At 34.2% G+C, this 123,409-nt stretch overlaps 15 protein-coding genes and 1 pseudogene across 19 annotated transcripts in view; 7 read left to right on the top strand and 9 right to left on the bottom strand.

The window, feature by feature from the left end:
• Positions 1-1,311, bottom strand: part of LOC18589019 (Leucine-rich receptor-like protein kinase family protein) — a 3,739-nt gene extending 2,428 nt beyond the window's left edge. Inside the window, exon 1 of the mRNA XM_018127788.2 lies at positions 1-1,311. This exon is cut by the window's left edge and continues 1,286 nt beyond it. Within this exon, the coding sequence (XP_017983277.2) occupies positions 1-1,289 (1,289 nt within the window). The 5' untranslated portion in view covers positions 1,290-1,311.
• Positions 1,312-16,003: 14,692 nt separating this feature from the next.
• Positions 16,004-30,054, top strand: SCA3 (DNA/RNA polymerases superfamily protein). Of its 2 annotated transcripts, none has more exons than XR_001929526.2 (19): positions 16,004-16,838; positions 17,961-18,161; positions 18,259-18,392; positions 18,724-18,793; positions 19,187-19,245; positions 19,561-19,678; positions 20,063-20,176; positions 20,866-20,997; positions 21,152-21,568; positions 22,742-22,792; positions 23,565-23,635; positions 26,183-26,267; positions 26,401-26,553; positions 27,039-27,113; positions 27,208-27,297; positions 27,532-27,631; positions 27,821-27,868; positions 27,963-28,077; positions 28,965-29,032. XR_001929526.2 is itself a non-coding variant. In XM_018127789.2 (19 exons), the coding sequence occupies exons 1-19, from the start codon at positions 16,050-16,052 to the stop codon at positions 29,447-29,449; spliced, it is 2,937 nt and encodes a 978-aa protein (XP_017983278.1). In that variant the 5' UTR covers positions 16,004-16,049; the 3' UTR covers positions 29,450-30,054. The 2 variants fall into 2 exon arrangements, 1 of the variants encoding a protein (XP_017983278.1); XM_018127789.2 differs by lacking the exon at positions 27,532-27,631 and adding an exon at positions 29,339-30,054 and having other exon boundaries at positions 28,965-29,068.
• A 404-nt stretch (positions 30,055-30,458) lies between these two features.
• Positions 30,459-34,579, bottom strand: LOC18589021 (Tetratricopeptide repeat (TPR)-like superfamily protein). Its single transcript, XM_018127792.2, has 2 exons — positions 31,568-34,579; positions 30,459-30,981 (listed from the first exon to the last, which is right to left on the bottom strand). The coding sequence occupies exon 1, from the start codon at positions 34,403-34,405 to the stop codon at positions 31,655-31,657; it is 2,751 nt and encodes a 916-aa protein (XP_017983281.2). The 5' UTR covers positions 34,406-34,579; the 3' UTR covers positions 30,459-30,981; positions 31,568-31,654.
• Positions 34,580-34,745: 166 nt separating this feature from the next.
• Positions 34,746-40,439, top strand: LOC18589022 (uncharacterized; annotated as a pseudogene). Its single transcript, XR_016028431.1, has 9 exons — positions 34,746-35,181; positions 35,300-35,400; positions 35,496-35,854; positions 36,426-37,081; positions 37,180-37,288; positions 37,762-37,817; positions 38,751-38,857; positions 38,949-39,036; positions 40,043-40,439. The product of XR_016028431.1 is annotated as an uncharacterized LOC18589022 (transcript).
• Positions 40,440-40,603: 164 nt separating this feature from the next.
• Positions 40,604-46,842, bottom strand: SCPL29 (serine carboxypeptidase-like 29). The gene is made up of 10 exons (XM_007013822.3): positions 46,301-46,842; positions 45,745-45,852; positions 44,863-44,958; positions 44,676-44,768; positions 43,633-43,718; positions 43,290-43,553; positions 42,666-42,799; positions 42,245-42,340; positions 41,178-41,283; positions 40,604-40,968 (listed from the first exon to the last, which is right to left on the bottom strand). The coding sequence occupies exons 1-10, from the start codon at positions 46,584-46,586 to the stop codon at positions 40,807-40,809; spliced, it is 1,431 nt and encodes a 476-aa protein (XP_007013884.1). The 5' UTR covers positions 46,587-46,842; the 3' UTR covers positions 40,604-40,806.
• Positions 46,843-48,406: 1,564 nt separating this feature from the next.
• On the bottom strand, positions 48,407-49,250 carry LOC148760690 (uncharacterized). Its single transcript, XM_088809423.1, has 2 exons — positions 49,122-49,250; positions 48,407-49,018 (listed from the first exon to the last, which is right to left on the bottom strand). Exons 1-2 carry the CDS (start codon positions 49,248-49,250, stop codon positions 48,407-48,409), a joined length of 741 nt encoding a protein of 246 aa, XP_088665549.1.
• Positions 49,251-62,490: 13,240 nt separating this feature from the next.
• Positions 62,491-70,662, top strand: LOC18589024 (autophagy-like protein). The gene is made up of 5 exons (XM_018127786.2): positions 62,491-64,190; positions 65,393-67,076; positions 68,733-68,953; positions 69,483-69,696; positions 69,979-70,662. The coding sequence occupies exons 1-5, from the start codon at positions 63,247-63,249 to the stop codon at positions 70,393-70,395; spliced, it is 3,480 nt and encodes a 1,159-aa protein (XP_017983275.2). The 5' UTR covers positions 62,491-63,246; the 3' UTR covers positions 70,396-70,662.
• Positions 70,663-71,704: 1,042 nt separating this feature from the next.
• Positions 71,705-72,432, top strand: LOC148760691 (uncharacterized). The gene has a single exon (XM_088810116.1). It carries the CDS (start codon positions 71,760-71,762, stop codon positions 72,141-72,143), a length of 384 nt encoding a protein of 127 aa, XP_088666242.1. The 5' UTR covers positions 71,705-71,759; the 3' UTR covers positions 72,144-72,432.
• A 1,058-nt stretch (positions 72,433-73,490) lies between these two features.
• LOC18589026 (MLO-like protein 13) lies at positions 73,491-78,697 on the bottom strand. Its single transcript, XM_018127817.2, has 14 exons — positions 78,546-78,697; positions 77,894-77,951; positions 77,125-77,333; positions 76,088-76,204; positions 75,745-75,793; positions 75,547-75,635; positions 75,094-75,168; positions 74,901-74,989; positions 74,763-74,812; positions 74,622-74,662; positions 74,310-74,525; positions 74,155-74,222; positions 74,009-74,069; positions 73,491-73,908 (listed from the first exon to the last, which is right to left on the bottom strand). Exons 1-14 carry the CDS (start codon positions 78,657-78,659, stop codon positions 73,852-73,854), a joined length of 1,293 nt encoding a protein of 430 aa, XP_017983306.1. The 5' UTR covers positions 78,660-78,697; the 3' UTR covers positions 73,491-73,851.
• A 2,193-nt stretch (positions 78,698-80,890) lies between these two features.
• Positions 80,891-83,453, top strand: LOC18589027 (uncharacterized). The gene is made up of 3 exons (XM_088810151.1): positions 80,891-81,445; positions 81,680-82,456; positions 83,049-83,453. Exons 1-3 carry the CDS (start codon positions 81,046-81,048, stop codon positions 83,270-83,272), a joined length of 1,401 nt encoding a protein of 466 aa, XP_088666277.1. The 5' UTR covers positions 80,891-81,045; the 3' UTR covers positions 83,273-83,453.
• Positions 83,454-84,576: 1,123 nt separating this feature from the next.
• On the bottom strand, positions 84,577-87,694 carry LOC18589028 (ATP-dependent DNA helicase). 2 transcript variants are annotated; one of them, XM_007013828.3, is made up of 6 exons: positions 87,357-87,694; positions 86,905-87,174; positions 86,636-86,809; positions 86,433-86,539; positions 85,971-86,305; positions 84,577-85,439 (listed from the first exon to the last, which is right to left on the bottom strand). In XM_007013828.3, the coding sequence occupies exons 1-6, from the start codon at positions 87,519-87,521 to the stop codon at positions 84,856-84,858; spliced, it is 1,635 nt and encodes a 544-aa protein (XP_007013890.3). In that variant the 5' UTR covers positions 87,522-87,694; the 3' UTR covers positions 84,577-84,855. The 2 variants fall into 2 exon arrangements, with proteins under 2 accessions (XP_007013890.3, XP_007013889.3); XM_007013827.3 differs by having other exon boundaries at positions 84,577-85,463; positions 87,357-87,692.
• Positions 87,695-92,135: 4,441 nt separating this feature from the next.
• PRPL35 (Ribosomal protein L35) lies at positions 92,136-94,929 on the bottom strand. The gene is made up of 3 exons (XM_018127847.2): positions 94,568-94,929; positions 94,106-94,222; positions 92,136-92,341 (listed from the first exon to the last, which is right to left on the bottom strand). Exons 1-3 carry the CDS (start codon positions 94,835-94,837, stop codon positions 92,264-92,266), a joined length of 465 nt encoding a protein of 154 aa, XP_017983336.1. The 5' UTR covers positions 94,838-94,929; the 3' UTR covers positions 92,136-92,263.
• Positions 94,930-95,406: 477 nt separating this feature from the next.
• On the bottom strand, positions 95,407-99,840 carry LOC18589030 (Transducin/WD40 repeat-like superfamily protein). The gene is made up of 5 exons (XM_018127834.2): positions 99,013-99,840; positions 97,603-97,672; positions 96,249-96,486; positions 96,005-96,078; positions 95,407-95,918 (listed from the first exon to the last, which is right to left on the bottom strand). The coding sequence occupies exons 1-5, from the start codon at positions 99,660-99,662 to the stop codon at positions 95,865-95,867; spliced, it is 1,086 nt and encodes a 361-aa protein (XP_017983323.2). The 5' UTR covers positions 99,663-99,840; the 3' UTR covers positions 95,407-95,864.
• A 367-nt stretch (positions 99,841-100,207) lies between these two features.
• Positions 100,208-100,817, top strand: LOC18589031 (DNA-directed RNA polymerase subunit beta). The gene is made up of 2 exons (XM_007013834.3): positions 100,208-100,469; positions 100,594-100,817. The coding sequence occupies exons 1-2, from the start codon at positions 100,252-100,254 to the stop codon at positions 100,727-100,729; spliced, it is 354 nt and encodes a 117-aa protein (XP_007013896.3). The 5' UTR covers positions 100,208-100,251; the 3' UTR covers positions 100,730-100,817.
• A 4,417-nt stretch (positions 100,818-105,234) lies between these two features.
• Positions 105,235-118,111, top strand: LOC18589032 (Tetratricopeptide repeat (TPR)-like superfamily protein). The gene is made up of 24 exons (XM_018127783.2): positions 105,235-105,393; positions 105,694-105,922; positions 106,195-106,256; positions 106,477-106,569; positions 107,611-107,683; positions 107,764-108,063; positions 108,154-108,218; positions 108,322-108,453; positions 108,649-108,690; positions 108,781-109,305; positions 109,395-109,552; positions 109,794-110,310; positions 110,539-110,601; positions 110,689-110,790; positions 111,726-112,046; positions 112,132-112,224; positions 112,322-112,423; positions 112,518-112,622; positions 113,076-113,209; positions 114,196-114,379; positions 114,645-114,776; positions 114,864-114,976; positions 115,341-115,419; positions 115,514-118,111. Exons 2-24 carry the CDS (start codon positions 105,853-105,855, stop codon positions 117,638-117,640), a joined length of 5,592 nt encoding a protein of 1,863 aa, XP_017983272.2. The 5' UTR covers positions 105,235-105,393; positions 105,694-105,852; the 3' UTR covers positions 117,641-118,111.
• A 118-nt stretch (positions 118,112-118,229) lies between these two features.
• Positions 118,230-121,425, bottom strand: HHP2 (heptahelical transmembrane protein2). Of its 2 annotated transcripts, none has more exons than XM_018127833.2 (4): positions 120,954-121,425; positions 120,776-120,868; positions 119,318-119,332; positions 118,230-119,123 (listed from the first exon to the last, which is right to left on the bottom strand). In XM_018127833.2, exons 1-4 carry the CDS (start codon positions 121,205-121,207, stop codon positions 118,409-118,411), a joined length of 1,077 nt encoding a protein of 358 aa, XP_017983322.2. In that variant the 5' UTR covers positions 121,208-121,425; the 3' UTR covers positions 118,230-118,408. The 2 variants fall into 2 exon arrangements, with proteins under 2 accessions (XP_017983322.2, XP_007013901.3); XM_007013839.3 differs by lacking the exon at positions 119,318-119,332 and adding an exon at positions 120,593-120,677 and having other exon boundaries at positions 118,230-119,086; positions 120,954-121,424.
• Positions 121,426-123,409: the final 1,984 nt, after the last annotated feature.

Below are 123,409 nucleotides of genomic sequence, written 5' to 3' on the forward strand. Positions count from 1 at the left end.
TTTCCTAGACTTGGAGGAATTGTCCCTGAAAGCTGATTTCCAAAAAGCAGGAGTCTTCTTAGCTGGGAGAGGTTGGCAAAACTATCAGGAATTGAACCTGAAAGCTTGTTCTTTGATAAATCTAACAGACCTAAATGCGTAATATTTCCTAGAGCTGCTGGAATCTCACCGGAGAGCGAATTATTTGACAGATAAACTCTCTCTAGTTTTTCCATTCTGCATAGTTCATGTGGGATGGTTCCATTCAAAAGGTTGCTGGACAAGTTCAAGAGGGTAAGATTCATAAGGTTTGAAATGCGAGGAGGAATCGAACCGTATATGAGATTATCATCTAGATGAATTTGTACAAGATTGGTTGAAAGATAACCAATAATAGGAGGTGTCTCTCCACCAAGATTATTTCCGGCTAATTCTAGTTCTTGTAAGTTAGAGGAATTGAGTAAAGAAGCAAAAAAAGGTTCGAGGTTAGTGTTACCATCATGGCTAACAAACTCATTATAGGACAAATAGAGGAACTGCAACTGCGGCATTTGACGTACCATGTCGGATGGCAACTCCCCATTTAACATATTTGACTCCAAATCAAGCCATTGAAGCCTTGAGGAGTTTGAAAGGGCTTGAGGCACCGGACCAACTAGTCTATTCGACCAGAGTAACAAAAACCTCAACTCGTGAAGTGCACATTCATTCTTCAAAGGGATTCGACCACTGAGAGAATTGTTAGAAAGATCGATATATTGCAAAGAATACGATCCATTGCAGAAAAGAGGAGCTGGAATATCCCCCACAAGCCCGTTATTCGCCAAATCAAGATATACTAATTGGTGAAGAAAACCCAACTCTGAAGGAATGTTTCCTTCAAGAAGATTCCATGATAAACTAAGTTGTTTGAGCTGAACAAGAGAACCTAGCTCTCCTGGAATATGACCTTCAAAGAAGTTCTTTGACAAATCAAGAACCGCCAAAGAAGAAAGATTAGCAAGAGCGGGAGAAATAGTGCCTTTAAGTGACCTTCCACTAAGGTCAAGCTGCACAACTTGATCTCTAGCTTGGTTGCACTGGACTCCTGTCCAGTTACACACATGCACACTTGAATTCCAATCTTCCAGAGCAGGTTCGGGGTCTAAAACAATGCCTGACATGAATAAAAGCAACGAAACTCGATCCTTCCCAATTCTAGCATTCTCTTCCGCGGTAGCTACAAAGAGAATGCTGATCAGGAACAGAACACTAAACTTGGAAAATTTGCAAAACCCCATTCGCTCCTTGTAGTGAAACAAAGAGACCATTTGACATACAAAAAGTGCTTGTTTGCACCACCAAGTTTTTAGTAAGATGGAAGCTGTAGCGTTGAGACATGTGCAATATATACCAAAACGGAAAAAGGGTAGCTAGAAAATTTGTTGGCTGTGCCTAACTGCCGTTGAAGGAGGGAACGTACGTTTGGCGCCTCTGAAATTTGACTATGAACTTGACCAATCTGAGGTTAACAAGTGTGGACAGGTGCTGTGACACGTCAGCAGTGTCACGAGCCGTGTAACAATGGTGGTATACATGTCAGCAATAGGCCTAACACTTTTGGCTAATGTTGTTTGCTTGTGAGTTTGGGACAAATTAGTGGATGATGCGTTGTTAAGGAAAACAAAAAGGCTTTAAAAAACAACCTTATAGATAAAGATCATTTTAAAAATAACTCTATTTATAATTTTAATTATTTTAAATTGAATTAGACAAAATTACCTTTAATGATATTGCACGTTATTATACAATATTACACACCATATACAAAAACATGTTACACGTCATGTTAAAAAAATATTATTATTACACGTCATGTACAAAAACATATTACACGTCATGGTTAAAAAGATTCTTACACTTCATGTTGAAAAAAAAATATTATTGTTACATGTCATATACAAAAACATGTTACACCTCATAGTTAAAAAAGATTTTTACACACCATATTAAAAAAAAATAATGTTGTTATACGTCATGTACAAAAATATGTTATACGTCATAGTTAAAAAAAAAGTTGTTACACGTCATATTGAAAAAAAATATTATTGTCACACGTTATATACAAAAATATATTACACGTCATGTTGAAAAAATATTATTATTACACGTCATGTTTAAAAAATATTATTATTATTACACGTCATAATCAAAAAAATTTTGTTACGATTTATTGCCTAAAATATTGTTGTTACTTACAAATCAAAACTTCAAATCCTCTCAACTCTCCTCATTTTTTTTTGTTTTTTTATTGATAATTTGGAACCAATTAAAGTGTTTCTAATATGTTTTCATAAATCAAAACACAAATTTTCTTATCTAAAATACCTATTTCGACTAAAATAAAAAAAGTTTCCTTTGAAACCCTAGGTTTATAAATTTTAAATTCTTGAGTTTATTAATGTCAAGATACCAAATTGATTCAATTAAAAACTATATCAAACATCTGTGATCATTTCTTTTATTTTAGTTTCATCCAAAATACCTAAAAATCAAAATTTTCAAATAACTACTCATCTCAAACACATCAAAACTATCTCTTGGCGTCTTGAAAGTGCGAAAGAGAAAAATTAAGAGTATAGCAGATGTATGTCGAAGAGATAAATTGATAAAATTAGAGAAAGCTGGATGGTGAGAAAGAGAAATCGAAAGCATAAATAGGGAGAAATTGTTAAGAATAGTTTAATTTATTTAAAATAATGTCAAAAGTATTTTTATCAAGTCATAATTAAATTTATTTTAATAGTTAATTTTAAATACCCAATTATTTCTCATAATTGCTTCTTATTTATTATAGAGGCATGCTTTTGAAAGGTAATGCTGGCAACTCGGTTTGTTGTTGTTCTTCATATATTTCTTTGGTATATTTGTCGGCTGAGAGTGAGGTGTGGACAGCCTAAGGGGAAATCTCGGCGTAAAGTATATGGGTAGATACAGAGATTCATTGATTGATTTTAATTTATTGGGTAAAACTGCACTGAAAGGGTTTCAAGGATAGCTAGCCAGCTAGCACACCATGCAAACGCAACCAACCTCCTATGGAAAAACCTGTTACTACGTGTTACCTTATCTGTGAATATAGATGACTCTTACGTGTTGCATGTAAACAATCTGCAATTAGGTGAGGGCGAGTGCGTCAAAATATTGTTCAGCAAGATGACAATTAGTTTTTTGCTTTGTATACCTTTCTACGCCGCTTCATTTGTATGAATATACCATTGAATTCAACAAATATATACTACAAATATATTAACAGATAGGAGGAGCAAAGCATGGATCTTGAATTCACTTTTGTTCAAAGTAATTAACCACTAAAAGTTCTAAAGTTTAACTAGCAAAGATGAATTACTTAGCCTGATTTTCAAACCTAATTCATGAAGGCACGAAGAGCATATATTTTGAAGGACTTTTTGATACTTTCAATAAAGTTCTCAATTTTTTTTTATTTTTTTAAGAATCCCAATGGGGCAGCTGCCTCCATTATTCTTCCCATCTTGGATCCACTTGCTGCATACACCAACATTTTAGTCATGCCAATATCTCCATCTCTTCTCTATACATATTAAAATGAAGTCAATTGCTGAAAAGTACATGAGCTTTGAAGAAAAGATCAGGAAGGGGTCGTGGTTCTTGAGTTTTTTTTACTTTAGAGCGAGCTAGCTAGCTGGTTCCATTGACCCAAGAAAATATAATGAAAGAAAAACTCGAAAACGCATGAGGCAGAAATTCGTGTGAAATGCGTCTTGGCTTTTGACTCCAAAACAACTAAAAAAATGCAAAAGGCAACGCCTGAAGCTTAATATGACAGGAGCAAATCCAAATTTTGGCAAAGTTCAACTATTCTGTCTAATTTTTCAGTAAAAAAAAAGCTCAACTAGGATTCAAGAGTCACGACTCTTGACATATGAGTCATTATTTCAACATAATTAAGGCCAAATTGCCTGTAAATTTTATGACAAAAGCGGCTCACAAGATGCAAGTAGGAAAGCTTTGGTCTTCGATGTTGTCTACCATCATGCTCATAATAAAGTATACATACAAATTATAAGGTGCTGCAAAGGGTTCACATATAAGAGTGGCTGAGTGGGCATACATTACCTCGAGGGGTCCGGCAGGCAGCTGAATTTTGGGTGGTTTAATTAGTTTAGCTTGCTACTTTCCGTGGAAGCCAACTCTCTCGCATTGTCAATTGTGCATAAAGAAAGAAAAGATATCATTATTGATTGTCTTGTCTGAGCTATTTGTCTCATTTGATATGACAAAAACTTATTATACTTACGTATTTGTAATATATTTATGAATAATTAATCTATCATAAATTGATAAATCCCATCCTTAAATACTTATATAATAAATTTTTGTCACATTAAATGGTGATGGGATAAAAAAGGTTGAACGAAAATGTTAAAGGCAAGTAGTCGTGCATAATTTGCTAACAAATTATGATGATTTAAATTAAAGATTAATTCAAACAATCAAACAAGTTATTGAAGAATTTAACAGAGTTTAAAGAATTTAGGTAAAATAAAGATGAGACAGATGTGAAGAGTCATAGAAGAAGAAACGAGAATTCACTCCTTATATTTGAATGCCCTAATTTTCCCTTAGTTTTTTTACATCAGTATTATAAATATAATTGATGAGGTTCGGACTATGCAACCGTATTTTGATATTATATTGAAAAATTAATGAAAAACTTATATTGAAAAATTATTGATATTAATTATATCTTTTGCATGGTTAATATAATCTTATTTTGGGAAAAAAATTTAAACATTTGCTTTGACAATAAAATAAAAGGAACACAAAACATGTTAATATTAAAATAAATTGATTAGTGACTAAGTGACATAAGTTTTTACATAGTAAAATAGAATATATTCCACTACCAAATTGAACTATATTTGAAGAAGCATGAATAAGATATATATTGTATATGATGGAATGAGAGTTTAATTTTAATTACCTTTTAGTATTCAATTAATAAATGTCTAATATTATGGTTGTTTTCTTCAATGACTCTTTGATTTTTGAAGTTCAAAGGCTTAATTATAGAAAGAAAGGCCAACATTCACTGTTTCACTCTTCCAAACACAAGGTGGCTTTGATCGATCAAATTATTTGCAAGTAAATCATTTTGTAAGTTACTCCTTAAGCAAAAATTGCATTAAAATAATAAATAATATTTTTCTATTAACATTTTAAAATATTTTATAAAAAGGGCAGTACATTGCAACAACATAAATAATCAATACACATTGTACAATTCGATTCGGTTCATAACAAAATCAATACATGTTTATGCGAAAAATTGATTTTATCAAGAATTGGTGGTACATCTATCAATTTACAACCGAATCGATAAATAGTGTACAATATGTATATAAGTATGATACACTTCACTACGCCATTGATGTATTAAAAACTAGAACTACTGATCAATTACTTATAGATTCAATTTTAATTAGTTTTTGAAAAAATCTTATAAATATATATATAAAGCTTTTAGACTTAAATAATATAAAAATATTAATTTTGTTCTCTCATTTAATTGTTTAGGAGTTCAAAAATTTTAATTTATATATTTTTTTTTAAAATATTAAATTATTTTCATATTTTATACATATAATATATAATATATTGTGCATACATGAAGTTGGACAAATAAATATTTTTTAAATAGAACCACTTCATTATTGTTCATAAAAATATTAATTTTTTATTTTAAAATGCCATCATAGTTGTTTTACTTCATATCAATAAATGTAAAAAAATTAAGTTGAAAATTTTACATCGTCCTTTACCATTGATTCCATTTTAGATATTCAATTCAGAAAATTAATAATTCGAAGAATTTCAATTTGATAATTATGAGGAGAAGTATTATATAAATAAATAAAATAGTGATTTCTGATTGGGCTTAGCTAAACCTAAGCCGATTTCAAAGTGGGCTAGGCTGGTGAAACCTTCCATTCCACCTTTTGGACTCTAATTTTTTTATCTCTGCCCTAGTGAAGCCCAATATACAAAATATTAGGCCTGCCTCTCATGTTTTACACTTCTCTATGTAATAACACTACTTTTTTAAAAAGAATTTTTAAATTTATGGTTGATGTATGAATGATATAATTATTGTTTTATTAACCGTTTGGATTGATTTTTTTTTTTGAAATAAAATCTTTCAACTTTATCCCTTTTTTTAAGAGAAAAATTTTTTTACGAATATAAAATATTTTAGGAATTAACAAAAAAAGTTTAAAATATCAACATTGTTATGAATATTTTTGTGAATATCCATTTATTCTATCTATATCTAGATTTGATGTAAATTATATTGGATTAGGATTTAATCCATCTAATCTCTAAGTGTTATCTTCATCTTGTAAGTTCTATCAAGATAAGGGGATTATTTACCTATAGATAGGTCCCCTCAATTCATTTGTGAATACACACTTCAATAAAATCTTTTTTCTCCCCTTAAATACTTTATTTCTTCTCTTTAATTATTCTTTCAGTTATCTTTATTTATTCTTTTAAGTTATTTTTCATAACACGTTATCAGCACGATCCTCTCTGATCTCTCAAGTTTTGGAATTATTTTGTTTCATCATCTTTAAGCTTCAAAAGGATTTCAATTATTCAATTTTGATTTATAATTTTAGCAAATCAGGTAAGTGTTGGTATTACTTTGTTTTCATCATCTCAAAGCTTTAAAAGGATTTCAATGGTTGGTCTTTAATTTTTGGTTGTAACAAAATCAGGTAAGTCACTTGATATCTCTTTAGTATTTATATTCTCTTAAAATCAACCTGAATATGAATTTTACTATCATATAGTATATATTATATTCTGTCTATTAATTGGAAAGTGAATTTGCTATTATATAGCTATTAATGAAAAATTATAATATTCATTCCCTGAAGTGAATGTGACAAACGAGTTATTAATAAAAAAATTATAAATTTATTTATTCCCTGAAGTGAATGCGATATCATTTAATAATTACGATCATGGTTATAAATCTATCTATTCCCTGAAGTGAATGCTACATTATTTAATAATTATGATCATGGATATGGAAGAGGTCGTTATAATAATTTACACTATCACTATTTTAATTCTAATTATAATTTTATCACCATAAGTGAATAATAATTTTACTATTAAAATTTAAAGATAATTTTGACATCAGAAGTGGATGAATAATTTACCACCAAAAGTGGATGAATGTCGTAACCTACTAAAAAATGTATAATCCACCAGAAGTGGATAACCCATCATATGTGGATCACCCACCAAAAGTGGATATATACTTGTAACCTACCACAAATAGATGAATACTTTCAACGCACAAAAAGTAGATGGATACCTTAAACCACTAACCCACTAGAAGTGGATAACCAATAAAAAAGTGGATGAATACTTGTAACCCACCAGAAGTGGATAAATAATGAAAAGAATAAAAGGAATATAGAAAATGTATTGTTATTGATATGGCATGAAAGATCATTGATCATGTACCTGTTGTACGTCTTAAATTTTATCAAGCATCACTGATAATTAAAACATCTTGTGATAAGTTTAATCATGGCCAAGTTGGTATAGCACATCAAGATATGTCCACTTTGAAAAAAGAATTGATTACATGATTGGTAATAGAAATATCTGAGAATGAACTTAATAGTAATTGGTATATTTAGTATAACTATATTATGAAGATACTTTAATATGTTTTCATTATATTTAAATAATATGTTCTTATTATGTGTTTTAATTTTATATTTAATAATTTTTTATGTTAACTTGCAAGTTTCTTATTGTATATATTTTATTTTATTGAAAAAAATATAGATATTGATCTTGTTGGGTTTAAGATCAATAATGTAAATATATGTCTAGCAGATATTGCTATAACACACACTATATTTAAAGACAAGAAATATTTTCCCTACTTGGCAACAAAAAAAAAAAGTCAATGTCAACTTAATATCTAGTAGTCTAAAATTAATTGAAAGCTCCAGAAGAGTTAATATTTTACTACCTAGAGGAATAAAGTAATAGAGTATGTATTATTTTCTATTAAGTCTCAAAGAAGTTTATTAAGTTTTAAAGATATTTGTTTGAATAGATATCATATTGAGACAACGAATGAAAAAGACACTTAAGACCTCTATATTGCAATTATCTCAAATAGAAAGTGTGTGTTGAAAAAAAATTACTTGCTTTGTTCTCAGAATTAAACTATACAAATATTAGAATAATTGAAACTCATAATAAACCAGAAGTTTACTAATGATTTTTATGTTTGACATGACCGGTTGGACCATCCCAATCAATAATGATGCAAAAAAAAAATGATTGAAAATTTATATGATCATTCATTGAAAACCAGAAGATTTTTCAATCTAATGAATTTTATGTGCTGCTTGCTCTGAAGGTAAATAAATTATAAGGCTACCACCAACTAAAGTTGGGACTGAATTCCCTACGTTTTTGAATAATATTCAAGGTTATATGTGGATTCATACATCCATCTTGTGAGCCATTTAGATATTTTATAGTTTTAATCGATGCATCGACTAGATGGTCATATGTGTGCTTATTATAACTTGCAATTTGGTATTTGCAGCCATTCATTTGCAAGTACATTTTCCTAGTTATGTAATCAAGATTATTTGTCTTGATAATGCTAGTGGATTTACATCTCAAGCCCTTAATAATGCATATTACTTGAAATAACTATTGAACAGCCTGTTGCTTATGTTTATACACAAATGGTTTATCAGAATTATTTATTAAATGCTTCCAACTGATTGCAAGCTTATGAAATTCAAACTCCCAATGTTAACTTGGGGGCATGCCATTTTGGATGCAACAACATTTGTATGCATCAGGCCAAATGAGTTATTATAAATTCTCCTTATACAATTGGTTTATGGTCAGGAACCAAATATTTTCCATTTAAGAATTTTTTTGATGTGCGGTATATGTTTCAATTGCTCCACCACAACGCACAAAGATGGGTCCTCAAAGAAAGTTAGAAATATATGTTGGATACAAATCTCCATTTGTAATTAAATATTTAGAATTATCGATAGGAGATTTATTCATGACAAAGTTTGTCAATTGTTATTTTGATGAAACAATTTTTCCAACATTAGGGGGAGAAAATAAGCAGCTGAAAGAGAAAATTTTTTACAGTAAATTATCATTATCTAGTTTTGATCATCACATAAAGTAATATGAACTTGAAGTTCAAAAGATAAGTATTTTACAAAATATAGTAAATTAGTTGTCAAACGTATTTACTGACCTAAAGGGAATAACTAAATTTTATATACTAGCTGCAAATGCTCCATTAGCATTGATGTCCCTGTAGGATAAGGCATGCCAGAAGCGTGGAAACCAATCGGTTCTAAAGGTAAATTCTTAAAAAAGAAACGGAGCAAATATTTAAGATGGTTAGAAAAAGGAAGTATAAACTCTAGAAAAGACTCTTGACATAATTGAGAAAATTTTCAAAAGAAATTCAAGTACCTGAAATCATTGAAAATTAAGAGATCTCAATCAATTATGTTATGATGGGAAAAGATGGAACCAGTAAATAAATATCGATGATATTTTGTATATAATATAGAGCTCACTATTATGAAAGAAAAACGAGGATCTTGAACTTATATAAATTATTGGCCAATGTGGAAAGATGCAATCAAAGTGGAATTGAATTTAATTGCAAAACGCGAAGTTTTTGGACTTGTAGTCCATACATCAAATGATGTAAAACTAATGAGATATAAATGGGTATTTGTGCGAAAACGAAATGAGAAAAATGAGATTATGAGATATAAAGCACGACTTATAGCACAATGTTTTACCCAAAGATCTGGTATTAAATATGAAAAGAGATATTCTCTGTGGTGGACACAATTACAATTCTATATTAACTAGTCTGGCAATAAGTGAAAAAATGAAAATGCATCTAATGAGTGTAGGTACAACCTATTCATATGACTCGTTTGATATCGATATCTATATGAAAAGCTCTGAAGGATTTAAGTTCCCTGAAGCATAAAATTTGAATTCTTGAGAAATTTATTCAATTAAATTGAATAAATCTTTATATGGATTAAAGCAATCCAGACATATGTGGTATAATCCCCTTAGTGCAAATTTGTTGAAAGAAGATTATAGTAATAATCCTACATGCCCATGTATTTTATAAAAAGGTTTTAGATATAAATTTATTATAATTGTTGTTTATGTTGATAACTTGAACATTATTGGAACTCCTGAAAAGTTATTAAAACCTATAGATTACTTAAAGAAAGAATTTGAGATGAAAGACCTTGGAAAACAAAGTTTTGTTTGGGTCTTTAGATTGAACACTTGACAAATGGCATTTTTGTCTATCAATCAAATTATATCACAAAATGCTAAAACGATTTTATATAGAGAAAATATATCCATTGAGTTTACCATAATCGTAAGGTCATTAGATGTGAAAAAAAGACATTTTTCGATCTCGTGAGGATAATAAAGAGCTTCATGGTCCTGAAGTACTATATCTTATTGAAATTTGAGCATTAATGTATCTTGCTAGCAATACATGACTTGATATAGCAATTGCTGTGAATTTATTAACAAGATATAGTTCTTTTCAACTCGAAGACATTGGAATGGAATTAAACATATACTTTGATATCTCTGAGGAATAATGGATATAGCTTATATAATTGAAATGCATCAAAATAAAATTTAATTAGTTATGCAGATGTAGAATATTCATTTGATCCACACAAAGCTAGATCCCAGACAGGTTATTTGTTCACATATGGAGGTATGGCTATTTTATGGCAATTTATAAAGCAAACTATAATTGCTACTTTTTCTAGCCATGCAGAAATTTTAACAACTCATGAGCAAGTTATGAATGTGTCTGGTTAAGATCTGTAACTTAACATATTTGAGAAACGTGTGGCATGTCAACCAAGAAAAAAATTCCAACAATGTTATATGAGGATAATACTGCTTGCATAGCACAACTAAAGGAAAGATATGTTAAAGGCGATCGAACAAAACACATAGTTCACCAAAAATTCTTCTTCACTCATAATCTCTAAGAAAATGGTGAAATTAGTGTTCAACAAATTCAGTCAAGTGACAATCTAGCAGATTTGTTCACTAAAGCCCTTCTTACTGCAACATTTGAAAAGTTGGAATGTATCATTTTAAATATCTCTATAATGCAGTCATCAGGGGGAGTAAAATATGCATTGTACTCTTTTCCTTCATCAAGATTTTTCCCATTGGGTTTTTCTTGATAAGGTTTTTAATGAGACAGTATTTCATAAGCTTATTATTGAAAAGAATTATGTACTCTTTTTCTTTTACTCGAATTTTTTCCCATGAGGCTTTTTTCTTGTAAGGTTTTAACGAGACATATTCTTAATACAATGGATATTCAAAGGGGAGTATTATGCATATTTTTGTGAATATCCATTTATTCTATCTGTATCTAGATTTGATGTAAATTAGATTGGATTAGGATTTAATCCATCTAATATCTAAGTGTTATCTTCATCATGTAAGTTTTATCAAGATAAGGAGGTTATTTACCTATAAATAGGTCCCATCAGTTCATATATAAATACACACTTCAATAAAATCTCTTTTTTCCCCTTAAATACTTTATTTCTTCTCTTTAATTGTTCTTTCAGTTATTTTTATTTATTTTTTTAAGTTATTTTTCATAACAAACATAAAATATTTTACACTTGAAAATGACATAAAATATTTTTCATTTACCTTATTTCTTTCTCTTGAATCTATTTCATAAGCTTTGAGACCGATCTCATTTGAAAAATATTACCTTATCATTTTTGTGCGCTCCATCCCACAAAACAATAAAACAATAAAAGTATCATTATATTTCTTTTTTTTCTCTTTATTTATTATTATTTTTTAATAAAATATTATTGATTATTTTTATTCAACTATTTCATAGGGATCAAATCATTATAATTATCTTCATTGTGGTACTGCAATCTTTAATATTATGCAAGATACTTAAGATTAGTTAAAGAAAAAAATAAAAAATAGAAATTAAGTTTTTTCACATATAAAAATCTCTTTTAGTTTAATTTTCAATTTACGATTTATTCACTTAACATATTAATCAATATAACAATATTATTAATATTATTTATATATAATATTTTTAATATTGAAAAGAAATATTTTGAATGTCTTGCTTAATTGATATAAATATTAATATTTTTATAGTGTTAAGATTGGAAATTATTGAACATGAAAGTTTTTGAATAATCAATTATAACAAAAATATTTTTTATAAGAGGATCCAAATAACAAAAAAATATTTTTAAAATTTATCAAAATAATAAAAAATATTAATTTTTTTATAAAATATTCTACACAAATATTATTATTCGAATATCTAAATGTATTCTTATAATTTACTTGGTTGTCATAGGTTAACAATTTTTCTGAACAAAAAAAGCCAAAAAGAAAAATGATTTTGACTATTAAGTAGGGGCGGAAGGTAAGCCACGTCCCCCCCCAAAATTTTTAAAAATATTTATTTTTTTTATATATTTTATCAATGGCCCTCCCAAAAATTTTTAAAATTTTTATTTATTATATATAATTAATAGCCCACTCAAAATAAATTTTTTATTTAATAATTAATATAAATAAAAAAATCAAACAACCTCACAAACTTACTTAACTTTACCCTAATTTAAGTTTCTCTACACCTTTTTCTCTTCTCTTTTGTGTCTTTTTATTTTTATTTCTCTTTTCTTGTACTTACCATTAAAACACATCTTATTCTTCAAAAGATATTTATGAGCTTGTGAGTTTAGACAAGGAAAAACAGAGATCACCCACCACCATTGTGTAAAATTAAGAAGAAGTAAAGTTTTCTTTTACCTTTTTCTTTCTATTTATATTATTTAACTATTATATGAAATCCTGTATTTCGTATTTAATTATTTATATTTTATTCATTATAGTTTTATGTTTTATTTTTTAAGTTTAAATATAAATAAATAAAAATATTGAATGTTGACTATTTTTTTTTCAAGTTTGATTAAAATATGAGTAAATTGAAAACAATTGATAAATTTTTTAAAAGAAAAGAGGTAGATCACTCAAATGATTTTCCTACACTTGAGCCACCAAACCTTAATACTTCAACTCATGAACAAGTGCAGTGCGAATCAAAACGTCCAAGGCTTAATCATGAAAAAATTGATGCTTTTCATATAAAACCTGACCCTGGATTATGACCAATGATATAGGAATTTCCTATCAATCAAAAGGATAAAAATCGTCGTGCTTATCTCAAATGTGGGCCATGTCAACCCATTCTTAAGACGTATCCTTTATCAGATGATGATCATCCTCGTCGTTTTCAAGCTTATTGGTTTGAATTATATCCTTCTTAGTTAGAGTATTCTTGTGACAAAGATGTTATATTTTGTTTGCCATGCTACCTTTTTGGTAAGAACATCTCGAATCGTCTAGGTTTAAATGCATTCATTGAAAAGAGTTTCAGAAGTTGGAAGAAAATAAATAGTGGAGAAAATTGTCCACTTTTAAATCATGTTGGGAAAAATCCAAATTTCCCACATAATGTTGCTATAAAATCTTGTGAGGATTTATTGAAAAAATCTCAACATATTGATAGGCTTATCAAAAGACAAGCATCAAAAGAGATCTTGAATAATCGGCTTAGGCTCAAAGCTTTTATAGATTATGTTAGATGGTTAACTTTTCAAGCTTGTGCATTTAGAGGTCATTATGAGAGTCCATCCTAAAAAAATAGAGGAAATTTCATTGAAATGCTGAAATTCTTAAGATCTTACAATGACAAAGTTCATAAGCTTGTCTTGGAAAATGCTTCACGTGTTGCTATGTACACATCCAATGATGTTTAAAAGGAGATTTTGCATATTTTGGCTAATATGGTGAGAAATTCAATTAGAGAAGAAGTGGGAAATGCTAAGTTTTGTATTATTATTGATGAAGCTCAAGATGAGTCTAAAAAATAGCAGATGGCTATTATTTTGAGATTTGTTGATCGCGATGGTTTTGTTCAAAGACGTTTCTTTGATCTTGTACACGTTAGTGATACCAATGCAATGACTTTAAAGAAAGAGTTAATGTCTGTTCTTTCTCGTTATAACCTTCAAGTTGAAAGTATTCGAGGTCAAGGATATGATGGTGCTAGTAACATGCGTGGTGAATGAAATGGTTTACAAGCTTTGGTACTTAACGATTGTCCATAGGCATATTATGTGCATTGTTATGCTCATAGATTACAATTAGCTAGGGTTACAACATCTAAAGAAGTAGTTCATATTCATGAATTTTTTACACAGTTGACTTCTATTGTAAATTTATTAGTGCTTATTCCAAAAGACATGACCAATTATAAGCCGCTCAACCAATTGACATTGCAAACATGGTTGCTAGTGATGAACTAGAAACAGGTAAAGGAGCAAATCAAGTGGGAACTCTACAAAAAGCTGGAGATACTCAATGGAGCTCATACTTTCATTCTATTTGTAGTTTGATGAGAATGTTTGATGCAACTTGTACTGTTGTGGAAAGTATTATTGACGAAAGGGCCAGTTATTCACAAATAGGTGATGCTTCTGCTGCTAGTAAAATATTAGCATCATTTGAATTTATTTTCATATTACACTTAATGTATGAGATCATGGGAATCACTAATGTTCTTTGCCAAGCATTACAATTACGCTCTCAAGATATTTTAAATGCAATTTATCTTGTTTTTACTACAAAATCACTCATTCAGAAGTTGAGAGATGATTGGTGGTCTAATTTACTTGAGAATGTGAAAAAATTTTGTCAAAAACATGAGATAGAAATTCCTGACATGAGTGCATGATATATCTTGGGCAGAGGTCGATCTCGTCAACTAGATGTAACTGTGGAGCATCATTATCGAGTTAATATATTATTAGTGACGATAGATACTCAATTACAAGAATTGAGTTTGAAATTCAATGAGCAAGTTGTGGAACTTTTAACTTTAAGCACTGCTTTGGATTCTAATAACAAATACAAATCATTCAATATTGATAATATCTGCAAGTTAGCAGAGAGTTTTTATTCTCAGGATTTCACAGAACAAGAAAGGCTTATTTTGAGGTTACAATTGAGGTATTATGAGCTCAATATACCTCATCATCAAAGTTTTGAAGATATTAAGACACTTTTTGAATTGTGCTAGAGATTAACATAAACAGAAAAGTTAAAGAATTATCACTTGATTGATAGATTGATTCGTCTTATTTTGACTATTTTGGTTTCTACATCAACTACAGAGAGAGCCTTTTCAGTAATGAAAATTATGAAAATAAAACTTCGGAACAAAATAGATGATGAGTTTCTTACAGATAATTTAGTTGTTTATATTGAGAAATATATTGCTAGTCTTTTCAGTACAGAGTCAATAATTGATGAATTTGAATTTAAAAAACATCGTCGAGCACAACTTTCTTAAATAACTATTATAAATTTTTTTTATTTTTTTATTTACATGTTATATAAAATTATTATTTATTATGAATCTTTTGATCATTTGTTAAATTTAAAATATTAATTTTAAAAGTTTTTAGTTTTTATTTTTTTTCATCTTTAACCTCCCAACAAAAATTGACTAGCTCTGCCCTGCTATTAAGTGCCTTCTCAAACCAATAACATATAATTTTCTCAAAAAAAAAAAAAAGAAGAGAGAAAATCACAAAATGATAGTAGTATGTACTTAATTTTAATAGAGCTGCTGCGAAGTGGCCAAGTCCCAATCTTTTTATCCTTGCTCCTTCACCCAAACGACAGTGAAAAGTAAAAGTAATTTTTCATTTATCTTTTGTCTTTGATATTGACAATAGAAAAATATCATTCGAAATACGAGCATGAGAGGGGTTTAAGGGGGGTTTCCTTTCTTCATTCTTCAGCCCCTTATCTCCCCCGCCCCAAAAATGGCTTCCACAGCCTCACTCTCTCTAACTCAAACACCTCAAATCCAATACCCAACACGGCGGAAAACTCCCTTACCCCAAAAACCCCACAAAAAACCACTTCTTTTCCTTCCCAAACCCACCCTTCATCCTTCTCTTGTCTCTTTCCCTTTCCCTCTCAATCTCAATTCCCCTCCAAACCCAGCTCGTTTCTGCCCTTTGCACGACTCCCTCCACGACAACTTCGTCGAAAACATCGAAAACCCATCAAATTTCCTCTTACCTAAAGCCCAAAGCCACCAAATTCTTTCTCCAGAATCGACCCCAAGGCTCTTTATTCAAGACCCACCTTGGATATCAGCTTTATTCTTAAAGGGTCTTTACAAAATGACCAACCAGACAGTCAAAATAGAGCACAAAGAGATTGAGAAAAGGAAGTATAATCTGCTAAGAAGGAGACAAGTGAAGGAAGAGACTGAAGCTTGGGAGAAGATGGTGGAAGAATACAGGGAACTGCAGAGGGAAATGTGTGAGAAGAAACTGGCTCCTAATTTGCCTTATGTGAAAGGGTTGTTTTTGGGATGGTTTGAGCCGATGAGGGAGGCAATTGCAAGGGAACAGAAGGTTCAGAAGGGAAAAAGTAAGAAGCTGAGAGCGGCTTATGCGCCGCATATTGAGTTGTTGCCGGCGGATAAAATGGCGGTTATTGTTATGCATAAGATGATGGGGTTGGTTATGGGAGCTCAGGAAGATGGGTTTGTGCAGGTTGTGCAGGCTGCTGTGCACATTGGGGTGGCTATTGAACAGGAGGTTGGCTTATCAAGATTAGCTATTTTTTTCTTTTTTTTTTTAATTATGTTTTTTCTAATATTATGATTTTATTTTTGATGCATTTAAGAACGTTGAGAAGGGTTTCGAACTCTAGATTTCAACGTCTGAAGAAAGGGTAACAATTGCTAGGCCGAGCTTGGTTTGTTTGAATCTTATGTTAAAATTCGCGCAGGTGTGTTATTTCAAAAAGATAAAACTTAAGTAACCTCCCATATGTCATTTCCCTTGGTTTTCTAATGAAAACAAGCTATGTGTTTAAATTTATTGAGTTGACATGGACCCCATGCTAACTTTGTTTTGTCAAGTCAATAATTTTAAACACATGGCTTATTTTGTTGGGTCGTTAGGAAAAAAATGTGAAACCTTACCTAAGTCCTTTCAATTTTAAAATTGGTCTGTTGTTTGAGTTACTTGAAGAGAATTTTGTGAGCATATGGTTTACTAGGTAATGCACAAAAGATTCAAAAGCATATGGGGTTGTATAACTCTTCATGGACTAGAACCTCTTAGATGGAAATATTTGTATGGGGATGTATAGTTCTTCATGGACTAGAACCTCTTAGATGGAAATATTTGTATGGGGATGTATAGTTCTTCATGGACTAGAACCTCTTAGATGGAAATATTTGTACGGTTGATTGAATAATTGAGTAAATTTGTTTTATAAAATATTGAAGTATGCCCATTTTTCAGAACTGAGATACTCACATGATCATGTCTGTCTAACTAGGGGGAAATTTAGCACGTCCGTATCATACTATATACTCATTTGCATCTTGGGGGGGGGGGGGGGGGGGGGGGGAATATTGGTAAAATTTCTTTCTACCTAACGTAAAAATACGCACCAGTCGATTACAGAGTCACAAGTTAGAGGTTTGTGGCTCACATTAACCATGTAATACAACTGAAGGAAAGTTGAGGTATCTTTTGGCAAGAGCTAGCTAGCAGTAAAGTTAGAGGATACTAGTGCGCAAAAACATATTGTTTCAATTTTTACCTTATTAGTATATGCACTTCATTTTGTTCTTATCATACAATTTCATTTATTAGTACCTGCACTAATAATGAGGATGAAACGTTGTTAATGCTTCTTTGTCTCAGGTTAGAATTCATAACTTCTTGGAGAAAACTAAGAACTATCAGAGGAAGAAGACTACAGATGAGGTTCAAGGTTTGAGCAAGGAGAAGGAGATACTTAAAAAACGTGTTAATAGTTTGATTAGGAGGAGAAGACTCGTTGAGGTGCAGAAGCTGGTAAAAAATGAAGAAATTAAACCTTGGGGTAGAGATGCCCAAGCTAAGGTTTGCAGTCTTTTGTTAATGATTGGTTGATTTTGAAAGGTTTTGTCCCCTCTTTCTGGATCTTGAAAACCTTTCTTGGCTAAATGTGATCCTGCAGCTTGGAAGTCGTCTTCTAGAACTATTAACTGAAACAGCTTATGTACAACCTCCAATTGACCAGTCAGGGGATAGTCCTCCCGATGTTCAACCTGCTTTTAGGCATAAATTTAAAACTATCTCGAAGGACCCTGGGTGAGACTTCATTTTTCTCTTAGTCAGTAATTTATCTTTGCAGAATGGGCCCCATGCCACTGACTAATAGTCTGCTAGACCATCTTCCTTGCCCCTAGGCTATTTCTTGGGTATGAAATTGCCTGCATATGTCAGATATGATTTCCAAGTCCCTCTAGTAGACCTCTTGCTTTGCATTCATATAGTGGGGCATTCAAACTTGTTCAGATTTTGGACTTTACATACAGAGTGTGTAACTATGTATGGTATATTTGTGGGGGTTGATGTTTATGTTATTCTCTTTTGTTTTCCACTTAAAATTATTATTCTGAATCATTTTTGGTTGTTGCAGGAAAAAAATGATGAAGAGATATGGGGTTATTGAATGTGATCCCCTAATACTTTCAGGGCTTGATAGATCTGTAAGTTAAGACATATCTTTTCATTATTCCTTTCTATTCTGGAAACCTAAAAGTTAATTTTCATGTCAGGTTATAGTTTTAAATATGAACCGTCCAGTCCTTCCAATGTTTGATGTTTTAAGTCTACCTGTATGCAGAAGACATGCTTCATACTACTCAATGCAAAGATCTATTTAAATAAGAGACAATTAAAGGCTTCACACTTTTTTAATATATTTTTATTTTATTTGGTCCTCATTGTTTGCTTGTACTCTAATGATATTTGCTGATAAATAACATTAAGCTCGTTGGGCATTCTGGTCAGCAATATGTGTATTGGCTAATTATATGTCTGTTTGACTCTCTTGGATTCCTGTAACTCAATTATGCCTTATTTCTGTTGTTTCCATGCAGGCTAAGCATATGTTGATTCCTTATGTGCCAATGTTGGTGCCTCCAAAAAAATGGAAAGGGTATGTTATAGAGAATATTGGTGAAAGATTGATAGTTGCATTTGCTTTTGAGGAATTTTGTTACTCGTAGCTGCAAGAGTCAAAATGTTTTTCTGCAAAAGAAAAAAGTCAATATATTTTCTGTAAAATGAAGAAGAGTTAATGTTTTTAAAATTTCTGCATCACTTTTCTCGCTTTCCCTCTCTGAAGCCAACTAAACAAACAAAAGATAAATCAGTAATTAGACATTAAGCTGAAGGTAGAATACAGTCTGCACTTAGCCACTCAGAGTAGTAACTGTAAGTTAGACTTTGGTATTGACAAATCTCCTTCCAGGTACGACAAGGGTGGCTACTTGTTCTTGCCTTCTTATGTCATGCGAACTCATGGATCGAGGAAACAACAAGATGCACTTAAGGGTGTGCATGTGAAAAAGATGCAGAAAGTATTCGAGGTAAAAACCTTGGTGCCTTTTGTTGTCTTCTTTTCTTGCTTTTTCTTTCTTGTGCCCATAGGTTAATGCCAAGATGCTTGTTGTGTTCCCTAATATTCCCTTTAATTATTTAAGATTATCCTAAAATACCTTTGTTACACAAAGGGCAAATTTTAATATATATATATCTTTTGCATTAATTGCTTAACAGATTTGAGTTGTGGATCTATATCTAATCAATTTCAATAATTATATGCTTAAAAGCAACAAATTGGAAGTGTGAGAATTTATCTACAAGTTATCTGTTTTGAGCAATTGAAAGCTTGCCATGAACTAGCAGTTGTTGTCAGTACTCTTGGTCTAATTGCTCATGCTACTTGACTGACTGAAATGGTTTATCTGCAGGCCCTGGATACACTTGGAAGCACCAAATGGAGGGTGAATAAAAAGGTACTCGCTGTGGTAGAGAGTATTTGGGCTAGTGGTGGCAACATTGCAGGCTTGGTTGATCGTAATGATGTGAGCACATCATGAACTTTTACTTTTAAAAAATTTCATTATTATTTTGGTTATTTTTGTTATTCTGTTATTTAACCATTACTTGAAGGATTCTCTACCTAGGGTGTTGATACTTGCTGTTAACAGCATCTACATTGTAGTGGTTCTGACTTTGCTGAAGTCCTATGAAAACTAGTGCTAATAATTAACATATTTTATGATGATTAAGAAGCCTCCTTTGAATGAAAAGGTCACTTGGAATATGTTTCTGCATGTTTCTTTATATTAAAATCATGCCAAGATTAATTCCACCAAACCAATCTGACGGCTGGTCAAGTCCCACAAGTCGTTTTTTTGGTGAAATTTAACTTAGATTTCAGTTCAAAATTAGTCTAGCATGCATGAGCATCTTCAAACTTCCTCCCCCTTAAAATAAATGTCCTTTACCTTTCAGGCTTTCCAAAAATTGTCCTCTTCCCGTTTTCAGGAAACTAATCATCTTAATTTTTCTATATTTCATATTGAATTTTCATGATTATTTTTATTTTTTTGGCATAAAACATATTCAAAATTTTATATAAAAATTCTTACAGTCAAAGCTTTTTTCTTAAACTTCATGTCAAATCATATGTAGCTACTTAATTTGAGATGGGGTAACTAGTATATACTCATTTCATTTGTCTGAATTCTCCCTCCAATGTGTTTTTTAGATTCCTATACCAGAGAAACCTTCTTCAGAGGATTCAACAGAAAGCCAAGAGTGGAAATGGAGTGTGAGAAAGGCAAACAAGATTAACCGAGAGAGACATTCTCAACGATGTGACACTGAACTTAAGCTTTCTGTAAGATCACTATTTTTATCCCATGTGACATATTGCTTGATGGTTTTCATTTTTGGTGCATTTGCCTGTCTGTACATGAGTGCTTATATGTTTCCCCTCTGGTTTATGTTGCATTTTGTGAGTATGCATGCTAAGGAAGCTTGTCTTGGGACAGGTGGCTCGGAAAATGGAGAATGAGGAAGGCTTTTATTATCCTCACAATCTTGATTTTCGAGGCCGTGCATACCCCATGCATCCACATTTGAATCATCTAAGTTCTGATCTCTGTCGAGGAGTTCTTGAATTTGCTGAAGGACGACCACTAGGGAGATCTGGCTTACATTGGCTGAAAATACATTTAGCAAACCTGTTTGCTGGAGGTGTTGAAAAGCTTTCACATGATGGGCGTCTAGCATTTGTGGATAATCATTTAGATGATATATTTGATTCAGCAGAAAACCCTATTAATGGTAACCGGTGGTGGTTAACAGCTGAGGATCCTTTTCAGTGTTTAGCTGCTTGTATTAATTTGTCAGAATCCTTAAAGAGCTCATCCCCACATAGTGTGCTCTCCTACCTGCCAATTCATCAGGTAAAATTAGTAGGAGCTGAAGCAGACAAAGAACTGTTTAAGTTTAGGCAGGGTGAAACTTGCCATGTGTAAATTTCTCTACGTTGCTTGTTGAGTTTCGTTTTTGCACTTAATTAAATTTTGTACTTGGAAATGCAATTGAATTAATTATTTACTTCTCTCTGTTGCCATGATCATCCAATATGAATAGTATTCAGACATAGCAATGGACATTCCTATATCTTGTTCTTTAAACTTCCTTTTTCCTCGTAGAACAGGCATCATCCTTCTGGTCTTTAGTAGTTATTGGATGTGCAAGGTCCTCATTGTTGGTAGGCTCAGCCTTAACTGAGTGACACCTGCTGCTGGAACTACTGTTGCTAGGTTTCTAGCCTTTCTGGTTTTAACATATACCACTGTCATTAAGCTGGGATGAGTCCATAAAGATTTCAGTGTCATACTTCTTATCTTTAGAACATAAATGTTGATGAGTAGAGGGGAAACTAGCAATTGCAATGTACTCTTGTTTGATATCTTTAGGATTAACTTGTGGCAGTGGAAAATTCTTTTGCAAAGTCATATTCTGGTTGTAACAGTTTCTCCACTACTAGCATCTTATGGATTGAGGAAACATCAGTTCTACTGGAAAGGTCCCTATAATCATAGTGTACATGATCAAAAGATCCTTTGCCTTTGTAATCTTGTTATATGTAAGAAATTTGGGATCACCATCTTAAAACAATAAGATATTTTGGACTACTCATCTGAATATATTTTTACCTTTGTGAATATTCTAGGAGAGCAAATAAAGCACCGTTGTACGGTGAGGTTATCTGCTGCACATCTGTCTCATCTCTAAAGTGAATGTGATTATATGTTCATTGCTTGTAGTGACCTTTTAGTGCTGCCACATCTTGGGATAATTGCTTTTTTGATAGAGTGGTTGCAAAGCACCTGCCATGTTTTGGTTCTTTTCTTGCTCTCTACATGGCATTTTTTGTCAGTTCTGCTAACGCACATCTGAGGTTTACGCCTTTTCAATCAGTCTTTATACAAAGAGATCTGACATTTGTCTCCTCTTAATTGTCTAATTAGTTTTATTGTTTCTTGTTTCTAATTTTGTCTTTTTCAACCTAACTGACTCCCTCTGCCTCTCCTTCCTTTTCCCTTTTGTCCTTTAAAATTTGAATACAGGATGGTTCCTGCAATGGCTTACAGCACTATGCAGCCTTGGGAAGAGATAGTGTATGTTTGCTGTTTGTAGATAAGCAATTTTTGCCCCTTCTGAATGATTTACAATTCATATTCTCATGCTAGAGTTTCAGTTTTGTATTTTTTTTTCCTTAATATGGTTCAAGAAATCTAAACTCCTGTTCCTGACATAAATAAAACTTACCTTGCATCTAGGCCTTATATTCTCTAAATGGTTCCCCTTTTTCCGCTTAAAGTTCTCCTTTGGCATTACAGAGAAGTGAGTTAGGGGAATGGTGTTATTAAAATCACCCCAAGTATTGAGAAACTTTACTTGCTAGCCTCATTAGCTCATTTTTTGTAACTTCTGCTACAATATTATAAGGCTTGCACTGTCTGAGTAGCTGCTGTTTTTATATGCATGTAGTCAGATTTTCTTTTATTTAAGATAGTTTGGTTGGATGCTTTTAGATTTTGTTAACTGGTTCCCCACCCCCCAACCAAACAAGAAACCGGGGGATTGGTTTTCATTTGGAATGAGGATTATGTTGAAATAAACAAACTGAAAGTTAATATCTTGAATGAACTGAATCTTATTTTTTGGTCTAAAAACTCCCTTCTCTTTCTCTTGAATGATTTGTAATGTGAATGTGAGGTTGAATCGTACATCTTTGCTTGTATTATAAATTTAAAATGTTGGGTTGGTCTAACTTCTCTCAATCACAAATTATTACCCACTAATTATCAGCTTATCATTAACGACTTTTTATGCGTTGGCAGTTTAAAAGTGCATCTGTCGTCTCACATCTTTTATCTGTTTTTGTAGTTGGAAGCTGCAGCAGTTAACTTGGTTGCTGGAGAGAAACCAGCTGATGTTTATTCAGAAATTGCTGTAAGGTATATTGAATTTCATTTCTCAAACCTGCAAGTAAGGCATTGGAACTGAAGAATTCGTTTAGTTATTAACTAGTAAACTTGTAATGGGCATAGAAAGCTTGCTGTATCACACATCTTTTCTTGATTCAGTCAGAATTTTTTCCTGGTCATATTGTTTGAACCATTTAGTTGTTACTTAAGGATGAGGAAAGGAGTAAATAGGAACCAAAACATAAACATTCCACTTGCATATTGAAGTAAAAGTCAAACTTTTAATGTTTAATTCTTTAAAAAAAAATTTTGGCTTATGGATTCAAAGTGGACTTTTTGCCTTTTACTTTGGTAGCAAAATTAAGGAAAAAAAGCAACAATTAACGGAGCCTCAGTCATTGGGGAAAAGACTGCTGGATGTTGGTAGTGCTGCTTTAACTGAAACATTACACTTGGTAGAAGCATATACATAGAAGAAATCTTTTTCCATATAAATAGACATTTAAAAACTAAAGCAACATGAATTAGACAATTCAGGAATTTGATTATGGATTAGATATATTTGGTTTGGTAGATCAAAATCAAAGGAGCTGTTGATATAATTTCATAATTGCAGCATGAGGTGTAGATAAAAGGAACTTTTAGAAGGAGTATGGTGATAAATCTTAGAATAAACTCAAAAAATAGCCTGTCAAACTTGCAGGCTTTGTGGATACTTCCGTGATATAGAGCTTATAGAGCCGGTTACAGAAGTTGCCTTTGATCACTTGCTCTGTGCACTAGCCTATGAAGTTTGTAACATATGGTGTGTGATACATAACTGGTCCTATATGAAAATGCTTGACTTAAAAAGTTGAAGAATAGATAAGATACTAGTTGCAAGAGTTTCTGAACTGCAGCAATGTGGAAGAGTTTAAGGATGGTTTCAAATGTTTAAAGGATACAGAAGGAGAAACTTGGTGGTGGGTTGCCTAAGGTTGGAAAGATCAAGTACTTGAGGACTTCTCTGAGGGTATGATATGAAAACTGTTGATTTTGGCAGCTTGTAGCAGATGATTGAGCATTTGATAGTGGAAAGAGATGAGATCCCAAAGGTGTAAGATGAAAGGGTTAAGTGAGTTGCAAGTGCTACGTAGTATTATTGCGAGAGAATCAATTGAATTCTTTTAATGTCAGAAAATTAAGGATAAGAAAGAGAAAAATAAACAATCAGAAGATCTAAAGAAAACTCAGATGCTTACAAAATGAACTCATTCTATTCTACTCTAATCAGGTTCAATGATAATTGACGGCTGGTTCAATGTCTGCCAACTCTCTGTCAACTCTTACAATCTGCTCAGCCTGCTAGGAGAATTTTGCATTAGGCGGCTACAAAACTTGACTACTAAATTAACATGATAATTCATGGTTCAATAAATGAAGCTTTTTATTTTAGTAAATTAATCAAGCAATGTGACTGAAAATTTGTTGTAAAATTGGATCATCTTCTTAAATTTGAAAACAATAAGAAGAGACTGATCATCACTACTAAGCACAAAATATTACGAAGAGGACTTGGTTTTCTAGGTCTATTCTCAACAGGACCAGCATGTGGTATAACCTTGAGTTATCATATCATCCTTGCTTGAAAGTGGCCTATGTGTCTTGAGGGCACCTATGAAGCTCGGATACACGATAACCCTGTGTTTGTTTTATACATGTATAAACCCTTGATAAGGGGGATGTATTGGACTTGGTGGGATACAACCAAAAAGTAAAAAAGAAAAAAAGGGGGAAAAGTCAGATATGGTAGTACATTGAGAGGACACCAGATGGAAAAGGACAAGGCTGTGCTTTCATCATTTGGCTCCACCTTGAGTGACTCGTTGCAGATTTCCAATGGGTAAAATGGATGGTGGATGGCCGGTCTTGTTAGTTCTGTCAAGATAAAAAGAAAGGAAAGAAAAAGATTAAGAGAGGGAAAGTGTTTGACTGAAGGAAAGAAAGTTTGTTGCTAAAGAGATGGCTGTAGCAAAGAGTAGTTATTTACTGGAAGTGTGCAGCGGCATCAAATGAAGAGGACAAGAAGACCATAGTATCTGATTTTCAGGTTTCTAATTGGGCTGGGTCTGGGCATTTTTTTGGTCAAAGAATATATTTAAGCTGGATGCATTGGATAATTTTCATAATTGACTTTACTCTTATAAAGTTTTACTACTATTTTGATTTCAATATATATAACCCAATCACGAAAACAATTTATCCTGCATATGAATTCGGCATATGGGATCAAATTCCATCTGGGAGGGATGGAAACAGATACTGTACTCCTACTGTTTTAAGACTCTCTATGTCATTGTGCTCATACAAGTGTTTTCCACATAGCTTGTGTCCATATCTGTGCTTCATAGGTGAACACCTTTCAACATCATTTTCTTGTTGCCTAATCTTTGGGTGTTATGTCAGTCTCTTATCTCTTTTGCTACTTTAATTTCTGGCAATTTTCTTCTATTTCTTAAATATAATACTGCAAAATGAGGACTAAAGATTTTCTTGATTCCTTATCACTATTTAATTAATATTTTTGGGGGCTGGCAGGGTTCACAATATAATGAAGAGGGACAGTGACAAGGATCCTGCAACAAATCCCAATGCTTCATTGGCAAAGCTCTTAATTGATCAGGTTGGACTTGGTTCTTTTGAAACCAAAATTTCTAGATTTCCTTGAAGAGTTAGCCTTGAAATTTTTTATAATTGATTTTGAATTAGGATTTTCTGTTCTTACACTAACAGCTTAAAATGTTGGAAACTTTTAGGTGGATCGGAAATTAGTAAAACAAACAGTAATGACCTCAGTATATGGTGTCACTTTTGTTGGGGCACGTGAGCAAATAAAACGACGATTAGAGGAGAAGGGTCATATAACTGATGATAGAGTGCTGTTTGCCGCAGCTTGCTATACTGCAAAAGTAAGCAATGCATTTAGCATTATGTATTTATGCATGTGTGAACAATGCATGTGCACACTGTGATGATCTCTATAAACACATGCTACTGACTTGTGTGCACATGCATACGTACAGATCTCTCTCTTTCTCTCTCTCGTTCTCTTCAATTGATCTCAAATACTCTTTCTTCTCTGAATTTCTTGACATTGGTATCATATTCTTTGAAAATTGTTGTTGTTAGACTGATGTGAAATGAGAGTGTTCTGGATTTGTTCTTTTATTAGGTGGGTGGGGTTCCTAGAACTGTTTCATCAGTATTTGGAGGATGAAAGAAATGTTCTATTTATGTATGCATGTGGTGTGTGTGTCTCGGTGTTTTTGTTTGCCTGTGTCCTTGAAAAAGGGTAAATAAAAACAATTTTTTCTAATATTAATATTTTCTGTTGAAACTAAACAACTATGCTCAACATCTGAATTTGATACCAAAGTTATAAATTTTTTGACAGGTGACATTGGCAGCCCTTGGAGAACTATTTCAAGCAGCACGAAACATAATGGGCTGGCTTGGTGACTGTGCGAAGGTATACAAGAATCAATGCATAGAAACTGCCTTATGGTAATTATGGAGCATTGAGTTCTGGTACAATCATTTACTGGACTGTGAAATCCTTGTAGGTTATCGCTTCGGAGAATCAACCGGTGCAGTGGACAACACCTCTTGGACTCCCTGTTGTGCAACCCTACTATAAAAGTGAACGACATCTTGTAAGTGTTAAGAGTTGCAGTGTATTGGATTTCAAATGAGCAACATGATATCCTTATTAGCACTTTTATTAAATACTCGTAGGATATCAGGATGGCAGTTAAGATTTATGGTTACTCAACACTTTCTTAATTACTAAATAACTACTGATCATTAATCATTTTTGGTGGCATTGATCATTAGGGGCAGAAATGGTTAGAGTATAAGATTTTAATGAGAAATCAATTGATATGCAGCCTTTATATTCAAGACAGTTTCTAGGTTTATCAGACTTGGGAGCAGACATTAACAGAAGGATTGAGACGCAAGGTCAACAATCAAACTGTTATGTGCAAGGTTGAAAGAATGTTTTATAACATAATTTTAGAACATTATTAATTGTGTAAACTTAAAAAAATTTAAAAATTAAAGATTTTTACAGTTGAACAAGGATGCCCTATATAGCATACCAGAGCTGTACTTTTAAGTGTTTCTGTTTAAATAATTAATTGACATTAGAGTAACAAACTCACTGCTGCTTTTCAGATAAGAACATCTCTCCAGGTATTAGCCTTGCAGCGGGAGGGCGACTCAGTAAGTTCATTATTTTAGCCCTTCTTTTGAGTTCCCATTTCTGCTTTGGTTTGTTTTAAAACAAGTAGAAACACTCATATTTTGTCAATTCCAGGTAGAAGTTAGAAAACAGAGAACTGCATTCCCTCCGAACTTTGTGCACTCACTTGATGGTTCTCACATGATGATGACTGCTGTTGCATGCAGGGATGCTGGTCTACATTTTGCAGGTCTGTCTTGCTAACCTTTAGTAGGCAGAGCTTAGACCAATATAAGATTATTTTTGCATGAGAACAAGCAAAATTAACTTTCTATAGAGCCTTTGCACATTATTAGAATAGGTGGAAATACTTTAAGTGAATGCATATTCAAAAAAATGTATTAAACTGTTATACATCTTATAATCTTTTGCATATGTTGGGCATATTCATTACTTTATGGTGTCTACGTTTTCTCTTAATAGAATTTTCTTTTTATTGTCAAATATGTGGAACAAAGGAAACATAAATACCTAAAAACTTATTAAAGCTTTGCCACATTTAGCATTGACATACAGCTTAGATTGCTTCAACTGCATATTACAATTGGCTGCATGTTTTTTCATGCGTCTATTAAGAATTTTGGAGGCATGTTGATTACTAAGCTTAGAAGTGAAAAATCTTTGGAGGATAACCATGATTTTGGTAGATTCTTTGGTTGTTCTCCTGGTCTCATTCTCTCAAGATGAAGGTGACATTCTGCTGTGTCACCACTAGTATGTCATAGTTCAAGTATGTGTTCTCCTTTATTTTATCAGAATTTCTCACAGTAAAAGCTATTATAACCATCTAAACGCCCTTGATTTAAGATCAACTTCCGCCATATTATTTACATAGGCTTTGATACTTTCTTGTGATGTTGTAATGTCTGTAATCAAACTCTTCAACAGAAAAGCATTTGTTGCAAAAATGAGCTTGAAAATAATTTGCAGGGTATCTAGTTTGTTATTAACATATATGTAAGAGTGAACTTGCTATATTTAGTATTTACACTTTTTCAAGATATTGGGAAGACCATAAAAAAAAATGTTTTTCTGACACGTAAATGTTCATGTCCTTATAAAATAAATCTTTTGCAGGGGTCCATGACTCCTTCTGGACACATGCATGCGATGTGGAGAAGATGAACCAGATACTCAGAGAAAAATTTGTTGAGCTTTATAGCATGCCAGTTCTTGAAAATGTAAGTGTTGTGATCCCTGTCTTTCTATTCTTAGAGGGAGCCGGTAGACAGTATTTTATTGGTTTGTAAATGTTTCTTTAGTTCACCTTCCCGTATATGAAAGTCAAAAACCTTTTTCGTTCTAATATTAACCAGTCAATTGTGGTGTTGCTTTTATTTTGTTTTAATTTGAAAATTGACTATTACATTTACCAACTTTTCAATGTATTCTTAAATTTATGTTTCATTCATTTTCTTTGACCATATTAATTTTACTTTGATTCTCCCCAGTTGTTTGAAAGCTTCCAGACATCATATCCATCATTGGTTTTTCCTCCCCTTCCAGAGAGAGGCAACTTTGACTTGCGAGAGGTTCTCAAGTCTCCTTACTTTTTCAACTGATTCTTGAAGTGGAACAACATTTGTATATTATGTGCAGAAACAGTGCTAGCTTGTGCTACAAACATTGCTAGCTTGTTGTACATTCTTTTGCCCTAGAGCATCAAGAAGTTTCGGAGAGGAGTAAATCCCTGTGGGACTCAACTGAAATTTGGGATATGAAGATCTGACTGCTTTTGCTTCCGGGTAAGCTATCTAGACTGTGTAGGATTAGAATTGTCCTTAACAGTGGCTGAGATTTATAGAGAAACCTTGTCTCTGGCTTTGAGGTACTGTTACTCAGAGGAAATGGTTACTCCTTATATGGAAGTGTTAATGATTTCTAGAGCATGGGTTGAAACTTCCTGGAAGCCAAGAGACATTGTAGATGCCAAATACTTGCAGCGATTTTTTATATGCTGCGGGAGCTGATCATCCAAGATTACAACAGATGTCTTTTTTGAGTGATGTAAACAAGTAGCTGTTTCTATTCTTTCATGTCTATTTGTTGTATCAAAGGAACAAAAGATAATGTAGCAGGCACACGGGTAGTCACATGCACCTGCTGAATATCAACCTATGTACCTTAAAGCCAACATAATGAAATAGAAGAAAATTCTTTTAGCTCACTTGCACTCCCTTCAAAATCGGATATGTAAGTTTCTTCAAGTACTTTAATCCAAGTTTCATTTTGCACTCCCTTCAACATCGGATATGTAAGTTTCTTCAAGTTCTTTAATCCAAGTTTCTTTTAGCTTCATGACCCAACTCGACACTGAGTTTCTCACGAACTTAAGTTTCTCCATGTTCAGCCTTTAGTGCCAACTAGAAGTTCAATTGTTTTCCTGGTTTTGACAATATTTAGTCCTAGCCCTCTACTTATTGGATGGATATTTTGGTTGGTGATGAGAAATTGTGAGTGAATTCAGGAAAATAAGATAATTCAAATATTATATATTTTACTTAAATTTTGAGGGTATATATTTTATGAACCAAGCAAATACGCAAAACAATTGAAACTTAGGAAACGAGATTGATACGTGAAATCAGATATTATCTGAGAGACTTTTATTCAGCTGATACAAACAAATATTACATGTAATAAAGAGAAAAAGAGGTATGATGCGGTATGCTTTCCTGTATCTAATAGTACAAATATTTTGTAAACCAGAAGTATGGCTGCAAAAATGATCGAGAAACCAACATTCTGAACCAACAAATCCAACCATAATTGGATGATGATACCCCAGTTTGTTTCACGGAGTAGCATGCCTTGTCAATGAACACTAACTACTGTGCCCGAAGCTAATATTCTTGGTGAAGTAGAATTGAGGACAAACCCACCTGTATCTTCTTCTTGTTGGCTTGACTTTGCTTGCTCCCTCATTTGAGTTTATTTGATATTTTCACTTCCACAAACTGGCTTCAAATACACAGCTTTTCACTTCTTCGCACTCCATTCCATGGTAGTGGCATCTGCAAGAATCCTCCAAGCATCCAATGGCGTCTGCTTACCAGTTTCAGAATAGCTGGTTTCGCTTCAAGCTTCCACAGAGCTGAAAGAACAGCACAAAAATATTTCAGCTGAGCAAATGGAGAAGGCAGAAAAAGCAGAGATAGCAAGATCAACGTTATACACTCCAGATTTCAGCCAGAATTTTAACCAAAAAACGAAAATCGTTGAATGTGAGTCTTCAACATGGACGCTCAAATGAGGCTGAAAAATAACTCCTTGAATGTCAATTTTAGACAGGGATGTGCACCCAAGGCCAAAGAAGAAGCCAAAAGATAATCATGCTCTTAAAGAGAAATAAGAAGATCCAAAGTAAGTAATGGCTGTAACCGGTTTAAAAGCCGTTACACTTTGGGGAAAAGAAATGAGAAACCATGAAGTTGTGTAGAGAATAAGTATCAACTATTCATAAAATCCACCCTTCTGAATTTTCTGTCAAAAGCATTTAACTTCAAAAAATTTTAAGAAGTTGCTTGAGCAACAAAGACAAACTTGATTTCTTATATTCAAAGATATAGGAAATCATCAGAAGCCCATAGATGAAAGAAGTCACTGACAGAATCTTCATGTATGCATACGCAGAGGAAATAAATGCAGGGTAGAAAATTGATCGCCTTAGAGGCAAATACCTGGGAAATGTTTAAGTAGAATTCCAAGACGAGTTTGGATGTGAAATGACAGAAGCAAAAAGATTATGTAGGTCCACCTTCTGCAGTTCACATTCCCATCTGCTTCATCCACAATGACCACTTAACAGCCTCTAAGAACTTATCATTCTTTCGTAATGCAGTGATTAAATTGTTGTAAGTTATGTTATCAGGCTCTACCCCATTTTCTCGCATTTCCTTAATCAAACCCACAGCATCTTCAACCATTCCAGCAATTCCATATGCCTTTATCAATGTGTTATAACTGCAGAGATCAGGTCCTAGTCCACATTCTTTCAGTTCGGTCAACACAGCAGCAACTTCATCAATCCATCTCTGTTCTCCATAAATATTGATCATAATGTTGTATGTATAGCGGTCCAAAGCACAATTTGATTCCTTCATCCTCTGCAAGACACTTCTAAATTTCTCCATTTGGCCATCTTTTCCATACGTGTCCAACATACAATTGTAGGCTTCAAGGGAAACTGAAAAACCATTGAATTGCATTTCTCGAACAGTTGATGACATATTCTTTAAGTCCTTATTTTGACCATAGGCAGCTATAACAGTATTGTAAGAGATTACATCCACCAATCCTCGAGTTTTTGCCATCCAGAATAGTTTCTTGACCTTCTTGAAAAGTTTGGCTTTACCATAAACATCAAGCATGACATTGAAGGTGATAGTATGAGGGGCAAAACCATGCAGAAGCATCCGATCAAAAATCTTAGAAAGCTCATCAACTGGCAGGGCACGTGCACAACAGTTAATGACACAGTTATACATTTCTTGATCCCAAGTGACTCCGCTCTTCAAAATTTTATAGTAAAGTTCTGCTAATTTATCCTTCATGTTGCACTTTTGATAGATTCTGAGCATGTCACGGAACAGATAAATGTCTGGGACAATTTCTTTCTGCTTCTCCATGATTTGTAGAACACTGCAAGCATCTTTTAAAGATCCAGCTTTAACATACATTCTTCCAACTATGCTAAAGCCAATCATGTCCAAGGCAACTCCTGAGGATTTCAACTTCAAATAGAGTGTTTCTGCTTCAGTGAAGTGACCCATGACACTATAAATGTCAATCATTGTACACATTATATGCAAGTTTGGCTTGATTTCAGCATTAGGCATTTGAGAAAATATCTTAACAGCATTATCAAGATCACCCAGCTCCTTGCAAGAGCAAATTAATAAATGATACAGGTTATCCTCAAAAACTGGATCCTTCCATTTTTTGCTCCCCAATACTTTAATTGCATAATCCACTAATCCATTTTTCACATAAGCCATGACCAGAATGGAACAAGAAGTCTGATCCTTTAAGACATGTTCATAGAAAGACCCAATTAAGATGAGAGGTACTTTATCAATCCTCCCAACCCTCTCATATGCTTGCAAAACAGTACCAAGGATTGAAGAATGTTGACACCTCATCTTGAGCATATCATCAAGTGTTTTAGTGGCACCCTCTTCATCCCCGTGCTTTGCTTGCAAAGTTATTAGCGTGTACAAGTTGGAAGAGTTAGGCTTGAATCCCAGCTGTTTGAGCTCCTTGTAATACCATTTAACTTCCTTATAGTTGTCAGCTCGTCCCCAGCCCTCAATCATTGAACGGTAAGTTGTTTCATCAGGTTCTAATCCAACTTGCTGGATGCTCAGGAATACAAGTTGAGCAGCATCCATATTAGATGATTTCCCATACCCTGTGATCAGTGTATTATATGCAACAATATTTGGAGAAAAGCCTGCTTCTTGCATTGAGACCAATACCTGCTCAGCCTCCTCTAACTTGCCCCGTTGACTATAGGCATTAAGCATCACCAACCAATTTTCGAGATTCAATATCACTTTATCTTTTCTCATAAAGCCAATAATATCTTCTGCCTTGTCATACAAACTCAAGCGTGTATATATCGTGATCATCGCAGAGTATGCAGATTGACAAACAATGCCAGAATTCCTCATCTGTGAGAATGTAAACTCTGCCTCGCTAGCATTCCAACCCTTCTGGTAAAGTCCCATAAGCATGCCAAAAGTGGCAACATTTGGCCGAAACCCATGTTCCAGCATCATCCTAAACCACTTTGCCCCCAATTCCACAAGCCCCTTTTTAGAACACGCATATATAATCGTATTGAAAACCTGAAAATTAAGTTTACAACCTGAATCACCATTTGCTTGCCTTAACATCATTTCCGCTGCATCCCAATCTTCTCTCCTACCCAACACTCGAAGAACCAACCTATAGGCAGTCACATTTCCCTTTAATTTCCCATTGCTCCTCATCCACTCAAAAAATCTCAAAGCATTACTATCATTAGACCTCTCAAGTCTTTTCAATATAAAATTACAATGCGGCAAGTTCAAGTTAGGCTTAATAGCAGAGTAATCAACATCCAAGCCACTATTATTATGTACAAAAAGATCCTCTCTTTCTATTTCATTTCTATTCCTTCTGAAACGAAACTTGAAACCCACATTTTTTCTAATCCGTTTCTTGGGGTTTTGACCTTTTTGGCCCTCAACAAATTTTGGGTTTTCATTCACTAAATGAATTTTAGAAGAAAAATGGATATCTTTGTCGACTGGGCTTGGCTCAGGAATGTTGGGGAATTCAGTTTCAAAGCGTGAGACTTTGAAATGCTTAAGCCTAGTCAGAGAAGTGAGATTAGAAGCAGCTTTTGTAACATGTATACAACTAGTGAATGAAAAAATGGAGCAATGATCAGGTACATGAGATGGGTTTACATAGAAATTGAGTTTCTTTGAATCAACAGTGTCCAAAGAAATGGGCAATTTCAAAGAAGCCATAGCTGCTCTTGTTACTGTTATCAAATTTTGACTCAGAAGAAGAAAGTTTTATGCATCATTTTGTGAATGAAAGAATTAAGAAGATTCAGTACAAAGAGTAGTTGCACTTGTTTGAAAGAGAAGGAAAAAGTGAGAAAGCTTTTGTGCATACCTTGATGATGGGTCGTTGGGATAAAGGAAGTTGAAGCAGTGGAGGAAAATAACTGTCTCTGGATTTTCATGTTTAGTTTTTATGTTTCTCTCTCTACATTTCCTTTTCAGCTATTTTTAATATTCTTTAAATTCTAGTGTTAATCTAATTCAGATTTTTGCTCCCTTTCTCGTAATTTGCCTGCTGTTTTGTTTCTTTTTACATTTTACCTTACATACTTTTATACGTATAGACTACCGGTACGCAAAATTCTTTTTCTTTTGGAAGGGGCTAACTTTGGGAAAACGCCAAAATGTAAAGGTGGCAGGTGGAGGAGAGAGAGGGTTCGTAACGAAACGAACAGGGGCCAGCTTTCCCTCGCCCTCCCTCCAACGTCACTCGACTCGACTGTCGACACTGTCCTATGTAGTCCTGCTCTCTCTCTCTCTCTCTTTTCCTCTTCCCTCCGTTTCTCCAGAGACTCTGAAAGAAGAGAGTAATGAGCGAAGAAAACCCTAAGCAATTAAAGAAGCGAACAGCATTAGTAATGGCGTGGGACTCGAATGTTAAAGCTTCAGTTTCAGAAAAGCTTCTTCATTTGCTTGGAGACTTCAATTACAACCCTGATAGCTTGCGCGTCCTCACTGTAACGATAGTTTTACTCCCTTTCGTTTCTTTTGTTTTCTTTCATGATTCTTTGGGTTCGGGTAAATGAAAAAACACCAATCCTTCCTTATTTTTGTTTTGGTACCTTTGTTGTTCAGGAGTATGTTGTCGTGCTTGTTTCTAATGGCAAGTGCCAGTCTGAAGTAAAATCTGCGTTGGAGGCGTTTCTTGGTGATAGTGTCACTGAGTTTGTATCCTGGTAACCAACCCTATCATGTTTCTTCATCAACGGACTACTTTTTTGTTTTCATCTTCATTCTTTTTTTACAACTGCAAATGTTTTCTTTTGTATAGGCTATGGGACATTCTATCAGAAACTTCCAATGATTTAAATGCGAATATGAGCTCGTCAGATTTGGAGAACATCACTGGTGCAAGTTCCACTGAGGCTGATGCTTCTGGCAAGAACCAGTCACAAAAATGTGGGTCAGAAGCCCCTAAGAGTCATTGCCAGTTTTCGGTCTTTTCTAACACGTTGGCTGAGGAAACTAATAAGGATGCTTCAACGCATTCTTGTAAATTTAACAAAAACTTCAGAGAATTTGAGAATAATCAAGATGGGTCCTTAGCTGGCTGTTCATTTAAAACGAAGCCCTCTGCTGAAATCCTGGTTGCTGATGAACAACATATGCAATACGAGAAGGTTCATGAGAGTAAGCCTTTCCCGATCATTTGTAGTTATTTGGTACCTATTATTGGTGTCTAATAACTGAAACTCAAATGCTTTTGAAACACGTATCTGACTGAAAATATAATGGTTTGTCGTCTTAGCCTTCTCAAGGACCAAAGAGCAAACTGCTATCCAGGAATACTAACCCTTAAACTTCTGCTAATTGTAACGTCAAAGGATGTCTGCTTAGGCTTCACTACTGTCTCTTTGGCGTGTGTTGGCGTGTGTGTGTGGCTGTGTGTGCATGTGTATTTAAAATGCGGTGAGATTTAATCATTCATGCATGCAGTGCATTTATTTGGTGTCAAGAATGTGTTTTGCCCCTGTTATTGTTCTGCATTAATTTTTTGTACTAATACTTCTCTGATACCCATTAATGATCTGGAATGGCTCTCCCTAATTTTTACTCTTCTATCAGATAACTGAATATTTTACAGAATTTGTTGTAGAAAATTATACATGTGTGCACAATTAAATGTTGGAGTTCATCTGAATAAAAGTAACCTGAAAGCTGGCATGTGAATCAATTAAATGTTTATGGGAATTTTATGCAGGAAGCCCTCCTTCCAAGCATTGTCAGGAGACAAATGTTGGTAGAAGGAGGCTCTTTTCCAAGGCAGCTGGTGTCATATTTGTTCAGAAGGGAATTAATGGAACCACACGTGGTAATGTTTGGGATAGATTGGGAAAGCTGACTGAAAATGACACTTCTGTGAAGGTTAAGAAGGTTAAAGCAAATGAAGGTGATAATATCAAGAGGCAAATGTTAGAACAGAATTCGCCAAGGCTTGGTCAAAATACATTGATACCTACTGTTCATGACAGCAAAGTCAATGAAAATGTGTCAGGAAACTGTAATGTGAAAACTTATCGAAGCAATCATGATCGAAAGAGGCAATTAAATGATTTTATTCCTATTTCTGCTAGCACTTCAAATTCTCTGTATCATGAAGAAGAAAAATCTAGAAAATATAGAAGACAGGCTGAAAATTACACTTATATGCTCAAAGAGAGTGGTGCTTCATGTAAATCAGAAAAGTCAAAAAGTTACAATAAGTGCTGCACATCTGTTTTTGATGCATCAGTAAGCTCCAGACCAGAAAAAATATCTCAAGAGAAGTTGAGGATGGAGGCTCCGGAGTCTACTCAGACACTGATTTCACATAGTGCTTGTCCAGCCACCACTGGAGGAACTGGGCCTGTCCAAGCTGTAAGGAAATAAGTGCTTGCAAAACCGTCAGATGCTTTCTTGAAGTTCAAATAGAGTTTGTTTACTTAACATGCTTAAGCTTTTGATTTCTTACACAGCAATTGGTAGATATGAAGTTAAGATTACATCAACTTGAAACAGAAATTTCCAAGCTAAAATCAAATCCAGTGAACAAGGATGGAAATCATGCCTTATCCTCTAGCTTTGGTAAGATCATTTTATATGAGGTGCTTTCTTAATGAATGAGTCTAATGATCTTTGCATAAATAACTTCTTCAAATTGTCTATATTTCTTTGCTGCCCTGTCTTTTAATTTGAAATCAAGTCGTTTGAGGACTGTGGCTGGGCTATGTTGTTTTCTGATGTGTGGCAGTGGAAATAATTGACATCAAGATACTTCATAAATTTTTGAAAACATTTGTTTGTTTCTTGTTTTTGAGTTTGACAGCACAACTTCAAATTTGTCGTTTCATTGAATGCTGAATAATATATATTTATTTAAGAGGCTGTAATCAAAGAACATTTGGCTCTAGTGTACTGTGGAGATGTCTAGATTCCGTCTAGCAGATGTACAGGAAGGAATTTAATCAACTATGAAAAAGTTTTTGTGTTTTTTATGTGATTTTTGTATGCAGAAGATTTTTTTTTAGTCGGAATAATGTTTTCTTTGGCTACTTCAGGTTCAATTGATCTGCTCAAGGAAGGAGTTGAGTCAAGGACTGTATCTGTGACAAATGTGAGTTTGATGGATCATTTTTGAGTCATATCTCTTTGACCTTGGAATATTATTTTGTTTGGTTGCTGCTGCAAATTCTTTTTGTTTTTTCCTTCACTTGTGTGATATTTGTGCATAGCAAAGCACCATAGTGTATTGTTGCTTCTTTTGTCATGAATGTGGGCATTGTTCTCAAAGATTTCTTATTGTTCACAGATTTGATCATTTAAAAATTTCCCTGTTTTGCCGTGAAAAAGAAACAATTATAGAGGTATACCTTCCGTGTTCTTTGTGTTGTTTATCAATTTTTGGAATGATTTGGCTGGTAGATAATAGTTTTTGCAACTTTAATCATACATTTGTTTTGCATTGTTCTTTAATCATGAATGAAGAAATTGGAAAGGTTGGGCTATTGATTCTTCCATTATGATCATACCACCTTAGAGGGCTTCACACTGTCAAATTCTATATTAGAATGTCAATTACTTTCTTTATTTTATTGTTTTTGTTAAAAACTTTTCAGTGCTATCAATTCCTAGGAGTGATTAGCGCTGAGCTGCAGTATAACTTAAAACAACTCACCACTTGATCTAAGAGAGATTGTATATATTAGGTTATTTTATCATATCTTCATGTTAGTGCTATGATCTTTATCATCATCTGTTATCCTTGAAATGGGAGTATTAGAAGAAATCTATTGGTAAACTTGTGTCAAAAAAATGCATTCCTATCATTTTTATTTCTTTTATATCTGCCAGTTACTTCTGAAGATATAAGTAGTCAATCACGAAGGTTGTCCTGTTAACCAGAGTCCAATTGACACTGTAGATTCACCTGCAACAGCACTGACTTTTTGTCTCTCAAGTCCTACGTCTGAACTAATTGTAAACTTGGTACTGTCAAATTTGGGGATCATTTATGGCAATAACTCCTTGTAGTTAAAACACACTTTAGGTTCATGTTGCAGCAACTCAAGATGCTGTGAGATCTTACTTTGCCAGATGTGGAGCCATTATCAGAGTTATTAAGTTGACTGACACATTAACTGTCAAACAGAAATGGTATGACTCTCACCTCAGTTACTGTGTTGTACTTAATCTACCCTTTATTATGTTTTTTGCAGCATGATTAACAATGACTTTGGCTTATCAGGTCTGCATACATTACCTTTGCCAACAAGGAGTCAGTGGACAAGGCATTGGCATTGAATGGGACAAATTTCTTTTCCAGGATCATATGGGTTAGTAAGAAATTTTAGCTGTACTTCTTTGATGCTTGGGATTGGGGAGATTAATGTAGTACTCATAGCCATTCTAAATTTGACTAGTTTTGGTACCTTTTTGCAGCACTAGAAACATGAAAAGCTTGTTATTGTATTATGAATAACAATGCACTGAATTTGGAACAAGATTAGGACTTGTTCTTGTCCTCCATAGACATATACTGCCATGCATTGGTTTGTGTTATTGTGAGGTATAATTCTCACATGACAACTCTGCCTGAAGATGATTGGGGGATCTCACATATAAGAAAAGAGAAATCATTGAAGAAAAATGGATCTAGTTTGGAAAATGTCCACATAGATGAGATTACCCTTGTGTTGTGTGTGTCTCTGTGTGTCTGCACTTTATTTTTTTTTATCAGTTTATAGTTTTGGGTGAGGAGGGAATGGAATCCAGCTTAGAGAGTTAGAGGATATATCGCACTTACCATTTAGCAAATACTTAGGTATCTCTATCTATGTGGTTGGGAGTGAGGGAGGGCTCACAGATATATCTACCAGATCATAGTTCACGAGTTATTTCCCTTTTTTTCTTTTTTCATATATATTCGATTGTCGTAAGAACCATTCTCGTTGCCTGGAGTAGTCCAGAATTGCTTTGCGTAAATAGTAAAAAAAAAAAAATAATGCAAGTAGTATTAAGTTGTCAAGTCTTCCATGTCCTTAGATAAGATAGTAGTAGTTAATCCCAAAACCCATGCAATAATTGTTGTGTAAAACTTTTATCTGTGAGCTACAGAAGAGTCTACTAAGGAAATTGATGAACTCAGAGCTATTTTTCTGTAACAAATAAACATGCTATGAATTTTACATTTCCTTGAACAAATAGTTTCATTATGCATATTTCATTAAACTCATGCACCAGGTGTCCAGTCAATGTTTACATATTGCACAGAAACTTAGGTGTCAAAGATGCAGTCTCGTTAGTCTCTAGTATTACTACTGTTGCTGCTCTTTCATTTAGGTAAGAAAAGCAGGAAAGCAGCAAGCCAACCTGCTCGCAACATGCCAGTGACAGGGAAGCTATCTTCCAACAAAAGCACTATCACAACCCTCATCTACCTTGGCAAAGGAACTATGTAGATGATGCTCACTGACAGCATAGAGACATTATGTTGATGCAGAATTTTCAACTTAGCGAGCTGTATGATTTCCGCCAATTAAAAGACAAGATGTTTTGGGGGATTGAGACAAGGATCCAATGGCATCTCTAACCTTGTGTAAGCTTGAACCTGTTGAAAAAAGTTTGTACATGGATCTGCATGCGCACCTCTCTCTCTCTCTCTCTTTTACAACATTTATAAGTCTGTTCACTTAATGAAAAGCCACAAAGAAAGCAAGAGAAAAAGTTTCCAGGTTTTGAGCGTTTTTCTGGTCAAAAAGTTATCAGCATTTCACTGTCTTCCTCATCGATTCCAATTGCGACCATAACCTACTTATTATATGTAATGTCTAGGATATTCAAGTAAATCACACCGGACGAGATTAGAAGTATAATACAACCATGCCTGACATATATGAGATGTTAAATTCAAATGGGACAAGACTGAATTAAACCATTTCTAATAATTTCAACATGGTTCACATCTCAATCGAAACATTGTGCTGAATGTTGATTGGATATTTTTGGGAAAGGAAGAATGGTTTGTGGCCACCCACATAAACATTGCAGTCACATAGAGAAATGTTCTCTTCCTTATTTCGAGAAACCTGTCACCCAACCCAAATTCAGGAGTCACTGACTTGTTCCAAGCCCGGCATCGAGGTTCCTGATAAGAATGCTTTGACGAGTGTGAGAGCTAGTTTGGGTCTATGCAAAGGGACTTCATGCCCAGCTCCCCTCACTGAAACAAAGTTAAGTCCAGCATACTCCTGAGTCCATCCTCCCACCTGTTTGGCAGATTATTACTCACCATGATTACTGTCAAAAGCTGGATAACAGTGCCCAAGACACTGCTATACATATATAGCTACCAATAATGCTAGTTACTATGACAAAGAATCAAATCCGAAATTTTTTTAAGGAATGACTAGTTAAAATTACCTATAGAAATGAAAGATTATGGAATATATAAGATACAGTTCCTAAAGCGATTTACCTGTCCATCATCATACCAGGCACGCCAAGGCTTCACAGTTGGAAGCTTGAGAGCATCTATACTGTAGCGGGTGGATGTAACAGGGATTACAGCATCTGCGTCACCACTGTGGAATTGGTGGGATGTGGGGAATAAAGAAAATGAAAAAGATCAGAAAACATTGTCTGAAGTCACTTCTACAAAAAAAAAGGTAAAACTGCATTGAGAATCTAAATTATATAAAAAGACATGAGTTGTGCATGTCTAAATTCCAAAAAATGTTCAGTGAGTGTTTGATACGTCAAACTGTAATGTAATAGAACCTAAACATAAATCTAGCATTCGAAACAAAACAGATAAATTATCTTCACAAATAATGGTTTGCATTCTAACGATAATAATCTTTTACCATTTCAGTCTTTTAGACAGAAAGGTATGCAAGTTCCAAACATTATAAATGATAAATTATGAACACAAAAACGCTAAATTAATCCACACAGCATATATTGCCAAGTATACCAGCATGAACACTTCTATCAGTCTTTCACCAGTGATAATATTTAGATATATCCTATTATTACACTATCAAATCTTAATCACTCCTTTTATAATTTGTCTCATGCATCCCAAATTGACATTATTACTGTATTCTGGAAAAGTTTGTCCATCAAGCTTATTCATAGTATATTTATTTTTCAAACTATCTTCCTATAACTTCTAGCTGTGAGATTTACATAACAATTTTACAGGATCAATGGAAACGTTCTATTCACTCAAAGTGTATCATCATGCATGAGTCACCAACTTATACAACTTACACTCCTTTCACTCCATGCAAAAGTAAAAATCAAAGGTTACAGTGCAGTGAACAGTATATACAAATGAAAAGGTGAAAAGAGGATAATATGTTGAAGGATAATGCTAGGATGAGATTTAACAAGATAGAGATTACTAATATCATATACAGAATAGTTTTTGTATTGATCCATTTCTTCAAACACTAAAGCATTTACGATTGACCTCTTGCAACCTATGTTAGACACATGCTAGCTATATAGTAAAGCAACATCACAGATTTAGAGATAAACCTGAATATCCATATGCGAAGTCCTACATGTATAAGCTCACGGTAAACATCCAGCATAGTTCTTGGAGAATCCTTCCAGTTGGTACTTACAATATCACTGCAAAAAAGAAAGAAAAGCAAAACCTTTTAATTAAGACATATGTCTCCATGTGACTTCTAGAAAGTAAATGGGTAAACAGAAATGGTATCAAATAAAAGATGGTTTGAATTTACACATGGCGTGTAAAATAATTTAATGCTCAAACTTTGCTCTAAAAGAAGCAAACTAATAACGGTTTTCCTTATCAGCATACTGGATATGTCCTCTGAACACATTAAAATAAGGTTCATATGGACACAGTTAGAGCTATAACATTTTGTTGGGTGGTCTAGTTACTTTCGGTGAATGAAGGAATTCGTATCTATGAAAATACACCACATACCTGCACGTCTCCCACTTAGATGGTGCAACTTCTGGTAAAACATGGAGTGCCTTTTGAACCTCAGGTAGATTGAAGTATACTTCTGAGTGCTTCTCAGTGCAAGGATCATACTTATCACTGACCTGACCAACCCTCTGTTGCATAATACCGAATTTCCATAATGATTACACATAAAATATCAAATTCTCTAGAATTCAGTGTCAATTATTTAAAATAAAGTCTAAAATTTTCATTTCTGGTTAATTCCGGGGACTGTTATGGCCAATGAATTCTGCAGTTGATGAACTTTACGATAGCTTAAGTGAGCCTCAGTTCTTAAGAGTATAAATACAGATGAAAATTATCAGGTTCCTGCAGCAACTGTTACCACAAATATGAATATAATGATTTTGAAGATGATATGTGATCACCATCATTGAAATTCCTAAGAATAAGGACAGAAGAGTTAGATACATATAGACAGCATAAAAACCACCGAAAAAAATTAATGCTAAGAATTTTAAATTATAGACAATGCATATGTTCAACTGAATGCTGTCAAAACTTAAGCCTGAAGTTGAATTAATTAGAAAATCTTTTGACCGATATTAAAGATGGGAGAAAAGATGCAGAAGAATTACTCACAAGCCTTCTTTTCAGAAGCCACTTTGACTGGCTAACATTAGCAGAGCAGGGAGGAGTGAAGATGCTATATGGGTCAATATTTCCAAGTTCTTCACTTGCAACCTCCATAATCTTATCACAAGAACTTGAGGAGTGGACAAATGACTCAAAATCACATAGTACATTCAATAGCTTGTATGTTTCATCAGAAATCAAACCTGCTGACCACATAAATTGGAAGACCCCCAAATGATCGAAGTAATCATCAGTTAAAGCATTTCCAACCTGCATTACATATAGCCTCTATATGTCAGTTTTCTCAAATGATGCAAAGCTGATTCTGTTTCAAGAATAGAGTCTCTACCATATAACCCTTTAGATTAATTGCTTTTGCCTTGGTTGCCCAGTTGTATCTTAAAATAGCTTGACTTAGCTGTGGAACATAATGCCCTGCAATACAGTCTTTAATGTAAAAAACTACAACAACAAAAAAATCATAATGAATTTATTGTTAAACAGCAATTAAATATACAAAATATAAATATTGCAAAGTTCCAAAGTCATCAAGGGTATTGATGAATGTTACTTTTCTTATTTTCACAAATTTCTTTTGACTCCAAGCATACATCAGGCAGCACCAAAGTCATTTAACATACGTCCCAAAATGAAATGAAACATTCTTTAGCAACCTGTTATTTCGTACATTTACAGTGGCCACCTAGCTAAGTGGAGGTCAGAACTTGTTTGCATTTCTTTGAGCCATGAATATGAATATAACTCTTATACCCCTTTGCAAGCAGCTTATTTTAATAGAAAGAAAACTGCAAAACCAAAACATTTATGATTTCAGCCCGTAGCTGTTTTCAATGGTTCAGCTACGTGAATCTGTTTTCTCCAATCCACTCAGTTATACTTTTTGAAGATAAAAGGCAGCAAAATAGTTTTCTATGATTTCAACACAAGTAGTTTTTAGTCTACCTTTACCTCTTTTTATTCTTCCTACAGTGACCAAATCACTCTTGAGCACACAAGAGCATCCCGAGTTGGCAGCAATCCTGCAATTGAAGACAGTTTTCTTCTTTTTGCCCCTTCCACCCATCTTGCACTCCTTTACAGGTGTGATCTACTTGTAATTTCCAGCATGTCCAATATATTTTAGATATTCAGAATTATCTTTCTTGCCTAGAAACCTGGCTTTTATTACCAATTTGTGTTTATCAATATTTTAACTTCAGAAATGTCCCAATCAGTAGCTTAACAAAACAGAAACAGATGTTTGTTATTAATCTTAACTTAATGGCAAATGGTCCTTGAAAGAAGCATGTTATTTCGCTAGAATAACAGAGCTAGTAAACCACATTATGCGTTTCTGTAATCCAAAGGAAAATGACAAAAATTACTATTTACCTCCGTAGCTCTCTCCAGCAATGTAGAAATCCCTTTCTTTATACTGAGGAAAGCGCTCAAGCCACTTTAGCAAAAATGCCAGTGAGTCCTTAGCTGTACATCAAAGGGTGAGAAGGTACACAATTGCATAAGCTAGCCAAAATAAAAATTCAACTCTAGGTATGAAGTAGAAATGTTTCAGCCTTACCGGTTCTTTTATCACCATTGTTAAGCAAATCAAACGAAGTATTTGAATATGAAAAACCAACTCCAATGGGAGACTCAAGAAATAGAAGGTTGGCAACTGCAAAGCAGTAAAAGAATCTTGTAATGATGTAACTAATAAGGTTATTTCTAACATTCACATCCCCAAGTTGAAAAAAAATACTCTTGACATAGATTCAAACAGCACAGCTCTTTTAGATACAATGGGGTAAAAATCTTCTGAAAAATCATTCAAGCATAACATGCAGCTGACAATGTAATAAAAGGAAATTGTCAAGATTCCATAGAGCTCAAAAGAAAATGAAAATCATATGCTCACCAATACACATTTGTTGGTCACTTGGGTTTATGTTTTGGGTGTCTACACATGCGTGCACGTGTTGTTTTATGAGAGGGGGAGGAGGAGGAGGAAGATGCAGGTGCAAGAGTGCAGCAACAGCTTTAGATTTGAGTGCTAAATAAGATTGTGTAATAATTTGGATAGTAAAAGCCCACAATAGCCTAAGGAAAGTGATTGAAGTTAACCAGATGAAATGATATAACTTTTTTTTTTAAAAAAAAAAAAAAAACAGATGAAATGATACACCCAAAAAGTAATGGTTGCACCTAAGAATAAATATCTCTACGTCATAATGAAATTGAACTAATTGGCACTGCCCACCTATCGCGCACCATAAACAAATCATTCTCTTCTAGGTAATAAATAAAGTATACCATCATTCTAGAGGCTCAAGTACATGAAGTAAAACAATTCCATTTCCAATTTTTTACACCAACTATAAGAAGCACTAAAGAGAAAGTTTTGTCTTGCAAAACTGCTTTAATTTGCTCGACTCTCCGGTGAAATTTTAAAAGAATTGATTACCTTTATTCCAAGAGTAAGGGTTCAAGTAAAGGGTCTTTCCATCTGGCCTAATGTGAAATGGGCCTATTTCCTCTGCTTCACCATAAGCAACGGATGAACACCCAGGCCCTGAAAACATAAAACTGGAAATGAGTACTGCCTTTTTCCCCTGATGAGAAGTATTGGTATTGATTAGAAGCCAAACATAAAACTATTTCTAAAACCAAAACAAGATAATAAGAACTACAGGAGCCAACACACAAACTAGAAAAGAAATAAATCAAAAACACAATATTCCTATAAAAAGTTTTCTGCATGTTTAGACTCAAACAAAGAGAAACAAAGCTAATCAAATGAGAAAGGAAAAAGAATATACCCAGAAAAGGATCACAGTGAAATCATAAAACAAAAGATTGGATATTCAATAACATAGTCAATAATCAGTAAAAAGAACTAATGACCATATAATCATAATGTAAATAGCGAAACAGTATATACCCACATAATTAAATTAATCAAATAGTGCTAAAAAAAAGTCAAAACAAGACAAGAATCTTAAAACGTTTTAAACTCTGACCTCCATTGAGCCAAAGAAGAAGAGGCTTGGAATCAGGATCCTCAGCAGCTTCAAAGAACCAGTAAAAGAGAGCTCTCCCTGAGCCTTCATTGACAGTAACATAACCAGCATAGTGTGCAAAGCTCACATTGAAATTCTGCCCAGGAAGCTTAGGAACCTTATCAAGTTTTTGTTGGGCAACTGAGTCTTCCAAAGAAGTTGCAATTACACAACTACTCAGAGAGAGATAGAGGCTTGTTAAGATCAACCAGGTCTTAAGACCAAAAACCCATCCTGGATTTGCCATGTACTTGTTTTGTTGTGTTTAGTCAAGTTTAAGATTGTTGTATGAGTTTTTGTTGGGTTTTTATAGAGAGAAAGAGTCGGAACAGGGAAGCAAGCTGGGGTCAATGAAAATGTCCCATTTGCTTGCTTTGTCGGCTTCTGCCATGAAATTTATGTGAAGGAATGGCTGCTGCAGAAAAATATTACAACTTGAACTGAAAACTGGTTTTCTTTTCTATCTTACCATTTTGGGATGCGAAAAGGTCAGCATCTTGCTTGGAATTTGAATGTTTTTTATCCGAGATATGTTTAATTTTTTTGGAAGGGAAATTTAATTTAGTTGATGAAGAAGAATAGAAGATGGTCGGTATAATATTTTTTAAAAAAATTAGAAATTTTATCTTTTTAATATATTTAATTAATTTTTTATTTTAAATTAAATGAATTTATAAAATATAATAATAATAAAAAAATAATTTTAAAAGTACAATTTGATGTAATTTAATCTACATTTCCTTTCCATGTTTATTTCCATTTATATTTCCTTTCTGCCCATTCTTCATCTTTTTCTTCTCCTTCTGCTAAATATAATATCCACATGAGAAATAATTTATTCGAGTAGATATTGTTCAAGGTTTAGTAGATTTCAGTATCTACTAAAAGATATCATTATATAAATTACAAAACTTCGAAAGAGATGGTGTAACTTGCTTAGCACCATAAGAGACTAACTGACAACCTATCACTGACCGGGCAACGAAGAGCCACAAAAATGAAGGCTAAGGTAATAAGAGCAACACTATTTGAGATGTGACCTTATCTTTGCTTGTGTATAATAGTCCCAAGTCCCAACCCAATGACAAAAAGGTGAAAGGCAAGTGCACCCAATGAACATAAACGAGGAAGCTATCTTTTCAACTATGGGCAAAAAGTAAGGGAAGCCAACTTTTTAGCCATTCAAAAAGGGGAGAAAGGGGTAAATTTTGCTTTGTCATGGTCTAACTGTTTTCATCTATTGGGGTTTGGGGTTTGACGAATAATTTATATTTATGTAACGTTTGGTGATTTATAATATAATATGATTATAAATAATGTAATTACAAGTAATATGATTGTAGAAAAGATAACATTACAGTGTTTGGTATATAAGTAATGTAATTATTAAAATACAGAGAAGATAATATTACAGCGTTTGTTTTGTAAGTACTTTACAGGATATGTAATGTTAATTTTCAAAACTACTCTTATATATTAAAATATAAGCTTAACATGTATTTTTTTATTGTTAATTTTTATATAATGTCATTTTTAAATATGGTTTTAATTAAATATATTTTTTTCATTTCTTATTACAAGTATATATTTTTATTTTTATTTTTAATATAATTTCTTATATTGTATATTTTATTTTAAATTTTTTCTTTAGAAGATAATATTTTATTTTTATTTCTTAATACGTTTTATATGTATACATTAATGTGATAGCTTCCTCTCTTGTAACCAATAGCAAATTAGCAATAAAATACCCATAATTCTCAATCTCCAATTAATTTCTTTTGAAAATATCATAAATTCAAAATAACTTACTATCAAGCTAAAATAAAATATCAAGCATAACATCACCAAAACCAAATAATTGAAAATCATAAATGAAGTTCCTTGATTGATGCTCTAAACCAAAAGTCATAAAGTTCTAATAAACCAAAGTTGAAGTCACCTAAAGGATAGATACACCATTGTTAAAATACAAAAGAGTTCAAAGTTAATAACACTGTTAAAGTTCACCCTAAATTGATAACTAGTTCTTTACAATAACAATACCCATCATTTAGATAGAGCCCACTAAGCAAAACCTTCACATATATGCAACTCCTCTGACAATGAAAATAGATAATTTATCTTCCACATATCATTAGAGATGATATGTCTAGCCTTAACAATTTCTTCGGGAGTCAAACCTTCAACTCCTTGAACTGTCTCAACTACACGCTTTTTCAACCTCACATCTTCAGCCATGAATTGAAAACAACTTGCTAATTTATCAATTCCTTCCCTTGCACCTTGACAAATTTCTCCAATTTTATCCACACTAGATTGGAATGCATGAACAATGTTGTCACCATTACTTTTTGTCTTAGTTTTTTTGCGACTCACCTCTCTGTCACCTTGCTTTATAGTCTTTCTTCTAGCAGCAGTAGATCCCTCACTATTGGTAGCTTGAGCAGGAGAAACATCATCATCACCATTGTCATCTTCATCAACATTCAATGCACTTAAAGCTTCTGAAGCTACCCTTGTTGCTACAAATGCAACTTCCTCAGTTTCTATGTTCTCCACTGCATCAGCTGGTGACTCTACTCCTTCCCCAATTGCTCTATCCTTCCCAAATATAATGGCTAATTGATCAAAGTGAGGGAAAGGCTTGTTTCTAAGTCCTGCAGCAGCTGGGTGACTCTATATATAAAACCAAATACAAGGCATCAAAAAACCATGCAAAACCAAATATATGCCTAACTTTAGAATATAACAATGCTGTAAAATAAATTAGAATCATTACCTTGACCCAAGCAATCCAAACATCATCATCACAAGTAACACATTTCTTGACATCATCCCAACCGAATCCAGAAGTGGAATGCGATATCATCTCAGCAATTTCCCTATATTGTGTCTTCAACAACCTCATTCTAGAGTTAATATGGGGGATAGCCCTTATGTTGCAATTTGGGATCCTTTCTTTCATCCATTGCTCAAGTTGTTGCAAGTAACCAGGCTTGAATGTTCCATTATCTCTACCCCAACTTCCTTCATTGACAAGATCAATGCAGCAGTCAATTAAGACTCCATCTTAAGTAGGTGTTCACTGATGGGTGGATCTTTTGCTTGTCCTTCCTAATCCTTGAGATGATGCAACTTCCATCTACAGGTATAAAACATAATATAGAAACGGCATAATAACAAATATATAGTATACAATAGTTAATTAAAAATTAAAGAAGAAACATAACTTATCTAATTAAGAACAAATACAAATATGTCTCAATCAACACAATTTTGAGTTATTACAAATAAAACATACAACATTTGTTGAACCAAATAAAAAATTAAGTTTCATTTCTCGAAGCTATCCAATCATTCCACATTTCTTGTGCCAAGTTATTTCTCCAAGTAGTCCATGCATTTGATGTCTCAATGTATTGGATCGTATCTGCATTTTTCATCGCTTCTGATTCCACATACTCTTCATCCATTTCATCCTCAAGTGGATCATGTGTCATTTCTCTCCTAATGTGATTGTGTAACAATGCACAAGCAGAGATAATTCTACATTTTGTTTTCACTAGGTACCCAAACTTCTCTCTAAGTATTGCCCATCTCATCTTAAGGAATCCAAAACATCTCTCAATAACATTCCTAACACTAGAGTGTTTGTAATTAAACAGTTCTTTTTTTGAACGAGGAGTGCGATTTTGTCTCCATTCATTCAAATGATAACGCTAACCTCTATATGGAGTTAAAAACCCTTCTCCATTTGTAAACCCAGCATCACATAAGTAGAAAAAACCTATGATAAAAAATTTATTTTTAGTCCATCACTCTAAAATAGTTAATAATTGAATGTATATTTTCCTCATACCTTTTGGGACTTTCAATCCATTTCTTCTAGATATTGCATGTCGAAGAACCCTAAAGTCTGAAGCAAAACCCTCCCATCCAGGTAAAATATATATGAATTGCATATCCTGTGAACATACCCCTAACACATTTGTAGCAATTTCATTCTTCCTTGTTCTATATCTAGGCTTATCAATTTTCAGGACATTGACTTTAATGTAAGGTCCATCTAAAGCACCTAAACAATTCTATTGTTTTCAATAGAATAATGACAAAATTATCCTTTAGTTGCATTTTTAATAGATTTTTTTATACTCAAGCTATAAATGTTTAAGAAATTTTAATTTACCTTAAACCATTTCCATCTGAAGTCAGTTGAATTCTCAGGTACAAGCTCTAGCTTCTTTAGCAATATTGATTACAATCTTAAAACAGAATTCAAAACTAAACCAAAATGTCTAGTCACTATCTCACCACTTCTAACAAATTCTCTCTTTATGATCCTATTTTTTGCATGATGAGAAATAATGTACAAAAAGATAGCTACCATTTCCTCAACATTCATGTTTTTTGTTGGTGTAAACCTACCAATGCATTGAAGCATATTACATAGTTTATAAAATGCAGCTCTATCCATTCTAATATTTTCAATGCATGTTAAATCAAAATCAAACACCATTCTCCTAAAATTTAATTGTCTAATAATATGTCTCCTATAAGTATTAGTTTTGGATTTTTTACGCTTTCTAGTATATATTAAAATATGATAACATCCTTGAACCAAAGTATTAGCTAAACGTATCATGTTGAACAACTCAATGGCTAATACAATAGCAGACACGATCGTTGCAGTTTGCTCTTGAGAAAACCCTTCCATTGTGTGAACTAACAATATAAAAAAATAATTAAAATAATGAAATATAAACATTATATAAAAACAACATATACTAAGCACAAAGTTAACTTTTCATGTCCACCTTACAAATATTCAATTTATATAAAAACATTATATAAATACATTTTCATTATTTTTAAGTTAACTTTTTGCACTCTTTTCTTGCACCCTAAAATCTAAAAAAAAATTGCAATGGTTTTCTACTATCAAGACCAATTTTACCTTAAACAAAATAAAAAAAAATGGGAGGTCAAATCTTAAAAAAAGGCAAAAAAAGAGTAAAAATTCAAAACATGGTTAAAATGAGGTTTTTTGGGGTCAAAACAGCAGCAGACCGCCTTCGGCTGTTTGTCAACGCGTAGATCTCGAAAAGTTACATGGATTCAAAAAAACACCCCCATCGGACAACCGAGCGTAAAGTTATGACCTTTTGAAGTTGAGTAGAGGAAGAGATTCCTATATAAACCAACCGGGCATTTTTAAAGATAAGATGTTTTCACTATGTACAAAAACATGTGACACGTCATGTACAGAAATATGTGACACGCCATGTACAAAAATATGTAACACGCCATGTAAAGGAACATGTGACATGTCATGTACAGAAACATGTAACATGTCATGTATAAAAATATGTGACACGTCATGTACAAAAACATGTGACTCGCCATGTACAAAAACATGTGACTCGCCATGTACAAAAACATGTGACTCGCCATGTACAAAAACATGTGACACGCCATATACAGAAATATGTGACATGCCATGTAAAGGAATATGTGACACGCCATATATAGAAACATATAACACGCTATATATAAAAACATGTGACAAGTCATGGTTAGCTTGTTACACGTCATGTTGAAAAAAAATACCGTTGTTACACGTCATGTATAAAAACATGTTACATGTCATAGTTCAAAAAGGTTGTTACACGCAATGTTGAAAAAAAAAATATTGTTATTACACGTCATGTTGAAAAAATATTATTGTTACACGACATATTCAAAAACATTTTGTTACATGTTAATACTAGGTATGAGTTCTGCTCAAAGCTAGGATCTATGGATTTGGCAATGTTAGGTACGAGTTCTGCTGCTTTCAGCATTTCTAATTGGATAGAAGTTCTAATTGGATTAAACTTCAAAACTATTTGATTACCCATATTTTGTTGAGGGAACAAAAACCAAAAATTGCAACACCAAAAATTGCAACCAAACACGCAGCATTTTATTTCATCACAATTACCTATGCCTTTTGTTGAAAATTAGCCCAGAAATCCAACCTCTCTTACCGATCAAGGGCCAAATTGTTTCAGCGATAAACCCTAAAATATAAATAAGAAAAAAACCTAAATTAACACAAAAAAAGTCAGATTAAAGAATACAAGAAGAAGATAAAAAAAAAAAGAGAAAAAAAAAGGAAGAATGGGAGATTTTAACCCACAATTTCAGATGATGAAGAAGCAGAACTAGAAGAAGGATGAGCAACTTTAGCAAAATGGAGAAGAAGCAGCAGAAATCCCAAAAACGATGATTTTGCTTCAGATTTTTTAGTTATTTTTTTAAAAGATGATGGGTAAAAATGTCCTTAAAGACATTGCAGAGTGCAATGTAATGTGATTGCATTGGTTTTGGACTGCAATCACATTATATCCATTGGCTGCAATGTGATTGCATTGCAATCTTACATTGCAGTGGTCTGTTACAAAACAAACACTGCAATGTAATTTAATTGGACACAAGACAAAAAATATGACTTTACATCCCTTATACCAAACACAACCTTAAGTTTTAGCAGTCCCCTTTTCACCTACTTACAATATACATATCTATATCTATCTCTATATGCATAATATGTAAGATTTGTGTGTTGAGACATGATAAAATTAGACAAGTAATGATAGTAGTTTCCAAGTTACTGCAATTTAGAAATTGAGATGTGATTTGTACTATTCTAAATGCTCTTTTTTGTTTTCTTCAACTAGGAGGATAAGGAAGAGTGAGTTGGCGGAGGCCATTTTATTATTGCTTGGCTAGTAGTGTAGATAAGGTTATATTATGTTGGTGTATTTTTAAAATAAAAAAATTATGTCACATAATGAAAAGTTATTTTAATTTAAAAGTTATGTCACATAAATAGTGTGACTATTAGATTATAAGTAAATTTTTCATGTGAATAGTTATTTCTCCTGATAATATAACATATTGAAAAAACACCTCTAAATCCAAAAGTAATGAGATAATTGAAAAAATACCATAGCTAAAAAGTTTAGATATAAAAAATTATCTTTTCATATTATAGCTCAAAAATTATATTTTATGGAATGAATGGACAACCATTCATAAGGATGATTATTGAAATAATACATCTATCTAAGGATTGTATCTTATAAAATGCAAATGTATTTTTAAGACAAAGAAGTGTCTTAATGAAAAAGTTGTGTCTCTAAAAACAGACACTTGTAAGCTTATATAAATGACTTGCTACTAACCATTTTTATACACAAAAAACAAATAAAATATTAGTAGAAAAATCAAAATAAATACAAATCTTATGTTCTAAAATTAAACATAAATGCTCAAATTCCCATCATCTATCAAAGGAATCAAAATTCTTTATAATCCACTCACCGTAAAAAAGTAAGCTCCTCTAAAGCGAAACAACATTGCAAACTACCTAGTGTATCTAGCAGTCTACTTTTGTAGAGTGCAAAGACGAAGTTAAACGTTAACTTCATTGTATCTTATTCGTATAATTTTTTCTTTTTACATACCAAGTGATAAGAGCGAAATAAATTTTAAAAATAATATCTATTGAAAGGCTTGTAGAGTCAAATTTACCGATTATTTGAATTCTATCTAAACCCTATTTACACCAACCTATTATGTTCTACAATTTATCTTTGCAGGGTGAATTTGTGTTCAACTTGAACTGAAAACTGCTTTTCTTTTCTATCTTACCATTTTGGGATGCGAAAAGGTCAGCATCTTGTTTGGAATTTGAATGTTTTTTATTCGAGAGATGTTTAATTTTTTTGAAAGGGAAATTTAATTTAGTTGATGAAGAAGAATAGAAGATGGTCGGTATAATATTTTTTAAAAAAATTAAAAATTTTATCTTTTTAATATATTCAATTTATTTTTTATTTTTTATTTTTTATTTTAAATCAAATGAACTCATAAAATATAATAATAATAATAAAATAATTTTAAAAGTACAATTTGATGTAATTTAGTCTCCATTTCCTTCCCCTGTTTATTTCCATTTATATTTCCTTTCTGCCCATTCCTCATCTTTTTCTTCTCCTTCTGCTAAATATAATATTCACAGGAGAAATAATTTATTCGAGTAGATATTATTCAAGGTTTAGTAGATTTCAGTATGTACTAAAAGATATCATTATATAAATTACAAAACCTCGAAAGAGATGGTGTAACTTGCTTAGCACCATAGGAGACTAACTGACAACCTATCACTGACCGGGCAACGAAGAGCCACAAAAATGAAGGCTAAGGTAACAAGAGCAACACTATTTGAGATGTGACCTTATCTTTGCTTGTGTATAATAGTCCCAAGTCCCAACCCAATGACAAAAAGGTGAAAGGCAAGTGCACCCAATGAACATAAACAAGGAAGCCATCTTTTCAATTATGGGCAAAAAGCAAGGGAAGCCAACTTTTTAGCCATTCAAAAAGGGGAGAAAGGGGCAAATTTTGCTTTGTCATGGTCTAACTTTTTCCATCTGTTGGGGTTTGATGAATAATTTACATTTAAGTTTTAGCAGTCCCCTCTTTGCCTCTTACAGTATACATATCTATATCTATCCCTATATGTATAATATGTAAGATTTGTGTGTTGAGACATGATAAAATCAGACAAGTAATGATAGTAGTTTCCAAGTTACTGCAATTTAGAAATTGAGATGTGATTTGTACTATTCTAAATGCTCTTTTTTGTTTTCTTCAACTAGGAGGATAAGGAAGAGTGAGTTGGCGGAGGCCATTTAATTATTGCTTGGCTAGTAGTGTAGATAAGGTTATATTATGTTGGTGTATTTTTAAAATAAAAAAATTATGTCACATAATGAAAAGTTATTTTAATTTAAAAGTTATGTCATATAAATAGTGTGACTATTAGATTATAAGTAAATTTTTTATGTGAATAATTATGTCTCCTGATAATATGACATATTAGAAAAACACATCTACATCCAAAAATAATGAGATAATTGAAAAAATACCATAGCTAAAAAGTTTAGATATAAAAAATTATCTTGTCATGTTGTAACTCAAAAATTATATTTTATGGAATGAATGGACAACCATTCATAAGGATGATTATTGAAATAATACATCTATCTAAGGATTGTATCTTATAAAATGCAAATGTATTTTTAAGACAAAGAAGTGTCTTAATGAAAAAGTTGTGTCTCTAAAAAAAAGACACTTGTAAGCTTATATAAATGACTTGCTACCAACCATTTTTATACACCAAAAACAAATAAAATATTAGTAGAAAAATCAAAAGCAATACAAGTGTTATGTTCGAAAATTAAACATAAATACTCAAGTTCCCATCATCTATCAAAGAAATCAAAATTCTTTTATAATCTACTCACTGTAAAAAAGAAAGCTCCTCTAAAGCCGAATAACATTGCAAACTCCCTAGTGTATCTAGCAATCTACTTTTATAGAGTGCAAAGATGAAGTTAAACGTTAACTTCATTGTATCTTTAAGGTTATTCGTATAATTTTTCCTTTTTATATACAAAGTAGTAAGAGCGAAATAAATTTTAAAAATAATATCTATTGAAAGGCTCGTAGAGTCAAATTTACCGATTATTTGAATTCTATCTAAATCCTATTTACACCAACCTGTTGTGTTCTATAATTTATCTTTACAGGGTGGATTTTTGTTCAACATTCTAAATTGGGCCCATTTGAGCCCAACCTACGATCCTTTTGTCTGTTTTGCACCTTCAAAACTGGTAGGTAGCAGCAGTCTGAAACAATTCTGTTGCTTTAAATCTAAGTTTCAACAGATAATTAATGTTTTCATTCCTTGGAAGAAGTTACCGGCCATTCATTTCTTCACTCATCCCCACTTCGTATCCACACTTGGGATATATATATGCAACGACCCTATGCTCTCTTCTCCAAGCCATTAAAGAAGAAAATAAAAGAAGAAAACCCTCATGACGACTGTGTTTACGTAAGTCATTTGGTTGCCTTGTACAGTTGAGACTTATTTTGCCCCATCCAGTTGGGAGTTGGTATTGAAATCATGTTGCTTTTCTTTTAAAACTTCTTCCCACGCAAACAACTATTCTTACTTTTTGTATTTCTTTTGTCAAAGAAAACAATACTCCTTACGTTCTCAACGGAAAATAAAAAAAGAAGATTATTTTAAGGTTAAAGCACTAAATAAGCTTCTAAATTAACTTAAAATATTTTTAAAAAATCATTAGCTTTTATCTTTTTATTATACACAAATAAGTTCCTATTCTGTAATTTTATTTAGATAAGTTTTTATATTAATGAAAAGACTGCATGTGATCTTAATGATCATTCAACTCATGATCGGCTGAAATGACCATCTCTTAAGAAGAAAATTTTTCTACATAATCCATTTTCGTAATGTAAAAAAAGTCCTGTTATTATCTACTTGTACGAAAGATATTAATTGATCGCGAACCTAACAGTTGTTAAGGGTCACGTGATAGAAGATGGAATATCTTGATAGCACAAGGGTTTATTTGGATATAAATCAAAAAATAAAAATTTATTTAAATATAATAAAAAAGATAAATCAAAATATTACCTCCTTAAAAAATTACTAATCATTTCGTTCCTTACTTGCTTTTTATTTAGAAAAGAGTGCAACCCAAAGAATCAATTATCTAGCTTCTAATTTTAAAAAATATGTTAGAAAAATTAATAATGCAACGCTGGCGCTAAAAAATATAGTTATTAGTTGAATTTAAGATTGAAATTTGATATAGTCGTTGGATTGCCTAACTACAGAAAAAAAATCATACTTGACATTTGGTTAAGCCCTGATGGTTGCAAGGGAAGCCCACCCTCCCTCTTTCCTCAACTGTTTACCCAAATAGTGTACCTTTGGACAAATGCTCATTTTGTTGGATTAAATCTTTTTAAATTTTAATTGAAATTTGACGTAAATCTTTAATTTTTGAAATAAATAATAAAATTTAAAAATGCAAATAACATTAATAAAAAATATAAAAAAATAATTTTTTTTTCAAATAATGTGATCATAATCGACCAATACGTTCTCATTCGCAAGCTAACCATCCCATGGCATGTGCTTCCCAAGAGAGGTGCCCCGTCCATTGGGTGCATCAAATTGGTTCTCCGGGAGCACCAAATTGGGTCTCGCCTCCCCTGGCTTGAATTTTTTAAAAATAAAAAATAAAAAAATATAATTTATATAATATTAATTTTTAATATTAATAAAAAATAAAACTATTATTTTAATATTATCATATCGTTAAATTAATAAAAACATTAATAATTGACTAACGACTAAATCTATATATCTAGCGAAATATTTTTTTAAAAATAAAATGTTTATTTAAAAAATTAATAAATCAATGTGAAATTTCAATTAAAACTTAAAAGATTTATGTATTTTAGCCTCTTTTGTTTGATCCAAATCAATGAAAACCAAGTCTTAGTCTTGTTATATTATATTGACCGTCCAACTAATCAACTTGGAGTACTCCATTTTGTTTATATTAGATTTGAGAGTTGCACCCAACACAGATGTCAATCATTGATAACGCCAAACATTAACAATCCAACAAGATGGGAGATCACATTGGTCTGATAATTCTCTTTTTCTCTCTCTTTTTTTTTTTATTTTTTAAATACAGTCATTCGTCTACCTTATCACTTTCCCAGCCCCTCACTCACCACTATGATAATATTTTTATCCATACTAAATTTTTTGTTCTTAACTCATTCCATGGCTCCGGCGAGTAAAAAGAGGAAGTAGAAAGTTTTTTAAGTCATGAAAGCATCAGCTAGATTTCGTTTCATCTTTGGAATGATAATCTACAGCACTGTTACGGAAAGCTAATTTGTTATTTCATCATTAGAATAATAATGTTATTGGATAAATTTAATTTTAAAAATAAATAAGTTACTTCAATCTTTATAATAAAACATCAAATGTAAATGTCCAGAATTATCTTCAAAATAAAAAATAAAATTTCTTTATTTTTTGAGAAAAATATAGTTTTAAAAGAAGAGGGATCCAAAATTCAACTTTTTGAAAAATGAGATCTACTATATAATGAGATTATAGATTCCATTACAAAATGGTATCTAAAATTAAGAATTAAAATTACTTTGTAATTACCAAATTACAATATTTGAATTTTTATTACGTTTAATTAAGTCAATGTGTTTTTATTTTTAGTCAAATAAGTTTTTATATTTTTATTATGAGTCAAATAAGTTTTTATGACTAATAATTGACTTAATTAAAATATCATATATCATTGTATCTCATATGACGCTAACGTGATAGAATAACATATTATAATTAATAATAAAATAGCATGCTAACATATCATAACTAATGATGACGTGATATACTAATTTAATATCATAACATGATTGTGGCATTTTTCATCCTTTACGTTAATACTAATTTAGTGTCACGTGAATATAACATGAAAAATGATATTTTGTCATATGGATATAAAATGACAAGTAATATTATGAGTAATGATAATTAATCAATTATTAATTATAAAAACTAATTTGATTCAAAATGAAAATACAAAAACTTAACTGAACACAATAAAATCACAAAAAATTATTTAAAACTTTTTTGAATAGCTTAAGAACTTATTTAAGTATTATTCCCATTTCTAACTACCTCTTTATATTGATCAAAACTTTTTATTTTTATTATAATTCTTATTATTTTATAATTTCATATAATAAACATAACAAGGAAAAACACTATTTTACAGTCAAAGTAGATCAAAAAAAACGTGTTACTATATTTTACATGTTTAATACACGTCACTCTAATATCAATCAACAAGTTTATAAAAAATAAAGAAATTATGTATTTAAATATTTAATTTACTAATAAATACATATAAAAAGTCAAATCCTTATTTGCTAATTTTTTTTAAACTAAATTATGTCTTTCTTTACTTCCCCCTTCTTGCACGTTTCACATTTAAAAATTCTAGCACCTCAGCTTTCATGTTTTAATTTAATTCATCCTCTTTCACATTGACACGTAAATCCCAAGTAGCCATAATCATTTTTCTCCTAGGCAAGAGCTCGACAAGATCAATATTATTAGTCAAGTCCTTGTTTTATTATTATTAATTTTTTGTTAATGATTTTACCAAGCAAAAGTTGATAGGATCAAATTCCCCTCTCAAACTCAATGATTTCATCGAGACATCATTAGCTTTTTCCACCTCGCGCTCCTAAAACCTTTTCCACGTTGAAAAAACAGATTGATTTACCTCACGACTTTTAGACTCGATGGCTAAGACTACGTGGGTAAATATTGTAATTAAAACATTTATTTAAATAATATACTAAAACTTAATAGTCAATTGAAATTTTTTTTGTACATAATCAACACTAAAATTTCAATTTTAAATTTAAGTTTATTTTTTTTCTTTCAATAATTAAAAATAGAACGATATTCTGCCCACATAATTAATCTCTCTAATAGAAACAGCATGAACGTGTCTCACACCTCTCATGACCCATTGCCTCGTGTGGAAATTAATGTTTATTCCAATTGCCCGTCCACTTCTACAGTATTGTAATTGACTTCACATGTTTTCCTTGGACCCCATAAGAAAATCCCACATGCATATTTTTGTGACCAATTCTTGTAGACATGATTCTGTTCAATCATATTCAATCCCAAACCGAATCAATGGAAGGCCACGTGTATCCATGGCTTGGCTAACTAACATTGGACCTCAAAAATGTTAGCTTTTATATATTTTATATTAGATATTAGATATAAGTTTAAATTTTAAATTTAAAGTTGTTCACTATTGGCTTCAACTTCTTGCTAGCTCATACGTTTTTATTTGTTACCATTTAATACATTTATTAATATTGTCCACATCCCCAAAGTTGATAATTAATTATTAGATTCCGTGCAAATGATGATGATAAATACGTCAAAAAGTAATAAATAAAAATTAATAAAAAAACATCTTAATCCAGTTAAATTAAAAATTAAGTTATAACATATCAATTTTACGTATCAAATTGACATTATATAAGTTTAAACATGTATTCTCGATCAACATTATACATTTGAATCCAAACCTTTACAAGTTCCATCCTAAGAGTGATTGGCATATGCTAAGTTTGCATTAATTATGAATGGGACATTAATCATAGAGGAGTACGCTCGCATCTCTTTTAACATGTTTTATAATAAATATTATATATTTTTATTAAATTTTAATATTAAAATATATTTTAAAAAATTAAAATTAAAATATATTATTATTTAAATAATAAAATAATAATAATACAAACCCTAAACGCCTAGAATGACTCAAGATTGAGAGCCTAAATCAAAGTCACTTTCAAGTTTTAACATATTCATGCACATGCAAAGCATTTTTGCAGCCTGGCTAGTTGCCAGGTGCTATCTAAGGAAGTTGCCAAGAAACAGCTAAATTCAGCACAGCAGTGCCATTGAATCAATTGTGTCCCTGTTTCCCCTTTAATGTAAAAAAAAAAAAAAGTGGCGAATTACTTATCTAGTCACCGTGTCTCCGTTTTCAGCCACGAAGGTGGACTGAGCACAGTGTACGAGCATGCGTGAGTCGGTGGGTCTTCTTTGTTCACAAGATGTTACCCTGTAATTTCCTTTGGCATCTTCAATGGCTGGCTAGCCCCAGAAGGAGGCAAAGACAACTTGAAGATTTGGGTCATCTAATTCTGTGACCTTTTGTCCTATTAATTACATTAACAATGTGATTTTTGTACAATTTCTTAATTATTCCCAAGCAAGCGTGGCATTTGAGGATTGCAATTGGGCATCTGAAAACAAAATGGTACCGTAAAGAAGGCAATAATTAAAGGTGTAGAAACAAAGAAGATGTGTAGCATGCTCCTTTGTGGGCTAATAATGAAACACTACATGACCACTTGAAGTGTTTATATTTTTAGGTAAAGGAAGCTGTGGTTCTGCCAAGAATAGTAGTAGTAAGTGCAAATAATGAGCTCAGAAGAAATGATTGTGCAGATACAGTAATAGAGAGGTTGGGGTAGGAGAATGTACGGATGCAAAATCAGTGACGGTGATGCAGGATAACTAAATTGGTACTTCGCTAGCAAACGCCATTATTAATTCTAATTTCAAGTTTCTATTTTTTAGGGATTTTGATTTTAAATTTTAAAATAGATACGATAATCTTTATAGAATAAAAGAATTATCTCTTGTTGTTTAACTTAAAATCTCTTCGTAATTAAATAATTAATCTCATTATAATTAGTAATAAAATATAAGCATAAACCACCTTCTCGATTTTGGATTTATTTTCTTAACGGAGATGAATTTCTTATGTTCATATTTAAGTAAGTTGAGCAGTGGGAATTACTTGAAAATAAAAGTAAAATTTTTTATTTGGATTAAATTTTTATTTATGTGTAGCATATAAGTATTTTGTTTAAAAAAATGAGAATCACGTTCTATTATGATTTCTTAATTTTATATAAATCTTTGCTATTTGAGGTTATGGCTGGTTACCATCGGTTCAAAACTCCTTTTACCTCTAATACCACTTTTCAACCCCAATCCAATTCTATTTGTTAGAGGAAAATTCTTTACTGATAAATTAAAAATTTATCTTATTTTTTACTAACGTGGATAAACTATATCTCTTTAAATTATAAATAATAAACTTATCAAAAAATATATAAATATTAAAAAAATAAAATCTCAATCCTTTTTAAAAGTATTAATCATTGAATTAAATTCAAATTGTTCAAAAAATTAGATATTTAATACAATTTAATTTAGTAAAAATAATATTATCCCTTCGAAAGATTAGTTTTTTTTTGAATTAGTATTATTTTTCCAAATCCAACAGTGAGAAGAAAAAATTTATTCACTTTTTAACTTGTTATTAAAGATTCAAGATTGGATTTTACATGAATTAGTTGAGGTGAAAGAGTACTTCCTTGAGATAAGTCCTTGTTATATAAAAACAAATTAAATTTTCTTTCGAAGATGGAATTTCCGTAAATTAAAGAATAGAAAACTGGGATTTTCAGAAATGACAAAATTAAAATAAAGCTGCATTAATCTAATAATTAAAACAATTAGTCAAATAATAAGGCTATAAATAAAAATAAAAATAAAAATAAAAGCTGATTAACTTTTACTTGTTCTTCCAACAGAGATAAAGGAAAGAAAGAGAGAGAGAGATAAACTGAGAGGGCTCTTCTGCTCACACCGTCGTGGTTACTTCCTGCAGAAGGTTCTCTGTGATTCTCCCATTATTACTATAAAAAAAAAAAACCAAAGAAGAAGACGTAGATATTTAAAAAAATAAAAAAAATTTTATATCGAAGGGGTTTCGTGGAGAGAACCTTGTTTCCAACCCTATAAAAAAAAAATTCCCTCCGTTCAGATTCCTTCTCTTCACGTAATTGCTTTTGATTTTTGTCTCCTCTCAGCTTCCGATTACTCTTCCTTTTCCTCTTCGAAACGCCCTTTTCATTTTCCCTGGAGGAAACGTGGGGATTATCTGAGAATTGAGGTGGGGTTTTCTCTGGGTCTGTGGTAATTAATTGAATTTGTTGGTGGGTTGATCATGATAGGATTTTGGTGGCTTTATAATTGTTGGGTCTGGTCGGAATTCGGCTTTTTGGGATAAATTTCATGGTGGGTCTATTTCGATTTAGGGGTTTTGAGAAGGATTCAAGCTTAAATTTGGGAATTTTATTGGTCTGCTATATCTTTTGTGGGAGCCTTTGCAGAGGTGGATTTGGTCAAAATTTTGAGTTTTATCATTAAAGGAAGAGTTTTTGGGATTTTTTTGTCATTTGACTGCGGGTTAATTTGCAAAAATATTGAATTTTGAGTGGTCTATTTGAGATTTTTATTGTGGTTTCTGGGAGCTGAAGAAAAGATGAGTTCAAGTATCACGGAGAATTTGGTTCCTGAAGGGAAGCTTTTGGTTCATATAGCTGAAAATGGACATTCGTTTGAGCTTGATTGTGATGAAACTACATTGGTTGAAGCAGTTATGCAATCGATCCAACCAGTTTCCGGGATTCACTTTAATGATCAGCTTGTTCTATGTTCAGACATGAAACTTGAGCCACAAAGGCCACTTTCTGCATATAAGCTTCCTTCTAGTGACCGCGAAGTCTTCATATTTAACAAGTCAAGGTTGCAAACTAATTCCCCCCCACCAATACCAGAGCAAGTTGATATAGATGAAGTTTCAGAACCCCGGCCGCCAGCTTCTTCTAGTGATCCTCATCCTTTGGATGATGCTCCCGACCCTGCTTTGAAGGCTTTACCTTCTTATGAGAGGCAATTTAGGTATCATTATCACCGTGGACATGTTATATATAATCGAACACTAGCAAAGTTGAATAATTGTGAAAGGCTGTTGAGGGAGCAGAAGGTTCAGGAGAGAGCATTGGAAGTTGCAAGGAGTAATTTAGATCAATATTATAGGATGATTCACCAAAATTGTTCGGAATTCATGAAGCGCTATAAACAGCAATATCGATTTCATTCTGATTTGTTGGCAAACTTTGATAAGGATATGCAGAAGTTGAGATCCACCAAGCTTCATCCTACATTGCAGACTGCTACTAGGAAATGCTTATTGGATTTTCTGAAGGAAGATAACTTAAGGAAGTCCGCAGATGATTGTAACAGCTCCCACAAGCAGTTTGAGAACAAAGTTGTAGATTTCAATCAGACGTTTGGTGAAGTGAAGCGCAAGGTAGAGGAGTTGTTCACTTGGAGGGCTACCTTACCTATTAAAAATTTAGAACTAACCATTAAGGAGCACCATCGGTACCTGAATGAACAGAAGAGCATTATGCAGTCTTTAAGGTTTGCTCTCTTGGTTTATGCATTTTTTTCCTTCCTAGTAATTTGAAGGGAGTTTTGATCTTTACATACCATCCACCTTGCATTATGGTTTAAAGTTCTGATTCAGAGAGTTGATCATTTATGCAAGTTTTCCTGTTTCAATCTTGAACTCTTCATGTTTTCTTTTTATATGGATGCTTGACCTCACAGTAGGTGAAATTGAGACTTTGGTATGGACAAATCATTGCTTTTGTTCTTCTTTTGACCTTTGTTCTGCATGATTTGTCAGAAATGTTGCAATGAATATTTAGATACACAACCTAGGACAAATGTCTGATCCTCATGGCTGCTGGAATGGAAGCAGGGATTAGCATTACAGATTAGAAAAGAACTGAGTTGGTGTGTTTCTTGTCTGAATTGATGTTTAGGCATTAAGGCCCTTTGGTTGGAAATTCAAAGTGGAGATTTGAGGAGCTAGACATTGATGACTTCATGTTTATTGTGGAAATAATCGATATCCAGGGCAGTGATGAATTGAAGTCAATCACCTGAGTGATTGATGAGGATTGTCAGAACTTGCAGATGAGGATTATCCTTTTTACAAATATTATATGGCCTTATCAATTTGGAGGAGGTTTATTGTTGGGTTTCCTCATGTCCATGTCGGGGACTGCTTTTTTTTTTTTTTTGGGTACAAGAGGGAGCATTGCGGCTTGAACCTAAGATCTCTGATCTGTCAGAGACTGCCTTTGTTGTAGAGCTTAGCGTATAATAACTTATGTACATCAATCTAAAGTAGTGTCAACTTCAGAACTTTTCAAAAGCAAGATTGGGAGTTTTAATGTCATAGTTGTCTAAAAAAGTCATAAAAGGGTCAAGGACCTTTAATAACACTTGAAAACGTATTTGAAGCATGCATAAGTGAAAATATTTCTTTTAATGCTAGCTATTAATACTTCACCTCTTATAGAATATTTTGAGTTAATCTATATTTTAGACAATTTTACAATGCTTATTTCCTCTATACTCTACTTTCTGAGATCCAAATGGATCTTACATGTTCCAGTCATAAGGTTGAGTTTTGTTTAATAATTTTTTTGCAACTGCTTTATAGTTTACACTATTTTCTATGTTCGTCATCTGGGGTGTTATTCTGTAATAGTTGTCTTTGTAGAATTTCATTGATGTCTGAAATTGAAGAATTTGGGTGTCTATTCTTGCAGCAAAGATGTCAATACAGTGAAGAAGCTTGTAGATGATTGTCTGTCCTGCCAATTGTCTTCTTCCCTTCGTCCTCATGATGCAGTTTCAGCCCTGGGTCCTATGTACGATGTCCACGACAAGAGTCATCTGCCCAGGATGCTGGCTTGTGAGCGTGCAATATCAAAGCTGCTTGACTTTTTTAAGGATAAGAAGAATGAGATGAACATCTTTGTTCACAACTACATGCAAAAAACAACCTATGTTACGTACTATATTAAGGATGTCAAGTTGCAGTTTCCTGTTTTCAGAGAGGCGATGATCCGTCAGGATGATCTATTTACGGACCTTAAGTCTGTCCGTGGAATTGGTCCCGCATATAGAGCCTGTCTTGCTGAAATAGTAAGAAGAAAGGCATCTATGAAGCTTTACATGGGCATGGCTGGTCAGCTGGCTGAAAGGCTTGCAACAAAGAGAGAAGTTGAGGTCAGGAGACGAGAGGAGTTTCTAAAAGCACATGGTCGTTTCGTACCCAAGGATGTATTGGCTTCCATGGGGTTATGTGATACCCCTAGCCAGTGCGATGTCAATATAGCTCCTTTTGACACTACATTGCTTGATATTGATATTCCTGATCTGGACCATTATGCTCCTGAGTATTTAGCTGGACTGCCTACCAAGGCTGAGAAGCCTGGTAGCTTAAGAGCTTCTATTTCCATGTCGAATGAGAGTTCTAATTTGGCTGATACTGAAGAGGTTGGTGTAGATACTCTTGAAAAAGATGATTCTGATGACTTCCTTGGATGTGAACTGGTAGAGATTGCTGGAACTAGCAAGATGGAAGTTGAGAATGCAAAACTGAAAGCTGAACTTGCTTCTGCAATAGCCCTGATTTGTTCTATGGGTCCTGAATTTGAATATGAATCACTTGATGATAGTAAAGTCAATAATTTGTTGAAAGATGCTGCAGAAAAGACTGCTGAAGCCTTGCATCTAAAAGATGAGTATGGGAAACACCTCCAGTCTATGCTCAAGGCAAAGCAAATGCAGTGTGTTTCATATGAGAAGCGCATTCAGGAACTGGAGCAGAGATTGTCTGATAAGTATTCACAGGGGCAAAAGCTTTCCACAACTAATGATGGCACTGACTTTGGCCTCCTGGCTTCAAAGGCTGTTGATTGCAAGCCAGAAATCTCAGGTTGTGAGGTCAATATGCCTCGCATATCTACATCTGAGCCCATGGATGAGGTTTCATGCATTTCTAATTCTTTGGATGCAAAGCTGGGACTTTTTACACGGCAATCAAGCAAAGGTCGAGAAGGGGTTGATGAGAATATGATGGATTCCTCTGGAATACTCAACCCTCAGTTGGATTCATCAATGCAAGAGCCGCATCGAGAAGAACTGCAAGTTGGTGAGAAAGATGGTAAAGATAAGATAGTGGGACATTCGGGCATGTCACTCACTAACAGTTCTACCGCAGAGAGCATGCCTGAGCCTTTGAATGCTTTACCTTGTGGGACAGCAGCTGAGCTGATTTTCGATTCTAAAGTTAGGGAGGATCTTGTGTTGGAATTGCAAAGTGCGCTTGCAGAGAAGTCAAACCAATTAAGTGTAACTGAAACCAAGCTCAGAGATGCTTTGGATGAGGTTGCCATGCTTAGGAGGGAGATGGAAACAAGTAGTAAACTTCTTGATGAATCTCAGGTAGAGCAGATGAAAATTTTTCCCTCCCTATTTGCATTTTGGTTTTCCTGAAAATTGTGATAATATAGCTGATTCTATTTGCATTTCTTACTGTTCTTAATTTAGCATGTCCTTTTTTATGCATTCATGTTAGGTAATGCATGGATATTACTGGGATTCCCTGCTTCACATGTTATGAACTACATTATTTGAAGTCATATACTTTATTTTAGTACTTTAAGTTACCTGGAATATTATGTGGAAGTGGCGATGAAACTTGGTGCGATTTGTTAGGCTAACTATCTGCATATTGCATAACAAGGTTATTCTTGTATGTTGAATGCATTAAGCTGCCTATTCTTCACTTCAGCACCTTTTGTAGTAGCCCACCCACAGTATGGGTGGAGAGAGAGACAGAATTGGAGAAGACTAAGACTAAAGAACATTCGAGGTGTAACTAACTTTTCAAAGTGAGAGAAAATGTGATAAAGTAAGAGGTTGAACTAGGTGCCCAAATTGGATGGCAGACCAACTTTCTTATAAATTTAGGAGGAGGTTAATGGTGAACTCAAGGGCTCCTTTATATATTGTAGAGAGGTTATGAACTTGTTAATGTTATTACTTTTCTAATAGTTTTTCTGGTATGCTAGAGTCGATTTGAAACTTGGTAGCAATTGCTAAGCTGTTCTATCTGCAAATTATGGCTGAGAGTTTTAGCCTTTTCAGTATTACTAAAAAGCAGCATGGGTATAATGGGCTGTATGCTGTCTCCTTTTTAATGCAGTTCCTTTGAGTTGATTTAAAGATTCTAGGAACAAGGAATTTTATTCTTCTGTGGTAGAATCCACTTAAAGTTGGGATGTCTAGAGGATCAAGTCTATGACAGCACCCAGATTACATCTAATTGCATTGTGAGGATTGTATGCCCTGTTACAGTGATATCATGTAATTTTAAATTTCCTGAAAATATCTTTAGCGAATGAGATAATCAAACCTTGATTATTTTCAAGCCATTGATTGACTGCCTTTTCTTTTTGCTTTCTCCTGTTTCATTTTCATTATTTCTGACTTTTTCCCTAATGCCCCTTGTCATCAATATTCCAATGTTGCTTTAGTTTAAAGTTATGAGGTTGTTGTTATGGTTGATTTACAGCTTTGTTCCTAAGACAAATGTAATGCATGTAATCAACATTGCGTTTTCTCTCAAGTCTGCATCCCCCCTTTCTATTATGGTGGATAAGGCCACCTAGGTGAGATCTTGTCTAATATTGTTGGCAGTTAGGTGTAAATATAAATATATAGAAAAGTGGATACTAAAAGCTTTGATTTGTCTGATGACATTTTTGCCTGTGTAGTAGCTGGTGTGCTTGTGAAAAGAATTTCATTTATTTTTATTTTTGCCTCCTGCTTGTCAGGTATAGTTTGCAAACCTTAGGGATTCTGGGGAAATTGGAGAAACGGCAAAAAATTGTCGTTTCTTATGAAGTATTTAGTAACTAATGGCTTCTAGATAGCATTAAAGGGACTAAAAATAATTGTTGCAGCCAATTGTGCTGCCAATCAAATTTGATATGAGGGAATGTTGGAGGAAAGTATTTTATTTGCTTTAATAGTGTAAATTAGCTATTTGATCACCATTACATGCTAAACTCTAATTTTTCCCTCTCTGAGTTGCAGATGAACTGTGCTCACTTAGAGAATTGTTTGCATGAAGCAAGGGAGGAAGCCCAAAGCCATCGTTGTGCTGCTGATCGGAGGGCCTCAGAGTATAGTGCACTGCGTGCATCTGCTGTGAAGATGCGTGGTATTTTTGAAAGACTTCGAAATTGTGTCTACGCTCCTGGTGGGATGGCTGGTTTTGCTGATTCTTTGCGTGCTTTGGCTCAGTCTTTGGCCAAGTAAGTTACTTGCTACAATGCTTGTGAGGCTTCCACAGTAGTAATTTTATGTTCAGTCTCACCAACTCCCACTATTTCCCTTTCCAGTGTTAGGCCATTTTTAGGTGCAAAAGATTGGTGGGCTTAGGGCTGGAATAAAACTAGAAACTTATTTTATTCTCTACTTTATAAATTAAAGCAGAGAGAAAGCTTAATCAAATTTTAAAGTTGAAGTCCATGCACAAAAATTATTTGTTCATAATAAAACTTTTAGGTCCTATTTAGCATTCCAGAAAGTGCATTTGTTTATAAGAATGTAGTTGTAAATGCATTTTTCCCCCCTTTCAACACATTGCTTTTTTCAATTTTTGGGGAAAAAGTTGAAACTTCTGTAATCTAATATACTTAGAAGTTTAAAGGGCTATACACAGACATGACTGTTATCTTTTCTGATGTTCTGAAGTGTATTTTTTTTTTCCTGTTGAATATCACTTATGTGATTGACAATTTAATGACAATGTTCCAAACATCTGTGCTATGAAATTTTCAGTTCCATTAGTGATAGTGAAGATGATGGAACTGCTGAGTTCCGCAAATGTATCCGGGTCCTTGCCGAAAAAGTTGGTTTCTTGTCCAGGCATCGCGAAGAGCTGCATGAGAAGTACACTAATATTGAAGCAGTAAAGGAACAGCTTAGGAAGGAACTGGAAGAGAAAAATGAGCTGGTTAAAACCCTCTACACTAAGCATCAACTTGAGAAGCAGGTAACCTGTTCTCAATGATAGGGCTGAGTGGATAAGACTTGTTTATGCCATGCAGATATATGCTTGAACCACGAAAAAAAGTTTCTTACCAGCTTTTGTTCTTGCCGAGCCATTAACCATGTATAGCAAGCTGTTGTAGAATAAATAATTTGCTTGTCACTTATTCTTCCTGATTATTCTAAATCTAATTGTTCATGACCTCTTTCTTTTTATGTGCATGCACAGAGAGGATATATAGGATCTTTTTAGTCTTAACTAAGTTGTTTGATGTTCTTGGTTCAGGCAAACAAGGAAAAGATATCTTTCAGCCGCTTGCAGGTCCATGAGATTGCTGCATTTGTACTTAACTCAGCTGGGCATTATGAGGCCATCACCCGAAACTGCTCCAACTACTACTTGTCTACTGAATCTGTGGCCTTGTTTACTGATCATCTCCCAATCCAACCAAGCTTTATTGTCGGCCAGATTGTGCATATTGAGCGCCAAACTGTAAAGTCACTACCGCCTTCATCAACTAGACCTGAGCATGGTAGGGCGGATCCTGTGGATCAAATGACTTTTGACTCTGGGACAGAGCGGTTAACCTTGAATTCTGGATCAAGTTTAAACCCCTATGGTCTCCCTATTGGATGTGAATACTTCATTGTGACAGTAGCCATGTTACCTGATACCACCATTCATTCAGCGCCTCCTTCCTGATCCCTGCCCTGAAAGCAGATATGACATGATGGAAGAAACCAAAGTGTACATACGTTATAAAAGCCATCATGGTGGCAGTTGATCTAGATTTTCCTTTTGTACAGCTGATATTCCAAGTTTAATTTCCTTTGTACATAAAGCTACTCTTTTTAGATATGTAAAAAGAAAAAAAAAACTGTAAATATTCTCCAGGCATTTGCCCTTTAACAAAGCCTTGCTCATTTATTCAAAGTTCATTTCAAAAATGTGCTTCTGCATGCTTGAACATCATCTACCCCATCATCTTTACCTGTAAAATATCACTTGAAGGCAATCATCACCTGCATTATTTCCTGATGTTGCTAGCAGAAATGAGTTTTATTTCCTGATATTGTCTCAGACCAGCTGCCCTTTTGAATTGTTGTTATTAAGAAAGCTGGATGTCTGCAAATGTTTGTGGTAATATTCGTTGCATTCACTAGCGATTAGGACTTGTTTTACCGTGGTGTGATTGCAACCCTTTCCTTTGTTGTTAGACATACCCGTAAAGCCTTACTATGAACTTTTTTTAAACATATTTTCAGAATCTAATGCTTCGGAAGTTTGAACCCATTTTGTGATAATTAAATTTTGCAAATGATATCTGGTGGAGGATGTACGGAGGACTGGATTTTTGTCACCAATGAATATTAGCACTTGGGACCTTGTCATAGACATCAATACATGGGCAAAGTTTATAATGACAGGAAAATCAGGAAACCATAGACATTTTTACATAAAGTTTTCATTTTCCTTATGGATGCATCTTACATAAATAGCTACTATTTAGGAGATGAGGATGACTGGATGAGAGTTTCATGGTTCATGGGTTTGTTCTACATTGACTTTTGATAAAACCCAAAGTCCCATCCCCAAGGGAATAAAAGAGAAAGAAGAAATGGCTTTGCTTGCTGGCAGCCCAATGCAAACGGCAGATTCTACTTGGAGGTGTACATTAAGGCCGACAACCCTGAACTCCAGTTAGATAACCCACCAATTAGAAGAAAACTTCGGTAGGCTGAACCTTTTGGATGCTATTCGACATGTTGATGACTTGATACAAGTGGCTGACTTCAGTACCTCAGGTAGGTTTCGGCCAACCACAACTACACTTGACAATTTTTAAGTCCAACATTAACGAGAAGATGAACTAACAAATCATTCAAAATGACTGCTTCTTTTTCCTTCCATATGTGATCAATAATCAACAACCTGAGGGGCCACGTCCCCTGCTTCCAAGCTATATATAAGCCTTAGAGCATGCCTTGTTTTCCTCACTCAAACCATAAGAGAGAACTTTCCTTCTTTAAGAAAACAGTACTCTGCTTAGTTTCAAATCTCTAGAAATGGCCTCTTTCAATTGTTTTGTTTTAGCATTCTTCATGGCTTTTTCATTTTCAAGCATCAATGTTGGCCTAGCAGCTCGTTATCTTCTCCAGATGCCACCTTTACCACCAATGCCAACTTTGCCTAGAGCAACGCTGCCACCATTGCCATCTATTCCAAATCTCCCACAGCCAACAACACCAACATTGCCAACCACCCAACCATCTCTACCCAAGCCTGGAACTCTACCCCCTCTTCCTAGCATGCCAACCTTGCCCACCATCCCTAATACCCCCAAAATAACCCTGCCACCTCTGCCTAACATGCCCTCAATCCCCACCATACCGACTACTATTCCATCCATCCCATTTTTCTCACCACCTCCTGCAAAAACTAGCCCTTGATGAAAATGTTCAGTTTGTGCTCCCTGATACAAAGAGTTTGGATTATGTGTCTTTGCTTTGGTGTGGTTTAATACTTTTAAACATTAATCTTGTATCACCAAGGGATTACATAGAGGCTTTTAGCCGATTGATTCATTCCAGTTTACTTGTGGCAGAGGTTTTTTTTTTTATTCATATTTGTTTGTACAAATATTGGGAGTTTGCTGTATTATTGGTGTCTTGTTCTTGTATGATCAGAAATCACTTTGTGATTATATATATTGAATGAATACCGCAATAATATTGTAAATTGTGGAATGATTGAATGCAAAGAATCAGTTGGGAGAATTTCTGAAATATTTTTCATCATCTACAAATTCAGTTACAAGCTGCTGATGAACAGTTAACTGAATAACAGAATGAGGAGTAAAATTGTCCAAGCCACAAATGAACAGTAACAGTCTGTTAAAAACATTAAACAAACTTGGTAAAATACTACTAGACCTATAGCATCTCAAACTGAAGCCACTAAGATTTTTGTTGACAACAAATCAACCTTGCCATTAATAAGAATTTTGTTTATTATGGTAGGACCAAACATATCCATGTGAAGTTCCATGCATCAGAGAAGCTAAGAAGAATGGTGAAATTCATGTAAACTACTACCGCTTTGAAATTCAGTTGGCAGACATTATGGCCAAAGGTTTGCCTAGGTAGAGATTTGAGTATCTGAGATCAAAGTTGGGAGTCTTAAAAGCAATTCTCAAGGAGGACTGTTGAAGTTGAGACCTTCGTCGAAGACACAACTACAGGAAGCATAAACACTTCACTGATGCAGCAGCAGCCTACTGGATGAAGCTGTAAATATTTTTGGTCTTCATTCCTTTTGTAACTTAGGGTCTTGTAGCATATGTTTGCATGATTATAAGGTTGTGTAGGCGGTGTATATTTCCACTGTATGTGATGTAATGTTGACTTCTTCTAAAGAACACATTTTGTGATTTTATATTAGCATCTGTGGGAGTAGGTGGCAGTATTGTATTTTGAACTCTGCCCAGATTACTTGCAAAGTTTAGTTAGTGTGCTTTACAAGCTTATGTCATGATCATTGGAGTAAACTTGCTTGCATATAAACCCTATTGTGAATGAAAGAAATGAGAGGGAAAATTTCAGTTCAAAACCAAGAGCTTAAACAATTCCTGCACTGCTTCTCTTCTTTCATTGGTCTTAGTCTCTAATGCTTCCGTGTTTGAACTGAGTTAATGCTGTTTTTATTACGTTTCATCAAATATCAATACAACAGGCAAATTTCAGAGGCAAATCCAACTCAGCTCAAGGTTGTGTGATGCGGCAGCATAGTCAGCCAACTTCAACAAAATGGGCTAATAACTATTATTCCTTTTCTGCTTGTTACATGAGTTATCGTTTATTCTGTATATCTGAACCTAATCCTGTCCTCCATTGTTAATGTCTAGAGTTAAAAATCCAGTGTATATTGTTCCTAAGAACAGTCTTGTGCAACACCGCTGTCCATAAAGCATTGCAGGGCCAGGATAGTTTGATCTGCACACGACAGATCTATTTTTGATTTAGTGGTTTCTTCAACACTGATCGTTTCTAGCTGTCCAATGTGAACACTTCAATATGATTCATTTTCCAGCTTATTCATCTCTTTCACACTTGCACCAGATTAGCCCATCTTTCCGGTGTCACCTTTCTGTTTCTTCATTCAAATGTTAATAGATGATTGCAGTTGCAGTTGCACGGGCTCAAAAGACGTTCCCATCTTTAAAAAGTATAGAAATATACGCCACAGTGAGGCTTCAAACAAAGAGCATAACATAGATTTGCTAAGGAAGGAAACATGTCTAGGACTAGTAATCTACCTTTGTGACGAGAGCATACAAGGGCAAGGTGATGTAACTGCATAGACCTTGAGCAATTACACTGCAGAAGCAAAAAACCAAGATGAAAATATACAAAACAAGTACTGATGGACACCAGGATACAGCATCAGGTCTCGATTATTTACCCCATTATGAGTCTAGTGATGATATAGCCTTTTCTTCCCATGATGCATGAATGGAAACCATAGGTCCACTGAGAGGATATGAATTTAAACAAATTAATACATTTACAAAACACACTAGAGAAAGATAGCTTATCTTCTTCCCAAAAATGCCATACCAAGATCCAGAAGAAGAATGCAATCTCAAAGGCATTCTGAAATAGAATAAAGTGAATAAAGTGAAGAACGATCCGAGGGCGATTAAACCAGAAGTATTCATCGGAAGGTTTTACTGGTGGTGCTGCTTCCCGCCCCTGCAGCTTCTTCATTTCATCAACATCTTGAGCTAAACGAACTATTATGTGCTCTAGCTTGGCTCCCACAAGAAGTAGAAGCTGTAAAACTCCATTTACTTAAAAAATGTTAAACTATGTAAATCTCAGTCCACAACCAGTTTAAATGATCCACTGAAATTCAACTAATTCACTTACAACTACAGGTAGAAATGATAACCAGAAATACGCGTGCCATCCTGCTTGGAATTATAGAAATACTTAGAATCCCATTATTGTGAATTGTGAAATGTGAAACGACAAATGCAGTTGATTCATTCAGATTAAAGGAAAACTTACCTTCCACATTCAATGTCAAAAACACCACCACAAATAGCCATTGGTACCAGCTATGTAGGACAGGATACTAGTGAGCAATATTTATCTTCAAATCAAACAGATCTTGGGTTAAAAATTTGCTAAGATTTTAAGAATTACCTTATGCCAACAACATGTCTGAAGTCCCTTTCAAGTGACAATGTCATGTACTTGTGAAAATCATATTCACGATTGTCAGGGCAATGGGTCTAAGACGGTAGGGAAAATAGGTAAGTAGCATGCTTTTTGTAAAGCAACAATACAAACAAAACTAAAAACCAAGCATTAAGTACATATTAGACGAGAACTTAACCATGATAAACCCATCTCGAAGTGCTATGTACTCTGACAGGGTAACAGGGCTATGAAACTGTTTAAAAAATGACATCTGCCAAAAGAACATGGAAATCAATTGCCGTCATATGCTAAAGCTAAGTCATTATACCTCGCAGGAAAACATCAAACACCTTGGTTATTGTTAGCAACAATTGTAAAAAAATTATCATATAGAATTTTTTTTTTTTTACTCCTACTTTTAACCATTGTCAACAATGTTTTTTACTTTTAACTTAAAACTCCCTTAGCTAAATAACAGACGTGATACTGGAAAATGTCATAAGTTTGTGCCATTGCTGGTGTAACTTGTAAAAATAAGAAATAACTATTATTTTAGACAAGTAAGAGTAAGATGAGCAGATGCATGCAGGATAGATGAAGAATATATGTAAAATTTTGTTACTTGTTCAGGAACAGCTGTAATACTTACGGTCCAGCTCACAACAGCTGCCTTTCTCCAATATCCCCATGCATGTTTTTCGAGTACCTTTTGAAGATGATGGTTATGAGTGTCTATACCTGCAAAACAAGATGAATCTCAACTCTGAACCATAAAACTCTAAGAAACCAGAATGCTCTAATAATAAAAGATAACTAATAATCTTTGGAAACTCTATTGAATATTTACCCTTTTCTACTTTAGAAATCCACTCTTCCCAAGGTTTCCATTCGCGTATCTACATGAAATAAAGCTATAGATTTTGTTAGTTGAGAGTCGAAAACAATCACAACAGTTCAATTAAAGAGCAGGCAATTTCGAAATTGATCTAGTACTCCCATATCATGAAATATTTAACCTTGTTTTTACTCATTTTTACCATTGTTATTGAGTCTGATTGCATGACGTCGACGCTCAAATACTTATTTTTAACCCAAGTTGCAGTTATATTAAGGCATGACATCTTCTAAAACGAATAAGCTATCAAATTACATTGCTGCAAATAGTGAAAGTTAGAGGCAGATTACATTACCCTGGCTCCGCCAAGAACCAATATAATGGCACAGGATACCACGTGGACAACTGCCACTACAAAGATTAAAATGTGCAGCTGATGAAATGCTTCCGTTGATAATAAAGGGACCTTCCCCTGAGTTTGGAAAGAGAAAATTACAGAAATAAGCTGGATTCAACCTTAAATCAACCCCTCTTGGAAGGGTAAGCTTCATCTTGAGTTTCTTTCTTTTTCTTTTATTACCCAAAAGAAGCAGGCAATCCCTGCTATAAGAGAACACTTCTACGAAAGCAAGAAAACAGAGAAAACAAAAAGCTCAATCAAACATTGTTTCTCCCAACCCCCAGACCATACACAATTCACAGTTAAGTAGATCCCTGGTAATATGCTGCAAGCCTGAGAGTCTGAATCTGCTACCATATGCCATGAAGAATCTCGTCTTGAGATCTCCCCCTTCTCCTAAAGAACCTGCCATTTCTTTCTGTCCACACAGTATAGATATAAGCACTCCAGGCAAGCCTTAAACAACAGAGTTAAAGCCTTGTCTTTTAAACTTTGCTAAGCCCTCTGAAATTCACTCATCCAGTCCATGACATGTCTCCTCAAACCATGGAGTTGGAGAATCCAGATCCACAAGTGCTTCGTGTTAGCATAGCCAAAGAAGAGATACTCCCTGGTTCCCTCATCATGGTTGCAGAATAAAGACCAAGTGTTTATAACAGAAGAAGCACCCCAAAATATAATTCTCTTTTTAGTTGGCAGCCTATCCATTGCCGTCCACACTACTGAAGTATTTGTAGAAGTATAATGTTTAAACTCTCTCCTACTTATGGCGAATAACCCTCCAAGGGCTGGCAGTACAATGCAATGTACATGTGTTTCATCTTGAGTTTCATCATTGTATTTTCTCATTAAAAAAAAATGGGAAATGTATGTGAAAGGGGATGTGCAATGCGCATAGACATCCCTCAATTGACATGAAGGGCCACATTCATTAGCCAGCATCGGCAGGGTGCTGAAAAAATAAAAAAACTTCTTTAAGCATGGTAACGTACCTCACGTGAACAATGCTCTGAACTACTATCTGCAGAAAAGAGGAGATGTCCATTGACAGCTAGAGAAGAAAATTCTTTGTGACTTTTGCTTTCAGTATGCTTCTTGCATGGAAGCATACTAGATTCCAAGTGAGTTGGGATGCAGATTTGACTTATTAGACCTTGAAAGACATTTAATAGAAGGGAAATGAATCCTAATAGCATCAATTCTGTCAAGAAACATCAGTAGCACATTGGTTAGGCTAAAAACATACTAACTTGGGGAAATTTAAGGTGTGGTGAAGATGCACAGATAAGTTAGGAATCAATCTATACCATTTCTGCGCCATAAATGACCATTCATGAATTAAAGAAGTGAAACTGTATTTGGTCAAGATCAGGTACAACAGTATGTGTGAATGCAAGTGAGAAGCATCTTAAAGTTGACGTTAGGACAATCTGAAAAACTGAGAAGCATCTTAAAGTTGAAGGGCTAATTGATACAAGACATTATGTGTGAATGCAAGTAAATATTCAAAGCCAAGTACATAACTGCTTCAAACTCCCTAAAATTCTACCTTTGCAATTGTGATAAAACTTTTTACTTGGTTAATGTTGTGTTGCGTCTATAACTAAATTACAGAACCACAAAGCCTAGTTGGATTAACTCCTAATTTGATAAATGTGACAGAAATTACTGAGCATTACATCAGCTGCCTCGACATTTTAATTCAGCAAATCTAAAACACTGCTAATGCATGAGAAGTTCAAGACAGAAGAAAGGGCAAACCTGCTTTTAGTTTTTGTAATGCTTCAAACAGTGCATCTTGTTTGTTACGCCTCAACCACTGGATTGCCAAGTCAAAAACATACACAAGATTTTCTTAGGAGTGAGACACCCATGAACTGAAAAATTTTAGTTCTGGAAGCTTCGTAGAACAGCTCCAATAGAAAATACCAAGAGATAAAGGAATTCCATTGTGAGTGACTGCAATATACATTCAAAAGTCCTAAGAAATATTAAGACCTTCACGTTCTGCAAAATTTTACAGACTGGAGAGGTAGATATGATCCTACATAGAATTAGATTTCTCTCTAAATGTCCAACGACTCATGATTTAGTCAGCTTTATAAAGCAGGTGCAAGTTGGTTTGACCTGCTTCAGAAGCATGAAATTCGTCTTTCGAACTTCCTCTTGCATTAAGAATATGAATTTGACCTCTAAAATCATCTGTAAGTCTGGTAATTTAAGAAAAGCTCACACCCTAGAGCTATTGCATTAAATAAATTTGGAACTTGTGCTTCCCCTTCCCACTTCTGTTTGAATTCCAGGACAAATATTTAATTGGAATAAAGGAAAAACAGAATTGCGATTTTATCGTTCTACAAAATACAATTATACATTTGGTGAAACATGGAGGTCAGAAGAATGTAAAGTGTACCTTTCCAAGGTGATTAAGGCCACGTTCAGCGAAAAGACATATAAGAATAATGACAAAACAGACCGCTGCAACCACCCATGTTGGTTTATACTCCAGGGACCTGGACTCTGCCATTATCTTGATTCAAGTCAATATAGGGTAGCTTCTGCGCACTGATGAGCCACCAGAAAATGAATGCAGATGTTGTCTCAAGTACATTGTATATGAAGCTTGACTTTGACTTTACGAATATATGAAACAGAAAGAAGTGAGGGTGGCAAAGAATAAAGCATATACAAAGCTAAGGGTAAAGAACTTGATTGGATAACCCAAGTAACTTTCCAAGGAATCAACTCCCGCTGTTGGTGTGATTCATATGAATCACTTGATCTTTCATGTTGTTTCCGTGGCATGACAAAACATATCTAGGATTAGGAACAAGAACTTTACAACCTTTCTTACATTAAATCAAGAAATGCTTGTCAATTTAACGATGCTGTCGGCCTAGTTTCCTAATCAGAAGCATTCAAATGGGATAGCTCACAAAGTGAAATAGCTAATGTAAAGATCTCTAACCTCCTAAATAAGCAACCCTTTGAAATTAAGCTCTTGCTTGTTATGAAGTATATAGAAAAGTACAAGGATGAAATATTGAGACAAGGGCTGTAGAGGAATTTCTGCTGTAATGAGAAGAGATAGTGTTGCAAACAAGGAAAATGGATATGCTGATTGTGTAGAGGAAGATCAAAGCAAATATCTTTGAAATACTAAATGCTTGGGATATATAAGTTTATTTAAAAGTAAATCTACTTAATTCTTGATAATCAAGTAATATATAGGGTTCTACAAATATGAAGTTGGTTTTAGCCTTTAGAATTATGAGAGAGATAAATTTTTTATGAGCGATTCACAAAATTGTAAAATTGTGAGAAAGAGTAGGAAAACCCCTCAATTAATTTTTTGAGATAAAAGGTATTCCATTGGTCTAAACACGTGAATATGAATATTAAGTTAATTTTGGAGTTCAAGTTTACTCTTTGTTTTCTAGTGTTTTGTGCTTTTTTTTTTTAATTTTTACACTTAATAATAAATTATTTCTTTTTCTTTTGTGGATGTAGATGGTAGGTGCCGAATTACATTAAATATTATCTTTTATAGATGATTTTATTTTTGTTTTCCATGCGATAATACAATTTACCGTAGAACAAGATTAGTTATTGAAAAGATGATATATTAATAACCAAAATTAAGCATATTTAGTTGAAAGCTGAAACAGATTTTCTATTAATTTATTTGCATGGTAATTTTTTAATATATATATATATATATATATATATTGGCTATAATTAAAAATACCAATATTTATAAAATAAAATAATATATACTTATTGCAACTGAAAGCAGAGAAGAAAACAGTAAAGAAAACCCTTTGATAATGATACAGCAAAAAGTATATGGCAAATCAATTTAAATAAAATAGTTATGTAATTGCATAAAAAATGTAAATTTTTTCTGATAATTATAAAACATATTTAAATGTCAAACACTGGAGTTCCTATTTCATGCAAATAATTGAGAAAAAACTAAAGTCTAATTAATAATTTTGTTGTAAAACATAATAGAAGTTGCAAAAATTTCAAAAAGAAAAAGAAAAACTAAAAGTGTGATAGGGAAATAAAGGAGAAACGAAAAAAAAAAAGGTTGCATTCATAATTGCTGTATTTTCTTGGCAGTAATTAGTGTAAAAAATATTTGTTTTGATTAATTGAAAAGATAAATTTATAATTTAAGGAATAAAAAGAATAAAGTGCAATAATGTTTACATAAAAAATAGTCAAATGAAATAAAACTAGTGATTAATTATACTAAAAGTGTCAACGAATTATAAAATTATATATCTTATGGAAGGGTCGCAGTCCACATTAATAAAATAAAGGCGGTTGTGGTGGACTTCTAGTCCACACTGAAGAAGGACAAGTCGTGGACCAAAGCCTTTATATGGAGGATTAAACCCTCCTCCAACCAACAAAGTGTAGATTGTTTTCTTGAAACCCTTCGCAGGTTTTCTCTTTCAACGTTAATCGGGGTATGATTTATATGTATATAGTTTATGTCAAACTGTTTCAACGCTTATGCCTTTTCCATGTTTTGTTCCTTCGTTTGCATTAGTTCAATCTCTATTGATATGTGAGATTAAGATGGGTTTGGATCTTTTTAACTTCTTTTTCCAAAGAACATGTTACATGTGCTCTTTCTTCTTTGTGATTTCACTTTCCAGGATTTTATTTTTCAATGGCGACGTCGAAGGATGACCCTCTTGATCAAAGGGAAGATCCAAGACTCTGCTTCTTGGAGAACACCAACAGGCAAGGCCTTCGACCTTCGTCAGGATCTTTGCTTGCTTTTTTCAGGCAATGCAGATAGTTCATAATCAGTGCTATCCTTTTGGCCCTGAGGCCGATTTTATTAACCCAAATCTGTATACAAGTCTGATGAGTTCTAGAAATTACTTTCCTAACACATGCCAAATTTTCATGGTTCCAGGAAGGTAATTGATGGCAATTCCCAACGCCTCAGCACATACCATCCTCCCCATCAAGGCGTTTCAAGTCCTGGCAACAACCTGCCCGGTGGCGCTTCGAGCTCTGGTCACAGTAGAGGACTTCGGACTTGGAGTCGTGTTCGCGGAATTCTGAATGGTACACACCACGCTGGTGAATCTTCTCGAGCCTCTAACCCTGCTTTAGCAGCGGCAATGTCAAGCAGAGAGTCGATAGAATCCACTCGTATTGTCAGTGGACAACATCCTTTAGGATTAAAGCATGGTTCTGCTGATGAAGTTAGGACCTCCCAAACTGAAAACTTAGCAAACTCTTCAGTAGTTAAGCCGACGGGATTCAATAAAGTAAAAAGTCGCTCAGGTATTTTGCAATTTTGGCTCCTTATTATGTTTATCTTACCCCTAAAGTAAGATCATGCTTGGATAATAACAATTTATCCACATCTTTTTTTTTTTTTGATAAGTCTTATCTACTGTATATGGGGAACTTCCTAATTATTCTGTTAACAGAATTGATTTCTCATATGTAAGATGCGTTAACAAACCATGTTTTCAGCTTGAAATTAGAGCTGATACATTACTTCTTGAAACCCAGGTCATGCTCAACAGCATCAATACAATAAGACAGAGAGGAACCATGATCCTGCACCCTTGGTTAACAAGAGTGGATCCAATAGAACTCCAGTATCTAGGCTGTCTAAGCAGCAAGAAGAAACAACAGAACCTCCCAAAAATCACTCAAGTTCGTTCAGGAGTGTAACTAGTAGAATTCCGGTGTCAACGCAGCGTAGACTGATGGGCACAACCCAACCTCTCAAAGATCCCGCAGAATCAGCCAAACCGAGTACAATTAGTAGAATTCGGGCGTCGATGCGTTTTGTGAAGAAGGAAAGAACCCAACCTCCCAAAAATCCTACAGATTTGGTCGAGAATGGTGGAATAGGTACAATTCTGGCATCAAAGCATGCAATGCAGAAAAAGGAAACAGCCCAACCTCCCAAAGATCCTGCAAGATTGGTCAGGAATATTGGAACCGTTAGAATTCCAGTATCAATTGATGGTAATATTGGAACTAGTAGACTTCCGGTATCAATGCATAGGATGCAGAAAAAGGAAACGACCCAATCTCCCAAAGACTCCGCAGCGTTGGTTAAGAAGAATGAAACCACTAATAGAATTCCGATGGGGAAGCAGGTTACTCAGAAAAAGGCAGAATCCCAACCTTCCAAAGGCACTTCTGATCTGGTCAGCAAGAGTGCAACAGGTAGAACTCTGCCTTCTATGCTGGTTACAAGGAACATGGAGACAACCCCAGCCAAACCAAGACAAAAGCAACTTTTCTGTACCTACGAAGATCATATTGTGTGGGAAGGTATGTCCACAGGTTCTTTCTGGTTTGTTCTACTCTTATCTGATACTAATATCTTTTAACATTCATCCAACACTTGCTGGTGGATGATGATCTGAGTACAACATTGTTCTTTCAGTTTAGTCCAATAATGTAGTTGCTCTTGTAACATGCATAATTGCATATACATTTGCCTGAAAAATCCCAGAAGAGATCCTGGAAAGTAAATATCTTGCATTTGGCTTACCGCACTTTTCAAGTAGCATGTTAAAGGAGTAGAGCTAAAAACAGATAACTGAGATGTATGGCAGATTGCTTAGACTGACAGAACTTATATGTGAAATAACTAGGAATAAAAATTGTTGAACTCAGTTTCAGTCAAAGGATAGCAAAAGTATTAGGAAGAGGGAGGAAACTTGCGGCCTAGTATGTTAAAAGATACCAAAAGTAAAGGCCAGCAGAGTTAATTGCATGGAGAGACAGCTTGATGTTTTCTGTAATCTGTTATACAATGTAAAGATCCACCAATTTAGTGTTCATTTAGAATTAACCCAAAATGGAAATCTGAAAAAACAATAATAACCTTGATCATAACAATTTCCTTCCAATTTTGCAGGTTTTGACGAGCGCATTGTGCCACTTGGGAAGAGCTGTCTCTTATGCGATGGTGATCTAGCAAATAAACCAGTAAATAGTCCAGATATAGAGCGTCTTAACCCTTCGGAGAATGCTGTTCTTTCTTGTGGTCATGTCTATCATAGCCTGTGCTTGCAGTTCGTCACATCAGAAGAGAAGTCTAGAGATCCTCCTTGCATAATATGTGCCAGTATTTTGTCTTAAAGCCTCTATATTTTTTCATTCTCTTAAAATCTTCTCATTTTTTGTACTACATTCTTTGGCTGTTTTACCAGAGTAGGAAAGTCGAACGAAAACCGAATACAAGTGGGAACTGTTGATAACTTCATGAACCATAAATTTTATGCAATTGTAAGAAGCATGGAATAGAAAAACTTACTTCATAAACTTCCTGTATATGTATCGCTATACTTGTACAAGTAAGGATTGCTGAACTTACTTTGTGACAGTTTATCACATTGATATATGGCTGAATCATATATTAATTTCCTTCACAAAATCTCCCTTTTCCTTACTTTTCTTATTTTTATCTTATCCCATGCACTGTGAGAACACGAATTTCAACAATACCATGGAGGAAAAGGTTACCGGGCGTTTTTTACAGTAACAAATTGGAATGAGGGGCGTGTTCACTTTCCTCTGTACATCCACGTTTAAGTTCCCACTAGCATAGCTTTTCACGTATTATTCCCCTTCCCAGTCATAATCAGAAGATGCTTCCGGAGCCGGCTTTTCTTCCATGTGGTCATGCCTTTCACAGCATGTTACATCCTAAAAAGCAGCCGAAAGATCCTCCACACCTTCTAGTGACGTGCAAATGTTTTGGGGTATATGTAGTTCGTCCTCTAAAGTTCTTTCCATTGACCTTTCATTCATTTTGTTCATTCTCTCAAAATCTTGGCAATCAAGGGAAGTGATTGCAAATCAAATAGTAAATGGAACTGCTTGAATTTTCTTTCATCAAGAATATATGCAATGGAAAAGACTAAAAGTTGCCCCCACCAACGCTCAAACAAGTTTGTATTGCTGAAAATGCTTGAACTGTCTTGTATCAGAACTTTTCAATATCCATAGTTGAAGTAACTTCATCCCTCACACAAGTTTTACTTGTCTATCTTTCCCCTTGGAACAGAGTACGGTTGGGTGGCTAGAAGGAATTGAGAACACCTTACCGTATCCGAACTGCTATAAGAAAGCAAGTCTTATCACTGTCATTAATTACTAAGCAAGTCTTATCACTAGCATTAATTACAAACCCTTTGTCTTCTGAAAGGCTCATTAATTACAAACCTCATGCGAGTGGTTATGACTCTTTGAATGGTTGCCCGCAAAAATTAGAAATACGAAACATCTATCAACAGGATTCAGCAAAATATCCACGGGAACCAACGTCACCAAACAGCAAAATGGAAACTCGCCCCAATCCCATCGTGTCAAAATATCCAACTTACAATCAAGAGCCAAAAACAATTTACCAATTTCCACAGTGTATGATAAGAACAGAGAACTTGCAAGGATCAATTACAATTTACTTACAAATTAAAATAGAAACAACAATCTGCTCCAGATATTACATCAAACAATTTTGCTAAAACTCCTAAAGATTTTTACATGGGATTTACTAGAATTCTTCATCAAAAGAATTTTCCAAATCCTGATAAATCCCATTGTCGAAGCATCCCACGACATACATTTGATATAATAGACAACCTTCAGCTTTGCAACTAACATGAGAGAGATTGGGAAATTCATCATTTTCCAAAAGGTCGATAAACAAGAACACTATCTTATCTAGCTTGACTCTCTCCATCATCTTCTGAAATGTTAAACAAGAATTTTGGGAGAGATGCAATTCGGGGAAGATGAAGCAGCAACTCACCAAATGAGTCTTTTCTTGACATGCCTGGAGCCTGCTTGCTAGTAGAGACTTCCTTTGTATCCCCTTCAGAAGTCTTCACATCACCGTTAGCTGTAATATTAAACCCAGATTCGTAACTTCCATTTAGCTGAACATCTTTTCCATCATCAGGTCCACCGTAATTTTCTCCATTACCCTGTGAGTTTGTGCCTGTTGTAGTGTCCTTTTGCAAAAGACAACAGAGAGAATTGACCCTTGACATGAGGGATTTCTCATCAGAGGCTGTTGTAAACTGAGTGTCACTGAGAAGGTACTGTGCAATCTCCTCCAGCATTTCCTGGCAGTCTGGTATATTTTCAGAGGATGGATTTCCAGAGGTCATCTGTTCTGAAAGACAGTGTCCGATATGGCTCATAAAATCACTCATGGACATAGATGGGTGAAGTCCAGGCACTTTTATCTGGTCCCAATTCCTTGACCCCTTTGAATCCACTGCTTCACAAACTCCACTTCCTTCAATGGCATGAGAATCCATCACTAATGTGAAAATGAGAAATTAATTAGAGAATAATAAAGAAAAGTAAAAATGCTACAGTTACAAATAGATTATACTGTGTCATAAGGAAGAAAACATTATTGTACTAAAGCTATAAGTCTAAGCGCAGGAAGAAATGAAACAGTATCAACGTGCATACTAAATCCATCAGACACTGAACAATTCAAATAGCATGTATATGCCGAATACAGCATATATAGAAATAAAAAATAGACTACTGTGTATTTCTATGCTGCTACCTATATCAAAGCAGTACCACCACCATTAGCAAAAAGATATATAACTTCAAGTCTGTGCAACATCATTATCAACAATCAAAAAGCATGCTTTAGATCAAATGTATGCAAATTCCTAAGAAATCACACGCCACATTGTGTTAGGCATTGGACTTCAATAAAGTAAATAAACGAGGATACAAAAAGTCTAAATAACTTAAGACACTCTATCCATCAGCACATCAAAAACAAACCCAAAGCTCCTGACTGTACCTGAACTGGGGGATGGAGCTTCCCTGGACATGTTTTCTGAGGTTATACCAGCAGAATCCCCCTTCTCAACCTCCAGGGATGAAGACTGAGCTGCAGCTGGTGATGCTATATTCTGGAAGCCAGAGCTAGTGGATCCTTTACCAGTCTCCCCCTGGCCAAAACCATGCCCTTTCGATTCATCAGGATCCTCAAACACTGAAGTTCGTGATTCGAAGTATGGTGAATCCAAAATTATCTCTGGCTGTCTGCTTAAACAGTTCAAACGCATGTCACACTGGATAAGCTTTTCAAAATGCTTGTTTAACAATCCTTGGGGACACTGCAGAAAATGTTGCCTAAAAAGCAACAATAAAAATTTTGCATTAGTATATTAGCCATATAGCCATATGCAAACACTCTGATAAAGCATCAAAATTCATCTTGTACCTCCACAAATAAGAATTAGATCCATATTAGTCTTACCTATGCATGCTAGCTTGACCGTCAGTAAAATCTGAAGTTGCCTGCCATAAGGTGTGTTTTCTAGGCTGTGGATTAGTCTCCCTGAAAAAAAGTGGCTGTCTAGCCAGCTGCAGCATAGAAGAAATAACGAAGTCATACATATTCAGATTGCAGGAGAAGAGAGAGAAACAGAGAAGATTATACTAAAAACAAAAAAATCTTACCACAACATTCAAAGTCCCTGATCCATTATCAGGACAGTTTGCCTTAAGAGCCATAATATCCGACCACTGTATTTCAATCTTACTCTTCAGCCCACCTTCCAATACCTCCCAAACAAGCTTATGCTTTGCAAAATAACACTTGGCCACTAAATCACCTTCATACCTCGACTTATACTGCAAATCACCAAGTAAAACAATCCTTCAGGTACTTGACCCCCATTATTAATGCACTTAATCACACAATTAAACTAAACTTATTAAAAAATTACCTCCCAATGGCCGATTCGGAGAATGGAAGCTGGAAAATTTGAGGCTTTAAGCTTATCCGTAGTCACAGCAGCTTTAGCCTCCTTTTTGACTCCAGAGCTCAAATTTTCAGCTTCGGCAGCTGAGCTACTGCTTTGGGATTGAGAAAGGCGCATTTGGATCAAATCCAAAAGTGAAGGACTCTTCCTTAGCCTCAAACCAAGTGGACTCGGCTCATCCAACGGATTGTATAGCGATGGAGGGATCGGGAAAGCATTGACGTCGGAGTTCCACTGACAAAAAAAAAATCATCAAAACAATGCCAAAAAACACAGAAATAAAATCTTTAAAATTTAAAACCTCTAATACAAAGCTCTTTTTTTTTCCTTAAATAGCTGACATCTTTCTCCAAAATTAATTTAATGTTTTATTTCTTAAAAATACACAGGGAAATAAATTTGAGAAAAGAAATTACCTGTTGAAGATTTGGAGAGGCTTTGGATCGTTTACTAAGAGGGCCATGTTCTTCCTCTAAAGTATCCTCGACGATCTCCAATTTCACCGGCGGCTTGTCCCGGCACGACGTCGTCTCCGGCTCCGGCTCCGGCCTAAGATTTCCCGATCTCATTAACTGCACCATCCAATTCAAATCGAAACCCCGATTATCCCAATCTCAACCCCAAAAATCGCGGAAAATTCTAAATTTAAATTTTTCTTCTCTCTCAAAATTTCAAGAAAGAGAGCAAATTTCGGAGATTCTGAAGACCCTAGAAATTACTTTGGGGCAATCTAATTAACGGTGTTGAAGGAAGAGAGAGAGGGAAAGAGGGCCTTTTTTCTGACGGCGAGCACGTGCGAGATCCCGCGTTCTTTGATCCCTCGCACATGCGATAAGTTTCGGGGATTACTCCAATATCCTTGGTTTATGGCAATTATTGGCGTTAGAGCGGATGTTATTTTGGGTATTTGGCAAGAAAAGAGAAGCATGTGCTGGCAGACACGTAAACACATTAACGGATAATATGTGGGGTCCAGCGGAGTTAGGGTTTCTTTTAAATGACGGCGGTTGTTTGGTGCTGTCTGAAACGTGGCGAAAGATCCGGGGGTAGCTTCTAGCCTATGGTTTTTGAAGTTGACACGTGCACTGTTCCATTGAACGCCGAGGACAAAAGGTTAATACGAGGATGATTTGTTTTGTAGTCATTGTAATCAAAAGTGTCATTCTACCGTATAAATTTATATAAATTAATATTATTATATCATAAAATTTTATCAATTACTTAAAATATTATTTAATTAATAAATTAATAATTTATTAACTTATAGATCAATTAAACTTTTGCTATACTTAATTAATGTATAAATTAATTATTTGATATTATTTTTGGTATTGGAGCATGTTTGGCATAAAGACACACTCAAAATAATAATCACATTATATAATTTTTTCTCACAATACGATAGCATTATACCAAATATATCAATTTTAAGAAAAATTAGGGATGAGGTTTAAAAAGATATCAATTTTAAAAATAAACAAGTAATATTGGAGTTATATTTTATAAAGGTCTCATAATTGAGTTATTTATATATATAATTTTGATGTATAAGGAGATTATTAATTTATATATCAAGTGAAGCATATATGTTTTTTTAGATGTATTATTATATAAATTTAGTAAATTATTAATATACCACATTGATCCTGATCAATTAAAAATATTATTTAATCAAAATTATTAATTTATCAAGTATTAATTTAAAGAGGTTATATTGTACTATGATCCCGTTCCAAAATTGAAAGTTTATTTTTGATTTGGTATGAAAATTTAAAAAAAATGTTTTTCTTTTTCTTAATAATGTTTTCAAAAAATTGTTTTATAACATTAATAAATTTATAGTTTCCATATAAAAAATTATAAAATTTATTATAAAAATATTGAAAAAAAATAAAAAGTATACATGCCTAAAATAGAAAAATGAATTAATTTTAAAACAAATTTTAAAAAAGAAAAATAGATATTTAATTTGAAACAAATAGAATATTATTTTCATCGTATGTTAATTTATCAGACTAGTTCCAAGTGGTATGAACTTAATAAAACATATTCTTAATGGATGTTTATATATACTTGCTAAAATTAATTAAATGTTTAAATTTAAAGTTAATAAAATACTATTTTTAGATTTTCTTTCCATTTCATACATTACTACATTATACTTGCTTTGAGGACACTTTTAAAGTTTATCATATTAAATAAATATCTCCTTTCACTATTTAAATTTAAAATAAGTTATGGAAAATGATCAATTTCATAAGTTTATTTTTAAAATAACTTTTAATATAAAATTAATTATTTTATTCAAAATTTAGTCATGAAGTGATAAAAATGTTTTTGAAACCATTTTAAACAAATTAAACTTTCAGTTTCCCCATCTTACTATCTATACAAATTAAATGCTCTCTTAGTTCTCTTTTGTCATCCAAGTCTCTCAACTCTCTCTTGACATCCAGTTCTTTGTAATACTACCACCATTCCCATCGCCATTGCCATCGTCATCATTTTTTAATTTATCTCTTGTAGTGATTTATTTAATTTAAAATATAATATAATATAAATTTTTAAAATTTATACAATAATTTGAGAACCTTTTAAAACATTACATTTTTATTTAATAACTTCAGGCTCTTCTTTGATTTGAATTAAAATACTATCTCTTTTGATTGGAGCATTTAACAGACGATTGTAATCATGGCTCATCATTAAGTTATTGGACCGTCTGCCCGGTCATACCAAAAACGTGGTGAAAATGGTACAAAAATATTCTCTGATGCAATTAATTAAAGATATTGATATGATTAGAGGTCGGTGGTTTAAAGGGAACAAAGCTCAGAGAAAGATGCTTCGATTGGGACGACATTACATTGCGTACGAACATTGTATTTACAGAAATACAACTGTAATTTGATGCCACTTGCACAGGGAAGCACACAATCAGATATTTTAGGCAATAAATAGAATGGTGGGGTCCAGAAATGAAGGCCGGCTTTCGGGTTTGAAAAGTTTGGCCAGTCGTTTGACATTTAAGCACATTTAACACAACGCAATATGGTAGCCAAGCCGCCAAACGCGACCGCCCTCTGCGGTTCTTATTATTTGCCAAATTCAGAAATTATTACCGAATCTTAACAAGTTAAATCATTTTAGTTTAGCTAAGTTAAATTCATCATTAACTTAAATTTAATAGAACATGCCGCCATAGACAGATCACTTCTCTCTAGGGTCTCTAAACCATTAATTATTTATCACTTTATCATAGTTTTCGAGGATATTTAGGCTCGATTTGATTAGGTTGAAAAATTCTTTCGAAAAATATTTTAATCTATTTTTTTCTCATTTGAAAGGAGAAAAACTTTTATAAATATAAAATGCTTACTAGTCAACGAGAAAAACTATGTTGATCGATGGAAATTGTTTTACATTTAAAAAAAGTATAAAGCGTTTTTCATTTATTTTCTCTCCTTTTGAAAACGATTTCATAAATCTCGAAATCAATTTCACTTCAAAAATATTACTTTTCCTTTCTTGTGAGATCAATCCCACATAGCCATAAAGCATCATTAATTTTTTTTAATCTATTTAATTATTATTTTCCTGCTTGTGGGATCAATCTCATAAAATTAATTACATATGGAAGGAGAAAATGAAAATAATGTTTGTCGTTTATTAAAAACTTTCCCCAGTTTTGTTGTTTCTAATGTACCTCCCGGAAATGAGGGCAGATGAAAGTGGAGTTTGAGGATTTAGCTAACCAAAATTCATGCTTTTCCTCTTGAAGCCATGAATTGTGGAAAGATACACTGAACATCAAGAGGAGACAAGGTTGTCCATTAACATGACAAGGACATTGGAACAAGGAACAAAACAATTAACTTACCATTTGGACTCGTTGCATGTTTTTTCTGGAACGTGTCTGATCTGGGTAAGTGTTCAAGGACCATGGTAGGTTGGATATGAGAAGAAGGAAAATGGAAATATCTATTAAGTCTGGTTTCAAAGTTCAAACCAACCCACACTCGCTAAACGGGTAGAGAAATTAGGAAAACATAAGATCGGTGGTAGGTAGAAGCTACTCTCGGATTTGAATCCAACTCTTCTACACGTGAACACCCATAATGAATGTATTAAAAAATGGCCGATGAAAAAAATAAAAAAAAAAATCAAATTAAATTTCCGTATATATAATATTTTCTCTTTTTTTTTAATAGACCAAGAGTGGGATGGGAATTAAAAGAAAATATGTAATAAATCAAATTAAATTTCCGTATATATAAAACTTTGTTGCTAATTAAAAGAAAATAAACATTCATGTTTTTCTATCCATCTTTTCATTCTTTTGTAGAAGCACAATGTTTGGAGCAAATTGGCAAAAGAAAAAGGTTCTTCTTCTCTTCACCTTTATTAACTTTCCATTCTCCTGCTGCTCAAAGATACCTGCCAAGCGTGTTTTTACTTTGGTTCTGAAATTGGATTTTGATGGGTGTGAGACCCCACAGAGAGCAACATGACATGTTCTCAACCTTAATAGGAGAAAACAAGATTTGATGGGTTTGAAAGATGGCCTGCCAATAAGCAAAAACTTGAGCCCGTGATGGGAAAACACTCCATTTATTTAGCTTTGTGAACTTCAGTTGCTAACAAGTAGTCAAGAACAGAATAGGCTTTTTATCAAGATGGAAATTGGCAACAAGATTTTGCTGGTAGGGATAGCATTGCTCTACCAAATGAGTTTCCTGTTAGGGATAGTGATGCCTACCAATTATAACAAACGAAAAACCCTACACTTAATGTTTTTTCTGTCCTCAAAATAGCCCACCATGCATAACCACTCCATTGTTAAATACCGTCGTCGTTTCGTGAATCATCTACCCTTCCTTCTATTCACCAAAGTTGAGTTGCACGGACTGCTTATTGCACTCCAGAAATCAACTCTTGTTAACCAAATGAATTGCTATTAAAACAAATACCAATGAAAAGGTAGACTTCACACAACAGTAACATAACAAAGCAAATACAAGAGATGTCATGAACCATTCTATCCCTTTTGTTTAGAACAGAAATGATTGAGGATCCTTATGGATGGCCTAAGCCTTTTTTTTAAACCCCAAAGCATCCACCATCCAAGGAATCGGCATTTGATGCATGTAATATTTATTTGTGTGATGTCGTAAACTGGGTTCTGAGCATCAACATGAGTGGAAAAAAATAAAATTCAAATTAGAAATTAAAACAATCAACAAACTTTTCTCTGACATAATTGTGAGAAATTACAAGGTAACAAAATAATTAACTCCTCACATGACACTTGAAGACACTCTCTTTACTTAGCATTTCTATTTACTTTGAGATAAGGCAACGCACCAATCACATTGTCATAGTCATTCCGGCTAACTGCATGCTGCAAACAGAAATTGACACATACACTATAAGAACAAATTATATACTTCAATAAAGACCAAACGATTTAACCTTACACATTAAAAGAAAAGTGTTTCATTGTAAATTATCTCAGCAATTTAAACAGTCTGTTTAAAACAAACAAGGTAATGGATCAATTTCTCTTATGTCCCAAGGCATCTTGAAGACATGAAGACTAGACGGTAAGTAAGTCCATGATGTTAAACAGGGCATGTCTTCATGTCTTCAAAAGTGCAGTAAAGTGTAACGTATGAATAAAGTCTCTTGGTTTAAGTGTAGTGTATGAATAAAGTCTAACAATGGTCAAATATGATCAGTAAATTTCTCTATGACCTAATTTTATGCATATGCTTATGTATTGTACTAAACATGGTGCTAAATTTTAAGCTTTTTGAATAGCCTATCCCTTTAAGTTTAACATGGGACTTTCTCACAGTGTCATCTTATCAGAAAAACAAAAGTGCAATCTGCCTCTCATCCACCACACTTACCACAGAATGGGTAATAGCAAATAACTATAATTTCACCTTGAAATACAGTAAATAGATAAAGATGACATTCAGTTTACAATATATGTTTCAACATCTCCAGTCCAGGTATCTTTATATGAGTTCATATGAAGAAACAAAGAATCATGTTATCAACTGAGCATTTAAGAAAAACATTTCATTGATGGCGGTGCATGTTACTTTTGAATACCGTTCACTCACTTCTTAAGGTCAATATGGAACTTTCTCACACTGTCGACTTATCAGAAAAAAAGTGCAATTTGCATCCCATCCCACCACACTCACCAAACAATGGGTAAGAAAAAAAAACAATGATTCCACCCATCAAAACCTCCCAAAAAAACCAAGCTGATTTTGCTATATCCCAGAAAGAACATAGGTTCATTATTTCACCATAAAAAAAGCTATATAGATACTCTGGGGATGCCTGACCCTTTAGTCAGTACAAGATATGAAATGTATCTATATTAATTGGGTAGCCACAACTCTGCTTGAAAGAACAGGCGTGAACTTCGAATTCTACCTTTTGACAACGGTAAAAAGAGAAAAAACATGTCACAAATATAACAGGCAACAAAACAGGTGCCCCTTCAGGACTCTTTTCTCTCTCTGGATAAATTAAAAAGGAAAAATGTTATTCATAGCCTGTGTGACATGCCAAGGTGGAGTCCATTTACTAATCCCAACCACACATGGGAAACTCATTAAAGCCAAGAGACTGAATAGCAGGATTGAATTCCCATTGATGTGGAGGAAAAGAAGGGTGGTGGGAGAAAGAGGAATGGGGAAGGCACCAAAATTTAGGATATAATTTTGAAAATGAGCCTCATTCTAAGACATTCAGATCTAGAGTAAAAATGATCTAATTATTCTATTTTTTTACAAAATATTCTTCTCTATGCAATGTCTGATTTGCTCTCTCTCTCTCTCTCTCTCTCTCTCACCCCTCAACACAATTCTCTGCAGATTCAAAATTTATTTCTTCGACACAATATACCAGTCATTATAAATAGCTCCAATTAAGAAATTAAAAATATGACCTACAAATTCATTTCCCCAAGTTGGTATCTCCAATTAAAGGGATCAAGTGGCTTATCCTGTCCTAAGTCATAAAATGAAAGACAGCATAAATTTGGAGCAATGCTCACTTTTTTAGACTATCTAAAAGCTCAAAGATTAAATAAGAACAAAGCACAAGCAGAGGCAAAACTTTGGAGGAAAATAAAAAAACTGACCATCTTGGAAAGGCGCAATTTACGTTTGGTGTTCTTCTTAGCCAACAAATGCTGCTTCCCAGCTCTCCTCCTAACTATTTTCCCTCTTCCTGTTACACGGAATCGCTTTGCAGAAGCCTAATAAACCATATGACAACACGAAATCCATTAGAAAAACATACCCAAATGCATAAAAGGTAGAACAAACGCGTTGTAGTTTTTAAGCTGTGTCTTTCAATTGCCAAGAAAAATTTTCAACCATTGTGGAAGAATAGTCGTAAGGAACCGAATTTGCTCCAAAAATTCTAACTTTTCTGAACTCAAACCAGAGCTAAAAGTGTGGACTCTTTTGGCCTAATTTTAACTCAATATACCAACCAAATTTATAATATTGTTTGATATAATAACAGAAAAATAATGCTTAGAAAATGTAATCTTTCCTTTGTTTTGTAAGGAGTCAGTAGAGAAGAAAGAGAGAAGTACCTTATGGGTTTTCATTTTGTAGCCTTTAGCAGCAAAGACAGTGAGAGATTGGAGTCTTTGAGGGGCAGGGGTGATAGTGCAAAGCTTATAGGAAACAAATGAAGGGAACCCAGAAATGTTCTGAGTGGAACTCAGTTTCAAGGCCTTGCCCAACTTGTTGAATTGGGGGAGTTGGAGTGAGTCGCGCGAGAGTCGAGTGGAGGAGGAGTGGTAAGAATGGCAAAAGGGTAAATTAAAAGACATGGTCGTTAAATTCAGAGAAGAAGCCATTGATGATTGATGAGTGTGTTCTTTCGTTGAAGCTAAGGTTATGTTTGTGGGAAGGGACTGGTCATTGCATTTACGTGGGAGGCAGTGGATTTGGATAGAACGGAAATGTGCAGCCTTGACATTGCGTCCTCATGGAATGTCATGGACCAGCGGAACATGGGCGTTTGTGGCTGTAATTCGTTTGATACCAAAACTTTTACCTCTCCCTGTTCTATGGAAAGAAATGTTAGTAATATTTTTATGTAGAGGCAGTAGTTGATAATTTATGTGACAAATTTTAATATATATTAGAAGAATATGTTTATTATAATAATTATAAAAAGTATGCTTAAAATATTCATTTATAAACCTTATAATAAATAAATATCTATGAATATTATTAATTTATAAAGTAACCAGTGATAAATGATAAAATTAATTAATTTTAATTGAGAAGGTAATAAAAAATCTCGACCTGCAAAATAAGCATTTCATGGATGGCATTTCCCTTCCACATTTACTATTCAACTTAATCATAGAATAGAGCAACAAAAAGATAATATCTACCCTACCAAAGTAAAAAGATATGGTTTAGCAGAAAAAGGGTTCAATCTCATTGTAATTATCGAAGGCATAGGATTTTTTATAATTATAGACATTAATCTTGAGAATATTGTTGAGAGCAATACCCTTGGCTTGGGTTTTGTCTGCATCAACCCATTAAATGGGCGATAGAGATTTCTTCCTTACACATCTATCAAGACAAATCACCCTCACTTGTTGCATGGTTGTATTGAACACAAATAACTTCAGAGTACACCATCTGCATTGTACAGGCCAAAAGAAAACAAGAGACCATTCCACATTCTGGATCTTACATTCACGGCATGTCAACTTTGCGAACCAAAAAAATTAGTCGTTCCATTCCCACAAAGGCAAAGAATGGCTGGATGAAATTCAGTCTCCTCAAGTTACAGCTCACAGAAAGCATTGATAAATTCAATGCTAACGTTGTCTCTTTCCTGTCTTTTGTGTCTATTTCTTAATATTACGACCTTGTCAATATGGCTATAGATTCCCACTCCAAGCCACATATAACATCCTGCACGATATTGCATATAACTGTAAGAAACATAATTTATGCTTTTTAGATTTGAAACCCAGTGGGATAGTGAAGTTTCTATTTACCGAGGGGTTCTGCTGGTCAATGTCAAAGCTATTGATTGCACAGGGTTCCGCTAACAGCTCAACAGGTTCTTCACCTATGCAGTTGATAGAATATTATACATGTTAGTCACATGTGAATCCTTGAAAATAAAACGTAGATTCATCAGATCAATCCAAATACAAATTAATATATCTCATCATTAACTATTGGTCTGCCCTAGCTACAGATGACAATTCAACAATAGTTGCTTAAAAAATCGCTTACCTTGTTCTATAACGGCAAGAATCCCATCTTCTGAACAGATCATAACAGGTAGAATTCGTGTGGAAGACATGTTGTTAATGTTCGAAGACCTTGTGTAGCGGTCATACTGAACTTCCCAAACCTCACTTTCAGATAACAAAGGCATGGCAGTCTGATCTGTCCCTCCACCAGAAAGAACAATAGGCTGTTGTTGTGCTCGAAGATCCCAAGCAAATACAGTCCCTGACGAGCCTCCTGCCTAAAAAATCCTAGAAAGATTGAAAATCAGCACAAGACCTCAAGCAAATAGAAAATGTTAAAATCTTAGTTTGAAGAGAAGGCTAGCATGGATATAAAGTAGCCATTAAAGAATCCAATAAACAACAATTTCAATTTGATAAAAGAAACAACCTCTTAAAGTTTTTCTCAACATGGTTTTCATGCGGGTAAACTGATCAGATTTAAATCTTTTTCTTAAGAAAAAGTTAAAATGAGTTAATATACTGACATCACAGAGAATGAATAACCTTGGTTGGAATAGCACCTCAGGACATCACTTTGTAGTTCATATAACTTTCCCTATTGCTTAAATACATAAGAAAGAACTAAAATGTTGTATGAACTGAACAACTATGTAGCCAAAAAATTAATGATCAATTGCATGCACAGAATTCAATTCAAGTAACATTAATGTTAAAAAATCATTTTATCTAACAAAGTATGGTCCTCATCCTTTATTTATTGTACATAAGAATGTTCAACTATCTACTGCTTATGCCGGTAGCAATCAGCAACAAATAATTCCACCAATTACTATATGGTCCAGTACAACCTAGCAACAGCTAATATTAACTGTTGCTACCCTTTAAAATAATCACAATAGGATTGGGGGGCTATAGTCACCATTGTCTTCAACTTCATCCATATTGTTTATGCAACTTCTATCAGCAACAATATTTGTAAAGAAAGTAGAAAAACTAAAAAACTACCAGATCTAATCAGCAAATTATTTAGAAAATAAGAAAGAGGAAGAAAGATAAAGGCCGATTTTCTATCCTTTCTTTCTCTTGTTCTTCTTTATCTTATAATCTTTTTACAGTAGAAAGGAAAAATACCAGATGCTAACAAAAATATATTTAGAAAGTAAAAAAGAGAGAAAAAGGCTGTTTTCTGTCCCTCTTTCTTTTTTTCCCCCTTGTTTAAAGAAGAAAAAGAAAACAAAGGTACAGTTAATTTATCTCATATGTTAGTAGTCATTTCACCAAAAGATAAGAATACTTAAAAAGAAACCAAAAATATATCACTGATACCAGTATTAGTAAATTAATTGCTGCGATGTAGAACTAAAACATTGAGAAAGAAAAACCCATCTTACCAGACAAGTGTGCTTCCGTGATGGATGAATATCAATCGAGTGTACAATTCCAGATGTTTTCCCTTGACACCTGCAAGATAACCATTAAAAGAATAACATCATTTAATACGGTAGCACAGTAAGCATGTTTAATCTATAAGTTGTAAACATCATGATTGCGGTTGATGAGCCATTTAAATATTCCTTTAAGAAGCACAGATACTCAAAAAGTTCATAGGACAAAGAGAGAAGTGACCCAGACAGTTTTCCCCTTCTAAAGGTTCAAAAAGATGCAGCCAAACCAATCCTATAAAACTGAAATGCCAAGAGAAAATCTGTTTGTACGGGTTTTCAAGTCATCTACAATAACCAAAGACCAATAACCTTTCTATCATTAAATGGAAGCCAATTGCCAACAGGGAGGAACCCTTTGGATATAATTAGTTTTCCCCTTTTCACATTATTTGCAGAGTTTCCACCTACACACGTGTATGTATAGTTGCATGTACCCACATTGGTAATGAGGTGATGTTGATGGTGAAGGACACTTAAAGCTGCCTTGTTTAAAGGCCTGTGGAAGATTAACTGTGGAAAAAGTAGGATGGCCAGTTAAAGCAAAAATAGGGTTACATCGTGGTGAAGGCAGCAATGTGAATACCACAGCATCCAGCAGCATTGACATGGTGACAATGCCGTGGTACCTATTTATAAGCTACATTGAATCTCATCCAAACATAACCAGCAGCAGCTATCTTCATAGACAAATTACTGATTTCATAACTCATAACCACACACCAATAATATGTTGTTCACTTGTTGTGCAGAAAACAGATGCAAAATTCTTTTTACGAAGAACTCCTTCAAAACTTCAATATAACTGCTCCAATCTTGATAGCTAATAAAAAAAATGTTAGAATAACCTAATGTCTAAAACTCCAATTACAACAAATACATTTCTATTACCATTCATTATTGCAAAAATGCTTTTGATAAATCGCTCAGTTTACATTGTGGCGTTACAATTCACATAAACAATCCTTATGAGCATCAAAAGAAACCAATGGACAATGGAGCCTCCATTTTTCAGATCATCAAATTATCCTCCTAATATCATATAAAGTATAGAATTTGTCCAACTACTGTCATAATTCCTAAACATATCAAAAATCATAAAATGCCCATTAACATGCAACTTAGGAAGCAACTGATAACAACATAATAAAAGCACAAGCAACACCAGAATTTTTGCCAAATTGACCTCCATGGTGAAGAGCATCAATTTTATTTCTACCCACATTCTAAGAGAAATTGGCTAATCACATAACATTACATAAATGCACAGTAAAATTTGTTAAAATCACTTTAAGCTATATCACTAGATTCAACAACATAATTTCTTTTTTCACAACAAAACCAAGCAAATCCACTCACCAGTTCCCCTTAAACTGCGAAACAGGTCCACCAGGCCTCCTCTGATCCCACCACTGTAAACCAAACCCATACCCACCAGTCACAAACTCACTCGGGGACGCCCACCTAACCGCTGTATAACCCACTAGCCCATTCGCGTCGAAAATTCTTCGGTAACTCAGCTTCGAAGAATTCCCAACGACACTCACCAAATTAACCCTCCCATCTTCTCCAACACTCACGCACTCACTCCCACTCTCCCTCAAATCCACGGCCGACACATGCCCTATATGAAACTCCGTCCCCGAAATCGAGGCCTCGGATTCGATCACCGCTCCCTTTATTAAATCGGAGACCAAAATGTGAAGCGAGCCCGAGAAAGTAGCGGCAGCGAGGATCGGTTGGGGGGTGGATTGGGCGGTTCTGAGGGATGAAATGCGGGAAGGTGGAGTCCATGATGATTGAGGGGTTAAGGTTGGAGATAGGTTTTGTACGCTTGGGTTCAGACAGTGGATTTCGACGGAGGGAGAGTTGGAACCCGTGTCGAAATAAGCAATGGCTGCAAATCTGTCGAAGGCGGAAACCGGTGGGAGCCAGCGGACGGCGTCAATGTACTTGGATTGTGGGATTCTATGGACTTGTGAGGGGTTTTGGGGTCCTGAAATGGCCATTGTTTCAAGAATTTTAAGGGGTTTAGAAGGGGGAAGCGGGGTTGTAATTTTACCAGGAAGGGAAATGGTGAGTGTTTTGGGGGAAGGGGTTTTGGGTGGGAGGAGGGAAGGCAAGGGTTTTGGGTCGGGTGGAATTTGATTTAAAGGGACGTTTGCCAGCACGGGCGGTACGGTGAGGAGCCAAGCGCTCCCTAAATTATTTTCAGTTTTAAGTTAGCATTTCGATTATTTCAAATTTTAAATTATTTAAATTCGATTCTCTATTTTTTTTCAAGTTTAAAATCGTCCTGAATTTAAAAAACTGCAAGTTTTCTAATATTCTTTTATTTTTTTAATAAACTTTTGTTTTGTTACAATATTTTAATAAACTTATTATTTATGTAAAATTGCTAATGCTCAATTCTTGCTTATCTTTAAATAAATACAAATTCTCAATTATCCAAAAAAAAAATATATATATATATATATAGACATAAAAGCATGCATATATACGGGTCTGGTGGTTGAAACTTTTGTGAAATTACATAAACGGCCTTGTGATAGAGGATTTGAATGGATAGGGTGATGGGCGTTTTTCACTGGATAGGAAATGCTGGTGATACACAAAAGCCTTGTCTTCAAAAGCATCGACTCTTATCTTCTTGTGAGGAGAATTGACAGAAGACTTGTTCCCAAAATGACTAAAAGGAAAGATCCGCCAGAAAGTTCAAGAACTCAGCAGCAACCCATTTTCCCACAAAGGGTTTCCAACACAATTCTGGCTAGGTCTGTGGTTGCTGTGGTTGGACTTGGCTTCATTGATGCTGGGTAACATTTCTTCTTTCTTTTTCTCCCTTCCAAATCTTTGATCACCTCAATCTTCTGGTCAAATCTATCTTTTATATATATATATATATATATAAATATATGCAACAAATTGTGTAATGCGCAGGTATAGTGGGGATTGGTCAAGGATTGGAGTGATCTCAAAGGAGGTTGAGGACCTGCTAAAGATTGCTGCCTTTGTAGTTGTTCCTTTGTGTTTCTTTCTCATATTTTCTTTTTCCAAGGACTCTGCTGAGACTTGAGTGTTGGTTTGGGCAAGGAAGATAGCAGTCTGAGTTATAACAAAATAACACTGCCATGTATTTGTAATAATTGCTTAAAAGTTCAAAAGCTACGACTCTACAAGTTAGCAGCGTACTGACAGAACAGAAGGTACTGCCAGCATATACTTGAACCATTGCACCCCGTGTGCAGTATTCAATGTGCTACCCATCGTTACTGGAACTTTATGCAATTTTCCTTCTCAGATAACATGAAAGGGAAAAACCAAACTGTTGTTTTTTTATTATGAAGAAATTGTGAGGAATGTTTTTTTTTTTATAAAAATATTTTAAAAATAATTATTAAAATAAATTTAATTGTTTTTAATTATATTTAATTATGACTTGATAAAAATATTTTTTAAATTATTTTAAATAAATTAAATTATTTATCATAATTTCTTTTCATTTGCGTTTCAGATTTCTTTCTCTCACCATCTCATTCTCTCAAATTTTATCAATTTCTCTTCGACATTCGTCTGTTATACTTCCGATTTCTCTCTTCTACATTTTCATATTTTTCTTTCTTACGCTTTCAAGATACTAAACAATAGTTTTGATGTGTTTGGATGGATAGTTATTTGAGAAATTCGATTTTTAGATATTTTAGATAAAATTAAAACAGTAGAAATAATCATAGATGTATGAAATAACTTTTAATTAAATCAATTCGGGACTTAGATACCAATAAATTCAAAATTTTAAAATTTATAAACCTAGGTTTTAAAATGATTTTTTTTTTTTAGTCAAAGTAGGTATTTTAGATTAAAAAATTTGTATTTTGATTTATGAAAATATATTAAAAACACTTTAATTGGTGTCAAATTGTAAAAATAAAATAAAAAAAATGAAAAGAATTGAAAAGATATTAAATTTTGATTCGTAAGTAACAATAATATTTTAGCTATTAAAGTGTAACAAAATGTTTTTAAATATGTCGTGTAACAATAATATTTTTTCAATATGGCACGTAAGAACATTTTTTAACCATGACGTATAACATGTTTTTATATATGACGTGTAACAACAGTATTTTTTTTCAACATGCTATGTAACAACCTAATCATGGTGTGTAACTATAATATTTTTTTTCAACATGACGTGTAACAACCTAACCATAGCTTGTCACATATTTTTATACATGACGTGCAACAATCTAACCATGGCGTGTAACAACCTAATCATGACTTATCATATGTTTTTATATATGACGTGTAACAATCTAACCATGGCTTGTCACATGTTTTTGTACATGACGTGTAAAAACTTAATCATGATTTGTCACATATTTTTGTACGTGGTGTGTAACAACCTACCCATGTCTTATCACATATTTTTGTACATGACGTGTAACGACCTAACTATAGCTTGTCACATATTTTGTTACATAGCGTGTAATTTTATTAAGGATAATTTTATCTAATTTGACTAAAAATAGTTAAAATTATAAAAAGAGTTATTTTTGAAAATATCTTATCTTTAAAGGTTATTTTTTAAAATGTCCCTTTTATTATTCATATTTTACCAAATAAAAAATAAAAGGCAAAAATATTAACCAAATCGAGTCTTAATATAAAAGTTTCAGATGCTGTTTGACACCAATAGCCATTTTTAAAGGGAAAAAAGGGATCCGATCCCACTGCTCCTCTAGAGATTGATGCCAACAATTTTTATTTTATCGGGGAAGGAGATTAATGAATTTATTTTTTTGAATAAAGAGATATATTATATATACTTAAATGTGAATTATTTTTAAACTCTATTTTGTTTATGTTTTTATTACTCGTTTTTTGCTAAAAAAAATAACATTTTGGAATATTATACATTAAAAAATATGTAATTTAATTTTTAAATGATTAAATGCTTGGTTTTAGATTTACATAGATTAATTTTGTTATAATTATCCTTACATTTTTAATGATTTTTTCACTTTTAATCAATTACAATTTTTTTCTTTATAGTAATTATTTTTTTTAACAAATGAAAAGTAAATAATAAAAATATTAAGAATACAAATTAATTTACTAGCTTTATGGTTAAATGATCAAGGCTTTGTGTTACAGTCCAACGGCAAGTCATGTAAATCTCACATCGAAAGAAGTTTCTAACAAAAAATTAAAAGAGATTGTTATGATTTTAAAGAGGTGCCGTGAACTCCACATCGACTTTACTGTATTAAAGTAAAATTAAGTATTTAATGATTTACATCATTTTCAATGGTGTCTTTTGTAGAACAAAATCATGAAGTTAGTGAATAAAAATGAACAATACAATGCATATTGGTGTTGGTATGGATTGTGGCAATTTGTATCAAAACAAACTTTAAAATATTATCAATGTGCCACTAAGGACAGGCACATCAAAGAGAAGCTCCTAATGAGGAGCTAAGTAAACCATCTTCAATTTGTAAGACGTGTTTTGTAAAATAAAATCAAGTCAAAACGGATAATATCTTACAAATTGGTATTGGTGTAACAAATTGGTGTTGGTTTGGAAGGTAACACTTCTGCTGGTATAGCCATAAGAAGGCAACCACAATATAGAAAGAGACGTTTGTGGTCCTAATGGCTGCGAACAAACACGCCAACTTTCTTATTTTAAGTCGGCTAAGCCTATTATTCCCTTTCCTCCTTCATGTCTCGAACTACGAACAAGATAACAGTGATATTAGCAGACAATATAACTGCATAAGATGTTCATTCGGTGAATTGGTTGCTGCATACATTGTGTTTATGCATGTAGTTATGCCATTCTGTGTGTTGAGCATTGCGAAACATGAATATGTTATATGCGCTGCTAGAGTTCACTGCCTTTTTGTTTCGATCCTCTGTCTCCATTGCTATAAGCTCATCTATCCAGGGGAGGAGGTATTATGAGGATCTGATGCATATATATATATACACTTGAATAATTAACCAATAAATAACTTCTTCAAACGGATAGAGTAAGATTTATAAGATTAGGTATACGGTTGTTGCAAGAATCTACACAAGAAAATTTTTGGCTTGGCTGGTTTTTACGCAAGGGACTATGTTTCTGCTTCAGTTCCGCATCAAAAGGAGAAATCTGCTTGGTATTGTTGACTATGTGCCTTGGTGTGGATGGCTGTTGATGCTGGTCGTCCTGATCCGGTGAAGATGGTAACTGAATGAGGGGGATGAATCTGTTTTGCTCCTTGGGTTATTTTCTGGTTGCCTAAGGGAGCTTGTCTTTGCTGCTGCCTCTAGGTTCATCCCGTTGGCAGCCTCTTCAGTTATTTTGCTTTATCTTTACCATACGCAGGGCAAGTCAATACAGGGTAATTGTCTTGCATGTGCTGTGCTGCATTTTTTTTTCTTGAGCAATGAAATCATTAGAATTATCTTTTTTAAAAAAAAGAGATCTGTAAGATTAGATTCGAAACAAAAGCTAGATCAAAATTCTTTGTAAAGAGAGAAATGATCAAACTAAGAAATCAGTCATATAATTGAAAGAGTTCATGACAAAATGAGATCCAATGGTAGGATTTGAACCACATCAAACCCAACGATGTCATAGTCTAGCCAGGTTTTAAAACTTTAGTTTGTCCAACTATTATAGAGGAAATTCACGAAAGAAGGATATATATAGGGAAAAGATTTAGGTCTTTTTGTTCATGAATATTATGTTTCGTTTTTTTTTGTAGCCATGCACGTGGCATTGCACTTGAAATAATATGCAACACACTCATCTTATCTTTCCACATTTCCATTCTAAGATCATTTCTTGTCTTACTTAAGCTTCTGCTTTAACCACACAACAGCTGTAGTGCACAAATTCTATGTTTTACCCCCAAAAAAAAAACACAGAAAGAAAATCTTCCTTTGTAGTACTATCTTAGAGTTTCTATCCCCGTATATAGGATAACTTAAAAGAGCCATTTACCAAAAAGAAGATCAAATCCGGCAAACTTAAGATTAGATCCCTTGAAGTCATCAACATATTACACAAAGAGTTTTGTTCATTGCTTTTAGCTATAAAATTAATGGTTTGTTACATGAATATGTAGTGGTTGTTTAATTACGGGGAAAAATTTATTGACGGTTTATTGCTAATAAAAATGGAAAATGGAGACAATCCTTGTGTGTATAATCTCTCTGACTTGACATGATTGCATACAAAAGAAAACACTCAGCAGCTGGCTAGCTATATAAAGCAAGTAATCAATGTGTCATGTATCCATTGGATTGAATTTCACTCAACCAATTCCAACCTAGTAGATGCTGATAACCCTTCAATCAGTTGTTTCTACTTTGGAATGGCAACCTTCCAAAATCTAGAGGTATGGAAAAAACGAAAAGAAAAAGAAAAGAGTCAAAATCAAAATAAAAATTAGAGAATGAGAGATGATGAGGTGTTAAGGAAGGAGGAGAAAAATGAGAGGTCTGAAATTGCTAGCCTTACGTTCTGGTTTGCTTGTGTACAAGAAAGCACCTGGCTTACCTTATCCTATCCAACTCTCTGTCTCTTCCCTTTCTCTCTCTATATCCTCTTCCCAAGCAACAGTACTCTCCTATCTCTCTCATTCTCTCCCCTTGTCCCCAGCTTTTCTTTCTTTCTTTCACTTGCACTTTTTAGTTTTCCCCTGATGCTCACCAATATCGTATTCCCTCTTATTCCTTCACCATGTAAAATCTCCTTTCCAGATCTTTTAAGTGCCTTTAATTAAAACCCATAATTCAATGCGGAAAAACCATAAGCAATCACATCACAATATCTCATCTGCTGCTCATTCAATGCTCTATTTAATTCACATTGCTATTGGTTTTTGCTTGAGCTGCTTTCAGCAGTTTCTTAATTTTCTTCTCTTTAGTTTTGCTGTTCTATATATCTGTTTCTTTATTGAAACTTTTGAGTTCTTTGTGCTGAGATATTACTGTCCACTGTCAAGTAACTCTCTGGTTTTTCTTATTCTTTACTATAAACAGAAAAGTTTTCGAGCGTTGGACGGAGATTTCTCTCAAAATTTGCATGCAGAGAAATTTAGTCGATAAATTCAATCTGGGTCATAGTTTTTATCGTCAAAGAACCGATTGAAGCATTCAACACTTGCATCTTTATAAGCAATCCCACACTTGTGGTGCATAATGGCTCCCAAGGCAGGCAAGGCAAAACCGCACAAAGCCAAGGGTGAGAAGAAGAAGAAAGAAGAGAAAGGTGTTTCCTCTCTTCGACCTCTCTCTCCCTTTTCTTTCCATTTCTTCTCCTATAGTTTGCTTGCATTTGGTTGCAAAGAAAAATTAGGAGGAAAACCCAAGGAAATAACCTCTAATTAAACTGATACCTATGTTTGTTTGATTGGTGTTTGTTGGTTTGACGAGTCATATCAATTCAAAAACGTCTGGTTCAAAATCTTTTGCTTATGATATTATATAATTTCTACTTCCATTTTCTGAAACCTTATCTCATATGCTCCATTGTCTCAACAGTTTTGCCGACTGTAATCGAAATCACCGTCCAAACACCAGAGGAATCCCAAGTCACTCTCAAGGTATCCATCTATCTATCTATATGTATGTATCCCGGTCTTACCAATTTGTTGAACAATACATAAAGAAATTTCATGCCTTATATATATATATATATGTATGCTTAAGAAATGCCATATATATATATATATATATAAGATGTATATTTGTCACATTTGGTTCTTAATTTTTGGTTAGTGGTATGAATTATGGTTTCCCACGAATGGGCGTGGTTTTATTCAGGGGATATCTACGGACAGGATCTTGGATGTAAGAAAGCTTTTGGGGGTCCACGTCGAGACATGTCATTTGACCAACATCTCCTTATCCCACGAGGTAGGTATTATAGACACACATTTTTTTTTTAATTTTTTTTTATTTTCATGCATTTTAAATCACGTGTTTTGCACATGCATAAATAATCTTTTTCTTCTTTCTCTTGCAATTCTCGTGCACAACATTTTAGTGTTAAAAAGTATGTGAACCTAAGGTTAGCTTTCTAGTTCGAGATTGGCATCCTCATCACCCAAAAAGTGGACGTGCCGGCCGTGGACCGAAGAAATAAATGTACCCTTTTTCTAACCATTGGCTCCGTTAACTCCTAAATTCCTTAGCTGCGGTCCTTACCCAATTGTCCATCAACGCTAGCTCTGAGTTTATTTTCATTGAGATATCTAACTTCTTTTCACATTTTCAAGCGTCATTAACTCTAGGAATTCTTCAATAAAAAAGACAAAAATTTTAGTTGCTCTTGTTTATTACTACTTGACTATAACATTATGTTTAATATTAATCATAATGTGACATATTTAAAAAATAGTAAATTATTATTAGATATAAAATTCTCTAAAAAATTATTGAATGACACTTGGAAGGAATGAAAGAAGAAATTCTGCATTCATTTGTAAGGAATTTAGCCCCAAATTTTTTCTTTTTTCTTTTTTTTCTTAATTTTAATTTAATGATGTCACGTTCAACTGGAAACAAAATAGGACTAAAAGTTAACCGTGAGTTCTCCCTGATCACATGGTTTGCCATTACCCCATAAGCTCAAATTTTTAAAATATTTATGATTAAATCAAATTATTGAGTATGTATTCAAATATTTAATTTATTAATTAATGTATGATCTTTATACACTATATATTTCTAAATCTGATTAATGTTGGTAAAATGATAAATTGCAAAATAATTCATTTTGTACAGTTTTACATTTGATTTATAAATTTCTGTTTTCTTAATCTTCAACAATTTTTTTTTTAAAAAAAATGGAAATTGAGTTGGAATGGACTCCGGAATGATACTTTCTAACGGAATAAACAACCAGACTTAAGTGAAATTAACGGTCTGATATCTCGCGGGCGAAATCCCCTACAGGTACGAGGACCTCAACTCAAGGACTCCGTTGACATCGCCTCCCTCAAACCATGCCACCTCTCCATCATCGAAGGTAACGTCCTAATCCGGCGGTCACAATTTCTCATTCCCCAGAAAATCTATCTTGTTAAAGAAACAAAAAAATTGGTGCAGAGGACTACACGGAGGAGCTAGCGATCGCGCACATCCGACGACTCCTCGACATCGTTGCCTGCACAACCTCCTTCGGTTCGTCCAAACCTTCTGCTCGAACCGTTCCTAAAGAACCGGGTTCTAAGGAATCCGCTGCCGCCGACAACGGTCCAAGCCATGGGAGTGATTCTTCCGACAACTCGAAGGCGAAGGAAAAAACCGAAGCGGCGGCGGTGACGGTGGTGTCGATGTGTCCTCCGCCGCAGCTCCGCCAGTTCTACGATTTCTTCTCCTTCTCTCACCTCACCCCTCCTATCCAATGTAAGTCTTTTTTTCTTTGTAGCCATTAACTGGTTTTGTTCTATTTTTTTCAAAGTTAAATTCCATTTTTATATGTTTATGTTATTGCAGATATTAGAAGATCAACTCGTCCATTCCTGGAGGATAAAACAGAAGATGACTTTTTCCAAATTGATGTATGTCAAAGTGGGATTCTTTACTTTGAAGTTTTATTGTATTTTTTTGCTTTCAAAAATGGGGGGCTAACTTGATTCTTTGGGGGGCCAACAATATTCGCAGGTACGAGTTTGTAGTGGGAAACCGGTGACCATAGTTGCCTCTCAAAAAGGGTTTTACCCAGCCGGAAAGCGCCCTCTTATGTGTCACTCTTTGGTCACTCTTCTGCAGCAAATTAGCAGGGTCTTTGATGCTGTAAGTTCCATTTCATCTCTTCTCATTCAAATTCTTTCCATTAGGTATCCCCTTGGAGATGTTTACTTTTTCTACAAAATGCATTTGTTACTACTACTACTACTACTACTACTACTACTATTATTATTATTATTATTATTATTATTGGGGGTTACATAATGTATTCATTTTAAGGAACTCTAATTTTCCTTGCAGGCGTACAAGGCTCTTATGAAAGCTTTCACTGAGCACAATAAAGTAAGTAAATTTTCAGTCGAGTTCCTGCATTTTGATATTAATAAGAGTAGATGGTTTTAATGTTTTCTTTTTTTTACATTTACAATTCAGTTTGGCAACTTACCTTATGGTTTTCGGGCAAATACATGGGTTGTTCCACCTGTAGTAGCGGATAACCCATCAGTTTTTCCCCCACTTCCAGTGGAAGATGAAAACTGGGGAGGAAATGGAGGTGGACAAGGAAGAGACAGTAAACATGAATATAGGCAATGGGCAAAAGAGTTTGCAATTTTGGCAGCAATGCCATGCAAAACAGCAGAAGAGAGGCAAATTCGAGATCGGAAAGCCTTTCTGTTTCACAGTTTATTTGTCGACGTTTCAGTTTTTGAAGCAGTCGCAGCAATCAAGAACATCATTGAAACCAATCAGAATACTTTAAGTGACCCTTCTGCTTCAATTTTGCAAGAAGAAAAGGTGGGAGATTTGATTATTAAGGTGACACGAGATGCTCCTGATGCAAGTGTGAAATTGGATTGTAAAAATGATGGGAGTCGGGTTCTTGGAATGTCAGAAGAGGAGCTTGCTCAGAGAAATTTACTTAAAGGCATAACTGCTGATGAAAGTGCAACTGTTCATGTCAGTGAACTATTTCTTCTGAGTGTTTACTTGGCGAACTAAGAAGGTGGGGATCTATTGCTGATATCACTTTTTTTTTTGTCTTGTAGGATACTTCTACGTTAGGTGTTGTGGTTGTCAGACACTGTGGCCACACAGCTGTAGTAAAAGTTTCAGCTGAAGTAAATTGGGAGGGGAATCTTATTCCTCAGGATATCGACATTGAGGACCAGCCTGAAGGAGGCGCCAATGCCTTAAATGTCAATAGGTAAGCTCATCTCTTGTCCTTTTCATTACCAAGTTGTTCTTATTCTATATTCAAAGATATATTATATGCACTAACTATCCCTCAATAACTCAAACACACAGAAAGAATCAAACATATGGATGCATACACAAATGAAAATGTGCACATACTTGATTTTGAAACAATTAGATATGGCAGTGGTATCTATGTCCACTACAGGATTGTGAGATATTAATGTCTATCTCTTACAAATACCTTTCAGCTTAAGGTTGTTATTGCACAAGTCATCCACACCTCAATCATCAGCTCAGCGATCACAGAGTGTGGATTTTGAGAATTTACATTCTGCTAGGGCTTCAGTTAGGAAAGTGTTAGAAGATAGCTTGCAGAAGTTGCAGGATGAACCCTCTAAAAACTCCACGTCTATCAGATGGGAGCTAGGAGCATGCTGGGTACAACACCTCCAAAATCAGGCTTCTGGGAAAACCGAGTCTAAGAAAAATGAAGATGTTAAGCCTGAGCCTGCCGTGAAAGGTCTTGGAAAGCAAGTTGCATTACTAAAGGAGATTAAAAAGAGAACAGATATAAAAGGTGGTAAAACTGAACATAGTAAGGAGGTTTCTCCAGGCAACAACCTTGATATGAACAGGAAATCAGAAGTCAGAAATCAGAAGGAACTAGAGAAGCAAGATGAAGAAATGCAAATAATGTGGAAGAAACTGCTTCCTGAAGCAGCATATTTGCGACTAAAAAAGTCAGATACTGGTCTTCACCTTAAGGTATAGCTTGCTACATTCCCAGAAGAATGACTGTCCTGAATTTGATCCATCCATGGGCTTTTTGAACTTATTTACCTGTTCTTTTTCCCCAAAATTTAACCTGTAAAATTTTTATGTATTAGGCAGCTCTCTCTCTCTCCTCAAAAGAAAGAAAAAACGTAGTTGCTTGTAGGTCATTTTTCATTTTAAGTTTGGTAGTAATGTTTCTATGGTTTGTTCATATGTCAGTCGCCTGATGAGTTGATTGAAATGGCACATAAATACTATGCTGATACTGCTCTTCCAAAGCTGGTTAGTCCCTCAACAATCAATATTTCCTTGTTCTCTGATATGTTGTGGACTTAATATATATGGTTGGTGTGACTTCAAATCTTTTAGGTGGCAGATTTTGGCTCCCTTGAACTTTCACCAGTTGATGGAAGGACTTTGACAGATTTTATGCATACGAGGGGTTTACAAATGTGTTCTCTAGGACGTGTGGTAAATAATTTATCTCAACATTTTTCCTTTTCCTTATAACTCATCACCATCTTTCTTATTATTATCATCTTCATTTATAATTACTTCTATTACAGCCGGGTTATACATACCTTTACGCCTGTAGCAAGTAGTAATGATAATCTGTTTTATAAAGAAGCAAAAAAATAATAATATGCTAATGGTCTCAAATTATACCAGCAAATAGTTAAAGCTAATATAAGAGTATTAATTTTCTTCTGTCATTCTATTAGAAAGTATGCCAACCAAATGATAAAAATCATATGGAGAAAAATTAGGTCACTAGGTAAGATATATTTAAAGAATATAATTTTTTTTGGAATACTGAATCTGAATCTCTTTTGAACTAATTCAATCCACCCTCAAAAGACCAAGCAAGAAAAGAAGAAAACAGGTGGAGTCTCAATCATTTTTACCTTTCAGAGAAAATGTTGAACACTATCCACTAAAAGGACTAAAGTTATTACTATGCCATTAATATAATTTCTACTGAATGGTGTCAAATTTTGAGTTTTTTTCATTGGTAATTTTTTTCAACCTAGTTGTGGCAATTAACACATTTAAAAGACAGTCTCAGTAATGCCTCTAGCAAGTGTAGATATTTGGCACGTATTTCTTGCACTGTTAATCACATTTGTTCTTCTTCCCTTTTATATCATTCATCTACTAAGAACAAAAAAACAGTTTTGTCTGAGTGGGGGCAACTTTGACTAGATATAATAGTCTATAGTGTCAGTTTGTCCAAAATGTCTTGAAATGAAAAATATGTTTGAAGAGTATCTGATCTCATTTAAGTTGGATGGCAGACAGGGAGCCTGGCTTTCTTATAATTACATATTAATGGCTACTACTGAGGACTGAAATTTTGAACTCCCCTCTCTCTTCTTCCCATCTTTTCCTCTTTCCTATCATTTTAGGTTGAGCTTGCAGACAAGCTGCCTCATGTGCAATCACTCTGTATACATGAAATGGTTGTTCGTGCCTATAAACACGTGTTGCAGGCTGTTGTATCAGCGGTTGATAGTGTTAGTGACTTGGCTGCTTCAGTAGCGGCATGTTTAAATATATTGTTGGGAACACCATTAATTGAGAATGGTGACATAGATATCATTAATGATGATAAATTAAAATGGAGATGGGTGGAAACTTTCCTTTCAAAGAGGTTTGGGTGGCAGTGGAAACCAGAAAGTGGCCAGGATCTGAGAAAATTAGCCATTCTTCGTGGACTGTCCCACAAGGTACAATCATCTTGACATAGTATGAGGAATCTCAGAATAAATGTTTCTCCATCTCCATTTTCTAAATGAAATGATAATTTCTCAGGTTGGGCTTGAGCTTGTTCCTAGGGACTATGACATGGATACTCCATCTCCTTTTAGGAAGTCAGATATCATAAGCATGGTCCCTCTATACAAGGTAAATAAACCACTGAGTGGAATATAAAAATGGCAATGAATTGTCTTACAATTTTGACTTGAGTTTGACTTTGGTGACATTTTTTCTTTCCCCACAGCATGTTGCATGTTCATCAGCTGATGGACGTACATTGTTGGAATCATCTAAGACTTCCCTGGATAAAGGTAAATTGGAGGATGCAGTCAATTATGGCACTAAGGTATGCGGAAGCATCTCTCTATGTGTTGTTCTAAATGGTTTTATTCTTCAGCTATATAAATGGAAAACTGAACCAATATATCTGAATTCTGAAGGCACTTTCAAAGCTTGTGTCAGTCTGTGGTCCTTACCATCGGATGACAGCAGGAGCATACAGTCTTCTGGCTGTTGTGCTTTACCATACTGGAGACTTCAATCAGGTATTTGCTTTATATGTGGACATTTATTTTTCTTTTTCTTTTTTTTTTTAATTTGGGGGAAGGGGGGTTTCAAACCCTGCTCTTCGAGCAAGGGGATCATGCACCAATCACTGTGCCAAATGTACAGGTGCTATATGTGGACATTTCGATTCATGCAACGCATGATCAAATTTATCTGCTTTGCTTACTAAAGGACTGAGAACTTTGATTGCTATTGGAAATCCATTGATGATCAAAAGATATAAAATAGAATAAAGTGGAATATCATCTTTTTATTTTTGGTTTTTTTTTCTTAGGTACCTCTGTTGTCATTCTTTTTTTAAATTTACTTTATTTGAATTTGGCGGTACTGAATCAAGGATTGGTTTCTAGCCATATGCTTCTGTGTGATCTCTATCCAGATTTAATAATTCTAGTGTTTTGCGTTTTCTTATCTGTTTTTCAATTGTGTAGGCAACCATTTATCAGCAGAAAGCATTGGATATAAATGAAAGAGAGCTTGGACTTGACCATCCAGATACAATGAAAAGTTATGGAGACCTAGCTGTCTTCTACTACCGCCTTCAACATACAGAGTTAGCCTTGAAGTATGCTTTTATATCTTTTTAATTAAAAATTTGTTTGGTTTAGCTTCCTTTGTTTTTAATTTTGAGATCTAAAATTAGTCCTAAGCCTTAGTGGAAAGAGAAAGGAGCTTACCCTGGAGATAATCCTCTTTGTGATTTCTCTGTCAAAAGGGTGCATGTTATTGATCAGGAGAGGTTTAACAATGATTTATATTTTGCAGTTTCTGTATAGAAAATTCATGTTCATATGCTGCACAGTTTATACCATTTACTTGACCACATAATAGGTTGTTGTTAGGTTATGACTTTTGAGTTATGACTATGTTAAGAGCTAATATTGCTATTTCCTTTTTCTGTTCATGGTGCCTAGGATTTCTTGTAGTGGTAAAACATATATTGTAGCTTGCTCAATAGCATCAAGAATTGCAGCTTTTAGAAAGATAATTCTTATCAACTACAATATGATTGCAATAGTCATAATCAATTGTTAACTAGGTGATTGCTTCATATAAACTCAGCCAGAAGAATCTGGATCATGATATGTTTTATTAAATTTTTTGTCCCATAAAAATTGAGATGTAATTGGGTTTAGACTCACTGAGAATATTATTGATGTCCTAAAGAGTGTAGATTCTAATACAATGGAGTTCAATAAACATCCATTGTTATATGATTGCAAACTTCCTAAATGTCAATGTTGTGGTAATCATAGGAACTATTCCTCATAAAAAATGAAACTTGTGAGCATGAGCCTTTCCAATGATGGTATTTGTGCCACAGGAGTGTTGTTGCTTGAGATTAGTAGGAAAACTTAACATCAATAGCTAAAAACTGAAACTTGATGCTGTCCACATGAGAAGTAAAACATAGTTCTTTAGAAGCAAAGCCCATGATTTTGAGAACGCAGAAGTTCTATTATTTTGTAGGATGAAATTCATTCTCAAGTAACATCAAGCGATGTTTTTATTATTAGAGTTCGTGCTTACCTTTTTCTTTTCTCATTCTAGGTATGTCAATCGTGCATTGTATCTTTTGCATTTAACGTGTGGGCCATCTCATCCAAATACGGCAGCCACCTATATTAATGTAGCAATGATGGAAGAAGGGTTGGGAAATGTTCATGTTGCTCTTAGATATCTCCATGAGGCTCTCAAATGCAACCAAAGACTACTTGGAGCTGATCATATACAGGTAAACTATCATATTAACAACTGAGAGTAAAGTAATCTCTGTTCATCATTCAATTAGATGTACTAGATTGAATCATGTCATTTATGTTGCTAAATTGAATGAATACCTATTCACTGAATGAACTGAAATTTAAAATCTGGATTTGCATTTTGAAGTTGAGCTCCTTTTATCAAATTTAACCCAAAAACAAAACTCAATCTAAATTGAACTGAAAGCAGACTTGGAAATAATAATGTCTATGTTAATGTATTTCTGACTTCTACAGACTGCTGCCAGCTACCACGCCATTGCTATTGCTCTCTCTTTGATGGAAGTTTACTCGTTAAGTGTTCAGCATGAACAAACTACCCTACAAATACTGCAGGCAAAACTAGGGTCTGAGGACCTACGTACACAGGTAGTTTGATGTTTGATAATTCTAGATTATATCTCATTTTATGTAGTGATTGTTGGTCCTCAGATCCATATCCTATGTCTTCTATAGGATGCGGCTGCCTGGCTTGAGTACTTTGAGTCCAAGGCCCTTGAGCAGCAAGAAGCTGCACGTAATGGTACTCCTAAGCCCGATGCATCAATCTCCAGCAAAGGCCATTTAAGGTATAATATACAAGCAAAATATATGTAGCTGAATATTAGTTCATGTTGTTCAATAGTTAGTTTATTTTTTATTGTCCAATTCAACACAGTTGAAATTGTTGAACCATAGGCTCAAAGGTTTCCCTAATCTTTAGTTGGCCTGTATTTTTCTGTTAAAGTTGATGGACATTTTTACTTGCAATGATCAAGAACCCTTTTGGAATGAATAAGCGTCCTGAAAAGATATGATTTACTCCCAAGGAAACCTCTTATATTTGAGATAAATTTAATTGTGAAGTCACCCAGTTGCCCCCAACCTCTTTTCTCTTTTAGTGTTATTTGTGTTGGTAAGAATTATTTATGATAGCTTCCCATTTTGGATCAGTGTATCGGACCTTTTGGATTATATAACCCCAGATGCAGATATGAAAGCAAGAGATGCCCAAAAGAAAGCCCGTGCGAAGGTTAGTCCCCTAACTAATCCCTGGCAGTCCTTTTGGTTACTATCATCTTCATATTGACAACATATCTAAGAGAAGGTTTCCCTTCAACAAACAGATGAAGGGCAAACCAGGCCAAAACTGGGAGACAGTCACAGACGAATACCAGAATGATGAGATTTCATCACCAACTTATCCTGTTATGGAGAATTCAAGTGATAAAGAAAACAAATCTGAAGCTCAATTCATGGAATCTAGTAATGAGAAACCCGATTCACTTCTCCCAGATCAGCCAGTGTTCATTAAAAATGATGGCCAAGAACTGGATGACACCTCAGATGAAGGATGGCAAGAAGCTGTTCCTAAAGGTCGTTCACCTGCAGCTCGTAAATCTTCTGTTTCAAGAAGGCCAAGTCTAGCAAAACTGAATACAAACTTTATGAATGTGTCCCAATCCTCAAGATACCGAGGAAAGCCCAATAATTTCACATCTCCACGAACAAAACCCAATGAGCCTACTGCTTCAGCTGGACCTAGTCCTCCTGCTTCAAAAAAGTTTGTTAAAAGTTCAAGCTTCGGTCCAAAGCTAAAAAACCCAAGCAACACAACCGGTGGAATGGAGAGACTGGTAAACCCAAAATCAGCCCCAGCTAGCCCAGCTTCAACTGATCAAGCTACCAAGCCTACTCCAGTGGCATCTCCGATCAGCGTGCAGGCAGCTGGAAAACTATTCTCCTACAAGGAAGTTGCTTTGGCCCCACCTGGGACAATTGTAAAGGCAGTGGCAGAGCAGTTGCCAAAAGGAAATCCTCTCCCAGAACAAAATTCTCAGGCAAGCCAAGAGACAGCAGCACTAGACATTACACCTAGTGATTTGGCAACATTAACAGTTGCCAAGGATGAAGTTCTGGAAGCCACTGGAGAAAAAGAGTTTCTAGGTTCTGAGACAGAAATCAAAAGCACTGCTAATGAAGAAAAAAAAGCACAGACCAGGAAGTCAGTGGCGATTGAAGCTTTGGAGGAAACAAAGGACACTGTAATTAAAGACATAAATATAGAAGCTGGAGCAGTAGAAGTAAAAACTGATGTTGAAACCACAAAAACAGAAGCTGCAAATGGATTCGCAAATTCTGATTCCTGCAAGGATTCAAATAGTGTTAGTTTAAAAATTGAAGCACTGGAAACTGGATCTTTAGACAAATGCCAAGTTACATCTTCCAATGCAGAACTGCTGGCTGTTGTAACTGATAATACAGCTCAGTTGCCACAAAAAGAGGCCTCTATTCCCTCAGGAGAAGTGGCAGATGAAGATTCTCAAGAGCTATCTGGTGGTGAAGTGAGTGTTAGGCAGTTGCCAACTGAAGGAGAAAAGCAAGATGAAGCAGAAACTGGTAAAGAGACAACAAAGAAACTTTCTGCAGCTGCACCCCCATTTAATCCATCCACAATTCCAGTTTTTAGCTCAGTTACAGTTCCTGGTTTCAAGGATCATGGAGGAATCCTGCCCCCACCAGTGAATATACCTCCAATGCTTCAAGTCAGCCCTGTCCGTAGGTCACCTCATCAATCTGCGACAACTAGAGTTCCATACGGCCCTAGGCTCTCTGGAGGCTATAACAGATCCGGAAATCGGGTTCCACGCAACAAGTCTAGCTACAACAGCAGTGAACATTCTGGAGAAGGGAACCACTACAGTCCTCCAAGAATAATGAACCCACATGCAGCTGAGTTTGTACCTGCCCAACCTTGGATTCCCAATGGCTACCCTGTCTCTCCTAATGGATTTTTGGCTTCTCCAAATGGCATGCCAATTTCACCAAATGGTTACCCCATGTCCCCAGTGACAGCAAATGGTTATCCGGCAACACCAAATGGTGTTCCTGTGACTCAAAATGGATTTCTGGCAACTCCAGTAGGATCAGTAGAACCGCCAGTTGTTGTAACTGTTGATATTGGAGCTGAAAACAAAAGTGAAACAGTTGCAGGGCAGACTCCTCAGAGTTCCTCCACGGAAGTTGAAGGTGAAAATCAACCAACAGAGCAGAAACCACAAAAGGATCAAACTTTAGACAATGAAAACATGCTGCCTGAAAAGGAAGGAAAGCCTGCAGATGTGGTTCCTCTGACTGGTGATGTTACTATGGCAAAAGAAGCTTGCTGTGAAATACAAGTTGATGAAAAATCAAGCAAGTGTTGGGGAGATTACAGCGATGGTGAAGCTGAGATTGTTGAGGTTACAAGTTGAAGAAAACAAGATTATTTTTGGATGGTAAGTGATTTTTCATAGCCAAGGGCTATATAGCACTATAGCTACAAGAGACAAGTAGTGATAAACCATGCAGAGCCACTAAAGACAGGGCTAAGGATGGGGAAGTTTATTTTGCAAAGTTTGTGACATGTTTGACAGTAAACCGAAGTGATGCGAATACGTTCTGATACGGTTGATTTTGCAGCACAAGGAGGCTTGTCGAGAGACTGGTATGCGAAAGGTACATACCATGACCATCATCTGTTGAGTAGTTCGTCGATGACTAGTACTTTTTGTTCTCTTTTTTTTTCCAAAAGTTTTTGGTTATTTTCCTGCCATCACTTTTGTTGGATGTGAACGAAAAGATAAAGAACCATGGAAGAATTGTACCTTTTCTAGGTTGTTTCCTAGGAATAATAAGTTGATGTAAAATTGACCTTAATAAAGCTTCAGTTTTCTTTCTTGTAAGATATAATGCAATAGAGATATCGTGCGTGTTTTTAGCTTTCCAGCATTAAAAGAGTATGCCTTCAAGTTTAGCATCACCCATAACAAATGAGGATGATATAAGTGGTGCAACTTTGGGTTTCAAATCAGCATGATGAGCAATCAAATATATTCTTGAAACATCACCAATACAACAACATGAACTGCGCTCACTTTCTGAAGAAAACCATGTTCTTGGACGTGATACAAACAACAGGAGAAACAACCTAGAAATATATTTTCCTCATTACTAACATTGTCTTCCTAACAGTGGAATGCCTAATACCCGCAGGTTGCTGTTTCCCGGCGAAAATCCATAATCACTAGTGTGGCAGCACCATGAGCAAGTGCCCCGAGAACAACAAATACATGAAATATTTGATGGCTGTGCCCTGCAATATCAAATGCACCGGGCTTCCACCGCTCTGGTATTCTGCTAGTGTAAACTGCAGCTCCCGCAGCGTATAGAAAGGCCATCGCAAGCTCATATCCAAGGGATACGAATATGTGCGGATGGCCCCAGTGCAGGGCAACTGCATGTGCTGCCGGGATCACCCCTGAGAAACCCATTGTGAGGAATAATGTAGCTCGAAAGGATCGGAAACGGGGTGCTGAGAGAGCAGGTGCTAGCAGAGTGATGATGGCAAGGATTCCAAGCACTGTTATGGATGTGAGATAAAAGAGCCGTGAATATGTGTGGCAGAAGAAGGCATAATAGATGGGTGCAAAGAAGGAGCAGACTATCATAAGAGAGATGCCAGCATAGTCTAGGCGCCAGAAGAAGAGGTTAAAGCGTCTGGAATGGCAAGCAAAGAGGTGTGAGACCGAGCTGCAAACCAAGCAGCCCATAGCACCAGACAAGAAAACAAACCAGGGCCATTTTGGAATAGAGTCATATTTATCTTCTTTCTGCAATTCATACAGAGATGGCTGAGGAATGTGCCTTAAGTGTGAATCCTGCACGGAAGCATCCAAATCATACGCATTAGAGTTCCTTCTGATGATTTACTGCTCCTACTAGAAGGATGTGGCACAGCAGGGTGAAGAAAAGATTAAAATTACAGTATTTGATGAACAATTTCTCTGTTCACAGATATCACGTCATTTTGAACTGTCATTTAAAATGGGCAGATACACCAAGGTCTAATGATTGAAACAAAGATCCAGATTATCAAGTATGCAAAATGCAAGCACAAATGAACACTTCAACAGTTCACCAGTGACCATAGGCCCATTGGTGGTTAGCCCTCTTACCCAAAACGCCTGTTTCAAGCCCTCTTGAGCTGGTGACTTGCATAGAAAAAAGGCAAAAATGAAAAAGAAAGGACATGAAGTCAAGAGTGAGACATCAAAATTATATTATTTCTTCAAGCTGTCCACAAGTTTCTTTTATTATCTTCTTTGTATGGTTTCTATATAAGATTGTTGTCTTGCAGTATGCAAGTCCCAAGGCTGTCAAAAGATCACTAAAATCAAAGCAAATGAACCTCCAGGAGGGACATACATCATCCTTCAAAGATTGTCCATTTAAGACACTGACATTCACCCATTTCCCTGCTAAAGGTGTTTTGGCCTATCACGTCACTTGTCCATAACTGAAAGCACACAGTCCCATCTTCTTGATTACGAGACTTTAACATCTGTTTTAAACGTTGAATCAACTGCAAACGATAAACTTTACAAAATCCTAAACAACTTACAGCCTATTCTCGTCAAGCATTGTGAAACAATTTCATATCAAATAATATAAAAATAATAAAAATAGAATAAAATAAAAGATTAAACATAGACATGTCAAAAAGAACCTGCGTTGGAATAACATAGAATGAGACAATGTGAACAGCATCACAAATTTCAAATTTAATACTACTACTCTTTAATTATAATTGATAAAGCAACGCTGGTGAATGTAACACGTCAAATGTTGTGAATTACTAGTGAGCAGCATACATCCAAAGAGATATTAGAAAATTAGTAGCGGCCACCGCCAGATGAGTAGTCACAAATGTTATGAACTGCTTACTGCTTTAACCAAAAGAATTACCATTAATGGCAGTCAGCCAGCTTAAAAATCTTTCTTAAATCACTACTGGTCCTGGTCAATTGGTCATTGCCAGATATAAATATGGTAAGTGGTAAAATATTGGGAGCATATACTAAAAAGAAAAAGAAAAAGAAAAAATATCACATGGTGTGGCCCCCATTTTCGTTTCAGAATCAAGATATTATCTTTTACTCTGTAACCCACCGAACCATAACTCAACAAAAACCGCTCTGTGCTGTAACGTCCCGCCCATTTCCCTTCCCTTCCGGCCTTCCCTTCCCTTCTTCAGCTCTGCCCAACCCAATCTTCTTTTCCATTTATATTTTTTATACACCACAAAAAATTTCCAATAAAGAAAAAGCCTTTTTAAAAAAGTTTTAAATATTAAATAAAAAGAGAAAAGAAGGAAAAGAACTGACCGGAGTGATGCTACTATGATTATTATCAGAGACGTTAACGTCATTCTTCATCATCATCATCATCAACGGTCCTGATACCTGAGCTCTGGAAACATCCCAACCCTCACGCAAGTTAGCTGTTTGCTTGTAATGGAAACCCAGAAAACCCGGACAAAAACTCAAAAATGACAACCAGGTCCTTACCTGGAAAAACTGGTGATCAAACCTCCAACTCCAAACTCCTCCATGGAACTCATCACCGTCAATCCAACGAATATTAAAAACCCTCCAAAATGCCTGCAAATATATATATGTAGAAATCCCAAAAAAAAAAAGAAGAAAAAGACAGAAAAATTTGTCTAATTATGATCGAGTCCCTTACGTCCAGATGTTTAGCGTTTCGTTGTGCAATGAGAAAAGGCTTAACAAAATGTCTTTCAATGGCCATTCGCATCGGTAATGATCCAAAATGAACTCGTTATCTTTCAAATACTCAGGTAAATCTTCGTACTTCATCAATTTCCTCTTCTTCTCCTCCTTATCATATTCAGCTGAGTCAACTCGCTCGAGTTTCTTATCATCATTCTTCACCGCGGCAACTTTTCGATTACGATGTTGATGATGATGATTTTGCATGTTGCTTGAAGTTGTTCCCAAATGACCTCGCCGGCAAACACCTCCGATATTTTTCCCGGCGAGGAATCGCAAATTGGTTTTTTTTTTTTGGAAGGCGATATATTTATTTTTCTTTAGGCATTTCTGCTACAATTCCTGTTTACATATAAAAAGGCAAAAGCAGGGAAAAGGGAAAACGCGGAAATTCTTTTTAGTTCTCACGCTTCTCTTTTTCAAAATGTTGGTTGGTTTACGTGGCATTAATCGATTAAATAGAAACAATTTTGCGAGCACTCTTTGAAGAATAGGTTCTACGTAGAGTTGGGCTGTGTCTGATTATTGCCCTCAGCTTTTTATTTAATTAACTTTTTTTTTTTTTTTGAGTTATGAAAATTCGAATTCAAAAGAGAGGCAAGAAATCTAGAAATTATATATATATATTTTTTACTAACTTTGGTCATTGTATTTACATTGCAATCATGGCTAACGCCAGCAATATTTCTTCTTTTTTGGAGTTATTTTTGTTTCCATTTCCGATCATTTTTGTAATTGTTTTCATTAAACCATAAATGTTTTCAAATATCTTATTTTCAAAATTCAAAGCAAATTAACGTGAATGTGAAGCACTGGCATGTATTGTTCCTTGTAAGCAATTCCCTCCCAAACTTGGGATAAACATATAAATGAAAGCAAGCCTAAATTTATTTTTATCGCCTTATCTCATCGCTTTGCACTATTATTGAAGAGGAAATAGGAAAGGCAACAAGTTCGAATGTTAAACGGCGGATTGATGATTTAGGTGAAATCATCAATCATCAACTACTACAAGTATTTCAATTTCTCCCGGTTTTGGATTTTTGTTAATTTAAGATAGAAAGTTTCAATTGTAATAATTAAGGGTCAAATATTTATGGTTCTTTACAATTAAAGACTAAGGTGAAAGATTTCTAACACGTGTAAGACACGCACATGACCTAAACGCTAATTTGTTATATAAAATTTCCAACATGCCATGTCATCAACTCAGACTCCATTCACTTATCAACTTAACCTTTAATTGTAAGAAATCAAAAACATTAGATTCTTAATTATTACCATTGAAACGTTTAGTCCTTAATTTAAAAAATGATCAAATATTTAACCCTAATTTAAGCATTTAACCTTAAACTAAATATCATGCTACATTGGCGGTTGTGGTAGCTTACTGTATTAATTAATTAATTTATTTATTTATTGAATGGCTGTATTAACTTTAATTAGGTAAATTCAACCAACTAGCAAGTTTTGTATTAAGTTATTTTATTTTTATTCCACACTAGGTGGTATTATGTCCAGGTCTTACAGCTGCTCCATCAAATTATTGTTAATCTAATATGCATAATTTTTATGAAGTATATATATATATTAGTGATCAAATGAAATAATTAAAACTCTGTATTATACCTTGGATATGGACATTAAATAAGGTCATGATTTGGATTTTCATTATATTTTCATGTTTTATTTTTAGAGTTAAAGTTTGTAAATCTTCAATTTGAAGTCCAAGTATTTGTTAAAATCCTACTTAGAATAAGAAAAACGTTTAAAGAAAAAAAATTAGTTACATTAATACTATCCAGAAACTATAATAAATTACTTTTAATTAATTTATTACAAAAAATAATTTATATTTCATTATTTTTAATGGATTAGTACATATATATTGTTAGTTATAATATATTTACATTATTATTATTATCATTTATAAGAAAATTTTGGCATAATGCTCAAAAAGCCTCTAAATTATTCAAAAAAATTCAAATAAGCACTTATTTATTATTCTATTGCGTTCAATTAAACTCCTATATTTTTGTTATGAATCAAATAAGCTCTTGTAACTAATGGTTGATTAATTATTATTAATCAAAATGTACTTTATCATTTTATACTCACATGGCATTGATGTATATAGGATAAAAAATGCAATAGGACCATATTATCATCCTACGTTAATATGTCACATCATCATCCATTATAACGTACTAATATGTCACACTAAAACCACATCAGTACCACATAATATAGAATGACAAGTGATATTTTAACTAAGTTAATCATTAATTATAAAGATTTATTTGATTTAAAACAAAAATATAAAATTTTGTTGGATTCAAAATAAAAATATAAAAACTTAATTGAACACAATAAAAATATAAAAACTTATTTAAATTTTCTGAATAATTT

Source organism: Theobroma cacao, chromosome 9 (assembly GCF_053813885.1).
Source record: "Theobroma cacao isolate CCN51 chromosome 9, ASM5381388v1, whole genome shotgun sequence".
Lineage (NCBI taxonomy): Eukaryota > Viridiplantae > Streptophyta > Magnoliopsida > Malvales > Malvaceae > Theobroma > Theobroma cacao.

Bases quoted from the DNA above. Each gene is read 5' to 3' on its own strand.
- SCA3 (XM_018127789.2), top strand. From the start codon at position 16,050: ATGGCTTCCACAGCCTCACTCTCTCTAACTCAAACACCTCAAATCCAA. The intron at 16,839-17,960 runs GTTGGCTTATCA...TCTTTGTCTCAG, and splicing joins GGGTGGCTATTGAACAGGAG to GTTAGAATTCATAACTTCTT. The intron at 29,069-29,338 runs GTAAGTGTTGTG...GATTCTCCCCAG, and splicing joins GCATGCCAGTTCTTGAAAAT to TTGTTTGAAAGCTTCCAGAC.
- LOC18589021 (XM_018127792.2), bottom strand. From the start codon at position 34,405: ATGGCTTCTTTGAAATTGCCCATTTCTTTGGACACTGTTGATTCAAAG.
- SCPL29 (XM_007013822.3), bottom strand. From the start codon at position 46,586: ATGGCAAATCCAGGATGGGTTTTTGGTCTTAAGACCTGGTTGATCTTA. The intron at 45,853-46,300 runs GTCAGAGTTTAA...TTATGTTTTCAG, and splicing joins TCTTCTTTGGCTCAATGGAG to GGCCTGGGTGTTCATCCGTT. The intron at 43,554-43,632 runs GTAGAGACTCTA...TATGTAATGCAG, and splicing joins TTAATCTAAAGGGTTATATG to GTTGGAAATGCTTTAACTGA.
- LOC148760690 (XM_088809423.1), bottom strand. From the start codon at position 49,250: ATGAGGTTGTTGAAGACACAATATAGGGAAATTGCTGAGATGATATCG. The intron at 49,019-49,121 runs GTAATGATTCTA...TTTTATATATAG, and splicing joins TTTGGATTGCTTGGGTCAAG to AGTCACCCAGCTGCTGCAGG.
- LOC18589024 (XM_018127786.2), top strand. From the start codon at position 63,247: ATGAGTTCAAGTATCACGGAGAATTTGGTTCCTGAAGGGAAGCTTTTG. The intron at 64,191-65,392 runs GTTTGCTCTCTT...CTATTCTTGCAG, and splicing joins AGCATTATGCAGTCTTTAAG to CAAAGATGTCAATACAGTGA. The intron at 69,697-69,978 runs GTAACCTGTTCT...TTCTTGGTTCAG, and splicing joins AGCATCAACTTGAGAAGCAG to GCAAACAAGGAAAAGATATC.
- LOC148760691 (XM_088810116.1), top strand. From the start codon at position 71,760: ATGGCCTCTTTCAATTGTTTTGTTTTAGCATTCTTCATGGCTTTTTCA.
- LOC18589026 (XM_018127817.2), bottom strand. From the start codon at position 78,659: ATGGCAGAGTCCAGGTCCCTGGAGTATAAACCAACATGGGTGGTTGCA. The intron at 75,636-75,744 runs GTAAATATTCAA...CTTGTTTTGCAG, and splicing joins GATTTCTAAAGTAGAAAAGG to GTATAGACACTCATAACCAT. The intron at 74,813-74,900 runs GTAATTCTTAAA...TGTCCTACATAG, and splicing joins AGACATGTTGTTGGCATAAG to CTGGTACCAATGGCTATTTG.
- LOC18589027 (XM_088810151.1), top strand. From the start codon at position 81,046: ATGCCAAATTTTCATGGTTCCAGGAAGGTAATTGATGGCAATTCCCAA. The intron at 81,446-81,679 runs GTATTTTGCAAT...CTTGAAACCCAG, and splicing joins TAAAGTAAAAAGTCGCTCAG to GTCATGCTCAACAGCATCAA. The intron at 82,457-83,048 runs GTATGTCCACAG...CCAATTTTGCAG, and splicing joins AGATCATATTGTGTGGGAAG to GTTTTGACGAGCGCATTGTG.
- LOC18589028 (XM_007013827.3), bottom strand. From the start codon at position 87,521: ATGGTGCAGTTAATGAGATCGGGAAATCTTAGGCCGGAGCCGGAGCCG. The intron at 86,540-86,635 runs GTAAGATTTTTT...TCTATGCTGCAG, and splicing joins CAGGGACTTTGAATGTTGTG to CTGGCTAGACAGCCACTTTT. The intron at 85,464-85,970 runs GTACAGTCAGGA...TTTTCACATTAG, and splicing joins AGCTCCATCCCCCAGTTCAG to TGATGGATTCTCATGCCATT.
- PRPL35 (XM_018127847.2), bottom strand. From the start codon at position 94,837: ATGGCTTCTTCTCTGAATTTAACGACCATGTCTTTTAATTTACCCTTT. The intron at 94,223-94,567 runs GTACTTCTCTCT...ATGGTTTATTAG, and splicing joins ACAAAATGAAAACCCATAAG to GCTTCTGCAAAGCGATTCCG. The intron at 92,342-94,105 runs GTCAGTTTTTTT...TTCTGTTTGCAG, and splicing joins AATTGCGCCTTTCCAAGATG to CATGCAGTTAGCCGGAATGA.
- LOC18589030 (XM_018127834.2), bottom strand. From the start codon at position 99,662: ATGGCCATTTCAGGACCCCAAAACCCCTCACAAGTCCATAGAATCCCA. The intron at 97,673-99,012 runs GTGAGTGGATTT...GTTATCTTGCAG, and splicing joins TCGCAGTTTAAGGGGAACTG to GTGTCAAGGGAAAACATCTG. The intron at 96,079-96,248 runs GTAAGCGATTTT...TCAACTGCATAG, and splicing joins TCTTGCCGTTATAGAACAAG to GTGAAGAACCTGTTGAGCTG.
- LOC18589031 (XM_007013834.3), top strand. From the start codon at position 100,252: ATGCTGGTGATACACAAAAGCCTTGTCTTCAAAAGCATCGACTCTTAT. The intron at 100,470-100,593 runs GTAACATTTCTT...TGTAATGCGCAG, and splicing joins CTTGGCTTCATTGATGCTGG to GTATAGTGGGGATTGGTCAA.
- LOC18589032 (XM_018127783.2), top strand. From the start codon at position 105,853: ATGGCTCCCAAGGCAGGCAAGGCAAAACCGCACAAAGCCAAGGGTGAG. The intron at 108,454-108,648 runs GTAAGTTCCATT...TTTTCCTTGCAG, and splicing joins TTAGCAGGGTCTTTGATGCT to GCGTACAAGGCTCTTATGAA. The intron at 114,777-114,863 runs GTAGTTTGATGT...TGTCTTCTATAG, and splicing joins CTGAGGACCTACGTACACAG to GATGCGGCTGCCTGGCTTGA.
- HHP2 (XM_007013839.3), bottom strand. From the start codon at position 121,207: ATGCAAAATCATCATCATCAACATCGTAATCGAAAAGTTGCCGCGGTG. The intron at 120,869-120,953 runs GTAAGGGACTCG...ATATATTTGCAG, and splicing joins GAAACGCTAAACATCTGGAC to GCATTTTGGAGGGTTTTTAA. The intron at 119,087-120,592 runs GTCAGTTCTTTT...GCTTCCGTGCAG, and splicing joins ATCATAGTAGCATCACTCCG to GATTCACACTTAAGGCACAT.